Source organism: Monodelphis domestica, chromosome 1 (genome assembly GCF_027887165.1).
Source record: "Monodelphis domestica isolate mMonDom1 chromosome 1, mMonDom1.pri, whole genome shotgun sequence".
NCBI classification, from domain to species: domain Eukaryota; kingdom Metazoa; phylum Chordata; class Mammalia; order Didelphimorphia; family Didelphidae; genus Monodelphis; species Monodelphis domestica.
This window is the reverse complement of record NC_077227.1, coordinates 735,228,696-735,372,874: the sequence shown is the minus strand read 5'-3', so window position 1 is coordinate 735,372,874 and position 144,179 is coordinate 735,228,696. Positions and strand designations below refer to the sequence as shown.

The 144,179-nt window shown below is 39.2% G+C and overlaps 4 protein-coding genes across 12 annotated transcripts in view; 1 reads left to right on the top strand and 3 right to left on the bottom strand.

The window, feature by feature from the left end:
- The window catches only part of LOC103093918 (zinc-alpha-2-glycoprotein-like), an 18,012-nt gene extending 10,465 nt beyond the window's left edge, over positions 1-7,547 (top strand). The window contains 4 exon segments of one of the 2 annotated variants that reach the window (NM_001324431.1): positions 4,133-4,411; positions 4,602-4,703; positions 4,706-4,712; positions 6,148-6,178. In NM_001324431.1, coding sequence (NP_001311360.1) covers positions 4,133-4,411; positions 4,602-4,703; positions 4,706-4,712; positions 6,148-6,178 — 419 coding nt within the window. 2 annotated transcript variants of the gene reach the window in all.
- A 15,634-nt stretch (positions 7,548-23,181) lies between these two features.
- Positions 23,182-38,640, bottom strand: LOC103094094 (zinc-alpha-2-glycoprotein). The gene is made up of 7 exons (XM_007477469.2): positions 38,433-38,640; positions 33,460-33,531; positions 32,373-32,633; positions 27,667-27,933; positions 24,784-25,062; positions 24,472-24,585; positions 23,182-23,582 (listed from the first exon to the last, which is right to left on the bottom strand). The coding sequence occupies exons 1-7, from the start codon at positions 38,515-38,517 to the stop codon at positions 23,533-23,535; spliced, it is 1,128 nt and encodes a 375-aa protein (XP_007477531.2). The 5' UTR covers positions 38,518-38,640; the 3' UTR covers positions 23,182-23,532.
- Positions 38,641-57,769: 19,129 nt separating this feature from the next.
- Positions 57,770-119,191, bottom strand: LOC103094634 (zinc-alpha-2-glycoprotein-like). Of its 8 annotated transcripts, none has more exons than XR_008915609.1 (8): positions 99,597-99,667; positions 97,834-97,883; positions 71,878-71,952; positions 71,066-71,323; positions 65,757-66,023; positions 63,687-64,253; positions 60,280-60,312; positions 57,770-59,466 (listed from the first exon to the last, which is right to left on the bottom strand). XR_008915609.1 is itself a non-coding variant. In XM_056813863.1 (6 exons), exons 3-6 carry the CDS (start codon positions 71,912-71,914, stop codon positions 63,949-63,951), a joined length of 867 nt encoding a protein of 288 aa, XP_056669841.1. In that variant the 5' UTR covers positions 71,915-71,952; positions 97,834-97,883; positions 99,597-99,667; the 3' UTR covers positions 62,212-63,948. The 8 variants fall into 8 exon arrangements, 2 of the variants coding, with proteins under 2 accessions (XP_056669841.1, XP_007477536.2); XR_008915605.1 differs by lacking the exons at positions 57,770-59,466; positions 60,280-60,312; positions 63,687-64,253; ... (1 more) ...; positions 71,066-71,323; positions 71,878-71,952 and adding exons at positions 94,775-97,198; positions 97,315-97,423; positions 99,933-100,211; ... (1 more) ...; positions 104,845-105,102; positions 118,827-119,191 and having other exon boundaries at positions 99,597-99,727; XR_008915610.1 differs by having other exon boundaries at positions 57,770-60,312.
- Positions 119,192-130,735: 11,544 nt separating this feature from the next.
- LOC103095658 (hereditary hemochromatosis protein homolog) lies at positions 130,736-140,972 on the bottom strand. Its single transcript, XM_007477478.3, has 6 exons — positions 140,644-140,972; positions 137,812-138,069; positions 136,455-136,709; positions 131,912-132,190; positions 131,589-131,719; positions 130,736-131,115 (listed from the first exon to the last, which is right to left on the bottom strand). Exons 1-5 carry the CDS (start codon positions 140,765-140,767, stop codon positions 131,607-131,609), a joined length of 1,029 nt encoding a protein of 342 aa, XP_007477540.2. The 5' UTR covers positions 140,768-140,972; the 3' UTR covers positions 130,736-131,115; positions 131,589-131,606.
- Between the last annotated feature and the right edge of the window lie 3,207 nt (positions 140,973-144,179).

The following is a 144,179-nucleotide window of genomic DNA, read 5'->3' as shown; positions in this document are numbered from 1 at the left end:
TCCAATTGAGGGACACTCCCTCATTTTCCAATTTTTTGCCACCACAAAAAGCACAGCTTTAAATATTTTTGTACAAGTCTTTTACCTTATTACCTCTTTGAGGTATAAACCCAGTAGTGGTATGGATGGATCAAAGGGCAGGCAGAATTTTAAAACCCTTTGGGAATAGTACTAAAATACTTTCCAGAAATGGCTAGATCAATTCACAACTCCACCAGCAATGCATTAGTGTCCCAATTTTGCCACAGCCTTTGCAACATTTATTACTTTCCTTTGCTGTCATATTGGCCAATCTGCTAGGTGTGGGGTGGTACCTCAGAGTTGTTTTGATTTGCATTTCTTTAATCATGAGAAATTTGGAACACTTTTTCATGTGCTTATTGATAGTTTTGATTTCTTTATATGAAAATTGATTATTCATGTCCCTTGACCATTTATGGGGACTGGCTTGATCTTTTTTATACAATTGATTTAGTTCCTTATAAATTTGAGAAATTAGATCTTTGTCAAGAGATTTTTGTTATAAGTATTTTTCCCAATTTGTTACTTCCCTTCTAATTTTGGTTGCATTTGTTTTGTTTGTACAAAACCTTTTGAATTTAATATAATCAAATTTTACATTTTGCAATATGCTTTATCTCTTGCTTGGTCTTAAATTCTTTCCTTTTCCATAGATCTGACAGGTAGACTATTCTATGATCACTTAATTTATTTATAGTTTCCTTCTTTATATGTAAGTCATTTACCCATTCTGAGTTTATCTTGTTGTAGGGTGTGAGATGTTGATCTAAACCTAATCCCCGCCACACTGTTTTCCAATTTTCCCATCAGTTTTTGTCAAATAGTGGGTTCTAATCCCAAAAGTTGGGATCTTTGGGTTTATTGTACACTATCTTGCTGAGGTCATTTACCCCCAGTCTATTCCATTGATCCTCCCTTCTGTCTCTTAGCCAGTACCATATTATTTTGATGATCACTGCTTTATAGTACAGTTTAAGATTTGTTACTGTTAGGCCCCCATCCTTCACATTTTTTCCATTAGTTCCCTTGATATTTTTGATCTTTTGTTCATCCAAATGAACTTTGTTATAATTTTTTCTAATTCAATAGAAAAGTTTTTTGGTAGTCTCATAGGTATGACACTAAATAAATAAATTAATTTGGGTTGAATTGTCATTTTTACTATCTTAGCTCATCCTACTCATGAACAATTAATATTTTTCCATTTATTTATATGCAGTTTTAATTGTGTGGATAGTATTTTGTAGTTGTATTCATATAATTCCTGTGTTTGTCTTGGCAGATAGATTCCTAAATATTTTATATTGTCTAGGGTGACTTTAAGTGGAATTTCTCTTTCTAACTCTTGCTGCTGAGTTGTATTGGAAATGTGTACAAATGCTGATGATTTATGTGTATTTATTTTGTATCCTGCAACTTTGCTAAAGTTGTTGATTATTTCCACTAGATTTTTAGTTGATTCTCTAGGATTCTTTAAGTAGGCCATCATATCATCTACAAAGAGTGAGAGTTTAGTCTTTTCATTGCCTATTTTAATACCTTCAATTTTTTTCTTTTCTAATTGCTACTGCTAGCATTTCTAGTACAATGTTAAATAATAGAGGTGATAATAGGCATCCTTGCTTCAATCCTGATCTTATTGGGAAGGCATCTAACTTATCCCCATTGTAGATGATGCTTGCTGATGGTTCTAAGTATATACTGTTTATTATTTTTAGGAAAGGCCCAATTATTCCTATACTTTCTAGTGTTTTTAATAGGAATGAGTGTTGAATTTTTCAAAGGCTTTGTCTGTATCTATTGAGATAATAATGTTATTTCTATTAGTTTGCTTTTGATATGGTCAATTATATGGATGGTTTTTCTAATATTAAACTATTCTTGAATTCCTGGTATAAATCCAACCTGGTCATAATGAATAACCCTCATGATCACTTGCTGAAGTCTTTTTGCTAGTATTTTATTTAAGACTTTTGCATCTATGTTCATTAAGGAGGTTGTTCTGTTGTTTTCTTTCTCTGTTTTTAGTAGGTCTGGCTTTGGAATCAGTGCCAAATTTGTGTCATAAAAGGAATTTTGAAAAACTCCTTCTTTGCTTATTTTGCCACATAGTTTGTATAATATTAGGGTTAGTTGTTCTGTAAATGTTTGATAAAAAATTCACTTGTGACTCCATCTGGCCCAGGGGATTCTTTCTTAGGGAGTTCCTTGATGGCTTGTTCATTTTCTTTTTCTGAAATGGGATTGTTTTAATTATACAATTTCCTCTTTTGTTAATCTGGGTAATTTATATTTTTGTAAATATTATCCTATTTGACCTAGGTTGTCATATTTATTGTCATATAATTGGGCAAAATAGTTCTTAATAATTACCTTAATTCATCATTGCCTATCTTAAGGCACTCTTATCCATGTCCTTCCATATGCTGTACACAGGGGAACCACTCAATATGCTTTCCTTGTTTTCTCCTGACATCACCAGGAAAATGATGGATACATTCTTGCCACCCTGATTTTGGCCACCCTTCTCTCCTGCCATGTGACCAGGCCATCTTCCTTGCCATTTTATATTTCCTGATAGCCTTTATTCTAGTTATTTTCTGAAAGGTGATATTAAAAATCAACAAATTCAGTAATATTTTCAAAGTTTTACTCTTTTTATTTGACATTAAGATTACATATATTTGAAAACTAATATATATCACAAGACATATATTTTATTTTTTCTGGAAAATATTGACAGTGGAAAGAGCAAAGGTTTTCATCTAAGACCTGAATCATTACAACTCACTTGATTTCCCTGGGCCTTAGTTTTTCCATCTGTAAAATGATGGAATTTGAGTAGGTTGCTTCTAAGTTTTCTTACAGTTCTACATATTCATAGAATTAGAGCTTGTAAGAGACTTTCAAGGCCATGTAGTGGAACCCATTTCATTTTACTACAGAAGAAATGAGGTCCATAGAAATGAAATATTTTGCCTGAGGTCACACAAGTGGTAGAATCAGGATTTCCATCAGTCAAAGCCTTGACTCTAGCTCATCATCCTTTCCACTATGGCATATGGACTTGTAGTCCTGTAACCCCATTTATTTCACTGAATCATTGAATAAAATTGATCCAATATAATCAGTTTCTCTTCATTCATGGCTCATAGGTGGGGAATGTTGATTTAAGGCTAAGGCAAATAAATATTGCTTCTGTTCAATCCTATATAGCAAGAGCTTTGAGTACAGGGTTGGAGGCAGACTAGGTGTCCTTTGGTTAACTAATATCTGAAAGGTTTAGATTTATGTTCCTATACCATCCCCCTTGATGAATTGCTTGGGCCACAGAAAATGCTGAATGCCCATAGAAAACATTCTAGAAAGATTAGGATCATTATTGATGGGATGAAGATCTTCAGTCTTTACAGGTATTGAATATTGAATAAATTTCTACACTTAATTTCATAGAACAAATTAGCTCCTTATGACCACTCGTCATTGTCTTGGACATCTTCTGATCTGACAGACTGTCAGAACTTCAGAGTTGAAAAGGACTTCACAGGCCACCTCAACCTTGAAAAATAACTCCCTGAAAAATATATTCAATAATGGTTCAAATAGCCTTTGTTTGAAGATTGTAAAAAGAGGGAAATCAATCCCTGTCCTGGCAGCCCATTCTATTTATTAATACTTTATTATTGTTTTATTATCGTTAATAATTATTACTTTATTATAATTAGAAATTATTAACTCATTATCTAATAGAATAGGCATTTATTAAACTTATGTGCCAGGCACTGAACCAAGTGTTAGGGAATTTTTTTTTATGGTGAAATATTCCCTGCCCTCAAGATATTCATATTCTACTTGTGAGGACTATATATAAATAACTTGTATAAACCAGAGATTTGCAGAATACATGGAGGGTAATTTTAGAGAAGTATCTAGTAGCTAAAAACAAAAATCATAGAAGGCAGAGAACTGTCCTAGGTACTGAGGCAGGAGAGAAGGACTAGAAAGCAATTCAATGAAGAGGCAGGAAATTGAGGAAGAGTAAGATCAAGGAGAACAGAGGATTTTCATAGTCTTTAGGCATGATTCCTTCTCTCTTACTGTCTTTTCTTAGTGCCACCTGAGGTGTTTGTGTCCCGCCATGATTCTCCCAATGGAACCATCACCTTCTCCTGCTTGGTCGCAGGCTTCTACCCCAAATTCATCATGTTAATCTGGAAGAAGGCCAATGAACAAGCCATCTGGGGGAAAGAAAGCTCTAGTGGCACCCTGCCTAATGCTGATGGTACCTTCTATCTCCGAATCACCCTGGAGCTCCCTGTAGGGGACTCAGGAGCAGGTTACACATGTGTAGTGGAACACAGGGAGCTGAAGAAAACCACTATATATCCTGGTGAGTGTTTCAGCCAAGCTAGTTGGGCCAAATCTAGGGGGCTAAGCTGTGTAATTCTTCAATCATCCACTATGTCCATCACCTCTGGTAAATGGCCCAAGGACAGACATCCCACCAGACACACAGCCTATTTCCCTTGCAAAAATTGCCTTCCCTTACTACTATTAATTTGTTCATTCTTCTCTTTCAGTTCCTGGAAAGCCCCATAAGAGGAAGCCTTGGGTCATGGTCCTGAGCATCCTACCAGTTTTCATTCTGGTGTTGAGCTGTGCCCTCATCACATGGAAGAAGAGGAAGACAGGTGTGTATATGGAGAGAAAAAAAAGAGGTAAAATGGGGAGATTCTCAAGACACAGAATAGTTTTCCATTTGGGGACTAATATTTGCAATACTGCACATTGTAGAAAGAATTCCAGAAGGAGTATTTTAGTAGAAACCACATAAAAACAAAATTTGGCTGCTCAAGAATCCCCAGCAAGTGATTGTACTCTGTTTGCTCAAATATGTGGTGGTCATAAATGAGCCTCCATCTTTGTTTTTCCCAAGGCAGAGTGCAACATTAGGCTGAATAGAAGTACATGGGCTAGAATAACTAGCTAGAATAACTAGCCCATGTACTTCTATTCAGCCTAAGTTCATCTCAGGCTTATTTTTTAGTGGGAGAGAAGAAAGGGAAAAGAAGCACATACTTAGCTACTTATTTATTTTTAAAAACCCTTACCTTCTGCCTTAGAATCAATACAGTGTATTGGTTCCAAGCAGAAGAGTAGTAAGGGCTAACCAATAGAGGTTAAGTGTCTTGCCCAGGGTCACACAGCTAGGAAGTATCTGAGATTAAAACCTGACCTCCTGTTTTTAGGCTTTGCTCTCAATCACCTGAGCCCCCCAGATACCTCTGAAACACATATTTATTAAGTGCCTACTATGTGCCAAGCACTGTGCTAAATGCTTTACAAATACTATCTTGTTTGATTGTAACAACCTTAAGATAGATGCTATTATATTACTCCCATTATAGAAATTAATAAACTAAGTCAGAAAGAAGGTAAATGACTTTCTCATGTTCATACAGCTAATAAGTGTCTAAAACTATATTTGAACTCAGGTATTCCAGGTTTCAGGTCCAATGTTCAATCCACTGAGCCCCCTAGCTTTCTTGTCATATTTTTGATTCATAGGGAGCTTATTTCTTATGAAAATCTTCATATTTTGTTATTTAAACTGTTGTACAGCTACATATTAGTCAATGCAACTGTAAGATTTGACAATTTTCTCTGTTAAAGTTAATTTTATTAGAAATGAAAGAAAAAAAGAAACAAGTATTTATTAACTGGCTGTGTGCAAGGTTCTGTGCTAAGTGCTTTACAAATCTTAACCCATCTAATCATCACAACAATTCTGAGAAGCGGGTGCTATTAGTCTCTCAATTTTTGCAGATGGGGAAACTGAGGTTAAGTGACTTGTCCCAGGTTACATAGCTAGTAAGTGTCTAAAGAGGTATTTGAATTTGGGTCTTCCTGACTCTAGTCTAAGCACTGTACCTGGAGTCAAGCTGACTCTGTTAGGCACAAAAGTGATGCTCTCAAACTTTCTTGGGAAACTCCTCCCTCAGCCCTTTGTTGAATATGAGGACATTTGCCTGTCCCCGGGTTTGAGTCACTTTTCTCATTCACAATTATTTTACACAGTCAAGGACAACAACAAATCTGAAAGTTTTTGTTTTGTTTTCTTTTTAGTTACCCTGGGACATACTTTATTTGTATCTGAAACTTGAACTCTTTGAAGTCAACTATCTGCTTTCAATGAATCCCAGACTGTCAAGAGTTATAAGGACCTTCACTGACATCTAGTTCAAAGCCAAAGGGATTCCCACCACAATACTTCCTAACAAGTGTTCATCTGTCCTTTTCTAGAAAACTCCCAAATATGTGGGGACACCTCCATCTCTCAAGACAGCCCATTGGGTGACTCTAATTGTTGGGAAAATTAATGACCTCATCTTAATTGACCTCTTTGCTATTCCTACTCTTTGCTCCTGGTTCCACTCTATAGGATCAAGAAGAACAAATATAAATCTCTTTCCACATTAAAGCCTTTCAAACACTTGAGCCAGTTAATGTGATAGCTCCATTCCACTCCACATTGCACAACCAGTAGTGTCAGAGACAGGATAACCCAGGTCTTCCTGACTCTGAGTCAGCTTTCTAGCCTCTTAAAGACTTGCCTCTTCTTTATTCTTATGTTTCATCTCATCTCACTTGGACTCATGGTCCAGCTTGTCAAAATCTTTCAAAAGTGTGTCTACTATCCATTTCGTTAACTATTCCTGCCAGCTCAGCATCATCTATCAATTTTTAAAGCATGAGATGTATGATTGTATCAAAGCCATTGTTAAAAATATCAGCTAGGTCAAATGCCTGAGGCATTCCACTTTAGAATGTCCAAACTGATGTAGGGACATAGTGTCATTGACTTGGACTTGGGCAGAACCTTAGATTCAATGAGACTGACTTCCTCGTTTTACAAAGGAGAAAACTGAGACAAAAAATTGAAAATAACTTGGCCAACATTATACAGGCAGAAGATGGCAGAGCTAGGATTGGAACCCAGGAACTTTGAAACCAAATCATTGGTTTTTCCACTGTTGCCCTTTTAGGATTATCGTTTGTTTATAGCCATTCAAGCAGTTCCAAATGTATTGATTTGAAATCCATTGATACCAGCTACCCTTTAGTTTATGATCTCTTTCACAAGAAAACTAGGGGAGATTTCATTAATGTTTACCAAATATATATATATATATATATACATATATACATATATGTATATATATATATATAAACTATGTCCCTAGGATTTTTCTCATGTGCCAGATTAGCTACCCTGTCAAAAAAAAAGTAAGAAAGAAGGAAAAGTAATACCCATTAAACCAGGGGTCCTCACACTATGGTCCAAGGGCTACATGCAGCCCCCTGAGGCCATTTATCTGGCCCCCACTGCACTTCCAGAAGGGGCACCTCTTTCTTTGGTGGGAAGTGAGAGTAGCACTATATGTGGCAGCGCTTCAAAACGTGGTCTTGCTCACATACAGTACTACTTCCGGTTACATAATCCTTTGCGGGGTGCCTTAGAATGAATGAGGCACCCCGCAAAGGATTATGTGGCTGCACAATGGAAGCATGGTGAGTGGCGATTTGGGGGAGGGGATACCACACTGTGTATACTGCTGCCCAGTTAGGGTTAGGATTAGGGTTAGGTTTTTATAGTCTGGTCCTCCAACAGTCTGAGGGACAGTGAACTGGCCCCCTGTGTAAAAAGTTTGGGGACCCCTGCATTAAACTCACATCCACACGGGACAATGGCTTTACATAGGCTCTAAAGAGATGATGCAGTATTTGTATAAGCCACCAAGTGGCACTCTAAGTTTGGAGCTATCAGCGTAATGTTACAGGTGACTCCCCTACAGTCTGAGCCACTATACTATATGAAATGTTTTATCATCAGTTGGCTCATTTATTTAATTAACAGCCATAATTTTAATATTGATTAATAAATATTAAATCTTAAATAATTAATAAAATAATAATAATATCTTATTCACTGTCTGTATTGTGTAAACTATATCATTGGCCCTAAATCTGCTATCCTCTTCTTTCTAGTACCTTTTGCTCTTACATAGTTCAAGGATATAATTAATTCCCAACAATAATTTGTTATTTATCAAACGATTCTAACTTTCGATCCCACGGGATGTTCATCTCTTCAACCTCACTATGATCCCAAAAGGATTATTTGGAGAGAGAAGATAGCAGCAAGAATGGGATTTTGAAAATTTCTAATTTTATTGTCAAGCAGAACATACTTCCATATTGGTCATCTTTGTAAAAGCAAACTCACACACAACCAAACCCTCAAAATAAAACCGTAAATGCACTGATGTGAAAGACAGCTCCAGAAGTTCTTTTTCTCTGGAGGTGGAGAGCATTCCTCGTCATACGTCTTTCAGGATTGTCCCAGTGTATTGTTGAGAGGAGCCAAGTGTTCACAGACAATCTCCATCCAATATTGCTGTTATCATGTACAATGTATCTGTTCCTGCAGATCTTTCCAGTTTCTCTGAAATCACCTTGCTTATTATCTTCCTTTGTTTTTTTTTAAATTCCAAATTTTACAAAACCAAATAAAACAAGCATTTCTATATAGAAACAAAAAGAAGATTGTACATAGTGAAATCACAAATCTCTTATATTTTTAGCTTACTTGTCTTCATATCTATATACTAATCTCATCCATAAGTATCTAGTCTCTCTCAACTCTCCATCCCTGCATCACAGAAAGTATAATATCATATAGGACCATGATGGTGAACCCACAGCACAAATACCAAAGATGGAATGCAGAAACCTCTCTGTGGGCATGCGGAGTTGCTCCCTTTCCCCTCTCCACTGTCCCTCCCTGTCCCTCTGTGCTTACTCCCTCCTCTGAGCTGAGCACTCAGGCCACTCTCTTCCTTTTCTTCCTCCCCTGACTGGGACTAGGGGCTACAGGGGAGTGGGAGGAGGGGGTCTTCTCTCCCACCTCTAGGCCTGGCCTTACCCCTTAAAAGATCTCCACTTTTTTTCTTCTTTCACTGCCAGCCACCAGAAAGGCTAACTGCACTCCCTCTTTCCCCTGCTCCCACCACCATGTGGGTTGCAGACCAATAGACAGCCCCAGCATGGCTAGATGCAGGAGTGGGTTGTCATGGGGGCAAGAGGCAGCTTATATCCCTTTCCCCATAGAAATGTTCTTCAATGGGACTCCCTTCCACCACTAATATACAATTTCCCCATTTTTCCTCCATATCTGCCTTCTTTTTTGCTTCCTCCCCCAATTTCTTATAAAATTTCTTCTTCCTGAGAGACCACAGGAGTTATTTTTCCTACATTGTTAACTTTTGACCCGATTACCATAATCACATATTCCCTTCTACTTCCTCCCTTTATTTACCTTCTCATTCTTCAAATTGGCCTCACAAAATGCATTGATTCACCTGTATAGAAGGGGCTGTGAGATATAATCTACTATACTCAAGACCCATTTTTCCACCATCATCTTCTGACTTCTACTTTCATCTTAGAATCAATACTAAGTATTGTTCCCAAGGCAGAAGAAGGGTAAGAACTATACAATGGAGATAAGTGACTTGCCCAGGGTCACATAATAAATTCATAAATAAATTCAGACAAGATTTGCACTACACGAGAGAAGCAGTCTGTTAACTGGGCTATAGGGAAGGTGTTTTCCATCTCTATTTCAGGGAAGGAAATTTCCTCATTCAAAGGTTCAGAAACAGGTCTGTTTCTGGTAGAGTGGTTGTTTGCCAATTGATCCTGTAAGAAACTTTTTAGATCTTCTAATTGGGCTTGCATTTTATCCTCAATTTTTCTTATTTTATCATCTCTAAATATAGTATTGAGGATTACAAAAATGACAGTACCTATTAATATAAAAATTTGGAGGTATCCTGCATTCCCCAATGCCCCTACTTCTTCAGCTGCCATATAATTGTCAAAGAATGTAGTACTCATTTATATATATATATATTTTGTAATTTCACAAAACACATGGGGAGCAGGGCAAAGCAACAAACTTTCCACAGGGTTTTTTTTTTCTAATCCAGGAAGTTGTTCCTTAAGGGAAAGGATATTTAGAAACAGCTCTTCCAGCCAGGACTTTAGAGTCCTGTTGCTGAGATTTAAAACAGCTGTTTTCTGTCTATCAGAGTCACACAGCTGGGAAGTATCCGAGGTCCGATTTGAACCCAGGACCTTCTGTCTCTAGGGCTGGCTCTCAATCCGCTGAGCTACCCAGCTGTCCCTTAAGATTAAAGGGAAGAAAAAGAAAAAAACTGCTGATTCCAATTTAACTTAAGGAGAAAAGAGAAAAAGTTTTTTATACTCACGTGTTCTAGCAGCTGTGTCTTTAAGCCAAGTTTTTTGTTAAAAAAAAGAGGGACTAAGTGGTGAGACGGTATAGTAAAAAAGCAAGGAATTTCAAAAGTTTATTGAGAGGATTCTTTAGACTCCCGTGTGGTCAGCCACAATGTTACAAGGGAATCACTTTAAAAGACTGATATATATTAATTAAAGTCGCCAAGGAATTCAGCTATGTAATTCCTAAATGAAAACTCAAGTTTGCAGTCAATCTAGGAAGTGTCTGAGATCAGATTTGAACCCAGGACCTCCCATCTCTAGGCCTGACTTGCTATATACTGAACCAACTAGGTGTTCCACCTTGAGTTAAATCTGGAGCTCCTTTGATCTTTGGAATATGTTATTCCATTCTTCCCTACAATTTTTTGGTGCATATAACTTATCATTTCTTATAGCTCAATAGTATTCCATCACCAACACGTACCACGATTGTTTAGTCATTCCCCAATTGGTGGACATCCCCTCAATTTCCAATTCTTTGCCACTACAAAAAGAGCTGCAATAAGTATTTTTGTGCAAGTAGGTCCTTTCCCCAGTTTTATTATCTCTTTGGGATACAGACCCAGTAGTGTTATAACAGGATCAAAGAGTATGTAGTTTTATATCCCTTTGGGCATAGTTCCCAATTGCCCTCCAGAATGGTTGTATCAGTTCACAACTCCATCAACAATGCATTAGTGTCCCAGTTTTGCCAAAACCTCTTCAATAGTTACCCCTTTCCTTTACTCCTATATTGGTCAATCTGATAGGTGTGAAGTGGTACTTCAACATTGTTTTAATTTTCATTTCTTTAATCAAGAGTGATTTAGAACATTTTTCATATAATTATTGATGGCTTTGATTTCTTCATCTGTAAATTGTTTATTCATAACCTTTGACCATTTGTTATTTGGGAAATGGCTTGTATTCTTATAAATTTGACTTTGTTCTCTATAAATCTGAGTAATTAAATCTTTATCACAGACATTTGTTATAAAATTTTTTTTCCAGTTTGTTATTCCAATGTAACCTTGGTTACATTAGTTTTGTTTGTACAAAAGTCTTTAATTTAATAAAATAAAAATTATTCATTTTATATTTTTTTACATCTTATGCTATTCTCTATGTGTTGTTTAGTCATAAATTCTTCCCTTCTCCAAAGATCTGCCAGGTAAACTATTCTGTGTCCTCCTAATTTATTTATGTTATTACTCTTTATATCTAAATCATATATCTATTTTGAGTTTATCATGATATAAGATATAAGATATTGATCTATATATAGCTTCTGCCATGCTGTTTTCCAATTTTCCCAGAAGTTTTTGTTAAATAGTGAGTTCTTATTCCAAAAGTTAGGATCTTTGGGTTCATTAAATACTAGGTTATTTAGCCTTATATATATTGTATATCTAATATACTCCACTGAGCTATCATTTTGTTTCTTAACCAGTGCCAGATTGCTTTAATGATTGTTGCTTTATAGTACAGTTGGAGATGTGGTATTGCTAGACCAAATTCCTTCAAATTTTTTCATTAGTTTCCTTGATATTCTTGACATTTTGTTCTTCCAGATGAATTTCATTATTTTTTTTAGTTCTATAAAATAATAAATTGGTAGTTTGATTGATATGGCATTGGATAAATAACTTAATTGGCAAGTAGATTCCCAGATATTCTATATTGTTTAGATTGATTTTAAATAGAATTTCTCTTCCTATCTCTTGCTGCTAAACTTTGTTGGCAATACATAGAAATGCTGATGATATATATGGATTTATTTTGTATCCTTCAACTTTACTAAAGTTATTATTTCAACTAGTTTTTTTAGTTGATTCTCTAGAATATTCAAAGTATACCATCATATCATCTGCAAAAAGTGATAGTTCAGATTCCTCATTGCCTACTTTAATTCCTTCAATTTCTTTTTCTTCCCTTATTGCTAAAGCTAACATTTCTAGTACAATATTAAATAATAGTGGTGATAATGGGCATACTTGCTTCACTCCTTATCTTAACTGGAAGACTTCTAACTTATCTCCATTGCAGATGATACTTGCTGATGGTTTTAGGTAGATACTACTTATCATTTTAAGAAATGAGCCATTTATTCCTATATTTTCTAGTGTTTTTAATAGGAATGGCTGTTGTATTCAGTTGAAGGTTTTTTCTGCATCTATTGAGATAATCATGTAATTTCTGTTAGTGTGGTTATTGATGTGGTCAATTATGTTGATAATTTCCCCAATATTAAACCAATCCTGCATTCCTGGTGTTAATTAATCTCATCTGGTCATAGTGAATGATCCTTGTGTTGTGTTGCTGTAGTCCCCTTGCTAGTATCTTATTTAAAAAATTTACATCCATATTCATTAATGAAATTGACTTGTAATTTTCTTTCTCTGATTTTGTGTTTTCTGGTTTAGGTAACATTATGATATTTGTTTCATAAAAAGAATTTGGTAGGAGTCTTTCTCTGCCTATTTTCCCAAGTAGTTTATGTAGTATCGGGATTAATTATCCTTTAAATATTTGATAGAATTCACTTGTGAATCCATCTGGTCCTGGTGATTTTTTCCTTAGGGAGTTCTTTGATGGCTTGTTTGATTTCTTTTTCTAATATGGGATTATTTAAAGATTTTATTTCCTCTTTAGTTAATCTGAAAAATTTGTATTTTTGGAAATACTCATCCATTTCACCTGTAATATAGGACCAGAATGAGGTCACCTGCACTCCACTGGGGAACTAGTGAGAGAAGGCTGTGAAAGAGTTAAAGAAATGGAGAGAGGGGAGAATTGCTCTTTTCCTCTCTTCCTCTTGGTGAAGGTAGCACAAATTGTCTTCTGGAGGGAGAGAATGTGCCTCCTCAGAAACTGGGTTGAATATGGAAGACAAGGACTTTAGGAGAAGGTCTTAGAGAATTGACCCACTGCCTCCCTTCTTGATCTTGGTTGAAGCAGGGTAACTCTCCTGCCTCTGGATTTTCCCAATCTCCCAACTGCTACCTTACTTCCTTGAGACTGAGATATTCCCCAGCTCTGGTCTGGAGCTAATCCTCCTCCTTGAGGAGAAAGGTGAGGTTCTCCCCAAATCTTCAGTCCCCTTCTTCAATGTTAGAAAACGTGCAGACCTGATCTAAAAGGATGACACTTTATTCTTGGGGACAAACAAGGTGAAGAGAATGGGATTATTGGGTGAGGAAAGTGGGAGATGGGAATCTCTGTGACTGACAATTGACCTCCCCCCAAGTCTTGAAGGGTTCAGACTATCTGCCTGACCCTCCTTTTAGGTCAGTTGTTGGGCATATCTTTCCTTCTAAGTTGATCAAGCTATGAGATGAAATCTGAGGACAATTTGGGGATAGAGAGAAATCTTCTTTAGTAGATGGCTTTCTATAAAGTCCCAATCTACTTTTAATCTTCAATTGGAAACAGAGCAGTTTGGGGTTCACTGAAAGGTAGTCAATGTCCAGGAGGATCCTCTATCCCAGAGGTCCTGTCTTAGACCATCCACTCCAGAAGAGCTCCCAAGAAGTGATCTTTCAATTTACTTCCCCCAGCTCCTCTGTTCCTTTCTGGAATCTTGGGTCTTCTTTCGCCCTTCCCCCACTGGAGCTGTTCCATTGCATGTTGGATCTGAATTTTCTCTCTTACACACTTAGATTGTCAGATTTATTGGCATGTAATTGAGCAAAATAACTCCTAATGATTTCTTTAATTTTCTTTTCATTGGTGGTGAGTTCACCTTTTTCATTTTTGATACTGATTTTCTTCTTTCCTTTTTAAGATCACATTAACCCATGCCCTGTCTAATTTATTTGTTTTTTTCTTCTTCATAAAACCAACTCCTACTCTTATTTATTAGTTCAATATTTCTCTTTCGATTTTATTAATTTCTCCTTTAGTTTTTAGGATTTCCAATTTAATCTTTAAATAAGGATTTTTAATTTGTTCTTTTTATTGTTTTTTTTAGTTGCATGCCCAATTCATTGAGCTACATTTTCTCTATTTTGTTGATGTAAGCATTTAGAGATATAAAATTCCCCCTAAGTACTGTTTTGGCTGTATCCCATAATTTTTGACATGTTTTCTCCTCATTGTAAATCTCATTAATAAGATTATTGATTATTTTAATAATTTTTCTCACCCTTTTTTAACATTAGATTATTTAGTTTCCAGTTAATTTTTATCTTTCCATGAAGTTTTGTTGATTATAATTTTTATTGTGACATAATCTGAAAGTATGCATTTATTATTTCTGCTTTTCTGCACCTGGCTGTAAAGTTGTTATGACCTGATACATTGTCAATTTTCATGCAGATGCCATGTTACTTCTAAAAAGAAAGTATATTCCTTTCTATTACCATTCAATTCTCTCCTGAGAGCTATTAATTCTAACTTTTCTGAGATTTCATTCACTTCCTTTACTTCTTTCTTTATTTTTTTGGTTTGATTTATCTCAGTCTGAAAGGAGGAAGATGAAGTCCCTCACTAATATAGTTTTATGGTCAATTCTCTCTTGAAATTTGCTTAATTTCACCTTTAAAAATATGGAGGCAATACCATTTGATGAATATATGTTTAGTATTGATATTACTTCATTGTTTATAGTATCTTTTAGCAAGATGTAATTTTCTTCTTATGTCTTTTAATCAGGTCTGGTTTTGCTTTAGCTTTGTCTGAGATCATGATTGCTATTCCTGCTTTTTTTTCTTTTATGTTAGATGATGCACAATAAATTATTTTTCCAGCCCCTGTGACAAAGGCTGGCACTAGAGAAAAAGTGCCAGACTGAAGAGTATGTGAAATTGATCACCTTGATGGGGGAGGGGCCCCAGGAGTGGAATCCGGAAAGAGAAGACTCTGGCAGGAGAGCAGTGAGGCTCTCAGTTGGGGGAGTTGGGAAAAAGACTTTCTCCTGAGGGTTACCCATTTTTCCTGATGGTGACTGGAAATCTTTCCCCCCAACACTTCCCAATTGAAGGAACTTCTGAAGAGAAACCTGAGCAGACTTTACCTCAGTTCCTGTTGCCCAGGGGTGAGTCAACCTGATTTTCTCTCATGGGACTCAGACTGTCACAGTCCCCCCAAACTCAAGGAGGGGGGGGAAAGGGTTTAGATAGAGATAGGGACCTCCTTTTCCATTCTTCCCTGTCCATTATTCCTTTTGTATTACCTGATTGAGTTGACATTAAAAGTTATCTGTTCCCCAAGCTGAGTGTGAGTGAACAGATCAAGGGGAGACCCTTTGGTCTCGAGTAGTGGAGGAGGGACAAGAGGGACAAGAGTGAATTGGGGAGAGCAGCTTTAGCTAAGGAGGGAAGGCAGAAGGGGGAAAATCTTCAAACCCTCTCTCCTCTCTCTGAGCCAACTCATTACATCTGCTGTCTCCCTTGAACCCCACTTTGAGAAGGGGGTTCTCCTCTCTTCCCCCCTCCCCATACCAAAAGTCCAAACTTCCCACAGCACACAAAAACTTCCCTTCTTTTATCTTTTTTTAAGACACACCTTACCTTTACTCTGTGTGTGCCACCCTGCCTCAAATGTGATCCTTGTAAACAACATATAGTAGGATTTGATTTTTTAATCTGCTTTGCTATCCACTTCTGTTTTATGGGTGAGTTCATCCCATTTACATTCATAGTTATGATTACAACTATATATTCCCCTCCATCTTATTTTTCCCTTTTGATTCTTCTCCTTTTCCTTTCACTCTATCCCTCCTTACTGGTGTTGTGCTTTTTATCACCCAACCCCTACTTCTCCTCCCTCCTATTACTAACCCTGATTCCCTACTTATTCCCCTTCTACTTTTCTAGAGGGTAAGCTAGGATTCTATATCCCAATGAGTATGGTTGTTATTCCCTTTCTGAGCCAGTTATGATGAGAGTAAAGTTTAAGCATTGCCAGTCACCACCCTTAATCCTCCCCTCCAAAGTAATAGTTTTTCATGCCTCTTTAGGTGAGATAATTTACCTCATTCCATCTCTCCCTCCTCTTTTCTCTCAGTACAATCCTCTTTTCCACCCTTTGATTTTTTGGCATATCATATTATCCTGATCAGCTTACTTCCACATTCTCTATCTATACATATCCCTTCTAATTGCTCTATTATTAATAAGAATTTTGGGGGGCAGCTAGGTAGCTCAGTGGATTGAGAGCCAGTCCTAGAGACAGGAGGTCCTAGGTTCAAATCTGGCCTCAAACACTTCCCAGCTGTGTGACCCTGACAAGTCACTTGACCACCATTGCCTAGCCCTTACCACTCTTCTGCCTTGGAGCCAATACACAGAATTGACTCCAAGACAGAAGGTAAGGATTTTAAAAAAAAGAATTTTTAAGAATTGCAAATATCTTCTTTCCATGTAGGAATATATATATATATATATATATATATATATATATATATATATATATATATATATATATATATATATATATATATAGTTTGACTTTACTGAGTCCCTTAAATTTTCTCTATCTTATTTATCTTTTTAGGCTTCTCTTGGATCTTGTGTTTGAACTTGAAATTTTCTGTTTAGTTGGTCTTTTCATCTGGAATGCTTGGAAATCTTCTATTTTGTTTAATGACCATTCCCCCCCCTGAAAGAATATACTCAGTTTTTCTGGACAGGTGATTCTAGGTTGTAAACCTAGATCTTTCACCTTCTGGAATATCATATTCCACACCTTCTGATCTTTTAATGTGGAGGTTCCTAAGTCCTCTGTAGTCCCCACTGTCGTTCCATGGTATTTGAAGTGTTTCTTTCTATCTCCTTGTAGTATTTTCTCCTTGCCTTGGGGACTCTTAAATTTAACTACTATATTCCTGGGAGTTGTCATTTGGATATTTATTTCTGTAGGTGATCTGTGGATTCTTTCAATTTCTGTTTTATTCTTTTGTTCAAAAATATTTGAACAGAGTTCATTCTTATATTATGTCCAGACTTTTTAAAATAATGACTTTTAGGTACTTCAATAATTCTTAAATTGTCTCTCTTGTACTTATTTCCAGGTCAGTTGTGTAGGCTTTGTCTGGAAACAGATGAGCTGGCTGGCAATGAAAGGGGCATAAGGATCTATCAGGCCAATCCCAGATAGAGTGGGGTTAAGACAGGGAACTCTTGGTAACCACAATGCATCATTAGAAGCAGCTATAGCACACAATACATTAAAACCCTGAACCTAGGATTAGGAAGCCCTGAATTCCAATTCAACCCCAGATACTAATTCTATGACCCCGAGCCAATCACATGAGCTACTTGGATGGATCACTGTCCTCAACTGTAAAATATGGATAATAAGAGTACTTACCTCCCAAGGTTGTCATGAGAATCAAATGAGATATTTGTAAAACACTTTGCACACTTTAAAATGCAATATAAATTCTAGTGATGATGAAGATGACTATATTATGGCATTTCTAGAGGGTTCTTAAAGTAGGTAAAGCACTTTCCAGACACCATCTCATTAGAATTTTCTAACACAATCCTGCAAAGTCATTATACTATAGGTATCATTATTTTTGTTTTATAGGAGGAAACTGAAACTACTAAAGTGTAAGGCTCAGCTCCAGGGTCGGCCAGTCCTGTGTGACCTTACTTGGGGTAACAAAAGTGAAGAGTAACGAATGGACGCTATATGAAATGCATAGCGACAATGATTTATTGGATTCAGACAAAGCATATATAGGTTAAGACCCACAGGAAGATATGATGTTACTGCCCAGCAACAGCAGGAACCAATAATTGGGCAGATTCATAGGAATTCATGATGTTACCTGCCAGGCACAAGGAGGAACCGAGAAGATTCCAAACAAGGGCAGAGAAACAAGTTTCCCACAGTCTCTCACAGTTTCTCACAGCCTTTATCAAACCTCCCTCTGCTGACTATTCCTTGCAGTTTCTCACAAACATTATCAAACCTCTCTCTTCTGACTATTCCAACCTTGAGCATGCAGCTGGGAAGGTCATACACAGTTCAACCCATGACCTTGACTATGCAGCCCAAGTGGGGGGAAGAGGAGGGCTTCCGCCATTACGGCTCTGCCTCAACTACACTAAAGTAGAAATACTTTAAGGGCTGAATAGTGTGTCTGTCATCTGAATATCAGCCCATTTGCTCCAAAGGCCATTGATAGATGACGCAGGCACTGAGGAGCTCTTAGAGCTTGCATTGTGGGTCATCACCACATGACTTTTGTCTTATCAGTGGACTTTCATGACTCTGGAAGAGAGTGAAGCTGTTGGCTTTGTGTAACTCTGACTCTCTTAAATCCAATTTACTTGCAAGTCAAAACATCACCTGGTGATATCATCAATCCTTTTAAAAAATGAAGGACAAACAATTGACCTTGCTAAGCATTGAGAACTCCATGATGGAAGATTTACTACCAGGCATTGACTCCTTTTGGCCAGAACAGTTCAGGAAAACCTGAAAAAATAAACTCAGACATGAATGGGATGAGAAAAAAGAGTTGAAATTGAGGAAATCATAGTAATTTTGAAGGATCTCAGCATACTTATTATTGTTCTAGATGGGGATCAGACCACTTTGGGCATTTATGGGGAAGTGTATTCAAAAGGATATCTGTGGCAGTGTGGGAAGGGTATAAAGGTTGTATTAGATTGGATTTTTTCAGTTTACTCATATCTATCTCAATCTACCTTGCTTTCAAGTTGCCCTCAGAAAAACTGAGCACAGTTAAGCAAATGTCTTTTTGTGCAGATACCTTTATCTTAATCTTTTAAAAGGTAAACCTAGAGCCTGGAAAGGAGTGACTTTTCCAGCTAGCTCTCCTATACCAAATGACTTAATACATTTCTTTCTAAAACTGTTTCAGATTTTAGGATCTGTTCTCATGAACAACAATGTCTATCATGGAACTTATCATATTCCTTACCATGCTCCAAAGCACTCTCATAGTGGCCAATCTGCTAGGTGTGAGGTGGCACCTCAGCATTGTTTTGATGTGCATTTCTCTAATTATGAGAGATTTAGAGCATTTTTCATGTGTTTATTGATAGTTTTGATTGATCTGAAAACTGCCTATTGTGAATCTTAAAACTGCTCAAACTCTACTTCAGAAGATTTGATTAAGCTATTCCCCATTTTTAACAATGGAGGTACTTGATCAGGAATGTATTGGGAACTTTAAAATTACTCTACCCTGCTAAGACGGTGCCTTAGGGGAAGATAAAGTTGCAAATTCCTGATTGAACAATGAAAAGTCCCCAACTCATACTTATAGTGAAGCAAAAACCCTAAGCTAGGTGGTCTATTTTTAGATCTAATACAAAAGGGTGCTAAGTACTTATAAAGGTTAAATTAATCACTAAAAGGTCAAGCAACTTACAAAAAGCAAGCTTAGCAAAAGAGATGTGAAATACTCAGAAGATATAATATACCCAGAGAACGTGAGAACTAGTGATGAGAACTAAGAATGGACAGTCCTGGGGAAAAGCGTCTACTATGATTAGTAGATGTGAAAACTTAGGGGAGGTGACATAAGAGAAAATTCTCTTTAAAAGGAGCTCTCTGAACTCAGTTTGGGGGCTCAGGAGTTCAGAGGAGGGTCTCTGAACTCAGTTCAGGAGTTGAGGAGTTCAGTGAAGGACTAGAGCTTGCTTGGGACAATCTTGTGGTGAGTGATAAAGACTGACTCTTTCTCCCTTAAGGCTTGGGCCTAGGCCATTAATTAAATATCCATAAATTTTAATTAAAATCCCCATAAAATTAATTTTTTAATAAAAATCTCCATAAAACCCAGCTGACTTGGGTATTTTCATATTTGGGAATTTTCCCATGGTGACCACTTTTTTTTTATTTAAATCAAGACACTAAAAATTATCTTTACAGTTTGGCCAAAACCTTTATAGTTTTGGCAATTCATAGTCATGGAAACCCACATTTTCGCAGTTAGACTATTCATGTTCCTTGATCATTTGTCAATTGGGGAATGGCTTGATATTTTTGTACAATTGACTTAGCTCCCTATATATTTGAGAAATTAGACCTTTGTTGGAGGTTTTTTGTTATAAAACTTTTCCCCCAATTTGTTGCTTCCCTTCTAATTTTGGTTGTATTAGTTTAATTTGTACAAAAAACTTTAAATTTAATGTAATCAAAATTTTCATTTTACATTTTGTAATGTTCTCTATCTCCTGCTTGGTCTTAAATTCTTTTCCATAGATCTGATAGGTATACTATTCTATGTTCACCTAATTTAGACCCACACTTCTATCAAACTTTCCTATCTTTGTAAAGGCTCCCCTCTGCCTTCTAGTCACCCAGGTTTATCATCTTAAAATCATCCTCAATGTTTCCATCTCTCTTATGTAAAATTTAAAATTAAATCTTAATAGTAAAATATTATATTTTAGGAGGTTTATTAAATGATCATTAGAAATCAAGGAATAAAGAGGATACAAAATAAAGACCATATACCCATGGCTGGTTAGCCATTTTCAAAATTCCCACTCACCACCATCACCGCACTGGCTGTACTCCAAAGAAGCTGAGCAGGCCTGCCCACTGAATATTTATTCCCTGTCTACAGGAAGTACGTAATGACAGGAAGTCAGTGGGCTTCCAGGAAATGTAGTTCTTTTTAAGGTAACATATTTTTATTTATACACTTACCTCACATACCTCTCAGTTTTTCTCTCTGCCTGTCTCTCTGTCTGTCTCTGTTTTTCTCAGTCTTTTTATCTCTCTCTATCTCTTTCTCCCTCTGTTTGGTTACTGTCAGTCTTCATGAAGGGCTGGTATCACCCATGTCCTCTCCTAGATAGAAATAAGAAGAATCTCTCTCTTCTCTGAAGTTCTGACACTAAACTCTACCTCTTATTTAGGCATATAACTTCAAGTCAGCATTCTCTACACCAATTAGGAAATTCCCATGCAGAATGCCCCCAGTTAGGCTAGGAACCCCAAATTACATTGACATTTGTCCTTGAATAATCATCATAAAAGATCAGGCCATGATTATTTCTCATATGCATTATGATTGGGAAAAGGAATGAAAGGGAGTTAGCATTTACATGTCAGTGTTGAGTGCATTTACAAATATTATTACATTTAATCCTCACAACAAACTTGCAAGATGAGGGCTGTTATTATCCCATTTTAACAGTTGAGGAAAATGAGGCAGATATAATTTAAGTGACTTGCTCAAAGTAACACACCCGGTAAATATCTGAGGCTAGAACTGAACTTGTCTTCCTAAATCTAGGTTCAATTCTTTATCCACTCAGAGGCTCTTGAAAAGTTATAGTTGTTATTACTCTCCAGGAACTTTGTATAATTTTGATGTATAAATGGAAAAGATCCCATTTCCCATTAACTGAGATGGAGTCTTTAGGAAGAAGTTTTCCTAACGTGGCATCAAATGACTTTTTGTGATCAACAGTAAGAATCTTTTCTTCTCTATAGTTTCTGGTCAACTGTGTGATAGTAAAAAACATGGTATAATGTTTATGTTGCCAATTTTGTGTTTGTATATCATTGTTTGCATAATGTCTCCCCATTAGATGGTGAGAGTAGGGAGTACCTGTTTGGATATTTTCCTTGTCTCCCCAGCACTTACTATAGTGTCTAGCACATGACAGACACTTCATTAATGCTCACTGACTGGATGGTAGGTACATATCATTGTGGAAATCCACCATTTCTCTTTTAAATTCCATTCAGCCATGGTTTTAGTCCAACCATTGTAATTCATGAAGTATTTCATTCATTTGCTCTTAAAGGCCATTTTTCCCATGCCTTGCTTCCTGGAGAAGTCTCTGAAAATAATATTTGTATATTCGCTTGAACTCAGGGTCTCCTCCAAGTCACACTGATGCATTGATGTAGAACAGGCACTGAGGGGACTTACCTTCCCCTAGTGCAGTGATTGTGAACCTTTTAGAGATGGAGTGCCTGGGCCCCACCCTCCTCCCATCCCCTAGACTGAGTGCCTTTCCCCTCCCTGCCACATGCTGGGTACACCCTCACCTCCATTAACCCACACAGTGGAGGGAGAAAGTATTCCCATTGGGCTGCTGGGTGGAGGGGCAGGTGATGTGAAAAATTGTCATCAGGCACAGTGGAGAGGAGGAAAGGAGTAGCTCTGCCCAGGTCCCTCTGCTTTTCTAATAACCAATTCTGGGGGTGGAGTGGTGGGGAGGGAGGGTGCCCGAGTACCCACTTAGAGCACTCTGCATGCCATCTTTGGCACCCATGCCATAGGTTAACCATCATTGCTCTAAGGTTTACAGAGCATTTTCCTCAACAGAACCATGTGAAATAGGTTGTATACATTATTTTCAGCAGTTTATAAATGAGGAAACTGCAACTCAGAGAGGTAAACAACATGTTTGTGGCCATCAGAATAAGTATCATATCTAATATTAAGGCCCAATTATTTTGACTTACAACCTAGCTCTTTTGTTCACTGAAGCAGTATCAACAACTACAATAAACTATTACATAGTGCTTTAAGATTTGCAAAGGGCTTTATGATATTCTCTTATCCTCACAACAAGCCTGGGTGATAGATATTATTATTATTATTATTCCCATTTTATAGATAAAAGAAATTTAAATAGCACAAGATTAAGTGACTTGGCCAGGGTCACACAGTTAGGAAATTTCCAAGTCAAGACTTCCTGAATTAGAGCCCTGCACCCAATTGACCATACAAATTCCATACATTTGAATAAAAGGCATTGAGGCAGGAACAGTCACCCAAGTTGAGAGAAACAGCAGGAGTTGGCTCTGATTGGAATACACAAATAGCCTGACATCTGACATCAGTATAGATGATGTTAAGGCGGGGGGGGGGGGTTATTTCTGGACAGAATCTGCTCCTATTTTACTAGAAAAAGTAAACCACAGATACATTCATCCTTTGAGTTCCTGAGAGCAACACAGCATGCACTTAATTATGCCTGAGTAACCAGATGAAAATCTATTTTTTTCCTTATTCTATAGACATGCAACAATCTATTTACAGAGAAAGGCTACTAGCAGACAATGTCCATGTTCCAGTTTTGATTGGGAGATCTGTTCTGATTACAGATTAAGAGAAAAATATCAGGGTACTGGAATTTATGTATATACCCAGAGACCCTCTAGAGTGCTCTTCTTCACTGATGGGTTCCTTGCTTATGTAAATCCCAACTCCCTTTAGAGGGTCCCTTCATCACCCACTGTGGCATGCTCAAGAGTCTTCTGACCTGAAAAACAAATAGAGATTAATGTAGAAGGGAGGCACTGGCACGTTCCTTCTGCCTCCTTTCTCTTGGTAGTAGCATATCTTGCATCAGACAAGGGGCTTCCCCAAGACAGCCATGAATCTTCTCAATTAGAATGGGAGGATTATGTCCCCTATCAGATCTGAAGGTCCACAAGGATGGAAACATGTCCAGTGGTCTATTGTGGTGGTGAAAGAACTAGAAATCATGGCATTATAAGGAATGGTTGAAGATATTGTGGATGTTTTTCTTGGGGAAGAGAAAACATTGGAGTCAAGTGATAATAATACAAGCATTTAATTTAACTGTCAAGTGAAAGAGACATTCAGCTTGAATTTATTCTATACACTAAAAAGAATTAGAAGATATTTGGCAGGAGTGTTCAGGGGTAGATTTGGACTTGATATCAGGATAACTTTCCTCAAATCCCAAAAGTTGAATGGACTATCCTAGGAAGAAGTAAATGCCCTCAGATACTTCCTAGTGGTGTGACTCTGCATAAGTAACTTCACTGTCAATGCCTAGCCCTCACTGCTCTTCTGTCTTGGCACCAATACATAGTATTGATTCTAAGAAGGAAGGTAAGGGTTAAAAAAAGAGAAGTAAATTCCCTGATATTGGAGGTCTGGAAGCTGAATCTAGACAACCAATTCCCAAGAAAGTTGTGTCTATTGTACTTTAGATACAATCTGAGTTCTCTTCTATTACTGAGTCCAATCTGCCTACAGAGTTTTCCTCTTAAGAACCCTGTGAGGTGCAGGGACAGTGTGACATCCTCACCTCATGTGACATCCATTCCCCATCTCTTTACTTCCCTGCGATCTTTTGCTTGGGCAATTAGTTTTTTCCCTTTGCCTTCTCACATACATACCTGTCTTCTTGTTCCATAGGATGAAGGCCCCAGAGCAGCTCAGCACCAGGATGATAGCTGTTAGGAGACCCAAGACCAGGACCCATGACCTCCTCTCAGTGGGCTTCTCAGGGACTGCAGGGTGTGAAAGACAACAAGTAAACACAAGAGTTTGTGAGAGGAGGGGAAAGTGGAGATCATGCCCGCCCAGTGAAAACCTAGCCCTGTAGAACATTACTCAGAGAGGAAAAAGGGGGTGAAAAGGATGACAACATTCCATTGTATGGCCCAGTTCTGGGAAATGGACCCCTGTGGCTTGGGAGAAACACTCACCAGGATGTACAGCTGGTAGCTGCAGCTTATTGTGCTCTACCACACAAGCGTAACCTGCCCCTGAATCACCAGGAGGAAGTTCCAGTGTGATTTGGAGGTAGAACGTGGAATCAGCATTGGGCAAGGTGCCACTGGAGCTCTCTTGCCCCCACACACCCAGCTGCCCACCCTTCTCCCAACGCATCATTATAGAGCGAGGGTAGAAGCCTGTGGCAGTACAGTTAAAGGCGACTCTACCATCTGAGACATCATGGCGGGACACAGTCACCTCAGGGGCCACTGAAGAGAGAAATCAAAAGAGAAGATGACATTACCAACAAAGATCATTGACTTTCTGTTGTTCCATTATCACTCCTTGTACCCTCTCTTACTTCCTTCCCTTCCATATTACTCTATCCTCCATCTTTCTCTGCCAAATATTAAGTAGGTCAAAAAGTAACATTTTGGCTGCTACAAGAGTCATCTCAGTCCAACAACCAAGTTCTCCAACTGTCGACCACCCCACTCCAACGACTCTTCTCTCACCCATTAGAAACAGTTGTTGGCTGCCATTTGCAACAGTGTAAATGGGAATGTTCCTGGGCTCACATCTCATAGGTATTCATTCCTTCTGAATTCACTTAAGTTTATGAAGCCACATTCTCTGACAGTGTGAAAGATTTAAATGGATGATTCTAAGACATCTAGTTGGGTTGGGCAAACTCAAGCATACTACCATAAAGCATGCCCTTAGAGTGTGTGTTTGCACACATGTGTACATATATGTATATGTTTATGTATACATGCATGTGTGTGAGTACATATATACTATACTCACACACATCAATGCCAACAAAGCAGTATTGGGCCCCATGCCTATACACTTTAGTACATGGGGCCCAATGCTGCTTTGTTGGCATTGACATTAGATGACTCACTTGCCCTACTTTCTGGCTGGTTTCTCCTCCCCCTTATTACCTCCTGACTATACACTGACCTTCACCCAATTGTTTTCCCCAAAGGATAAGGAAAAGCCAGAGCCCCACTCTAATTTCATCCTTGGTCTACTCTCTTCTTCCCAGGTGTGTAGGCTGGTTCCCTGTAGTTCCTCCTACGTACATTTCACAGACCTTCCAAGTGAATATGACAGTCCACAGTGCTCACTTAGCTGACCAGGGAGTTACAAACTGCAATTCTTCTGGTTAAGATGAGGAACTCTTGGGCTTTACCAATTTCCCTTCTTCTATGCCTTATGAACCTCTGGGCCTTGCTTTCTGTCCTAATGGAGAACATCTGCATGTGTACTATGTTTCCCAATTAGATTATGAGTTCTTGGACAGCAAAGACTGTTTTGCTCTTCTATTTGTACCTTCCAGAGCTTAGCATAGTCCTTGGCAAATAACAAGCACTTGATAACTGTGTTTTCTTTCCTTCTCTCATTAATTCACTTATTCATTCATTCTTCCTTTAGACTCAAATGACTCCTCAAGGCCTTTGAAGACCAGGGTAGAAATTTATATTTCTTTGTACCCTGTTTAGTACCTAGGATGGTATTTTTCACACAGTAGACTCTCAATGAATATTTGTCAGTAGTGATGATGACTATACTGCCAGATCCCTTAACCAATGGGCTCTAATGGGTTAAGAATATAATCCGATATTTTAGTACTTGAAAGGATTCATGTGAACTTTAGGGTGGCTACTCTCTCACTTGGTGCTGATCATACTCTTTCCATATTGTGTGAAGGAAGACATTGAGAGGACCTTGATCATGAGGATAGACTATAAACTCTGGTGCCTCCTGGAGTCAGCAGGAAAGTCAGCAATTAAAGTGGAAGAAAACAAGGCAGAGGAATTTCCCCTGAGTAGCCCTGGAGCAGAAAGGGCAATGGTTGGCCCACAGGCATGATGTATGAGAGGGAGTAGGCTGGGGGAGATTGGGAAAACCCAGACACAATAAACTCACTTTTTTTCTGGACTTCCACAATAGAGAATAAGATAGCCTTCCCACTGCTGTGGTAAGAAAATACAGACCCAGTGACTGTGAACCTATGGCACAGGTGCCAAAGATGGCACACAAAGCACTCTCTATGGCACTCAGCCATCCTTCTTCCCCAGCCCCTCAACCCCCAAGTTTATTACTAGAAAGGCAGAGGGACTCAAGTGGAGTTGCTCCCCTCCCCATCACCACCTCGCCTGAAGACTTTTTTTTCACATCACCCACCCCTCAGCCCAGCAGCCCAATGGGAACTCACAGGGAGTAAGATGAGTGGCTCACAGGTGGCAGAGCTGAAGGAAAGCATAGTGCTTGGACTTCTCCCCTTCCCCCTCTGTATACTTGCTGAGGACATTCCTCACTTCCCTGCCCCTCTGCCCCAGAAGTTCAATGGGAATGCTTTCTTCATTCCCTGTGTGGGGTAAGGGGAGGATGGGTGCTAACCAGCACTCAGTGTTGGGGGAGGAGAACTCCATCTCAGTGGGAAGGGGAAGGCATTCCATCTCCAAAAGGTTCACCATCACTAATATAGACCTTAAGCCAGACAAATGGAGAATCAATCCTAATCATTGCTTAAGGGGAAAATATAACTATATCTCTTCTCTTTCTCATCTCTCACTCTCTCACTTTATTAATAAACACTTAAAACTCTGGCCTGACCCTATTTTATTCCTAACAATACCATACCAAATACATCCCCTTGAGTTATTTTGGATGAGAAGAATCATCGGGGGGTGGGGGGATCATTCCACTGTTTATGAAAATCTCCACTGGTCCTCTGGCAAGGGACAGTCTGTCCTAAGCCCATCTCAGAGTTTTCTCAGTTTGATAAGATTGGTTAGAGCCTGTGCTTTGCTGACATGGCCAGAGAGAACCCTGGGAAGAAACAGGAAGAACTGGGAACTCACCATTTTCCTTCAAATTTGAGTAGTGCAGGATTTTTCTTATCATTTCAGCACAATAATGCTTCATAACTTTCTTTCTCAGGTTGACCCCCAAGGTGCTTTCTGCTATGGTTCTGAAGTGCTCTGCTTCAGGTTTTGTGACAATCCAGTGCTCCATCTTATCATTTGTCCTGATAAAATCTTCACCATCCACAGCAAACTGGATTTGGCTGCCAATGTAAATGTCATTATCCAGTTCACACTCTCCATAGAGCTGTATTGTATGATTCTCTGGAGAAAGACTGATGAGTCAGTATGATATAATGGAATCAGAATTGGAGATGAAGTTAGGGGGGCACTATGAAACCAGTCTTCCAAACTTGCTAACTATATAACCTTGAGCAATTTGCGTAAACCTTCAAAGTTTATAAGAACAGGGGACAGCTAGATAGCTTAGTGAATGGCGAGCCAGGAAAGACAGGAGGTCCTGGATTCAAATCTGACTTCAGACACTGCCTCACTGTGTGACCCTGAGCAAGTCACTTAACACCTATTGTCTGGCCCTTACCACTCTTCTTCCTTGGAACCAATATACAGTATTGATTTTAAGATGGAAAAGAAGGATTTTTTAAAAGTTTAGAATGATATTAATAGCTAACATTTTTCAGAGCACTTTACATAGAGAATATTATTTTTGCTAATCTTCAGAAGTAATTTGACAGACAGGTGCTAGTATTATACTCATTTTACAAATGAGGGATCCAAGGCTGAATTATTTTAAATGACTTACCCAATGATTTGCAATGTAACCGATAAGAGAGTAAGGAGAGATTCTAACATAAATATTCCTTATTCCAACGCTAGAGCTCTCTCCAGGACTCTATATTCCATATAATTTCCCAATATATGTGGAAATGTATGTAAGTTGCTTTGTGTACCTTAAAGAATTTAATACTATTAAACATCCTTTTGTTCCTGTTGTATAATAGAGGTAAGAATACTTGCTCTCTGTACCTCCTAGGTAAGGACTATTCTCATGTGAATCTATTATATTTTTCTAGAAGAACAGAATATTGTAGAGCAGGTAAATTGAGCCAAGGATTAATATGGAAAATTGTTGCTTTGGAGGCAATTTTAGAGGTAACCTGTATATTGGGTTGAATTATTCTACAAGTCAAGTTAAGACTAACTGTTCTCTCTTTGGCAAGAAATACTACCTGGTGAAACTGTCAAACTCTAATAAGATAGAATCATCTAAGACTTGGAATTAGATTGAATCTAGCTAATTTTCCAAAACATAGAAATCTAGTTACCATATCTTCATGTATACTTTCTGAATTATAAATACTTAGAGAGAAACCTTAAAAATATTCTTGTTGTCTGGGTTTTTCAGCATCAGGGAATAGAAGGAACAAAGGGTCTAGAATTCAGTAATCATTCAGGACATGATGGTATGAATACCAGATCAGATATTGGTTAATTACTTTCCCCATAATTGGCATGGCCAACAAATGGTTTATCTGGTATTCACACCCAATCTATCTGACTCTAGATCCAATTCCCTTTCCATAGCAGCATAGCATTTACAATTTACATTTTAGTTCTAGACCCCCATATGATAATCTAGGTGTAACTGTCCAGATGGTGCAGAAATAGAATTCAGGATAGATATTAGGGCTAAATAATCAGTCTGATTTTTTTCAGCTAAGTGTGAGCAGTTTTCTTTTTTCCTTTCTTAGTCCAAAGCCCTCAATTAGTTTCACAAGAATATGATCAAATATGTTTTAAACAACACATCATTATTTATACTCTGCCTCTTGTTGAGACTCCACCCTTCTGTTATTGTAAAGTTGAGGCTTAGATAACTAACTCCCATTCTTAAGCACCAATTTTTCAGTGACCCACCTAGGCAATTAGGTGGTATAGTCAATAGAATGGGAGATTTGGAGTTAGGAAGATTTGAGTTCTCGAGTTTGAATCCAGCTTGAGACATTTACTAGCTGTGTAAAACTAGGCAAACCACTTAAACATCTAGGTAGCTCAGTTTCCCAGTCTACAAAAGGTGATAATCACAAAACCTTACAGTGTTGTTGTATGGATAAATTTGATTAATAAAAACCTTAGAGAATAGCATAACTACTTTATTCACACGTATATTTTCCAAATCCATTTTTATCTTCTGAAGTTCCTACCTCCAAAAAGCAGAAGTAAGGAAATCACCACTTGTGTCCCTAAAGGATTTAGTTCTCTATTTTCCTTCCAGTGGTCTGGTTGGTACCTATACAAATCACCAGAAGGGAAATGTGCTCATCTGATTGTCAGGTCTGGACAGAATGGGAGCATGGATTTAGAAATGAAAGAGACCTTCCATTTCTCATTCTACAGCATCAATTACCTGCTGGACAGTTATACCTGCATATTCTATGGGCATCTGGAATTAATAATATAAACTGTAGAAGATATCAATTCCAATTACCTCCTTTTAAGTCGAGAGAGTTAAAATAACTTGCCTGGAATTAAATGATTAGTTTGTTTCACAGGTGGGATTTGAAACTAGTTCTCCCTAGCCCCCAACTCAAGGCCCTGTGCATTCCACACTGCTGTTTGGTCATTTCAGGGTTGTCGGACTCTTCATGACCCCATTTGGGTTTTTCTTGGCAAAGATACCAGAATGGCTTGCCATTTCCTTCTCCAGTTCATTTGACAGACGAGGAAACTGAGGCAAATGAGATGAAGTGACTTGCCCAAGGTCCCATAGCTGATAAGTGTTTGAGACCAGAATTGAACTCAGGAAGATGAATCTTCTTGACTTCAGACCCTACACGGTATCCCCTGTACCACCTAGCTGCCCCATACTCCACCTAAGGACAAAAATGGATCTTTTTGTTGTTTATGTCAAATTAACAGTTATATATCTGTCTTCATTATTCTTTTATCAGGGATTTATCATCTACCAGTACTAATATTTCCTCTCTCAGAATATCACAGCTAATGGCACCTATAGATTAAATTCTTCATTGCTTTGAATACAAGATGCTTCTACCCTTAAAGATGGTTTGGTTCGCTGGATAGAAGAAAAGCTTCATATTTATTCATTGTGCAGCTCCACTTTTAAAAAACTTTATTGGAATAAAAAGAGGATCAAAGAAGGGATAAGACTCTGATGTGGATGGGACAATAGTAACTGACAACAGAGAAAAAAAATTAATGTCCAATTCATATTTTCTTTATCTCCTCTGAAAAGGACAATGACCTTAACACTAGAAATGAAGGACCAAGGGGGCAGCTGGGTAGCTCAGTGGATTAAGAGCCAGTCCTAGAGATGGGAGGTCCTAAGTTCAAATCTGGCCTCAGCCACTTCCCAGCTGTGTGACCCTGGGCAAGTCACTTGACCCCCATTGCCTAGCCCTTACCACTCTTCTGCCTTAGAACCAATACATAGTATTGATTCTAAGAAGGAAGGGAAGGGTTTAAAAAAAAAAGAAATGGAGGACCAAAAACATTGTCTTGACTTTCAAAAAAGATAAGTGATAAGAACATTCAAACTGTAAACTAGTGAGCTTGGTTTTAATTGTGTGGAGACTTCTAAAAAGGATTATTAAAGAAACACAAGATGGCTGTCAGATAGCGTGGCTCTAAAAATAGATCAGGACAGAGTACATCTATTTCCTTATCTGATAGCATCACTTAAATGTGTGGGCAATGTTGTAGATATGTTTTGATCAAATATCTCATGTCATTCTTGTGGAGAATATATAGAGATATAATAATTTAATCAAGTAGATTCAGAATGGATTGGATCGTCAGACTAAAAGAGTAGTTGTTAATTATTCAATGCCAATGTGACAGGAAATTTTTAGTGGAGAACCCCTGAAATCTGTGTTTGGCAATGTTCTTTTTAATAATTACATTAATTAAAATATTAATTGGATGAAGTCAAAGATTGCACATATCAGATTTGCAGATGATGCAAAGCTGGAAGGGATTGATTACATAATGGATGACAGAATCAAGATCCACCAAGCTCTTAAAAGGTTTAAGAATTGGGCTGTAGCTGTATGAAATCTTGCACTTGGGGACAAAAAAATCAACTTCAAAAACACAAGATGAGAGAGATATAATCAGGGAGTCATTTTAAAGGATATCCGAGTTTTAATGGAAGTCAGACTTAATTTGAGTCTCCAGTATGATACCACATACCAAAAATGTTCATGTGATCTTGAGATGCAATACAAGGAGCACAGATTTCAGTAATAGGGAGGGGATAATGCTAGTGTGTTCTGCCCTAGTCAAGTCACTGTGGTTTAAGAAGGTTATTGATATTTTGGTGAGAGTCAAGAAGAGGGTAACTAAGATGATGGAGGCACTGAGCGTGTTAAGCTTAGACAAAAGAAGATTCAATGGAGAGAGGAGGAGCATGATAGCTATCCAAGAATTTGAAGGACTGTGACATGGAGGAGCCGTGAGTCTTCTTTGGTTTGGCTCCACAGTTCATAATATGGAGTGCAAGTTGCAAAGAGACAAAATTAAACTTTTCCTAACAATTATTGCTGCCCCAAAGTTGAAGGTGCTGCTTTAGGAGATGATGAATTAGTCCTTTTGGGATGTTTTCAAACAGAGGCTAGACAAGCGCTTTTTGAGTATGTTATAGTGGGGAAGTCTTTCATGAATGGGTTGAAGTACATAACCACTTTAATTCTGAATACAAAGATTCAATTTGTCTCACTTACTGTTACTCTTGGTGTCTTTCTTTATAAAGAAGCTGAGGAGCCAGCGGAAATACGTCTCAGCACTTAAATTAAATTCCTTCTTATTCTCAGTGAAGTCTTTCCCTAGTGCCCTGGTGATCCATGCTCCATTGAACACAGTTTGCTTATTCCCTTTATCATAGGTGCACACTAGCACATCATCAATAACGTGGATTATGGTGAAATTGAAGAGAGAATGTCTTGTACCCACTGCAATGAATTCACCCTCAAGCCTGTGGTGACCTGAATGACAGAAAGGTAGGGGAAAAAAAGGTCTCAGTATGTGTGTCCCCAAACCCTACTATGTCCTCCCACCCATTGAATTTCTATCAGTAGGCTAATTTGAACAATTGCCCATGGGGACAGCCAAGAAGGGTAAAGTATACCTATCATGACTTGGTATATCACATAGGAAGGCTAGGTAAAGAAGACATTAACAGATTTGGTCCAGACATTGCTCCTTGATGGCATAAATACTTTTATAACCCACATCTTCTGTTTTATTAAGTAGATTACATAGTGTAAATATCAGTGGTGTTAGTGCAGACAGAATAGTAAGCTGGCTAATGCATGGGAGTGTATAATTGGAAATCTGTTACCCTAAAAACTACATTTCCCAGGAGCTCACTGACTTCCTGTCATTATGTACTTCCTGTAGACAGGGGGATATATTGAGTTGGGTTCCTGGTCTCAGCCTCTTTGTTTCCTAGGTTGTGACTGTGGTTTTTGAAAAGATATGGGCACGTGGTTTTTATTTTGTTACCTTTTTATTCCTTTACTTCTAATGATCATTAATAAATCTCTTAAAATATAATATTTTAAACTATTTGAGATTAATTTGATTTTTACAGGAGTGCTAAAGGAGCAGGCAGAGCTACTGCACAGGTAGAGTATAGCAGCATTTTCATCCCATCCTGGTGTCATAGGCAGCCATTGAATCTAAGGATGAGAAGCCATGCTAGTGTATAAGAAATTGGCCCATTAGCATTCTGAAACTCCAGATGGATGCAATCTGGGGAGACAAAGGGAAAGAGTCAGGTGGAACTGTCAGTGCACTCAGTTAACATACCTTGCAGTACTTGGGGTTCTTCAGGATTTTTTTCCATATGTGTAGGTTCTTGTTGGCTAGGTTTGTTCCCCTCTGGAAAGGAAAAAAAGATGATGCTTCATCAGTGATTCCACCATACATCTCATGAGCTTGTCATTTTCTCTTAACATCTTTGGAGCTCCAGGCATTTGTAGCACCAAAGGAAATAACCTGGGGTGATTCTTTTCATGTGCCTCAAGAGCAGTGTTTGGCTTAAAGTAAGTACTTACAATTTTTTTAAACTTACTGACTTATAGATCCAATCATGAGGGCAATAAATTCAGAAGGATTTGGAGTCTGAGAACTCAGCCTAGATGCCATGTTGGTGAACCTATGGCACACATGCCAGAGGTAGTACTCAGAGCCTTCTCTGTGGGCATGTCTGCCATTGCCCCAGCACAGAATTTGCCAGAGTACAATACTAGAAAGCCAAAGGGACTCAGGTATGGGCTGTTCCCTTCCCCTCTCTACATGTTCCTGAGGACATCACCTGCTCCTCTAAAAGGTTCACCATCACTGATAGAGTATTGGCTCTATTGCTCACTGTCTATATGGCCTTAGTCAAATCTCTTACATCTCTGGTCTTTAGTTTCATATGTCTAAAATAAGTCAGTTGACCATAAAGGTGTCAAACCAGCTACAGCAGGCCACAGGTAGCCTGTAAAATCCCAGAATTAGACTGAACCAGATTAGCATATAATTGGGAAGGTGGGGCTAGGTAGCTCAGCAGATTGAGAGCAAGACCTAGAGATGGGAAGTTCTGGGTTTGAATCTGGCCTCAGACATTTACTACCTGTATGACCCTGGACAGGTCACTTAGCCCCATTGCCTAGCTCTTACTACTCTTCTATTCTTGAACAAATATGTAGTATTGATTCTGAGATGGAAGGTAAGGGATTTTTTTTCATGTAATTTGGAAATAAAGTTTAACAATAAAAAATATAACATAGATAATGTTAATTTGTGGTTTTCTAAGTCAGTATGTAGTTCACAGTGATCCATTGCTATTTGATTTTTAAACCCCTGGATGACTGAGACTCTTCCAACTCTCTAAGTCCCATGGTCCTTTGATTGAATAATTGCTAAAATCTCTTCTACCTCAAAACCCTGTGGGGCATGTGCAAAGCTGCTTCTACTGATTCCTTGGGAACTCTGAAGATGAGGAGCCCCTGGATGTGGAGCCCTCAGCACTGTAGGATTTGTTCAACAATGTGGCTAAGAAATCATTGAATGGCTCTACTGATGATTTTATCCATCATAGGTTGGAATGCTATTGTACATCTTACTTTGATCATTAAATAGGCAATGTAGCTGAAATACAGATGTTAAAACCCCTGAAGAAAGGGGCATAATGCCATCTTGAGTTTCATTAGAGAGAATGAGAGGAACTCCAGGCATTATTTGACAGGTAACTAGATTTGGGGAAGATTTATTTGAAGGAGCTAAAAGAGAAGATAGGTAGGATGGGAAACTGATTTAAGACTGATGAGAGAACCTAGAGATGGGAGGTCTTGCCCTCAGACACCATCCTAACTATGTGACCCTGGGCAAGTCACTTAACCTCTGCTGCCTAACCCTTATTGCTCTTCTGCCTTGGAACCATTACACAGTATTGATTCTAAGATGGCAGCCAAGAGGTTTTTTTAAAGGGTAATAGGGTGCCTTGCTGGGGGAAAAGTTAAAAATCTTGAGATACATGAAGAAATGATGAACATGATGAATTCAGAGACCTGTGTATGAGCTTATGCTTAGCAAAATAAACAGAACCAAGAGAACTATATAAATGATGGCTACAACAATATTCATAGGAAATCTGAGTATTGGGGGGAATCAAATGCTGCAGAAAAAAATCTAGTGAAATTTACTTCATTCCTTATTATAGCCAGGTTGGGGGATTCCTAGGACAGGAAGTATATAGATTAAAGGGGGAGATTCCTAGGATAGGACAGCATAGATTTCTATATGTAGAAATCATTATATACATTTTCAGACAAGGTATTTGCATCAAATGATTTTTGCAATGATTTTCTTTGGCATAAGGGAGAACTTAGTCTGGAGAGTGCTGAGGAATGACAAAAAGGCATCAACAAATTATGTTTAAATGTATGTGGGATTTTTCAAATTACAAGATCAATAGGACTTAGAGACATGATATGGTGGATTAAAGAGGGTGATGGCATTGTAGGCCTAGATCAAGGAAGACAATAGCTCTAATAGAGTCTGGGCTAGTCAGGCTACATTTGGAGTATATTTGTGTCCAGCTTTGGTTGCCACATACTAGGACAGATGCCCAAGTGGAGGAGAGAGTTCCCAAAATGATAACAAAGATGGCAAAGAACCTCAAGATTCTGGCACATGAGGATCAACTGAAGCAACAAGAGCTATTTAATAGGAAGACAAAGATGTAGTGTAGTATTTAAAAGATTGTTATTTGGAAGAAGGGTTATCTTCATTTTGCTTGGCCTTGGAGAGCAGAAATAGGAGCAACAAGGGGAAGTTAAAGAGAGGAATAAGGCAGCTAGATGGCCTAGGTCTGGAGTCAGGAAGATTCATCTTGTAAGTTCAAATCTAGTCTCAGACACATGCTAGCTGTATGATGCTGGGCAAGTCATTTCATCATTTTGGCCTCAGTTTCCTCATCTGTAAAATGAGCTGGAGAAGGAAATGGCAAACTACTCCAGTATCTCTGCCGAGAAAACCCCAAATGGGAAAACAAAGAGTCAGACATGATTGAATGACAGCAATTAGACTGCCTAAGAGTTACTTTTATCCATAACTAGAGGGTGTTAGTTCCATAGGTAGTGATTTCCCAGAAAATGGAGATACAAAAGCAGAAATTGGATGTCAGATGAATGTACCATTTGCGTGGAACCTTGTAGAAAGGATCTGTACTCTTGTTGGTTTGCTATAAAAGATCCTCTGAAGATCCATCCAATTTATATTCAAGGGACCTGTGTTTCAAGTCTTCTAATAATACCTGTGAGTCCTTGGAGAAGTCATGTTTGTTCTATGAGTTTTGCTTTCCTAATTTGTAATTTGAGAGAATTGTACCAAAAGACCTCAAAGAATACTTTTATTCTTTTTTTTTTTAATAACCCTTACCTTCTGTCTTGGAGTCAATACTGGGTATTGTTCCTAAGGCAGAAGAGTGGTAAGGGCTAGGCAATGGGGGTCAAGTGACTTGCCCAGGGTCACACAGCTGAGAAGTGTCTGAGGTCAGATTTGAACCTAGGACCTCCCATCTCTAGGCCTGACTCTCAATCCACTGAGCTACCCAGCTGCCCCCGAATACTTTTATTCTTAAAAAAAAAAAAAAAAACCCTTACCTTCTGTCTTGGAATCCATACTGTGTATTGGTTCTAAGGCAGAAGAGTGGTAAGGGCTAGGCAATGGGGGTCAAGTGACTTGTCCAGGGTCACACAGCTGGGAAGTGTCTGAGGCCAGATTTGAACCCAGGACCTCCCATCTCTAAGCTTGACTCTCAATCCACTGAGCCACCCAGCCACTCCCAGAATACTTTTATTCTTAAATATATCATTCTATGATTCTATTTAATCAGGACCCTTTGAGATCATCCCCTTTCTCTGATAGGGGCCAGTCAAGCCTAATAATGTGAAAAATATGAATATGATGAGTGCAGATGTGTAGGAAAAGGAAGCTTGAGCCTTCACTATGAAGAGAAGAAGCACTTTAATGGGGAAAACTAGGAGTGACCAGTGAGCTAGTTAAAAGTCTACTGCAAGGAAGGAAAGGGAGGGTGGGGCTGGGACTGTGGTCTCCATTCCTTCCCTGGTTATGAGAAGGCAAAATAAGGGAGTATAAGCCTGAGACTTGAAGAATGGAAGGCGAGCCTTTGGTTCAAGTCCCTGATTCACAGCTGAAGAGATGGCATAAGTGAAATTAGAACTAGATACTTAACTAACACGTTATTAGTCTCACTTTGTTCTTCTCTGCTTTGAAACTTTAAAAAGGAACTTTCAAAAAGTCACCAATGTCTCTGAACTGAGAAGAAAGAGACTAAGTGATCTGTCTCCACTTGGGTCAGGGTAAATGAGGGGCCCACCCTCAAAGGGCAGGCCTGCAGTCTTAAGCAGGAAGGATTCGGGCTGGGATGCTTCTCTGTGTCTCGGTCTCGTATACTTTCCCTTATCCTGGATCCAGTTTCCTGCCAGCCCTCTCCACTATCCAGAAATCAACAAGAATGTAGTTAATTCCTCACCAACTCTAAAGAAGTAATCTAGTCTTATCCTCAACAGAGACTTCTATTTGCTCCTCCCTGATCCAGGAGAAAAACTTTCCCTTCTAGACTGCTTGATTAATCTCTTGAGATACCGTAGGATCAAAAGTGATATTAATAAAGTAATAATAAAATGAGGAAAGAAGTCCAGCATTTACAGAGCACCTACTATGTGCCAAGTCCTCAAAGTGTTTTTAACAAATGTTATATAATTTCATCCTCACAAGAACTCTATGAGGTAGATGCTTTTATTATCCTCATTTTAAAGTTAAGGAAACTGAGGCAAACAAAGATTAAATGATTTGCCCAGAGTCATGCAACTAATGTCTGAGGTCAGATTTGAACTTGGGTCTTCCCAGTTCTAGGCTCCAGCACTCAATTATACCACCAGTTGCCTCTGCACAAAGAGGTGCAAAATTAAAATAATAATAATGGTTGGAGAGCTGAGGTTCTAGTCAGCAACTCTCAATGCTTCTGTCCCTCTAAACTATCCCTAAATAGTGTACATTTGTATTTCCTTGGTTTTTCCCTTCATTGTTTTTAAATCCTCTCCCAAATCTGCCATGGTTATTACAGATATGTATATATGCAAACATACATACATATATATATATATTCCAAGAAGCTTACTTCTTTTCTGAGCGCAGGGGCTTTCTCCCCTCTATTAGACCCCAATCTCGTTTTTTCAGTACCACTTAGCTCATTCCTTTAGACTTACCTGCCTGGAGCTCACACAAAGCAAACACACCTAGCATGAGCAGCCAATCTGGGAAGAATTCTCTCCTCCTTCTTTTAGTCTCCATTTCGACTTTCTAGAGAGCTTCTTTGTCTCCGCAGGAGTTAGAGGGATCAGAGCCCAGGAATGAAGGGAAATCCCTTTATAGATGACGTTTCCCTACTCTCCATCCATGCCCAGCCTGGCATTGGTGCTTCCAAGACTCTGCCCTCCTGCCAATGCAGTCCAGGACATCCGTCGCCAGGCAGAACCCAGCTCAGTGTGGTAGCTCTAAGAATTGAAGGGAAATAGGGTCTGTGGTTAGGACAGGAAACACCACATCAGGTGTTGTTCTCCGAAATGGGGAACTGGCCCAGTGCCATCCGCACCGTGAATGGCAATGGAATTCCGATGAAGAGGACAAAGCGTACCTCAGGGAATCCCACAGACCAATGAAGGAAACACATTTCCAATCCTTGGGAAACGTTTGGTTTAACAAGTGAATGAAAGTAATTTATTAAGGGATTACTATGTGCAAAGCATCATGCTAGCACTGTAGATCTAAATAGAAAACTAAGAGGGAAATATAGCATTCTAATGAAAGAGGCAACAGCCAGGAGTCGGACAGGAAGGTCCCAGGCTCCCCCAGGTACAGTTGGAAAGCAGATGGTAATGCCTCTTCTTTAATATTTCCATTGACAAAATCATAGCCAATTCTGAACGGTCAGTGCCAAGGGCTTTGGGGATTAGAACGTTCTTCTCTGGCTCTTGTTATCGGGAAATTGGCAGAAGCAGGGGCGTTCCAGAATTCTGGGGAAGTGACAGGACTGTTGTCTAGTCTCTTAGGATGGACCTAGTGAACTAACTAGTCTCTCTCCTGTGGCTTCCTTGTGATCCATCTGACCAACTTCCTGTTTCTGTGTGTCTTGTTGATGCTGAGAGATATTCCTACAGAGCTGCTGGAGACATCTAAAGCCATCAGTCAGTGAGGCCTTCCCTTTGAGCCCCTGCTTACCTTCCTGCCTCACTACCTCTATCATCATCCAAGGGAGGATCTGGGTTAGTGAAGTGTATTGTATTATAGGAACTGGGACTTTTAGGTAGAGGTAACTGACAGTGTAGATACCATCTCTCTGAAGCTACCAACTGGATTTGGTGGGAGGATTATATATATATATATATTTTTTTTTTAAACCCTTACCTTCTGTCTTAGAATCAATACTGTGTATTGGTTCTAAGGCAGAAAAGTGGTAAGGGCTGGGCAATGGGGGTTGAGTGACTTGCCCAGGGTCACCCAGCTAGGAAGTGGCTGAATCCAAATTTGAACCCAGGACCTCTCATCTCTGGGCCTGGCTCTCAATCCACTGAGCCACCCAGCTCCTCCCTTATTTATATTTTAAGATAGATCATCCCAATTCCCTTCCCTTCCTTTCCTTCTCTTAAATAAGCCCTGTTTAATAATATTTGGTATCCTATAAGCTTTAGCCTGTTGGCTTTCCCAAACCCTGTCTCCTTCTGATACTGGTCCTAAACAATCATTCCTTGAGTAAATCCCATTACCATCAGGAATTATTAAATAAACAATTATTTCAGTTTATTATTTCAGTCTTCAGTATCTGAGAGAGCCGAGGAGTAGGGAAGGGCGTAGAACCTGCTGCGATGGTTGACTTCTATCCCCAGTAGAAGATGTTTTTGAGGTCTGAGCTCCTGTAGAGCTGGTGGTCTGAAGAACACAGCTGTTCCCAGGGATCTTGGGCTTACCTGCCCTTCAATGGGGAGATGCTATCCTCCTTAGTTTAAAACCATAGATGCCTCACGTCTATCCTTGTCCAACCACTTATGCCAACAAGGCCCTGTGGCTCACTGATGCCAGCCTTCGAAGCACTGATGCTATAGAAGCTGGACCCTGAGTCATCAGGGAAGGAAGTTCTGTTTATCAAGCCAAAGGTCCCCTGACTCGGTTCGGTTCAATTCAGTCCAGTTCAACAAACTTTAAGCACACTGGTTACTACTTCTATAATATTGGGTTATTTTCCAGGGTTGGGCAACTGAATCTTATGTAATGTGTGTAGACTGAGATCCAAATGTCTGAGGATCAGGCTTTCTTTTATAGCTTTATTAGTTCATCTCAGCATGAGAATCTGTGTGACTGGCATGGACTTTAGTCCTAGAGAGAGAGGCTCATCTCATCTTTGTTATTCTCCATACTCGTGCCCTTTTTGAGGCAGCTAGGTCGGCTCAGCTTATAGAGAACCAGGTCTGGAGATGGAGGGTGGGGGTTCTGGGTTCAAATCTTGCCTCAGACACTCCCCACTGGGTGATCCTGGGTGAGTTACATAACCCCAGTTGCCTAGCTCTTACCGTTCTTTTATCTTGGAACCAATACTTAGTATTAATTCTAATACGAAAGGTAACAGTTAAAAGCAGCAATAGCTATGTATCCTCATCAACTTCTCACTGGAGCTCAGCTTCTGTGTTTCCTTTTTTTTTTAAACATTATTTTATTTGGTCATTTCCAAACATTATTCATTGGAAACAAAAATCATTTTCTTTTCCTCCCCTCCCCTCCCACCTCTCTCATAGCCGATGTACAATTCCACTGGGTAGCACATGTGTTCTTGACTCAAACCCATTCCCCTATTGTTGGTATTTGCATTAGAGTGTTCGTTTAGAGTCTCTCCTCAGTCATATCCCCTCCCCGCTGTAGTCAGGGAGTTGCTTTTCCTCGGTGTTTTTACTCCCTCAGTTTGTCCTCCGCTTGTGGATAGTATTTTTTAGATCCCTGCAGATTGTTCAGGGACATTACACCGCCCCTAATGGAGAAGTCCATCACCTTCGAATGTCCCACAATGTATTAGTCTCTGTGTACAATGTTCTCCTGGTTCTGCTCCTCTCACTCTGCATCACATCCTGGAGGTTGTTCCAGTCTCCATGGAATTCCTCCACTTTATTATTCCTTTTAGCACAATAGTATTCCATCACCAACATATACCACAATTTGTTCAGCCATTCCCCAATTGAGGGGCATCCCCTCATTTTCCAATTTTGGCCACCACAAAGAGTGCAGCTATGAATATTCTTGTACAAGTCTTTTTCCTTATTATCTCTTTGGGGTACAAACCCAGCAGTGCTATGGCTGGATCAAAGGGCAGACAGTCTTTTAGTGCCCTTTGGGCATAGTTCCAAATTGCCCTCCAGAATGGTTGGATCAGTTCACAACTCCACCAGCAATGAATTAATGTCCCTATTTTGCCACATCCCCTCCAGCATTCATTACTTTCCTTTGCTGTCATGTTAGCCAATCTGCTAGGTGTGAGGTGGTACCTCAGAGTTGTTTTGATTTGCATCTCTCTGATTATAAGAGATGTAAAACACTTCTTCATGTGTTTATTAATAGTTTTGATTTCTTTATCTGAAAACTGCCTATCCATGTCCCTTGCCCATTTATCAATTGGAGAATGGCTTGATTTTTTGTACAATTGATTTAGCTCTTTATAAATTTGAGTAATTAAACCTTTGTCAGAGGTTTCTATGAAGATTGTTTCCCAATTTGTTGTTTCCCTTCTGATTTTAGTTACATTGGTTTTGTTTGTACAAAAACTTTTTAGTTTGATGTATTCCAAATTATTTATTTTGCATTTTGTGACTCTTTCTAAGTCTTCCTTGGTTTTAAAATCTTTCCCTTCCCAAAGGTCTGACATGTTTACTATTCTGTGTTTGCCTAATTTTCTTATAGTTTCCTTCTTTATGTTCAAGTCGGTCACCCATTTTGAATTTATCTTGGTGTAGGGTGTGAGGTGTTGATCCAAACCTAATCTCTCCCACACTGTCCTCCAATTTTCCCAGCAGTTTTTGTGAAATAGTATATTTTTATCCCAAAAGCTGGGTTCTCTGGGTTTGTTGTATACTGTCCTGCTGAGGTCACTTACCCCGAGTCTATTCCACTGATCCTCCTTTCTGTTTCTTAGCCAGTACCAAATTTTTTTGATGACCGCTCCTTTATAATATAGTCTGAGAGCTGGGACTGAAAGGCCCCCTTCCTTTGTATTTTTTTCATTGTTTCCCTGGATATCCTTGATCCTTTGTTCTTCCAAATGAACTTTGTTATGGTTTTTTCTAAATCAGTAAAAAAATTTTTTGGAAGTTCAATGGATATGGCACTAAATAGATAAATAAGTTTGGGTAGGATGGTCATTTTTATTATATTGGCTCGTCCTACCCATGAGCAGTTAATGTTCTTCCAATTGTTCAAGTCTAGTTTTAGTTATGTGGAGAGTGTTTTGTAGTTGTGTTCATATAGTTCCTGTGTTTGTTTCAGGAGATAGATTCCTAAGTCTAGGGTAATTTTGAATGGGATTTCTCTTTCTAGTTCTTGCTGCTGAGCTGTGTTGGAAATATATAGAAATGCTGATGACTTATGTGGGTTTGTTTTGTATCCTGCAACTTTGCTAAAGTTGTTGATTATTTCAATTAGCTTTTTGGTTGAATCTCTAGGAATCTTTAAGTAGACCATCATGTCATCTGCAAAGAGTGATAACTTGGTCTCCTCCTTGCCTATTTTGATGCCTTCAATTTCTTTTTCTTCTCTAATTGCTACTCTTAGTGTTTCTAGTACAATGTCAAATAGTAGAGGTGATAATGGGCATCCTTGTTTCACTCCTGATCTTATTGGGAATGCATCTAGTTTATCCCCATTGCAGATGATATTAGTTGATGGTTTTAGATATATACTGTTTATTATTTTTAGGAACAACCCTCCTATTCCTATGTTTTCTAGTGTTTTTAATAGGAATGGGTGTTGTATTTTATCAAAGGCTTTTTCTGCATCTATTGAAATAATCATGTGATTTTTGTTGGTTTGCTTGTTGATGTGGTCAATTATGTGGATGGTTTTCCTAATATTGAACAGCTTCTGTGTTTCTAATTGCTTCATGGATATTGACCTACATACCTCATATACTTCACACCTGCATATCAATCAACAATTTTAACCATTTACCATTTATTAGGCACTTCCTGTGTACTGGACATTGGACCAAATGCTGGGAGCCATATTGACAATGTCATTCATGGACACCAAGAAGTCAGAAAGTGGCTCTTTGGCAGGATGGACTTGCCCACACGGCTCCCTCTGCATGACTTCTCTCATAAACATCCCTTACTAATGGAATTGACATGATTGTTGTTCTCTCCCTGGTCTCAGAAAAAGTAATATAAGAGCAAAATGTTTGCACACTATTTCCCCAAAATATCACCAAAAGATTACACAAAACCAAACCCAAAAAGGCTATTATGGGTTAAATTTTGCTTAGGTACATAATTCCCAGAAAAAGCTGTGCCCACAAGTCATGCCCAGAATATCCCCTACTCCCCCAGTACAGAAACTCATTCTCCTAAAGCCAGTACATAAATCATTCATAAGGAAAGACTTGTACAGGTACAACAAGCTCCATCATGCCTCAGTGACTTGATTTTACCAAGCAAAACTCCCCCTGAGAAACTCCCTAATAAACCCTAAAAAATTATTAACCTGATATTAAATCTGAATTGTGCTCTTATTACCCCTCTGATCTCTCAACCTCACTGCTATGATTGTTGAATTCTCTAGAATTTCTGATTGATTATTTTAATTAAAGATAATAAGTGATTTTCCTTAATTGCCTGTAAGCTGCAAAGCTCCTCATAGGTTAATAAGAAAATTAAGCCACCTGGGATGAAATCATTTATCTTATGTAGAACCTTTGTGTTTCTTTTCAAAATCAATAGTTACCACACAAATGTATAGAGTGATCTCAGAATGTTAATCAAAAAACTTGTTAAAAGTTAATGTGTGACTTATCCAATTATCTTTATTCAAACATGTACATTGAATAATGTATCTGTGTGCCAAAAAAGGGTATAAAAATAATGCTAAACCTGGGCATGGCAAAGCAGCCACTTCATGCAGAGCATGCCCCAGGCAGAAACATATACATAGAGCTGCCTTCCATCTCTCATTTCATCTATCCACCCCACCTACCAAGGACTCCTGGAATCATGAGTGGGGCTAAACCCCGGCCCGTGGCAACCAAGTGTCGAAGATTTAAAGGAAGTCAACCAACATAGCTTCTGCCTTCTAGGGGGCTATATTCTAATAGAGAAAATAATTTGTAAAAACCAAAACATATGAGTGAAATACAGAATTGGTGGAAGGTAATATCAGAATGGACGGCATTAATACCTGAGAGATGTAACCTCAAAATTTCTTAGACTTATAAATGTTGGAAATTTCACCATTGGGAAATTTCATACTTGAAAAATTTCCTATTGATAGTGGGTCTTGACTATTGGAATGTGAATCCCATTGGCATGGGAGGTTCCTTCTCCTTCCCTTCTTAAGATTACTTTAGGACAGAGAGTGGGGAAAAAGTTATGGGAGGAATCTTTATTTTTAGCAAAATTTTATTTAATTAATTAATTTAGAATATTTTTCCATGATTACATGATTCATGTTCTTTCCCTCCCATCCTCTCCTCCCCATAGCCAACAAGCAATTCCATTGGATTTTGCAGGTGTCATGGATCAAGACCTATTTCCATGTTGTTGATGTTTGCATTAGGGTGATTGTTTAGAGTCTACATCCCTAATCATATTCCCTCGACCCATGTGATCAGGCAGTTGTTTTTCTTCTGTTTCTACTCCCACAGTTCTTTCTCTAGATGTGCATAGCATTCTTTTTCAAAATTATGGGAGGAATCTTAAAGGAACCCAGGGATTCTAAGAGTCAGAAGTTTGGAGAGATGAAATGTCCCCTGGGCAGAGATGTCATATACAAATAAAAAGTACACCATTAAGGCTGGGTCAAAGAATGTCTGTATTAGAGAAGAATATAAGAATAGTAGAAGATGGCTCAGGGAACAGGTTATAAAAAACTTTAAGAAAAAATGATTTATATTTTTTCCTGGGGCTTATAGGAAACCACTAGAGTTTATTGAGCAAAGAGTTGACATGGTGAGATCTGTGCTTTAGGGAAACATTTGGGCAGCAGGATTAGGAGGGTTCCGAATAGAGAGAGACTATAGGTAAAGAAAACAATTCGGAAACTATTGAAATAATGATGTGGATTTGAACTGGAGGGGGGAACTATAGAAGTGGAGAGATGGATTATATGAGAAAGAAATAAACAAGAATTATCAAATGATCAGATCCATGGTTTGTGTGTGAGAGAGGAATCAGCAATGACGCTGATGATAAGTTCCTGAGTGACTGGAAGGATGGTTGTGTTCTCAATGGCAATAATGTAATTCAGAAAAGGAGGGGGGAGGTAATAAGCTCTATTTTAGTCATGTCGAGTTTGAGATGACAACAGGATGTCCAACAGGAAACTGATGGGATTGGTGCTCAGAAGACAAACTGAATGGAAAAATAGATTTAGGAGTCATTTGTATAGTGATGGCAACTGACCACATAGAAATCAGTGGGGGGAAAAGAGGAGCCAAAACAGAGGCCTAAGAGATATCTCCAAATATTGTGTGTGATGGTTAAAAATTCATCAGAGCTGTGGAGCAGCAGTATAATATATAAGAGGAGAACCAAGAGAGAACAGAATTACAGAAATTTAGAGAGAAGAGAGTTTCAAGGGAGGGGGGGACCGATAGTGATCAACAATATCTGACGCTGCAGAGAGAGGTCAAGGACATATGAATTGGTATAGAATAGAAAAATGAATGAATTTAATGTCACAGGATCTGAGTTCAAATCTCTGAGGATTTAGATGTTTACTTGGTTGTTTGCCCTGTATGTGACCTCTGGCAAGCCCCTTAACATCTTTGGGCCTCAATTCCTTCATTTGTCATTAGATGACCACTATCAAACCATCTAGTTCTGATCCTGTCATTCTATGAATTCATCATCTTTATAATAAATTGTGTCCTTTCTTCTAACTTTTCTAGTCATATTGCTGGAGTCACCAATGTCCCAGGATCATAAATCAGGAACTGGCTTGGAAATCTTCCTTTCCACCACCTCAATTATCCAATAAAGCATGCAGGCTTTTGGATATGGTATTCTTCATGTACGACCACTCTCTTCCATTGGATTCCAAGCGTCTTCTTCTTTGACTGCTCATTTCTTCTAACTTATCCTGTGCTAATAGCCTTCTAGTGGGCCTCACTACCTCTGTCACCTCTCCCATCTTTCCATTGTCATTGCCATGTAATCTTCCTCATATCTCATCCTGTGCAAGTCAATCCTTTACCAAAAATCTATGGGGAGATACCCATTAAAATTCCTAACTCAAGCACTAAAAGTTTTGTTGGTTGTTGTTGTTGTGTTTTTTTTTTACCATGTAGCTTCAACTTACATTTCTAGTCTTTTCCACTGCTCACTCTCTTTCATATAAAGAACTAGAGTTTTTCCACATCGTAATCTTATCCCGATCCTTTCCCATTTTTATATTTTGGCTAATACTGTCATCATCTTGTGGAATAGACTCTTTTCTTCCTCCAATTTCCATCCATTGAGTGTCTCCCTTTCTTTAGTCATTTATTCAAGCTACCTATGCTGCTTTCCTCTAATATTAAGTGAGTAAGGATGGTCTCTCTCATCAAATTTCTCATGGCACCTTCCTCAGATCTTTTGCACTTTCCTTCACAGAATAGTTATTTGGGGGCACATCTTCATCCTCCTCTCAACAGGAGTCAAGTGACTAGTGAATGACTGAGAGAAGGTTAGGGTCGTCTATAAATTCCCTTAATCAATTCTTCTTCCTCCTGGGGTTTCCTTTTTGTGTCCTGCTCATAGACTGAGGTCTAGCTAGCCTGCTACTTGATGTACAGTTTTGCTCACTTCCCCAGTAGTGGCCAATCATTGGCTCACCACCAACAGGCTGCTCTGGGATGGAATCTCTGATTCCTGGGCCACCTCTTCAGTGTGAGAGGGTGGAGAGGGCTCCAGACACCACAAAACCCAAGAGGATGAGACTGGAAGAGAAGACTGTCTGCCTAAATAATTGATTATGAGGTGAAGAATGGCAGAAGGAGCAGCAAGGAGTGAAATCCTTTGAGTGGATGGAGGGATGACTGGGGTTCTAGACTTTTTTCTGTGAACTCTCTCCCGCCCAGCCACTTCCTCTCCCACTTCTCCAGGACCCCATTACACATGAACATCTCGCCTTCCCTAATGTCAATATAGGATTGTGGTTTGATGCAATGGGATTTCTGTCTGGTGGAGCCTGGGCACATGGAGCACCACGTATACAAGATCTCTAACCCCCCAGTGTGTGAACAGTCATTCCTTAAGCCTATGACTATGAGATCAGTTCCTTTCCTGACCACATACCTTATACTGCTAGACCTGAGCCAATGGCTAGAGGGGATATGAAGAAAAAGCATGGCTCTGCCTTTGAATGGATCCTCAATCAATCAGCAAACATTAATTAAGGGCTTACTATCTGTCAGGCACTGTGCTAATTAATACTCGAGGTACAAAGAAAAAAGTAAAATATAGTCCTTGCTCTCAAAAAGCTTACATTGTAATGAGAGGGACAAAATGGAAAAGTATATGGAAAAGAACAATAACTAGCACTTATCTAGTGCTTTATGGTCCACAAAGTGCTTTACAGCTATCACATTTGATTGTCACAATAAACCTGGGAGGTCAGTGCTATTATTATCCTCATGTTACAGATGAGGAAACTGAGGCAAACAAAGGTTAAGTTACTTTCCATGGTCACAAAGTTGTCTTAGGTGAGATTTGAACTCAGGACTTCAACATCCACTATGCCGTGCACTTGCTAAAAAAGCAGAAATAGGATAACCTTAAAGGAGAAAACATTCACATTTAGTTTATTTTTATTATTTTTGTTATGGTTTTTCATTTATGTTGTGGTAGTCTCTGAGCATATTGATTCCTTTATTCTGCTTACATCACTTGGCATCATTTCCTGTACATCTGTCAGACTTTAGGAAGTCAAATTGGTTGATTTTCAGAGAGCAAAGGTGGGTCCTTCCAACTAGAGCCCAATAATAATGACTTTAGTTCTTAGTAAAGTTCTACAAAGTATAGGGGGTGTAAAAAGTCTTAGTGCTTTCAAGAAAGTAGGGAGGAAGCTAAGTGGCTCAGTGGATAGAGGTCCAGGCCTAGAGTTGGGAAGACCTGGGTTCAAATCTGTGCTCATGAACTTTCTAGTTGTGTGACCCAGGGTCAATGAACTCTATTTGCCTAGCCCTTGCAGTCCTATCTTTGGGTTGTTACTAGGACAGATAGTAAGGATTTTTTTCAAAAAGTCTTAGTGATATTAAAGCTTAAAATTGTACCGAGACTTTTGAGATACTTAGTATTTTTAAAAAACATAAGATGTAGAGGTACATCCAACTCACATGGTGGATCACCCAGCAAAGCTACCTAATGTTAAAGGCATTCTGTGGATCAATTTCCATTCACAGTCAGTTTGTGAGCCCCCACCAATGTGGTTACATTTACTAGTCACCCAGAAGGCACATGCAATTAAAAAAGGGCACTTAATGAAAGTGCATAGTAAGGGGGCATCTTGGTGGTGAAAGATTAAAAATTAATATCCAATCACTCCAAGTATTATATTTTATTATATATGTTATATTTTATAAATTTATTAATAATCACTTGTAGAGGAAAGTAAAACCATCAGTAAAGAGAAGTTTAATGGGACTGCAAAAGCAGAAGAAAGAGGAGGGAGAGAGAGAGAGAGAGAGAGAGAGAGAGAGAGAGAGAGAGAGAGAGAGAGAGAGAGAGAGAGAGGAGTTTCTGAAACTTTTATCTACAAAATGTAAAAACATAATATGGGGATGAAAAAGGAATGCTGGGAAATGTAGTTCAAGGGTAAAAAATTCTAATTACACAGTGGCCAAGCGGATTGAGAGCCAGATCTAGAGATGGAAAATCTTAGGTTCAAATTTGTCCTCAGATACTTCCTAGCTGTGTGACCCTGGGAAAGTCACTTAACCCCCACTGCCGAGCCCTTACTGCTCTTCAGCTTTGGAACCAATACTCAGTAAGATGGGAGATTGAGTTTTTTTTTTTCCCAAGGGGCAGAGAACACAGTAAGAAAAGTGGAAAGAAAACATGTTCCCTATAAAGTTGGAGCACATTTTCACACACACACACACACACACACACACACACACACACATACAACAAACAATCAAACAATGATAACAGCCTTAAGGAAACGGGGAGAATACACCCACACGAGCACACACATAAGTAGCATGGTTGGTCAAGCATGTTCATGAAGGGCTGATTCATGTCTCTAATGCTACCAGGTCACTCATGGCTTCTGTGATTTCATTGCTTCCCCAGCGCTGGTCTCTTGAAGACCTGGACGGCAAACACGATCTGCTCTTCTGGTCTCCTCTGCCAGCAAATAATCTCTGCTAAGCACTGCTCCTTGCTGGTCTCATGTGTCTGCTGTCCCTTGTTGCCTCACTGTCTCCTGGTCATTGCAAGTTGCTGCCCACTGGAGTTCTACTGGCCATGAGGTGGAGGCGGTGGCCCTCTCTGCTGGGGGCCTTGCATGGGTGATACTCTTCCTCATTAGAGGATACATGCATCAGGCCATTTTACTTCCAAAACACCTCTTAAGCACCAGAAGCTTTTCCGCACCAGTTATATTAAAAAGGAGACTCGATATATCAACCAAAGCATCGGTATTTGTTAAGCACTTACTTGAGTGTGTGCCAGAGAAGTGAGTGCTGGGCATACCAAGAAAAAGTAAAGCTAGTCTCTTTCCTCAAGGACCACTGATTAAAAGGCACCTTATTAGGGGACAGAATGTTCAACATGAACAGATATCTAGAAGCAACCACAATTTTAAATCACGTATTCCTGGAGGCAGGCACTGAATCTCTCCCATCAGACCAAGGGCCTTCTAAATTCAATGGGATTTTGATCCCGGAATGCCGCTACTGGATTTGTATCCCAAAGAGATAATAGAAAAGGGGGAAGGACCTACTTGTACAAAAATTTTTATTGTAGCAGCTCTTTTTGTAGCAGCAAAGAACTGGAAATTGAAGGGATGGATCTCCATCCATTGGGGAATGGCTGAACAAATTGTGGTACGTGTTCATAATGGAATACTTTACTGCTAAAAGATAATCAGGAGGATTTCAGAAAAAGCCAGAAAGATCTGCAGGAACTGATGCAGAGAGAAACAAGCGGAACTGGAAGAACATTGTACACGATAACAGTGACTGGATGATGTTCTTTGGGGAAAACTCAGCTACTTTCAGCAATGCACTAATCTGAGATAATCCTGAAACATTTATGATGGGGAAGGCTCTCCACCTCCAGAGAAAGACTGTTGGAGTCGTCTTTCACATCAGTGCATTTATGGCTTTATGTTGGGGTTTTGGTTTTGTATGTGCTTGCTCTTACAACAATGACCAATATGGAAGCATGTTCTGCATGACAATAAAAAAAATAATAATAAATTCAATGGGAGGAGGACTGGCCAATGAGGGTCCATTCTTTAGAGGAAGCACCCTACACTCTCTCTGCCTGGTACACAAGGAGGATTGATGGGATGTCTTCAGGCAATGCATAATGAAGGACCCCTCTCCTTGATTCAGATCATTCCGGCATTCTATGACTTTCCTGTTGGTTTACTGAATGGTGAGGAAGCCTTAACTGGCTACTGAAATGGCTAGAGTAGAATGTAAAAGGTTAGCTAGATGAATTTTCTTTTTCCTGAGAGCAGCTATGGACCATTAGGTGGGCAACACAGTGAATGCGAGCTTGTCCCTGAAAATATTTGAGAACTGCAACTACAAACTCTTCAGAGTTATCTCTCCAGCCCTGAGGGGACAGTTCCCATCCCCTCTCTGAGCACCCAACCTGCCAGGGTGGTAGAATTTCAAGATTGTTGAACGTAAACATTCATATAAACATTAGTGTGGCCGCTGGGTAATCCAGTGGATAGAGTGCCAGGCCTAGGGTCAAGAGGACTTGGGTTCAAATCTGGCCCCGTCACCTCTTGGTTTTGTAACCCTGGGCAAGTCTCTTCCCCCCAATTGCCTAGCCCTTACTACCCTTGATTATAAAACAGAAGGTAAGAGTTTGGTTTTTTTAATCACCATCCATCCTACTTCTGTGTCTCATCAATTTGACAGTTTTTTCTTTCTTATCAACCGTGGGAATTTCTTCGGTAAATTTACTTCTCAATTTCTTTCTATCTTAGAAAAACCATCAATGTTCCTGGAACTATATGGTTCTCTGCTCTGGGTCTCCCTGAGGGTTTTCTGCTCTCCCCACAGGCTCCATTTCATTTCTGCTCCCATGCCATTCCTCCTCCTATGAGGAAGCTAATTCTGCCTGGTGAGAAGATATCCACAGCAGTCATGATAGGAGGAGAGAATCCTGGTTGAGCTGTTACTCACTCAGATAAGAATGAGGGATCAGGAGCCTTTGAAAATAAAGGAATTGTGAGATTAAAATGAATAGATACTCAAAGGATTTATTATATAGGATTTAATAATAATAAAGTGAGAGAGAAAGGGGTTAATTCAGCCAAGTGAGCAGAGCACAGAGCCGGAGAGACCCCCACCTTCCCCGCTTTACCAAAAACCCAAGCTCAAGAAGAGCTCCACGGCAGCGTGGGTCTCAGCCAAATTTATCTCCCAAGCCACCGTACATAAAATGAGGACGTCACTTAAAAGGATGCTGGGCAATGTAGTTCAGGTGAAGCCAATTTCTATTTGCGCAGAGCCACATTTTCAATGTAGACAATATTGGGACTTCGGTGTTTAAGGAGAATCACTTTCTCCAGCTGGGATATTGATAAGTCTACCAGGAAATTGCCTACAGATTAGAAATGAAGACTTGTGAAAGGAAAGGAGCTTCATTCATGTTCCACCTATTCATGCTTTGTGTGGTTTCCTCAGCTGAGCCCAAGGAGGTAAGTCAAGGAGGACCAGAGTAGAGAGATGAAAGGAGGACTCAGAGGCAGGTCACAATGTGCATGGAGCACATCATCTGTGCATCCTGGTGAGTGCTTTAATCAAGCTTACTAGTCAAATCCTAGGGAGCTAAGCAGTAGAATTCTGTAGCCCCCTGCCCATGCCCATCCCTAATGGTAAATGGCCAAAGGAAGAGGTCTTAGTGGATATACTCCCCATTTCCATTGGGAAAATTACAATCCTCCATCCCTATTAACTTGTTGACTCTTCTACTGCATTTCTGGAAAACCTCCTAAGAGACCCCGAGTAACCCTGAGCATTGCAGCAGTCTTCATTCTGGTGCTGAGCTGTGCTAAAGTCTTCATCAAACAGAAGAAGAGCAAGACAAGTGTATATATAGGCAGAGAGAAAGGGGTGAAAAGGGAAAATCATCAGGGGACGATAGAACAAGTTTCTATTTGGGGGGCTGATTATTTGAAAACCTGGACTTTGTAAAAAGAAGCCTAGAAACAAGCCACCTTGAAAGTATTTTAATGCAACCATATAAAAACAGAATTCTGCTACCCATTCTTCCATATATATATGGAAGGATCTACGATAAGGATCTAAGATAAATCCTCCTTGACTTACCTCCTTGGACTCAGCTGAGGAAACCACACAAAGCATGGATAGGTGGAACATGAATGAAATTCCTTTCCTTTCACAAGTCTTCATTTCCAGTTTGTAGGCAATTTCCTGGTAGACTTATCAATACCCCAGCTGGAGAAAGTGATTCTCCTTAAATCTAAAGATATATATTTTATATTTCCTTAGATGAGTGGACAGAAATCGAATGAACCTTTCTTTTACTTTCTGCTCAAGCTCCCCATCATCTTCTGCCAGAGATTGTTTGGTTTCCTCAACTTCAGCCCAAGTTTGTAGCCACCAATGCCCAAGTCCTGTTCCTCTGGCAGTGCCTATGGGGAAAATGGGGCTCCTTTGTGCCCAGGGTTGCCAACCCTTTATCCCCTTACATCTGAGTTTGGCTCTAAGACTCTGCCATCTTATAATCACTAGTGGGGACATCTGTTAGGGAGAACCTGCCACATCCTGGCAGGTATAAGAGTAAAGGTGAAATGGAGCTTGTTGTGAAGAGAGGAAACCACAGAATATAATAACTGCCAGGTGTTTGGGAGAGGTGTAGAACAAGGACTGGCACAGTGCCATGAACAAAGGTGGCTTTTGCTGGTTGAATTAAGTTGATGGAAGGAAACTACTAATTCTTACTGGGTAGGTCCATTCTGGGGAAGCTCTCAGTTTGGTGAGAGAATGAAAGTCTGAGTTCTCAGTGAGTCCATACTATGATGAAGGAGATAGTCCCTGCCCTGATTAATCTTGTGACTTAGTGGTGGAGTGGCAGTCCCTGACTTACTCTTCCTCAAAAATGGCAATCTATCACCCTATTCTTTTTGTTTATTCTGGTTTTCCTCCATGCCCAGGGATGCTCTCCATATTGGGTTTCTAATTTCTCTGAATTTCTTCAAGATTCCAAAACCTAGATTTCACCTTTCATACAAAGCTTTTTCCAGTCCCTGTACCATCCCTACCCATATTCCTGAGTGATTACTTTCCATTTCCATTATATTTATATATACATATATATATATAGTAGTAGTCTCTCTGTAACTGAGGATGACGATTGTCTTTGTGCGTTTTCATCTATGGTGTATAGATGAGTGTGCACAAAGATACTTGTGGGTGAAGGATATTTAAGTGGAAAAGTCAGTGCACAGAGATAGTACCACTCTCTCGGCGTTGGAAGCCTGGGTCCAGTGGCATGAAAAATCGTTACATCTGGAGACTTCCTCAGCTGCATTGGATGGCCATGTTGTCCTTTGTGCTCCATCATGCCCTAAGCACTCCATAGTGCCTTGCTGCGTCGCCCTCTCAGCCGTTGAAACTTCTTGTTGGTTTCTTCTGTCTGTTCTGCCGAAACAGTCTTCACATGCTGGGTGAGCAAAGCCCTGGTTCACCAGGAGTCGACGACCCAATGGCTACCCTCACAAGGTTTAGCCGGCCTGTCGAAGCCGTTGCCCGGGGTGTGGCTGCTGCCACATGCTAGCAGCTACTGGGAGCCACAAGCGAGAGCTGGGGGTCAGAGGCTGGAGAGCTGCCCTAGGAGGGCATAACAAGCCCTCCATACCAAAGATACTACCCCTCCCTGAGCACCCCATACACCCCATATATATATATATATATATACACACATATATACATATACACATATATATGTGTGTGTGTGTGTGTGTGTGTGCGTGTATGTGTGTGTGTTGTGCATAATGGTTATTGGCTAGTTGTAGCTCTATTTGGAATATGAGCTCCTTGAGGAAGGGGCATTTTCTGGCTTTTTGTGTGACCCCAAGGTTTAGTACAATTTCTGACACATAGTAAGCACATCATAAATGCTTGGTACGAGGAGATAAGAGCAAAAGTCTATTGCTCTGACAAGAGAGTGAAGTGCTTGATGGGGGCACCCAATCTCTGCCTTAAAGAAATCGCCAGGCAAAAACTGATGAAGCAAGTCTTAGACTTCATCTGGATAAGGAAACTCTCTCCCAATGCAGGTCTGCCATCCACTGGCTCTACAACACTTAGTTCACTCGACAAACCTCTCAGACTAGAAATTATGTAGAAGGTATTGATCATTGAGTTCAGTCTCACCATCTTTCTTTGCACTCTATCACACTGCTAAAAATGTGGCAGGCTTCACTGGCAAATGGCAAAGAATTATCAGGATGGGATGTCAGCTATTATTATCCAAAAACTCTGGTTAGTTTAAATTCTTCATTTGATAATTTATCAAATTCTTCATTTAGAAGATCTGATTCTGTTATTCCAAGTATCTCCATTGTTACTGATCAGGAAATCGCTAAACCAGATCTTCTCAAGTACACCTGAATAGGGTGGAGTAGTTTTAAAATTCACATAGATTAGAAAATTGAGTACAAAATATGACTTCCTCAAGGTGATGCGACTAACTAACGACCAGAAATAGAATTAAAGATGACTAGCTCTAAAGTTAGAGGCTGGATTCAGATCCTTCCTCCAAAGCTTTCCTGTATGACCTTGGACAATCTCACTTGGAATTCCCCCTGTGACAATAACAATTGTTATTAATATAAAACTGAAATTGACAAAGTGCTTTCTTTATAAAGTCCTTTAACTTTGGATTGTTGTTATTGTTTGGTAATTTTTCAGTTGTGTCTGACTCTTCATGACCTCATTTGGGGTTTCTTCTCCAGCTCAGTTTACAGATGAAACTGAGACAAAAATGACTTGCTCAGAGAAATATAGTATCTGAGACCAGATTTGAACTCAGGAAGAGGAATCTTCCTGACTATAGGGTCAGTGTACTATTTACTGAGCTACCTATCTGTCCTTAATTTTGTTAGTGGATTTTAATCTTATTTAGCAGGTGAGGAAACAGAAGACCGAAACAACTTCCTTGAGGCTTCATTGCTAGATAAAGGGCATGAATAGGACTCTAGAACAGATTTTTCTGACCCTTTCTATTGACTTTCCCATTACTCTAGGTCAGTGATGGTGAACCTATGGCACATGTGCCAAAGATGGCACACAGAGTGCTCTCTATGAGCACATGCACTGCCTTCCTCCCCTCAAAACCTCTCTCCCCACCCAGTTTGTTACTAGAAAGGCAGAAGGACTCAGGTGGAGTTGCTCCCTTCCCCCTCTCCACCATGTCTGATAATATTTTTTCACATCATCCACCCCTCTGCCCAGCAGCCCAATGTGTGTGCACAGAGGATAAGGTGGGCAGCTCACAGGTGGCAGAGATAGAGGGGAACAGAGTGCTCAGGCTACTCCCCTCACTCTCTCTTCACTGGTTGAGGACATTCCTCACTTCACCTTATCCCTCTGCCCAACAGCCCAATGGGAGCACTTTCTCCCTCCCCTGTGTGGGATAAGGGATGGGTCAGGGTGCCTGGCCCTTGGTGCTAGAAGACAGCACATGATCTCTAAAAGGTTTACCATCACTGCTCTAGTCTTATCTCTACCTTCTGTGAAATTTATTTCTGCTTGGAGTCTGAATACATAATATGTGGTCACCAGAGATTTAAATTTCTAAATCCCAAATGAATTACTAAAGTAAAATGAATTTATGGTAGTTTATTTACAATAGAGGGAAGATATTAAAGAATGAGAGACAGAGAAAAAACTCTGGCTTCCTCTGAGGCAGTTAGAAATTTCTAAGCCCCAGCCAGGGAAAGAGAGTCTCAAGATGATGGGCCTTTCCTGAAGGCTTCACACCTCCAGAAAGGTGGGGTCACTAAGTCAGCCTTTCACTCACCAATGATGACCATCTAAATGGAAAGTCTGGGTGTCTGTCTTCTGATCGCTCCTCAAGTGTCTGTCTCCAGTCTCTACTCTGAGACCAACTCTGAGTCAGAGAATCCTCCATCCAACTTGAATCTCGAATTGAATCTCTTCTTCTGGCTTCTGATACTCCTTTTAAAGACCTTTTTCTCTTGTGTCACCTCCCCTAAATTTCACATCTACTAATCACAGCAGATGCTCCTCTCCAGGACTGCCCACTCTTTAGTTTTCACCTTCTTTGGTTAGATTATACCTTTTGTAGTTACTTAACACCTTTTGTAGTTAAAATGGGTAGATCTACTTCAAATACTGAGTTACCACCTTTTGGGGATTAAAATCTAAAAATAGATTGTGGATTACAATTCAATCTTCCCAATAAAGGAAGAGCTAAGTATCTTCATTGCTACAATCAGGAGAGAGCTAAATCCAATCTTCACACTCCTCAGACTGATCCCTAGCTCCAGCACTTTCTTTCCACAGAGGCTCAATTTGGAGTAGTAAAAACTGCCTTTGGTTAAGAGGCACAGGTCTGAGGACCCTAATATAAATCTAGAATTGGAAAGGGTCTCAGAGGCATCCACTTCAATCCTCTCATTTTACAGATGAGGAAACTAAGGTTCAGGCAGGGATATTAAATATGAGATGCTATTATGATAATAAGAATATGGAACCAATAGAGGTTGCTGTTCACCCTTCACTTTTGAAGAGGACCAATGACTTCACAAGATGACTTTTTAGAGGATTTGGGTAAATTTTCTTGATAGGGATCACTCAGCAGGGATTGTGACCTGCACCATTGAAGGGAGCACACAGACCCTAGCCATCATAGATCCATTGGAGAATTAAAATATCATGATAATAATATGATTAAAGCAACAGGGAGGAGATGGCCTCAAATAGAGACTTCACAGAGTTAGGGATTTGGCACTGACCTGCGATTACATGGCTTATTGGGATTTATGAAGATATTTTGTGGGGTGGAATGTCGCAACGGAGTCTCATCAGAGATGAGTGGTGAGAGTTAACAAAGAATTAAAAGGAATGACACGTCACCAGCAAGTTACTAATAGTCTTTATTCCATCATGCTCTCCTTCAACAAGCTTCAGGCTTCAGCTCCTGCTTCTGCTGCCCAGAGCCAGAAGCAATATGTATATTTATCTACTCTCTACTGATGTAACTCATTATGGGAATCAAATGGTCAACAAAAATAATTTTTTTAAACCCTCATCTTCCATCTTAGAATCTTTACTGTGTATTGGTTCCAAGGCAGAAGAGTGGTAAGGGCTAGGCAATGGGGGTCAAGTGACTTGCCCAGGGTCACACAGCTGGGAAGTGTCTGAGGCCACATTTGAACCTAGGACCTCCCATCTCTAGGCCCGGCTCTTAATCCACTGAGCCACCCAGCTGCCCTCCCAACAAAAATAATTTTGACTGGAACCAGGGAGGGAATAATCCTCTGCCTCAATGTCCTTATCTCAAGGTTTCTCTTTCTCAAAGCTGTGCCCTTTTCATGACCCTTTACAAGAATTTCAGGAGAAAAGGGAAAAGCATTGGGGGGGGGATTTAGCCCCTTAGTCCCCCACAATGGCTAGAGGGAATTCCTAGGTGAGTAAATTGTAAATTATTCCTACTAATGCCAGTCAGTATCTCCTCTGCAAAACGTTGTTCCTATTGATAGAATTGTAGTCTTGGAGTATCACCTAGAGAAAGAGGGAGGAAGTTACTTGCCCAGGATCACACAGCTTGTTTGTTTCAAAAGTGAGACTAGAACTTCTTGGCATTGAGCTCTACTCTTTATCTACTCCATCATGCTATCTCTATTAATGTAATCACAAATCACATTTATGTCATGCTTTAAGGATGATGGAACATTTTCCTCACTAGAACCATGCGAGATCATTAGGGTTGCCAAGTTATTTTTGCCATTTTACAAATGAAGAAACTGAGGCCTGGAGAGATTAAGTGAGTTGTTCATGGTCATAAGAGCAATACCTGTCAGATCTAAGATTAAGACTCAGGGAACTTGACCTAGAACTTAGTTCTTTTTCTTTATTTCTTTTTAAAATTTAAAATGTATTTATTTGTTTCATTCAAATTCCCAGGGATCTCCCTTCCCTCTTCTCCTCCCTGTACTAGTGAAGACATCATTTGAGGAAAAGATGTGTGTCTATATAAAATTTTGTCTTCCTTGGTTTTATTTAGCAGTTCTTTCTCGGGAGGTAGTCATGCAAGTTATTTTTGAGAATGTTTTTGTTGCTGTATATAATGTTCTCTTGGTTATATTCATTTCAGTTTTTATAATTTCATGTAGGTCTGTCTATGTTGTTTAAAAAATAAGCTGCTCACAATTTCTTATGGCAGAGTAGTATCCGTTATACTAATATGCCTCAATTTCTTTAGCCATTCCCCAATCGATGGGCATTTCTTCATTTTCCATTTCTTTGCCACCAAGTTCTTTTTCCATTAAACTATACTTTCTCCAAACACTTTGGGGAGTAGTTGAGGCGAGGAAAGTCATCCAGTCAGGGAAAAAAGCAGGAATTGACTCAGTTGCTCATGCAGACAGCTTAGCCTAGAGCATGATTTTAAGGCAGTCTAGTTGATGTCAAGGGATTCTCTTGTTTTGATGCAGAATTGCCTTTTGTATAGATGGAAGAGGTAAATAGTAGATCCGTTGCCAATGTTGGGTTGGTCTCTCAGAGCAAGCAGCAAGGCTGTATATCTCAATGTGTCTGAGTGCTCAGCTGAATACCTAAAACAACAACAACAACACTGGTTTTTCCCTTGCTCTAGAAACATATGAAGAATTATCCATACAACCTCCACCCAGAAAAAGGCAAACAATAATGATGATGATGTTAATAATATTATTATTATATTATTACCACTTATACAGCACCTATTGTGTTCTAGGGGGGCAGTTAGGTGGCACAGTGGATAGAGCATTGGGCCTAGAATCTAGATCTGTGTACCAATTCAACCTCTGATATTTACTAGTTGTGTGACCCTGGAAAAGTCATTTAACCACTATTTGTCTAAATTCCTCATTTGAAAAATGGGGGCACACTGGAGAAGGAAATGGCAAACCACTCCAGTATCCTTACCAAGAATACTTCATTGAAAAAAATAATGTTGGACACAATTGAATGAACAATAACATGTTATAGGCAGGTACTAAGCACTTTACAAACATCTCATTAGAGCTTCATAACAAATCTAGGAGGTAAGTGCTATTGCTATTCCCATTTTTGTTATTTCCAGCAACTGACAAACAGATTAAATGACTTTCCCAGGGTTACAGAGATAGTATTTGTTGTGGGATTTGAATTCAGATCTTCCTGACTCTAGAGCCAGCACTCTATTCACTGACACCTATTTGCCTTGGGTCAGATTCTATGTCTGTATTCCACTTTCCCTGGGGAGACATCCTGATTGCAGATTAGGAGTGAGATTAGGATGCTAAAATTTCCATTAGCTGATGTTGATCCTCCCCAGAGTTCTCCACAACTGATAACTTCCTTCCCTCCCCTGCTCTGTTCCAAACCTCTGAGCAGGGACCCCTCACCATCCATAGTAGCTTGCTCATGAGTCCTCTGACCTGAAAAGCAAAAAGAGAGAAATTTAGAGGCCCTGGGAATGGGCCATGAAACATCTGAAAGCAATGCTCCCTCAATCTCATCTTCAGGTAAAAACACATCTGATCTCAGTTCCATCATGTGGACCATCATGTGTCTCCCCAACCAAACCCCTCTCCTCATTAAAGACTTGATTTTTCTGATCATTTAATAGTTCTGTGTTTTTTTTTTCCAGTTCAACAGAAGCCACACCATAGGAAGTTAACAAGAGAATGAGAAGAAAGGAAATGGAGGCCACTATGGCAGGCATTCTCAAGACAAAAGTGGGAAGGATTATTAACGTGCTGTCTATCAGGCTCCAATTTACAAAATTTCTGGATGTGGTAGTGATGTAGTCAACCTAAAACACTAGTTAGCAAGTAGTTATCATCATACAATATGAAAGGGGCTTTCTATCTTGATCTCACAATGAGAAATAACTGTGTTAGATCCTTTATAATTTAATGTTTTTTAAATCAGTGATTTGGTTAATGGTGCAGATAATATGACCCTCAGATCTTTGGTTGATAGACAGGGCCAGGAACAAAAAGATCTTGGCAGCCTACAGCATTAAGTTAAATCTAAGAGGATGAAATATAATAGGGATAAGTGAAAAATCTTGTGCTTGGTTATAAAAAATTTTAACTTTACAAATACAAGCTGGGGGAAGTATGGATACATAGCAATTATTCTGAGAAATATATCCAGAAGAGGGGGTGTAAGTAGCCTAGAAACTCAATATGAATCAGTAAAAAGATGTTTCACCCCCCTCCCCAACCAAAAAAACAACAAACAATTGCATCTTGGGCTACATTAAGAGACACATAGCTTCCAGGAACAAGTAGGCAACAATCCAACTGTACTCTATCCATTTTCTCTGAAAAATTTTGTCAGCCTTCATCTGGGCACCCAGGTTTAAGAAAGACATTGATATACTGGGAAATTTTCATCAAGTACCCTGACTTTCTGCCAGGTTGGAACTCAAGGTACTAGGAAATAGAGATACAAACTCAAAGAATGAATTGATCCCTACCCACAAAGTCCATGTTCTAATTCCAATTATAAGGAAACCTTAAGGATATATAGAATGTGTAACAGGAAAACAAAATAAATAAACTCAAATGAATAAAAAGTATGTAAAATAAGTAAGCAAAAACAGAAGAATAATTTATCCCATAACATAAAATTACAAAATCAAATACTTTTGAGGACTTTTATAACCTGATAGAAAAAGAAATGAGCAGATCAGAATGATTCATGTATTAATAATAGCAAACACAAACTACTCTGAAAATTGCAAGATCTATAATAAATATAGGTAGTTTGATTACTCAGTGGATATAGCACTGGGTCTGGAGTCAGGAAGATCCAAGTTTAAATCCAGCCCCAAAACTTAATAGCTGGATAACCCTGGGCAGGCAAAACACTGTGTAATTAGAATCTTGTACCCCTGGACTTCATCTCCCAGAGTCCCTTTCCTTTTGTCCTCACCATGCATCCTTACATTTTCAAGATGTTTCTGTAACCCTGCCCTCTTCTCTCTTTCTCTCTCTCTCTCTCTCTCTCTCTCTCTCTCTCTCTCTCTCTCTCTCTGTCTGTCTGTTTCTCTCTGTGGATCTGTCTCTCTGTCTCTGTCTGTCTCTCTGTCTCTGTCTGTTTCTGTTTGTCTGTCTCTCTCTCTCTCCCTGGCTCTGTCTCTCTGTTTCTCTCTGTGGGCCTGTCTCTGTCTCTTTCTCTGTCTGTTTCTCTATCTCTGTCTGTCTCTGTCTCTGTCTCTGTCTGTCTCTGTCTCTGTCTCTGACTCTGTCTCTCTGTCTCTCTGTCTCCCTCTCTCTCTGTCTCCTCTCTCTCTCTCTCTCTCTCTCTCTCTCTCTCTCTCTCTCTCTCTCTCTCTCTCTCTCTCTGTCTCTCTCTCTGTCTCTCTCTCTGTCTCTCTCTCTCTCTCTCTCTCTCTCTGTCTCTCTCTCTGTCTCTCTCTCTCTCTCTGTCTGTTTCTCTGTGGATCTGTCTCTGTCTCTCTGTCTCTCTGTCTCTGTCTGTCTCTCTCTCTGTCTGTTTCTGTCTGTCTGTCTCTCTCTCTCTCCCTGGCTCTGTCTCTCTGTTTCTCTCTGTGGGCCTGTCTCTGTCTCTTTCTCTGTCTGTTTCTCTATCTCTCTCTGTCTCTGTCTCTGTCTCTGTCTCTGTCTGTCTCTGTCTCTGTCTCTGACTCTGTCTCTCTGTCTCTCTGTCTCCCTCTCTCTCTGTCTTCCTCTCTCTCTCTCTCTCTCTCTCTCTCTCTCTCTCTCTCTCTCTCTCTCTCTCTCTCTCTGTCTGTCTCTGTCTCTCTCTCTCTCTGTCTCTCTCTCTCTCCCTCTCTCTCCCGGGCTCTCTTTGTCTCTCTCTCTGTCTCTGTCTCTGTCTCTCTTGCTTGCACAGTCCTGGAAGCTTCTCTTTACTGATGGTTTTACTTTCCTCGACTTGAAGTAATTATTAATAAATTTTATAAAAAATAATACTTGGAGTATTGGATATTAATTTTTAATCTTACAACACTTAGCTTCTATTTTCCTTAATCCACTAGAGAAAGAAATAACAGGATATTTGCCAAGAAAAACTCCATGGACAATATGGTCCATGCTAAGAGTCAGATGTGGCTGAACAATAGCAATACAAGAAGTTCAATGACTCTCCATGATCCCAGAGGACCAATGATGAAGCATACTATCCATTTCAGGCAGGTGACAGTTAGGGGTATAGAATAAGCCATACATATTTTTGTATACAAACATAGAAGGAATTTGTTTTCATTGACTATTCATATTTGCTATAAGATATTTGCTTTTTCCAATGGGGTGGGGGTGGGTTAAGGAAGAGAAAATAATTTGTTAGGTTGGGATTGGTTGTTTTTGAGTTTTTTAACCAGAGAGGAGTTACTAAAGAAGTAAAATGTTGCATGTACTTTCAGATGATGTTACTGTTGTCTTAACTGTTTCACTTTGCTATAAGAGACCACTCAAGAAGTGAAAGTAATAGGTAAATATATGCACTGTAAAAACAAAGCATTTCAATAAAGCTTTTTACAAAAAAACACCAAAATAATGAAATACAAATAGTTTGTGGAGGGGAGGAGGTTGGCACTAGTGGATCCTCTGGCATTGGGGGAAGCTAGATGGGCATTTTTCAGGAAAGTTGGCGCCAGTGAACTAGATAGCCTTCAATGTGGCTTCCAGCTCTGAGAGTCAGTGGCTTTTCTCCTTTAGAGAACCGTGTGAGGCCATCGAGGCAGTGTAATGTCCTCACTCATGATTTCCCTCTCTGTCTCTTTCCCTTCTTGCACTCGAACAGTGAATGTTTTCCTCCTCTCTGCACACATACACACCTGTCTTCTTCTTCCATACAGTGAAGATCCCAGCACAGCTCAGCACTATGATGAAGGCTACCAGGATGCCCAGGGCCACAGGCCAAGGATACTCCGAAGGGAGAGGCTTCGTGGGGACTGTATGAGGTGAAAGACCACAAGGAAATGAGGGCAGGAGTTTTCCTGGAGGACACTTGGGCATTGTGCTTAGTGAGACCATTTTCCTTTGAAAAGGTCAATAGAGGGTATCAATATTCCATGGTCAGGAATTTTTTGGATAGACTCAGCCAAATTGGAAAAGCCACTTGCCAGGGTATGTAACCGGCATCTCCAGGGCACTGTGCTGCACCACACAGGTATAGCCTGTCACTGTGTCACTCGGAGGGACTTCTAGGGTGACTTGAAGGTAGGAGGTGTCATCAGCATTGGGCAGAGTGCCACTGGACCTCTCTTGCCCCCACACCCCCAGCTGCTCATTCTTCTCCCAGTGCAGCTGGATGGAACAGGGGTAGAAGCCTGTGGCCAAGCAGGAGAGAGTGATGTTGCCATCTGGGTCATCATGGTGGGACACAGTCACCTGTGGAGGCACTGAGAAGACAATTCAAGAGAGAAGGATTTATGTGCCACTTGTCTCTCTCTTCTCTTACTTCCATCACCTCTCTAGTCTTCTCCCCCAAATGAAAAATTTGCTAAGGGGTACCTATTGGTATTTTGACTTTTTGCCAGCACCAGAACTTAGGATCAAGTTCTCAAACTGTTGCCTCCCCGCCCACTTCTCACACATTGGGGCTTACTTCCTGAAATTTGGGGTGACATAAAGAGTTTCTTTGGGGGGGGGGTGAGGGGAGCTTTTTGTTCCACCTCACAAATGAGCATGAATTCTGAAACCAGGCCTTAAAGATGATGAACATACCATCTCTGACCATTTATTATTATTTAAGTCATCTACTTGAGTTGACCGTCTTCAAGCCTGCCACTATGAAACCTACCTTGGAAGAATATGAGCCACCACGCTGATTTGTTAGCATCGGTTCCACAGTGCTCGGTGGGAGCGCACCCCTCCAACTTTGCCTTGAATGTCCCCTGGCCCCTTTTCACCCCACCTTCCAGGCTGACCCTCCCTCCTGCCTACCCACTGAAGGGGGAAAGAGAGAACCCAGAGCTGCTTATATACTTTGATCCTCAAGCCATTTCTTCACCCCTTTCTAGCCCATATCCCCACCTCCTCACCAACATCACCTTATCTGGATTTGGACACAGCTGTTCACAGCACTTGAATGAATAGGAAGTCACCAACTAAACTCATTTGGTATGATGAAAGATTCCTCAGTTTTAATAGATTCCCTGAAAGTTAGCCCAGTAGACACCTAGGCCTTCCCATCTGTCCTCTTTGGGAACCCTAAGGTCACCTGTACCCATTTAATCACTCTGAATTAGTACCCCAAGGACCCCTGAACCTTGTAACACACCCTGAAGCTGACCCTTTTCTATATGCTGCCTCCTCCAGTTATAGCATGAGCTCCCTGAGAGAAGAGATCATCAATGCTCATCACCCAGCTATTCCACATCTACGGCTGGGGCTTTCTCAGTTTGAACGGAATTGCTTGGTCTTGGGATTTACTGTCACCATCTTATAGAAGCCAGGGTTACCTCTGTGCCCTAGTGAGACATCACAGGAAGACCTCCTTCACTTAAACAAAAGCATAGAACAACAAATCTGCCCATTTTATGGAAGTGACTTTTTCTAACAAAGTGGATGCAGAGGCAAGCTGGTAAATGTTTAACAACCAGCCCTGAAAAGAATACACAAAATTCCCTTTAAGATATTTTCTCCACCCCTTTTTAAAGTCTAGGCAATCATCCAAACAATAAATCAAACCATTTTTTGTGCCACTAGCTGACTTCTTTGGGATAAATGCTCAAGTGGGAAGTTTAACAATCAGCTCTTGCAAGCCAGTCTGGGATGGCTCCAGGACATTCTTGGTTGAATGTAACCCAGGCCTAGAGTCTAGGCCGCTGCTTTGTATACCAGCTTCTGCACAGGGGTGGTGCCTGACCCATGGTAGGAGATGGGAAGGAATGAGGACTCACCATTCTTTTTCACAGGCGAGTACTGCAGAATTTTCCTCATCATGTTGACACAATATTGCTTCATTGTTTGTTTCCTCAGATCTGTCCAGAAATGACTTTTCAGTAGGGATTTGAATTGCTTTGCTAAAGGCTTCAAGAAATCCCACTGGTCAGCTTGATCATCTACCTGGAAGAAAGCCTCCCCATCTATGGCAATCCGGACTTGGCTGGTCACTTCGATGTCCCCATCCAGCTCGCACACTGCCAGTATCTGGATTGTGTGGTTTTCTATAGAGGGATATTGGGAAGCAAAGGGGTGAAGGGGATGCCCGTCTTAGAGTCAGGAGGGCCTCAATGTGAATCATAGGCTCATGGAATTTGAGAGTTGGAAGGGATTCATGAAAGGAATTCCCACTATGACATAGCTGAAAATTGGTCATCTGGCTCCCACTCAAAGACCTCCAAGGAGACGGAACCCACCATCTTCCAATGTGGCTCATTCTATATTTGTAGAGTCCTGTCCTTGCGAAGAACAACTTTGATCCTTTCTCCACATGACTCTGCCTAAACTACTTGGGCACAGCTAGCACGTTCACCCTTACGCACGCGCGCACACACACACACACACACACACACACACACACACACACACACACACACAGGACTCCATCTGTTGATGATTCTGGGCAATTTCTTTGACCATCTCCTGTACCTGCACTCCCTCTTCATCTCTGCCTCCTGGCTTCCTTCAGGTTCTACCTAAAATCCCATCTTCTACAGGATCCCTTTCCCTTTCCCTCTTATTTTGAGTACCTCCCTGTATCGATTATTTCCTATTTTGCACGTATATAACTCACGTGTACATATGTTTGCTTGTTTTCTCTCCCGTTAGACTGTAAGCTCCTTTAGGGTGAGGTCTGTCATTTTCCTTTCTTGTAGCCCCAGAGGTAGGTGATAGCAGACACTAATAAATACTTATTGACCACTGAATTTCATCTGACAAAATCCAGCCCCAAGTTCTAGGTGCTTTTCACCCAATTCATTCCTCTCCATCTTCTTCCCAGAAAGAATTAGGTATACTTTGTTAAAAGCTTTGCTTAGGGACAGAGAGGTAGCATGGTGGGTAGAGTGCCAGGCCTGGAATTGAAAGGACCAGTCTGGCCTCAGATACTTCCTAGTTCTCTGACCTTGAGCAAGTCACTTAACCCTAATTGTCTGGTCCTTACTACTCTCCTAACTTAGAATTTATACTATATAGAAGATAACAGGTATTAAAAACTTTGCTTAAATCTGAGTAATATATATATATGTATATATGTGTGTATATATAACCACATTATTCTCCTTATTTACTAATTCAATTATACTTTTAAAAATGAAATTAAATTAGGCTTGTTCATTTTGATGGCTTACTGCCTCTTTGTAATCATGGTATCTTTATGTAAATGTTCTTCAAAGATATTGTTAATAAAGCATTCCAGAATCTTCCAATGAACCGAAGTCAACTAATCGGCCTATAGTTTGCAGAAGCTCTTCTCTTCTCAGAAAATCTGGACAATATACAGCTTTCTCTGATCTTGTGGATTTCCATAACTATCACTGGCAAAGGCTCACTAGATATATTTGATAGTTTTTCAGCCCTAGAGGACATAGTTTGTCGGGGATGGATGCCATCATTTCATTAAGGACAGCTGAGTGTTCTTTTATTATTTCCTTATTTGTCATGGATGTTGACTTCCTATTGGTCATTTTTTATATCATTTCTGGCATAAAGATAATTCTCCTTTGCAAAGAAAACAGAAATAGAGTAAGAATTGGGCAGTAGTAACACCTGTTTGTTATCATTTATCACTGGCCTATTTCCCCACAAAATTTTTATCCCTCCTTTCATCTTTTTTGTTTTCCCTTCCAATTTAACTTAAAAAAAACCTGAGGGCAGCTAGATGGCTCAGTGGATTGAGAGCCAAGCCTAGAGACAGGAGGTCCTAGGTTAAAATGTGGCCTCAGATACTTTCCAGCTGTGTGACCCTGGGCAAGTCACTTGACCTCCATTGCCTAGCCCTTACCACTCTTCTGCTTTGGAGCCAATACACCGTATTGACTCCAAGACGGAAGGTAATGGTTTAAAAAAACAAAACAAAATCTTGGACAATGCTGAGGGACTTATGAGAAAGAACACTATCCACATCTGGAGAAAAAACTCTGGAAGTAGAAATCCAGAAGAAAACATATGATTTATCATTTATTTATATGGGTATATGATTTGGGGTTTTAATTTTTAAAAAGTACTCTATTACAAAAATGAATAATATAGAAATAGGATTTAAGTGATAATATTTGTATCACACCCCCCCAAAAAAAACCCCTTACTTTCTCTCTTAGAATTGATACTTCAATGACTTGTCTAGGGTCACACAGCTAGAAAGTGTTTGAGGTCAGATTTGAACCCAGGCCATCCCAATTCCAGGCCTGGCTCCTGATCTACTGTGCTACCTAGTTTCCCCTTCTTGCTATATCTTTAAAAATCACCCCCATTTCTGTTGTCCTTCCCTTCTCTTAGCAGCTTCAGGTTACTCTGAACTTTATAATTCATGACACTATTTTGACAGTTCTCTGTCCCACTTTTATACTTATTCTTTGTAAATTGGCCTTGTTTCTATCTTCTGTACATTTCTTTTTAAAGATCTAATTTGGTTCATGAATTCTCTGTGCATCCATAATGTTCTCTTCAGATAAATGTCATTGTTCTCCTTACTGGCATTATTTTGTTTTGTGTATATCTTCAGATTTACAAAGAGGACTCTCAGGGAAGCCCTTTCTACTTCGAATAACTCTAGTTATTAAAAGGTTTCCCCCAAGTTTAAGACATTCCTTTGTGTCTTCAAAATTTCATCTCCATTTCTCCTGCATTGAATTGACCTGAAGCATTGTACTTCTTGGAATCTTACCTTTGCTTTCACTAAATTATTCTAAATCTACTTTTTACAATATGTAGGGTGTTTGTCACATCATGCCTTCACTTCCTCTCCTCTATCACAGACTCTAAGATGGAGTGGTCCCTTCCCTCTGGGGTTCTGATCAGTTCTACCACAGCAAACCACAGTCCCTGCTTTGAGATCTTGGGGAGAATTTCCACTGTTGGTTCTTTCACCTTTTTGAGGATGAGTTATACTAAGGTTAGAGAAAGTTCTTAGCTGCCTGGGCTTGCTCTTTCTTATCTCTTGATATCTGACAAGTGGAGGCTCAGAGGGAACTGAGTGTGTTATCTGCAATAGGGGACTGGGTTTTTACCCTAAGTTAGAAAGGCTGGAAACCTTAATTCTATCTTTCTTTCTCTTTACTAATAAATGTTTATAAATCTAGTGATTAGCCTAGATTAGATTAGTTTTTATTTTTATTTATTTTTATTTTATATATTTATTTATTTAGATTTATTTTTATATTTATATTTTATTTATAACACTACCAAATTCTCTTTATGACACAAATATGGTATTGATACATAAGCCAGGAAGAGAAAAAAAAACAAAGAAAGAAAACTATAGACAAATCTACCTAATGAATGTTGATTCAAAAAATTTTAAATAAAATACTAAAAAGGAGATTACAACAATATTTCACAAGGATCACATACTATGGCTGTATACTCTGGTTTTATATCAGGAATGGAAGGATGGTTCAATATTCAGAAAACTATCAGTATAATTGACAATATAAGCAAGAAAACCAACAGAAACCAAATGATTATATGAATAGATGCAGAAAAACTTTTGACATTCTTATTTTAAAAAACACCAGAGGGGGCAGCTGGGTAGCTCAGTGGATTGAGAGCCAGTCCTAGAGATGTGAGGTCCTAGGTTCAAATCTGGCCTCAGCCACTTCCCAGCTGTGTGACCCTGGGCAAGTCACTTGACCCCCATTGCCTAGCCCTTACCACTCTTCTGCCTTGGAGCCAATACACAATATTGACTCCAAGACGGAAGGTAAGGGTTTAAAAAAAAAAAAAACACCAGAGAGGGGCTGTGAGGTGGTTCAGTGGATAGAAAGCCAGGCCTGGAAACAGGAAATCCTGGGTTCAAATCTAACCTCTCTCACTTCTTGGCTGTGTGATCTTTGACAAATCACTTAACTCCAGTTGCCTACCGCTTACCTTGGAACTGATAACTTAGTATCAATTCTAAGATGGAAGATGAAAGGTTTTAAAAAATACTAAAGGTCATTTGAATAAATGGAACATTAAAATGATAAATAACATGTATCTAAAAGTAGCAGCAAACATTGTCTCTAATAGCAATAAACTAGAAGCCTTTCTGATAAGATCAGGAGTGAAACACTGCTACTATTCAATTGTGTACTAGAAATGCTAGCTATGATGTCTTTGTGTTGTTTAAAGCTATTTAATGCTGCCTCAATGCCTTGCATTTCTTGCTTCTTCTTGCTTTCTATTTTAAGAAGCATCATTTAAAAAAATAATATTCCATTTCTCCCTGAGAATCTGGAGAGTAAAGATGTGTTGCTCTAGTCCTTCTAAATTCTTTTCAAGGATAGAACATCTTATGTGTTATGCCTGTATCTACATTAGCTCCTGCTGGCAGTAACATAAATATTGCCCACAGTCTGAAGATCATAGCCAAATTTCCCTTGCTCTGAAGGTCTCTTCCATCTCTGAATCTATTACCCTATGATGCAGAATTGCTTGAAGCAATATGCACATAGTCAAATCTCATTCATCAGACATTAACTTAATACTTTCTTTGTGTTAGGTGCTAGAGATATACAGGTTGAAAAAGAGCCTTACTAACTAATCCTTATGACCATTTGCTGTGGCATGAGGCACAAGATATAATTCTTCAAACACACAGTGTGTTTGAACTGTTCTTTAATATGTAGAAATCTTTTCCCTTTGGGTCCTACTCCTCTGTCTCCCCTGAAGATAAGGATGGGAATGAGATATTAATTTATTTGGCAGAAAAACTCAAACATGAGCCTATGACTTAATCCATAGGGACATAAAATAAAAATCTAAGTATTCATAGATCTATCCATAATTTGGTATGCTTTCCTTTCCTCAGAGAAGAAAGTTGCAGTGATCTCAGCCTTTGTATACTCAGCTGAAAGGTATGGACTTGCAAGTCACTTAACTTCACTGGGCCTCAGTTTCCTCATCTGTAAAATGCCAGGATTGGACCAGTTGGCTTCTGAAATCTCAGTTCTAGAGCTGTTATGTTTTGATTCTTTGATTCATAGTGATGGGATCAGTAATCAAGGAAAAGAGAAACAAAGATAGAGATTGAAAGGGATTCTGATGGAATTCAGTTGGTCTGACTTACTGTGGCTTGAAGTATCATTCTGTAGTAAAAACTTGAGGGCCAAATGGAAATATACTTCACTTTCCCAAATCACCTTTTTCTTTTCCTTAATAAATTCTTCCCCTAATGCCAGAGAGATCCAGGCTTCTTTGACCCTCAATTGCTTATTCTTTTTGTCGTAGATGCACACATTCACGCCATCAATGACATGAAGTATTTTATAGTCCAAGAGAGAAGTTTTCCCCACTGCAGTGAATTGAACTTCATGCCTGTGGTAATCTGCAAAACAGGATGGGAGAAGAGAACATTGAGGTTGAGCTGTGTGGTCCTCCCACACAATTCCTTTCCCCTCTCTATATTAATAGGTTAATTAAGTTTAGGAAGCCAGTGTGGTTGTCCCTGGAGACAGTCTAGAGCTGTGAAGGATGCTAATATTTCTTCAGTACCTACCTTAGAACTGGGAACATGGCAAAGTTCAATATGTGATTCCTTCTGATAGATTAGTTTAAAGGCTGGTCCTTTATGGTGCAAACATTTCCCCAACACCAATCTTCTCTTTCTGTGAGTAGAATAGACTACACGAATTCCATGGCTGTTATTGTGGAAAGTAAGGTAATATAGCTCAACTATGGGAATGATAAAGGAGCAAGTGTGGCCAGTTTACAAAATATATACATCTAGGCTGGGGTCATATTAAGTCAATGTATTTAAAAGAGGCAATGCTGGTGCAGACAAGACTGTCCCACCAAACTTCTGCAGTTACAGAGCAATATAGTTTGAGGAGAGGAAGGAAAGGAGTCAGGGGGAACTCTTTGTTCAGTGAGCTCACATACCTTCTAGGTTTTGGAGTTCTCCAGGCTGTTTTTCCATATGGGTGTATTTCTGTACTCTATTGGTACTGAGTCCCTCTAAAAATGAATCAATAAGGATACGTATATATGTAAGTATCATTACCATTTCCTCCAAATAGCTCAAGAACCAAGTTTCTGTTTGGAACTCAAGGAAATAGCCTTTGAGGTGCCTGTTTTTTTCCCATGATCCCCCCCAAATGCATAAATATGACTCTATAAAGAGATCATTAAATTTAGAGGGATTTGGAGTCTGAAATCATCCATCTGACTCCTTCATCTCCTATATATGTTGTTCCAGAGCAAGTCACTCTTTCAAGACATCAGTTTCTCCATATGTAAAATGAATAGCTTGGTCTAGAGGAATAACTAAATCCTATGATCCAATGACTATATCATCATTGAGACTACTTCCAGATCTAAATCTTATTCTAAATAGGAGTTGAACAGGGAATGTGCCAACTTGAACTTTATGATTCCATCCAATCTCATATGCGTGAGCTTCCTGTACCTATCTAACTTCCCAGTTCCTTACTCCACTCAGTTCCCATGGCTTATTCCTCCAATCTAACTCAACTACATTCAAAGGTGGGTATAGCCTTGATCTTGCTATCATATATAAGTTTTCCCCTTCCATGTTCATGAATTCAGAAATTATTTTATCTGACCATAGTCTTCTCTCATTTCATCTTACAACCATTGTCTTCTTTATCCTCACTGTGAGCTCCATTCCTTCCACCTCTCAGTTCTTTTCCAGGCCATCACTAATAGCTGATTATACTCTTCTGGGATGCAGTATGTCCCTATACTAATTACACTTTCTTCCCTTATCTAACTTGTCCCTTTTGTAAAGCAGTCAACTTTACGCAATCTTTTAACTAGTATTTCCTGCTCCTTCATCTTATCACCTATCACAAGCTCAACCCTGGTTTGCTCTTACCATCTACCTTCTTGATTTCCAGTCACATGTTCATGAAATCACAACTGTACTCATTAGATCCACTATAAATTTGTGTTATCTGATCTTGCCTGGGCAAGATCTTGCTACTTATCCATGATTAATATGCCACCCCACCTCTATGCCAGTTGTTCCAAATGGCATCTCTCCTCACGCTTTCTATGTAGCCTCTCCCCCTTCTCTCCAGATGAGAACTTTGCCTTATACTTCTCTGAAAAAAATAAGGTCATTTACTGAGAACTCCCCTTTCTTCTCTCCTTATTTCACATCACTCAGTTGTATTTTCCTATTATCTCCTTTATTCCTGACAAGGATAGAGATACTCCTTCTAAGAGCCTGTCAGATTCAACCCTTTTCTATAGACCCTTGATCCCATTTCCTCCTCTCCAGCATTTTGTCTAAATCATCACCTCCACTATCTCTCTAATTTTCTGCTATCTACCAACACATCTGTCTCTCTGTCCTTAAAAAATTCTCCATTTGATCCATATATTCTTTTTTATTTTAAAATTTATTCTTTCTTTATTTTTCTAACACACTTTGAAATTTTTTGATATCCAAATTAATTCTTTCCCTCCCTCCCATGTTCCCCTATCTCACTGAGAAGGCAAACAAAATTATATTTGTGAAATAATACAAAATATTTCCATATAAGCCATATCACATTAAAATAAATCAAGAAAATTATATTTCAGTTTGCACTCAGAGTTCATCAGTTCTCCTCCAGAGGTGGATAGCATTTTTTCAGTATGAGAACTTGGGGAACATCTTGGATAATTGAATTGATCAGAACCACCAAGCCTTTCACAATTGATTGTGGATTACAACATTATCATTACTGGGCACAGTGATCTTCTGGTTCTTCTTGCATCCGTTCACATAGATCTTACCTATAGATTGCTTAAGGATTTTTTCTTCTGAAACCACCCCCTGTTATAGTATATTACATTTCTTATAGCACAATAGTACTCCATCACAATCATATGCCACAACTTTTTCAGCTTTCTCTAATTGTTGAGTATCCCCTCAGTTTCCAATTCTTTGCCAGCACATAAAAAAAAGCTAATAAAAATATTTTTGGTATAGCTAGGTCCCTTTTCTTTTTCCTTTTCTTTGATTTCTAAGGAGGTCCAGACTCAGAAGTGGTATTACTAAACCAAAGAGAATGAATGCACAGTATTATAGCCATTTGAGCATAATTCTATGTTGTTCTTTAGAATAACACAACTCCACTTATTAATCGTTATTCATTAGAATAACAATTTTCTTTCATCCACTCCAGCATTTGTTATTGTCAATGGATATGAGGAGATACTGCAGAGTTGTTTTGATTTGCATCTCTCTAATTAATAGTGATTTAGAGTATTTTTTCATATGACCAAAGAAAACTTTGATTTCTTCTTCTGAAAACTGCCTACTTATATCTTTTGATCATATATCAATGAGCAAATCACTCTTGTTTTCATATATTTTACTGTTTCCTGTATTATTGAGAAATGAGGCCTTTACCAGAGAAAGTTGCCATTAAATTTTTCATATTATTTCATTGTCTATGATACTTTTTAACAAAATGTAGTTTCATTGGTCTCTGAATTAGGTCTGTTTTTGCTTTTGTTGTCTAGGATCATGATCGTTACCCTTCCCATTTTTTCTTTAGCTCTTGCATAAGAAATTCAACGCATTCATTCTTGCTTACTATCATTCTATACTTCTTTTCCCCTTCAAGTTTAATTTCATAAAAAGCCATTCATACTGATGTCTCCATTTCCTCTCACTATCTTCTAGACCTCTGCAATCTATCTTCTGACCACACTATTCCAATGAAATTACTCTCTCCAAGTTATCAATAACCTCCTAGTTCTTAAAAATAACAGCTTTTTCTCAGTTCTCATCTTTCTTCTCTCTGCATCATTTGACATTTTTTGTTATCTTTCCTTACTAGATAATATCTCCTTTTTAGGCTTTCTTAAAAAAAATCCATACCTTCTGCCTTAGAATCAATACCATGTATTGGTTCCAAGGCAGAAAAGTGGTAAGGGTTAGGCAATGGGGGTAAAGTGACTTGCCCAGGGTCACACAGTTAGGAAGTTTCTGAGGCCAGATTTGCCCTTTTTAGACTTTCTTGAAGCTTTTCTCTTCTGGCACTCTTTGTATCACTTCTTTTCAATCTCCTATGTCACCCTTGATCACCAGATAGGGGGTTTAGATTTCAGAGCTATATTCTTATCACTCTAGGGTATTTTAGAAATGAAAATCTTATGACACAAATCCAGACAAATCCTTTTCAAGTAATAGTGGAGAACTAACTAAATGCCACAGGAAATGTTTTTTAATTAGATGAAACAGAGGTGTATGCACACACATACATACACACATACACACACACATAAACATATAAATACCACATCCTAGAACTGAGGCCAGTGGGTACCTTAGAATGAGAAAAAAAGGGTAATCCAATCTTGTTTTGATAAATAAAATAGAAAGAAGCCATAGACACTGTATGCCCATACTTCAGTAAGGTATTTAACAAGACTTCCATGGAATCTTTGTAGATAAAATGAAGGAACGGCTATTAGACATTGAGATGAATTCAAATATGGTTGAAGACTGAACTCAAAGAGATCTGATTAATCACTCAGTGTCAACTGTCCAAAGTCTCCTTGAACCCTCTTCTCATCAATATTTTTATCAATGATTTATACAATTATATTGAGTATTTCTATTAAATTTGAAGATGGTAGAAACCTAAGTATGACCAATAGTGTATCAGATGATAGTATTGGGATCCAACATGATTTCAAAATAGGTTACAAGTTTGAATTTAAATAGATATTTTAAAATGCATACTCTTTGGGAATTGTGGGTGCTGCCAATTAGACCAACTGATACCAAGACATTTTGATGCAATTGTGACCTGAGACAATAGAGATCTAGAAACCAGGTTCTTTGAGCCATAATCCCAATGCTGAGTCTATAGGTGAGTATGGCTTTCTCTAAGTCTTTTATTTACCTTCTATTACCTAAGGGCCTCCAAAATCAGCTAGCCAAGGGATAGCCTCCAGATTCATTTCCCTCTCCATAACTACCATTTGTTATCTCTGTATTTGAAGATCTTGAAATTCATTCCCATGGCAATTTTTTAGACTGTCATGATGCCTAACCTGTCAAATGCTTGGCGGGAGATTGTTTTCTACTAGGTCACTATCTTAAATATAAGTAATACTGTTTCTTTCTATAATAATTACAAACAAATCTATATCTCTTCCATCATCTCAAAAAATTCACTTAATCATACCATCCCTCCGAGATATTGCTATATCTTTTCTTCCCTTCTCATCCAACTCTTTGAGAAAACCATCTACACTTGCTTACTGCACTTCCTCTCTTCCCACTTGATTCTAAACTCTGTCATGTAAGGATGATATTAGAAAATAAGTATTGTTTTATTAGTTTAGGGATAAAAAGTAAAGAACTGGAGTTTGAAGCAGAGCTGAGACAGCATGTGGATTTCAGATGTGACAGTTATAACAGTTTTTCTGTGTCAATTACTCTCTCTGGCATATGGCAGAGACACACACTCAAAGACTCTCAAGGCTGGAGAAGGTAACATCTTTGCCTCTCTGTCTGAGGGAAAGATCTAAAGGAGATCAGTGTTTTCCTTTACCAACTTGGGAAACACTATTGACTGTGTATTGTAATTTTTATAGATTGTTTAACTCTGAGAAGATCAAAGAAAAACCTGATCTTTGGTTGGTCTTAATAGACTCAGAGTCATAACTTGATTCTTGTTGAGACTCAACCAGCTAGCCTTTGATATTTTATAATTTGAAGGTGAAGTTAAGATTTATAAGGATAATAGTGATAGTTTTTATTTAGATAGCAAAAATCGGGGTTAGTCAGATCAGGGAGGATTAGCGTAGCCTGTGAAACACAGGAGAAGTGGTTCCTTGTGGAACCTGGGAGTTTATTTGGGTGGATTTAGAATCCCTTAGAATTAGAAATGCTTTATTTATACTTATATATTTCAGTAAATATTTTATGTTTATAATAAGAGTCTCTTTAGCATCCTTGTGCTTGGCCCTGAATGGAAGTTCACATTTGAGCTTCACTTCATCACTGAGGATACTTTTGATAAAGTATCCAGACAGTTTTGAACCTATATTGGAACAGTTTTTCTATTTTGCTTAGCTTGCCATTATCATTATATATTTTTTTTATTTTTACAATAGTCTAGCTCCTAACCTTATCCTTCCACTGAAGTTGCTCTCTCTACAGTCACCAAAGATCTCTTCATTGACAAGCCTAATGACCTTTTTTCAGTTAGTTTCCTTCTTAACCTTCTGTGAAATTATTACCATTTCCTTCCAAATCTCATCTCTCTAGACATTTATTACCTGCTTTTCCTCTTACTTGTCTGACCACTCCTCTTTTGTTTTTGCTGCATCTTCATCCAAGTCATGTTTTCTCCATGGACCCTGTTTTGGTCCTTCTCTTCTGTTCTCTTTTCTTCCTTCCTCCCTCCATCTCATTCGATGATCTCATCAGCTCCCATGGTGTCAATTATAATTTTTCTGCTGATAATCCCTTGATCTATAGATTAATTTTTAATTTTACATCATCCCTTACCACACTCTACCTCCAAGGGTTGCTGTGAAAGCCAAATAAGAGAATAATTTTAAAGATCTTAGCTTTGGCATATAACATTATAGAAATATTATATTCTATATGTAGATTAATTATAATATATGTTATATATATTATATATATTAACTATATATATAACTAAACTCTGTCATGTAAGGATGATATTAGAAAATAAGTATTGTTTTATTAGTTTAGGGATAAAAAGTAAAGAGCTGGAGTTTGAAGCAGAGCTGAGACAGCATGTGGATTTCAGATAATATTATATATTATATAAAATATAAATTTTATTAGGATTATGTTGTCAGCTAAGTTTTTACGGTATAATTTTGTTTTATAATTATTCTTTGTCACAAGAGAAGGTTCAAACTGGATCAGGGAGAATTACTGTTATAAAGACAAAATGTCATCAACAAAATTTTATAAATCTGAACTGATTAAATGGACTTCAATGGTGACATTAGTCCTAATGTCTTATGGTAGACAAATATAGTTAATGTCATCTCAGTCTACAAGAACAGCAACATGGTATCTAGAGTGAGGGAGATGATCTCTAATTAGTTCTCTTGAACAAAGAGGAAAGAGGTATAAAGTGAGTGATCTCTCTATACCTAGATCAAAGTAAATAAGAGGCCAGTCTACCACAATAGAGTAGACATGATGCTGAAATAGGAAGTACATACTACTAAGATCCAGGATGAATCAAGGACTGAAGCGAATAGAGAGGATGTGAAGGCCCATGTGGACCCTGACTCTACATCTTTGCTCCTCAAAGGGGCATTCATAGAACTGGCCCCAGGATTTCTATTGCTTTTTCTCAGAATTACATCAAAGCCTCTATTTAGCCGCTGAGAGTTTGGTCCTGGGCTGTATTCTGTATCCAGACAAGAAGAGTTCACCCACAATAATAATGATATTCCCCGGGGGGGGGGGACCACAGAAATCATGGCATACCCCAAATAGTTCCTTTTTCCTAAGAAACTCTCCCTCACTCCCACTTCTCCTTTTTATAAGGCTAGTGCCCTGATGTCCATCTCCACATCAAAGACCAAGGGCAATGTAGTGAATTCTTCCATGATGCTAAAAAATTACTCATGCTTTTCGGTCATAAGAGATTGATTTTGCCTTTTAAGACCTTTTAAACACCACTAGGTTGGGCAACCTTCTGCATGTGATGCCTGAAATTCCCTCTGAGTGTCTACTGTTAGTGGGATCTCCAAAAAAAATGCTGCCACGTAATACCCTGGTTTCTCCAAGGCTCAGCAGAACCATTTCCTTTCTGATCTGTCTTGATCAATTACTGGGTACACCTCAGGGTAAAAGAGGAATGAATGGTTTACTCAACAAAAAGTTAAGAAAATGAAAAAATGATGATGAAGATATTTATGTGTATGTGTTTGTGAGGAGGTGTCTACATAGATATAGCTATAAGCTCCCAAATTAGTTACCAGTGAAATTTTTGCCTGTTACATTTCTTTCTCCTTGTTTTTTCTCCTCTGTTCACTTTTTAAAGTCTCTCTCAAAGAATACTCTGTTCCTTCCTCTCTGTTCCTTCAAGGACATTGACATTCTTCTAAAAAATTTCACTGATTAACTCCACTTGGTTAAGATTAGTCAGTCAATCAGCAAACATTTATTAATCATCCATATGTAACAGACCCTGTGCTAAATGCAGGTGATACAAAGAAAGGCAAAAGCAGCCCGTGTTTTCAAGGAGCTCATATTTGAATGGGAGAGATAACATGGAAATAACTAGGTATACATAAGTTAAGGTGTAGCCAAGTGGTTTAGTGGAAGGAGTGCTGGAGTCAGGAAGACTCATCTTTATGAGTTCAAATCTTTCCTTAGACATTTACTAGGTATGTGACCCTGGGAAAGTCCCTTCATCCTGTTTGCCTCAGTTTCTATATCTGTAAAACGAACTAGAGAAGGAAATAGTAAACCAGTCCAGTATCTCTGCCAAGAAAATATCAAATGGAGTCACAAGGTGACATACACAACTGAACAACAACATATAAATTAAATGAAAGATAATCAGTGTGGAGGAAGCACTAGCAGCTAAGGGGTCTGGAAAAAGCCTCTTACAGAAAGCAGTTGAACTAAGTCTTCAGGGATTCAAGGAAAACCAAGAGGTGGCAGTGAGAGGGCAGAGCAGAGCATTCCAGGAATGTAGGACAATCAGAGAAAGAAAATTGACTGTCATATATGAACAAATGAATGCAGACAAGTACAGTTATAAAACTGTGTCAGTGAGTCTACCTCATACCTCATTTATTGTCATACCTCAATTGGTAAATGTTTACAATATATAAACAGTTTCTGGATAAAGAAATAAAGCTATAAACTATATTTTAAAGTGTCCTAATTCATCATTAATTAGAGAAATGCAAATTAAAACCTCTCTGAGATATCCGCTCAAACCCATCATATTGGTTGAAATGATAAAAAGCAAAATAAGAAATGTTGGAGGGGATGCGGGAAAATGAAGATACTCATACAATGTTGGTGGAGCTGTGAACTGATCTAACCATTTTTAGAGAACTGAAATTACGCCAAAAGAGTTATAAAACTCAGTGTACCTTTTGACCCAGCAATATTACAATTAGATTTCTTTCCTAAGGTGATCAAGGTAAAAGGAAAAGAATTGATGTGTTCTAAAATATTTATAGCAGCTCTCTTTGTGGTGACAAAGAATTGGAAAATAAGGGATGCTCATCATTTGGGGAATGGCTAAACAAGTTGCGACATATGATTATGATGGAATACTGCATTGCTATAAGAAGTGACAATCAGGTTAATTTTTTAAAAATCATGGAATTTCTGAAGTGAACCAAGCAGAACAGAACCAAGAGAACATTATATATAGTAACAGAAATATTGTTTAAAGAATGACTTGTGCATGGCCACCTCAAGAGAAAGAACACATAAATAGAAATAAGCTCGATGTACTTTTAAATATACACATATCTTCTCATCAAATTGTTCTCCAATGGGGAATAAAATTAAAAATAAGTAAGTTAATATTGTGTGTTGTATTATTTCTATTACTGATTTAATTTTATTATATAAATTTTAAAATAAATAATATTTTTAAAAATTCTCTAATGGGGAGGAGAGAGATGGAGGGAGTTACTTAGGCATTTTAAAATACCAAATAAATGAACAAATTTAAATTTTTAAAAATGCAAGATGTTCTTTTTGTTAGCACCCTTCTGACCCCCTCTCCTTAGACTCACCAGTCTTGTATTCCCTCAAAGCAAACACACTTAGCATGAGCAGCCAGGATGTAAATGACCCTTTCTTCATTCTCTGGCTCTCCATTCCTATTCTGTAGGCAGATTCTTGGTTTTCTCAATGGATCTCCACTTGATCTCACCTCAGTTAAGAGTAATATTATTTACAGGTCCCAAAAGTGAAGTGAGTTCCTTATATATGTAATAGCTCTCTATCTCTCAACCATATCCAGACTGGGATTGGCTCTGCCAATGCCCTGTCTTCCTATCATTGGCATCCAGGACCATTGTCACTGGGCAGAACTTTCCCTCTCCTGGTGGGTATGAGTGAACCTGTGGGTAAAGACAGGAAACCCTAGAGTATAATCACTTATCAGGTGAAGACAGGAAGCCCTAGAGTGTAATCACTTATCAGATGTAAGGGGAGCTGACATCATTGACAGGGGGAAGTGGAGATGGGCACAATGGCATTCACACTTGGAAATGTCAAGAGAATTTAATCAATGTAAGAAAGCACCAAGCCTGATGGAGAAGACAAGAGCACTCCCTCAGGGAGTCCACAATAGGATCAGAGAAATAGAGTTCCAGTCCTCAGAGAGGTCCAAGTTGAATGAAAGGACAAAAGAACTGAAAGGCATCTATTGAGTAAGAGGACCCTCTTTGAGGAAAGCACTGTGCTAAGTCCTGGGGATACAAATAGAAATACAAGACCCACTTTTACAGCATTTACTCTGTGCTAGGTACTGTGGTAAGCACTGAGGATTTTTAACAGGGGGAGAAACTTAGGCCATTTCATTTATGCCCAACTTGTCAAGAGCCCATTTGGGCTTTACTTGGCAATATGGAATGGTTGACTATTTCCTTTTTGAGTCCATTTTACAGATGAGATGAGAAAACTGCTGAGAACAGGGCTAAGTGATTTGCCCAGGGTTAGTCAGCTGGAAAGTGTCTGAGACCAGATTTGGACTCATGAAGATTAATTAGTCTCCCTGATTCCAAGCCCAGTCCTCTATCCGCTGGGCCACCCAGCTGCTGCCCTCAAACAGCTTGTATCGAAATGGGGAAGACAATACATAAAGTATTTACAGAATAAGTGAAGGGTGGTCTCAGAGGAGAAGGCACTAGCAGACTAGGGACTCAGAAAGACCCCTTACAGAAGGCAGGACTTGAATTGAACCTTGCAGGACATCAAAGAAGCCAAGAGGTTGTGTTGAGGGGGAAGAACATTTTGGACGTGGGGGGAAGTCGGTACAAAGAAAGAGATGGGATATGGCATGTTGTCATTTGAGGAACTGAAAGGAGACTGGTCTAGCTGGCCCATCAAGTGGGAGGGAAATAAACTGTGAGAAGACTGGAAAGGCATGAATAGGTCAGGTGAAAACCAGCTTTAAGAGTCAGTTAGAATGGCTTACACTTGATCCTTGAGGCAATAGGGAGCCACTAGAGCTTGGGGAGGAGGATGGGGAATACAGGATATAATATGGTCAAATTTAGATCATAGAAAAAGCTCTTTGGCAGCTGTGTGAAGGATGAATTGGAATGAGGAAAGACATGAAGATGGGAAAGACATGGCTATTTCAATAGTCTAGGAAGGTGCAGATACTAGGGTATTGTCCAGGTGAGTGAAGAAGCCAAATATTAGAAAGGGCACCTTCTATTGCCAAGCCTTATCATTTCTAAACCAGCAGTAGAGGGCTCTTGAGAAGCAGTAGCAAATGTACAGGTGAGGCAGTGACCAGGATGGTGTGGCAGCATTGGGGCTCACAAATTTCATGCCCAAGGGCTTTCAAGTCCTTAGCATTCTGTCTTGAGATATGAGAGAGGGCACTGAATAGCCAACATTCTGAATCTGAAAGACCTTGGGGTGCATTTAACTCCAGCACGTGGAGTCAACACAGAAACCCTGTCAAGCCCAAGTAGGACTTACCACCACACTGAAAAGTGTACCAGAGGGTGAAGCCTGACCTTGATGGAAATCCCCAAAGTGGACATTAAAGCTTGACAGGTAAACAAATCAAACTCTGGCTAGCATAAAAAATTACTGCAAATCTAGAGATTTCCCCAAAAGGAGAGAATAACCCTATAATCACTGTGAGCAGAGATCCAAAGGAGAAAAAAATGGATTTTCTATAAGGGCTACATAAATACCTAGAATAAATAAAAACCTGATAGAAAAGTAAAAGTAACAAGAATCCACCTTTCACCTCTTGAGTCAACAAGAGGAAAAGAAAGTAATATCAAGGCCATAATTCGCAGCTCCCACATAAAAGAAAAGAAATACTGAAAGCATCCAGAAAGAAGTGGTTCAAGTGCCACATCAGGATCACACAAGATGTTGGCAGCTTCTACCATAAATAACAGGAGATCTTGGAATATAATATTCCAAAACACTAAAAAAGGATATGCTTACAGTGAAGAATAACATCCCCTGAAAACATGAATAATAATTTATTTGTATATAATATATATAGTAATTATATGATATAATATATAATACTATATATAATAATAATAATTTAGGATAGGTTGGGGATCCCTTGGAGTTGGAGCTCTTAATCTAGGGTTTAATTTTAGGGAGTCTTGGATGAGAAAAGTAACATTTTTTTAAACCCTTACCTTCTGTCTTGGAGTCAATACTGTGTATTGGTTCCAAGGCAGAAGAGTAGTAAGGGCTAGGTAATGGGAGTTAAGTGACTTGCCCAGGGTCACACAACTGGGAACTGTCTGAGGCCAGAGTCTTTGGGTTTTTTTTTAAACCTCTACTTTCTGTCTTAGAACCAATACTAAGTATTGGTTCCATGTCAGAAGAGTGATAAAGGCTAGGCAATGGGGATTAAGTGACTTGCCCAGGGTCACACAACTGGGAACTGTCTGAGGCCAGAGTCTTTGGGTTTTTTTTAAACCTCTACTTTCTGTCTTAGAACCAATACTAAGTGTTGGTTCCATGTCAGAAGAGTGATAAAGGCTAGGCAATGGGGGTTAAGTGACTTGCCCAGGGTCACACAGCTGGGAAATGTCTGAGGCCAGTTTTGAACCCAGGACTTCCCATCTCTAGGCTTGGCTCTCAATCCACTGAGCTGCCCACAAAAGTAACATTTTTATTTTTACTAACATAACAAAATTATAACATTTTTTCCCATTATGAATGCAAACAAGGATTCTATCGAGAAGGTCTTCACCAAACTGACAATAGGATTTGTGGCACACAAAAGATTAAAAACTCCTGAATTTGAAGACTTTAAAGCATTTCTGATGTGAAGACTATACCTTAGTAGGTATGCAAACATCAATGAAGAGAAAAAGAGAAAGATAAATTCATTTGGGCAATTAGAGGGACTGAATGATGATTAGCACTAGCATTTAACAGGGGGAAAACAAATAAGCATTGCTTCAGAATTTTAGTATCTTCAAAAGCTATTGGAGGAGTTAAGGAAACAAGATCTTGAGGATGATTGATTCTGTTCTGAGGATTTCAAGGGGTAACAGGAAGGAAGAATTAAGAGAGATACTTGTGAAGAAAGGAGGAAGAAGGTAATAAACTTATGGTAAATAGTTGTGAAAGAACTCTAATTCGATGACCAAACATGACTTCAGAGGCCTGGTGATAAAGCAGGGTATCAGTCTCCTGACAGGCAATGGACAGAAGGTACCAAAAGAGAAATACTTCTTTAGATCTGACCATTGTGTGGGTTCTTTTTTGCTTAACTATGCTTACTTCATTTTTTTTCTTTGTAGCTCTTAATTTTCTCTCTTAGAAGAGACTGTTCTAAGGCAGAAAAACATTAAGGACTAGGTAATGGGGAGTTGTGACTTGCCCAGGGTCACGCAGCTAGGAAGTGTCTGAGACCACATTTGAATCCAGGATCTCCCATTTCTAGGTCTGGAGCTCTACCCATTGAGCAATTCAGTTGCCCTGCTATTCTTATTGCTTAATAAGGTTTCTTTTTCCTTTCTCTTGCATTTTAATATGTTGGGAAGGTTGGAGGTAGCAAGATTTTTGCTTTCTCCACACATCCTCAAAGTCATTGAAATACTTTTATTAATATCCATAAGTCTAGGGGCAGCTGGGTGGCTCAGTGGATTGAGAGTCAGGCCCAGAGAGGAAAGGTCCTGGGTTCCAATCTGGCCTCAGACATTTCCTAGCTGTGTGACCCTGGGCAAGTCACTTAACCTCTATTGCCTAGCCCTTACCATTCTTCTGCCTTAGAACCAATTCTAAGACAGAAGGTAAGGGTTTAAAAAATGCAGAAGTCAGTCAATAAATATTTACTAAATGCTCATTATATGACAAGAAATGTGCTAAAGTTGAAGAATATAGTTAGGAGCAGACAGACCCAGTTTCTGCCTTCAAGGAACTTACATTCTAAAAAGGACAGACAGTATGGAAAAGGAAGCTTAAACAGTAGAATGGATGGGGAGAACAGAAAGAAATTTAAAGGGATAAACAGAAAGAAGGGCAGCTGTGAAAATGTCTCTGGTAGGCTGGTTTGCCTGCTCCTTCTGCACAATGGGTGGACACCTGCGGTGAGGGTAGAGGGAATGGTGAGGAGTCTATTCTCCTTTGCTGTCCTTAATCCTGTGTAACTGGTTAGAAACAGAGCTGATGCTCTGAGAGGCAGGGAAGAGGAAATGCTCTTTTCAGGACTCTTGGGCTACATGACAATGGGGAAGACTCAGTCCCTGTACTTGGGAAGGTTCTTATTTTAAAATTTTTAAATCAGACACTTACAGATGTCTGTCTCCAAACAACAACTTATACTGACAAGTTGCTGTGGCTTAACTTTGTTGCCTTCTAAGCACTGATGCTTCAGAGTCATAAGAGAAGAAAATAGTGTGTTGGTTGTGCTCATTGGGAGCCATCTGCCTACATCCAATTCAGTCCAGTTAAAAAATATTAATCCCAATACTATACAAACTATTTGACATAATAAGCAAAGAGGGAGTTCTACCAAACTCCTTTTACGACACAAACATGGTACTGATTCCAAAACCAGGCAGGCCAAAAACAGAGAAAGAAAACTATAGACCAGTCTCCCTAATAAATATAGATGCAAAAATCTTAAATAGGATACTAGCAAAAAGACTCCAGCAAGTGATCAGAAGGATCATTCACCATGATCAAGTAGGATTCATACCAGGGATGCAGGGCTGGTTCAACATTAGGAAAACCATCCACATAATAGACCACATCAACAAGCAAACTAGCAAGAACCACATGATTATCTCAATAGATGCAGAAAAAGCCTTTGATAAAATACAACACCCATTCCTATTAAAAACACTAGAAAGCATAGGAATAGAAGGGTCGTTCCTAAAAATAATAAACAGTATATATCTAAAACCAACAGCTAATATCATCTGCAATGGGGATAAACTAGATGCATTCCCAATAAGATCAGGAGTGAAACAAGGATGCCCATTATCACCTCTACTATTTGACATTGTACTAGAAACACTAGCAGTAGCAATTAGAGAAGATAAAGAAATTGAAGGCATCAAAATAGGCAAGGAGGAGACCAAGTTATCACTCTTTGCGGATGACATGATGGTCTACTTAAAGAATCCTAGAGATTCAACCAAAAAGCTAATTGAAATAATCAACAACTTTAGCAAAGTTGCAGGATACAAAATAAACCCACATAAGTCATCAGCATTTCTATATAATTCCAACACAACTCAGCAGCAAGAACTAGAAAGAGAAATCCCTTTCAAAATCACCTTAGACAAAATAAAATACCTAGGAATCTATCTCCTGAGACAAACACAGGAACTATATGAACACAACTACAAAACACTCTCCACACAACTAAAACTAGACTTGAGCAATTGGAAAAACATTAACTGCTCATGGATAGGACGAGCCAATATAATAAAAATGACCATCCTACCAAACTTGTTTATCTATTTAGTGCCATACCCTGGAACTCCCAAAAAATGTCTTTGCTGATTTAGAAAAAAACCATAACAAAGTTCATTTAGAACAACAAAAGATCAAGGATATCCAGGGAAATAATGAAAAAAAACACATATGATGGGGACCTTGCAGTCCCTGACCTTAAACTATATTACAAAGCAGCAGTCATCAAAACAATTTGGTACTGGCTAAGAGACAGAAAGGAGGATCAGTGGAATAGACTGGGGGAAAGCGACCTCAGCAAGACAGTATACGATAAACCCAAAGATCCCAGCTTTTGGGTCAAAAATCCACTATTCGATAAAAACTGCTGGGAAAATTGGAAGACAGTGTGGGAGAGACTAGGAATTGATCAACACCTCACACCCTACACCAAGATAAATTCAAAATGGGTGAATGACTTAAACATAAAGAAGGAAACCATAAGCAAATTGGGTAAACACAAAATAGTAAACATGTCAGACCTTTGGGAGGGGAAAGACTTTAAAACCAAGCAAGATATAGAAAGAATCACAAAATGTAAAATAAATAATTTTGACTACATCAAATTAAAAAGCTTTTGTACAAACAAAACCAATGTAACTAAAATCAGAAGGAAAACAACAAATTGGGAAAAAATCTTCATAGAAACCTCTGACAATGGTTTAATTACTCATATTTATAAAGAGCTAAATCAATTGTACAAAAAATCAAGCCATTCTCCAATTGATAAATGGGCAAGGGACATGGATAGGCAGTTTTCAGATAAAGAAATCAAAACTATTAATAAGCACATGAAAAAGTGTTCTAAATCTCTTATAATCAGAGAGATGCAAATCAAAACAACTCTGAGGTATCACCTCACACCTAAGCAGATTGGCTAACATGATAGCAAAGGAAAGCCGTGAATGCTGGAGGGGATGTGGCAAAGTAGGGACATTAATTCATTGCTGGTGGAGCTGTGAACTGATCCAACCATTCTGGAGGGCAATTTGGAACTATGCCCAAAGGGCACTAAAAGACTATCTGCCCTTTGACCCAGCCATAGCACTGCTGGGTTTGTACCCCAAAGAGATAATAAGGAAAAAGACTTGTACAAGAATATTCATAGCTGCGCTCTTTGTGGTGGCCAAAAATTGGAAAACGAGGGGATGCCCATCAATTGGGGAATGGCTGAACAAATTGTGGTATATGTTGGTGATGGAATACTATTGTGCAAAAAGGAATAATAAAGTGGAGGAATTCCATGGAGACTGGAACAACCTCCAGGAAGTGATGCAGAGTGAAAGGAGCAGAACCAGGAGAACATTGTACACAGAGACTAATACACTGTGATATAATCGAACATAATGGACTTCTCCATTAGTGGCAGTGTAATGTCCCTGAACAATCTGCATGGATCTAGGAGAAAAACACTATCCATAAGCAGAGGACAAACTGTGGGAGTAGAAACACTGAGGAAAAGCAACTGCCTGACTACAGCAGTTGAGAGGACATGACAGAGGAGAGACTCTTAACGAACATTCTAATGCAAATACTAACAACATGGCAAAGGGTTCGAATCAAGAACACATGTGATACCCAGTGGAATCACGTGTCGGCTATGGGGGGTGGGGGGGAGGAAAAGAAAATTATCTTTGTCTTTAATGAATAATGCTTGGAAATGATCAAATAAAATATTATTCAAAAAATAAAAGAAAAAAATATTAAGCCCTTACTATGTCCAGGGAAAAGAGTAGACACATTTGTTGTTTGTCCGCCATTTTCACAGAAGGCTAATAACATCTTGAAGATATGTCTTGATTTGCACATGAGTTGGATTTAAGTGAGGCAGTTGTGCAAAGTCATCAGCCTCACTCTCCCTTCCAGAGTCATCAAAGTCCAAAGGCAGAGCAAAAGTCAAGATCTATGGTGTTGGCCCAAGATGTAGTGGATGACTTTAGTGTCTTCGATGTCTGACTAAGTTCTCTTAGCTGACTAAGCACTCTACAGGGCCTAAAGCTAAAGCAGCCATCTTCAAGGCCATTGGAACAAATTGTATCCATTCTACTAGGGTAAGTCTTCATTTGCTCACCAATGAGTTTGAGGGCCTCTTGGTTACCTTCAAACTGGTTTAGCCCATCTGCAAAGATGATTTCAGCAAGATATGGCCACTGCCCATGCTACAGTTTCTTGGAATCACTGGTTAAGAGTTGAGTGAGAGGTAGATACCAAAGGTGGATGAGCAGCCTTGAAAAGGGTTCAACAAGCCTTCACACCAGAGGTGCTAGTCCTCATTGAACACCTCACATACATTATGTGTCTATATAATATATAACTAGAGTAAACTTTCTTGTTAGTGGATATTCTCTCTATGATGTTTGACCTCTCAATTTGTTGGATTTCTTTCCAGGCTTGGAGCATTGACCCTTAAAGGAATATTTGTATGTTGCTATTTTGCCATCTGAGAATCTAAATTCCTTTCTTTAAATTGTGTGATGTCTCATCATGGTTCATCCCATGGGTTGGCTTTGGGCCGTATGTCATTGGTCTTAGAGAAGATCATCTCAATTTTGTCCCTGTCCTTAAGCTGTCACTTCTAATCCAATGTCTTTCTTTTGTAACTGGTAATTTTTTCCTGGAGCTCCTCTCTTCTGTGTCTAATTGCATCATAGTTATCTATACTCTTATACCCTTAAGATAGATCCCAGGAATCTGCATGCATGGGAGATTAGAACAAGTGGTTAATTGCAGGAATTGAGTGAATCAAACTGACTCCATCTAGTGACAATTCTAGGGCTAACTGAATTCCCTTTATATTTAATTACGGGTCAAATCCAACTTCAGTCCTAAAAGAGAAATTTATTCACATGTGGGAATTGGAAGAAAACTATAATGCATTGTGTGAACCCAGCCTTGCAGGGCTGGGAAACTGGACCACCTGGACCTGCTATTTAGGGCCCCTTAACCAAGGTCCTAGGATATGTTGACCAGAAATGCAGTCAGATCCCAAGTCTGAGGCTGGGTTTTCTCATAATTGCACATCTCAAGCAGCCTATCTGGCCCCAAACTGATCAGTTACTGTTTCCAAGCTCCTTTGATTATTCACTGATACTTGTGGAGAGTGGGACAGCTCTTTTTCTGAAATCAGGGATTAAACCTGTTCACGCTCCCTCCTTCCAACTTGGAAAGCCCCTAATCTTTCCTCCAATTAGAAATCAGATTACCTAATGCTGCATCCTGGTTAATTATTTTCTTTTAATTAACTGATCTTGTTGATTGTATTCTGGGTCCACTGCCAAACCTGAGGGAGGCTACTGGTCCTGATTTGTTGGGCAGTTGGCATGCCATGCTTAACAAATTGAACCTTTGTTTCCTTAGTCATCTCATCTCTCACCCACCATCCAAGGCAAGCAGAACCATGTTCAAATGCTATTTCAGATACTTAACAGTCAAGTATTTAGTATTAGTCAGCATATATATGGTACTTTAGAAAAATATTTTACATATGTTATCCCAACTGATCCTCACCACCTGGAAGAAGGAACTACCATCATCCCCATTTTACAGATGAGGAAACTAGGTTAAATAAATTGCCTAGTCACACAGCTAGTGTTTGGGGCAGAATTTGAACTCAGAGCTTCCTGACTCCAAGTCTTCCTTTTTTATTAACTATACCACCTAGCGGTCCTTAAACCTCTTTGGGTCTCAGTTTCCTCATCTATAAAATAATGGGACTGGATTCAAACATCTCTAAGGTTCTTTCTACCTCTAAAATTATGACTAAGACATTATAGCACTCTCATTACCTAGAACAATGCTTTGAGTTCAGTTGAATACAACATTGTTTAATATGAACCGTTTGTTTAATATGAAACAACTTGCAATTAGGATCATTAGTTGAGGCAGAAGGTACTTTAGATGCCATCTGGCCAAATCCTTTCATTCCAAAGATGAAGAACTGAGACCCAGAGAAGAGAAGGGACTTGTTTAGGATCACAGGCTGAAAGAACCAGAGTCAGAATTGAAACCCAGGCTCTCCAACTCCACAACCAGCTTTCTTCCCACTTTACCTCTCTGTGTCTGAAGGAAGATCTAAGTTTGAATCCCACCTCCAAACCTTACCACCTGTGTGCCTCTAGGAAAATCTTGTAGACTCTCTGAGACTCAGTTTCTTCATTTATTAAAATTGGGATAATAATGCCAGCTTGCCTACTTTGGGATAATAGTACCTATTTCACAGGGTTATTGTGATGCTCAAATAAGATAAAGTATTTAAAGTGCTTTGCAAACTTCACAACCATGGAAATATCATCTTTTCTTAGATACATTACAAACATAGGTTGAGCTGAGTGGCACTGGCCTTCTTTCTCCTTGCTGTTAAGGTAAGGAAGGCAGCCAGTGTCAGAGGCATCGGGGAACAGTGGATAGGCCACTGACCTTGGAGAGGGGGACATCTGGGTTTCAATCTCTCCTCTGATATTTACCAACCCTGTGATCCAAGGAAGTGACAACCTCAGACTCAGTTCCCTCATCCATAAAAACCATAGCATCCATTTCCCAGACTGGTTGTGAGTGCGAAATGACATAATAGAGATAAAACACTTTGCAACTCTTAAAATGCTACATAAATTACAACTATTACTATTGTTGTTGTTGATAGGTTCAATTAATACAAGTGCCCAATGACAAATTTTCCTGTCACTTGTGCCATTAATGTAAACATATTGATTCCAAAATACCTGAGGTGTGGGGAGTACAATCAAAACAACTAGTAAGTGCTCAGGGATAAAGTTAATGTCTTTCATGGATTTCCATAATTAACTCTTCCTCCTTTGGGGTTCCTCTTTGCACCAAATCCCACACAGTCATCTACTGGGCATAGAGTTTTGCTCATTTCCCCAGTGGTGGCCAGAAATTGACTCACGCCCAGCAGCCTACTCTTTGAGGAAATCCCCAACTCCTAGATAGTCTCTCTAGTGGAGGAAGTGGACAGGGTCCAAAGGACCCCAAAAACTAAGAGTTGAGATTGGAGGAGAAGCCTAGAGAGTAGAGGCATGAAGGCTTTCCCTCTGAATTCCCTTCCTCTCACACACTTTCTCTGCCACTCTTCCAGTCTCCATCACGCATGAACAAAAGATTCTCATCCAAAGGGAGCATAGAATTGTGGTTTGAGGCAGTGGAATTTTATTTGTATAGAGATGTCTCGGAACAATTGGCAGCACTTATATGAAACTTCTAAGTCACCGTATGAACAATCCTCCAAAGACTACAACCATGTGGAACTAGAATTTACTCCCCAGGACTCTCTTACCCAGCATCCCATTTACACTGGGTGCTCACACTGAATGCAAACCCTTGCCTGTGTACCTAGGGAGGATATATTTTGGTGTAATCCTGCTCCCCCCCCCCTCTTCTTCATGGAACATGGCTGTGGAGGCTGGGGGGGGGAGAACTTGGCAGGAAAGTTTACTCATGTGGTCATACTAAAGCTTTGTACTTGTATTTTTTATTTCTTCTATTTCAAGTGATTACTAATAAATCCTATAAAATATGATACTTGGAGTTATTGGACTTTAATTTAAATTTTACAACCATGATATTGTTTGTTACTTATTGACTGCCTGATACATTCTCAGTGCAGAGCCAAAAGGAACATTTGGAAAGAAAGTCTGCCCTTGAATATAATGCCATCAACAAGCATTAGTAGATCATGAATATGTGCCAGACATTGTACTACGTGCCAGAGATACCTATAAAAAATTGTTTCTGGTAATGAATGCTGGAGGGGATGTGGCAAAGTAGGGACATTAATTCATTGCTGGTAGAGTTGTGAACTGATCCAACCATTCTGGAGGGCAATTTGGAACTATGCCCAAAGGGCGACAAAAGAATATCTACCCTTTGATCCAGCCATAGCACTGCTGGGTCTGTACCCCAAAGAGATAATGGACACAAAGACTTGTACAAAAATATTCATAGCTGCGCTCTTTGTGGTGGCCAAAAACTGGAAAACAAGGGGATGCCCATCAATTGGGGAATGGCTGAACAAACTGTGGTATATGTTGGTGATGGAATACTATTGTGCTAAAAGGAATAATAAAGTGGAGGAGTTCCATGGAGACTGGAACAACCTCCAGGAAGGGATGCAGAGTGAAAGGAGCAGAACCAGGAGAACATTGTACACAGAGACTGACACACTGTGGTATAATCGGACGTAATGGACTTCTCCATTAGTGGCAGTATAATGTCCCTGAACAATCTGCAGGGATCTAGGAGAAAAAACACTATCCATAAGCAGAGGACAAACTGAGGGAGTAGAAACACTGAGGAAAAGCAACTGCCTGACTACAGCGGTTGAGGGGACATGACAGAGGAGAGACTCTAAACGAACACTCTAATGCAAATACTAACAACATGGCAATGGGTTAGAATCAAGAACACATGTGATACCCAGTGGAATCATGCGTCGGCTACGGGGGGTGGGAGGGAGGAAAAGAAAATTGTCTTTGTCTTTAATGAATAATGCATGGAAATGATCAAATAAAATACTATAAAATTTAAAAAAATTGTTTCTGGCCTATAGGATTGACAGGCACAAAACTGGTCTGACAACAAGGTGAAATCCAGGAAGGATTTCTTACGAAAGAGGAATAACCCTTGGTTTTCCATATTTGTCGACGCTTACCTCATACATGTTGAATAAATGCTTGTTGATTTGACTTGATTTGACTTGGACAGAGACTTTGACATATGACAGCCAAGACAATAGTCACCCAGAAGCTAGATCTATACCTGGCCCTGGGAACTATATGGCTCTAATCAGAGAAAATGAGATCCCCAAAGCTGTGTCTGATGTCTCCACCTATGGTATATTGGGTAGAGATTTGCTGGTGGACTAGGAAGACCTGAGTGCTGTGTGACTCATCAGTGTAAATTTTAAAATTTTAAATTAATATCCACTACTCCAAGTATTGCATTTAGAAGATTTATTAATATTAACTAAAATTTTAAAAGACTAGAGTAAAAGGGGAGCTAACTCAAGCCATGGCCCCAAGAGAAGGGAGTGAGGGAGGAGTTACCAAAACTTATATACAAAGGGGACCATGCAAGGTGGTGGAGAAGGGAAAGGGATGCTGGGAGATGAAAAAGAATTCTGGGAAATTTTTAAAAATTATACACCAGCCATGTTTCCCTGAGCAAGTGACTTAACTATGAGGTATTCTAGACAAATCTAAACATATCTTGTCTCTGCATTACAGAAAATGTGCACATCCACACTGCTTACAGTGAGTTTCCTTATCCAGAGTTCCCTACATCAGTGAAAATGCTAGTCATATCCCTAACCCTATCCACTGACTTACTATGGAGCTTATGAGTATATTCTTCCTGCAATAGCTACCATGTCTTCCCTCTGAGTATGGATGAGTCCATCATTACCCTGACTTTGCTGAGGGACCCACAGTGTCTGGTTGTGAGGTTGTCTCTGCAAACTACACTTTTATAATACTTTGTAGCATTTTGCTAAGAATTAAAGTCATCATTGATTTATATAAAGTTATTATTGGTTCATATCTTTGCCTTCATTTATCCTGATCCAGACAGAGATAGATTACCTTGGCTCTGTCCTTTTTGTTCAGGAGACATAAGTGATTTTCAAAAGGAGAGTAAGCGTAAAGGAAGAGCCAAGAGCAAAAAGACAAAGCAATTGACAAAAATCTCATTTTCTTATAACTAACTTCTCTACTGCTGGGTCCCAATTAGTGTGAATAATGAATTGTTTAAGTATCTCTGTGTATATTTAAATTTGCACCATCTGAAGTTGTAATGATATAATACATGGCCATTGGTCTAACCCAATGGAAACATGCAATTTGAATTCAAATTATGTGACCACTTCAGGGCATTCTTACTTCATGATAGACTTTCTACTCTTCTTTTTCATCTTGTAAGTGGAGTCTGGAGAACCTGCCCAAGGTTCAATCCTCACACTCTTCTATTTTATGCTTCCTAATTTTATTCTCTCATATGGGAAGAAATAGAGAATCTCAACTCATAGATTTATAACTGTGGCCAAATCACTTAACCCTGTTTCTTTCAAGTTCCTCATCTATCAAATGAGTTGGAGAAAGAAATGGAAAACTACTCCAATATCTTCATCAAGAAAACTCCAAATGGTGTCATAAGGACAAGAAAGTCTAGAAAAAATTTACTATGCATCAGGTGAAACCAAGAAAGCAGGAATTGTATCCCACTATCAGACAAAGGAAAAATAAAATTCCACATCATGAGCAAAGATAGACAAAGAGATTACATGATGCTTAACAAAATCAAAAATGATAAAGTAATATCCATATCAAACTCAAGCTGTCCAAAAGTTTTATTGTCTGAATTAATAAGGGGTATGTTAAGTAAACTTCAAAAGGACATAGATAAGAAAATAAGAATAGGAATATCGAATGAAATTGAAAAGGTTTTGTGCAAATGAAATTAACATATCTAGAATAAGAAAAGAGGAGTATTATTGTATTGAATATCTCTGATAAGGGTTTGATATACAAGATGCATAGACAAATGACCAAAATATAAAGGACCAAGAGCCATTCCCCAATTGATAAATGATGAAAGTATATAAACAAGCATATGAAATAATGCTTCAAATATCTAAGGGTAAGATAGATTTAAATAAAAATGACCCTGAGGTTTCACCCCACATCCAACAAATTGACAAATAATAGAAATAGTCTATGTAAGAGAGACTATAGAAAAACAGGCACACTCGTGCATTGTTGGTAGAACTGTGAATTAGTTCAATTTTATTTTAAAAATCAATCTGGAATTGTGCAAATAAATCGGCTATACCCTTTGATTCAGAGATTCACTGATATACATTAAAGAGATCGTTGACAAAAATAAAGGTTCTCTTTTATATTAAAATATTCATAATAGCACTTCTTTGTAGAAACAAGGACCTGGAAACTCAGTATCCCATCAAATGGAGCCTGGGCTGAACAAATGGTGGCAATTAGGTATAATGGAATAATATTTTGCTGAAGGAAATGATGAACATAATGAATACAGTGAAGCATAAAAATATTTCTAGGTACTGATGCAAAGAAGGAATAAGCAGAGAGGGAAAACAACATAAACGGAGATTACAATCATGTACATGGAATGAAAAAAAAAATTTCTAGAATGTGTTCCACTTAAGAAACAAATCTAAAAACCAAGATCTAAATAGCATGAAAATGAGATTGGAAATAGAAAATGGTAAAAATTAAAATTAATACTTCAGAATTAAGAAAACACATGCTCCCAAAGAAGATATATGAAGAGATAACTTTCCCACTCTTGAAGAAGTGAAAATATCCATGACAGTAAAACTTGTATATACTATCAGATTTTTATTATATGTATTGACAAATTTTACCAAAACACTGCTTTTTTCCTTTATATTTTTTGATTAAAAAACTCTTTGGTGTGAAAGATGACTCTCTGAGAAAAGGAAAAAGATAAAGTGAGAAATCTAGGTAATGCAAAAAAAATAGAAATACTAATCTATTTAAAAGAAAATCCAGATCCAACCCAAAGACAAAATCTGTCCTGCTAGGAGAGACTCAGTAGGAATAGGGATTTGTAGTCAATGATTTTGTTCTCTCACATTGGCACATGACATTGTGCTGATACATTGTATTGAATTGGCACAGAGAAGAAAATGGTTGATCTTATTTGGAGACTTTTTAGAAATACCATCTAAAAGACTTGATTACAGTGAACAAGGAGTAGAAGAAGATCCTCCTGATTTCCTCCTTCAACAAAGAATTAAGTTTCTTTAATACATAAATATCAATATTTTCACTTCTGAAAGTCTTACTGTCCATACCCTCAGGCATTTAGTTATTCTCTAACTTTTCTATTACTTAGTCTCAAATACTGTGTAATTAGAATCTTTTATCTTAAAAACTATGATCCCCAGAAAAACTACAACTCCCAGCACCCTACTTATTTCCTGTTGTTATATGCTGATGAGATAGATAGGATATAAATTGGGTGGAGTTCCGTGTTTTACTCTCTTTCCTTCCTGTTACAGCTTTTTTGGAGAGGGGATTTTGAGCAAGTAGAAAGACTAAGTCACAAGGCTCTATTTTGTCAAATAATAAATTTTATAAAAATAATACTTGAAGTATTGCACATTAATTTATCTTACACTACTTGTGGCCTGTGTCTGAATTTTCCCATTGCCAAAAGAAACTGAGGGGGACTGAGCCCTCTGTGTCTCATATTTAATGGAGGTCCATTAGATGTCCTATCCCAGACCTGTTTCCTACATAGAGAGGCCAATTAGAGATAGGATTAGGATTGTGCCTAGGTGTGCAACAAATGATCCCTTTAACAAATATGTGGGAGTTTTGAGGAAGAGAGCAACTAGGTTGGTGCCAGGGCTGTGGGCTGATGAATTCACACTGAAGATTAATAACAGGAGAAGAAAAGGATTCTTCCATTTGAGCTTGTGTACTTGTTCCTGTGGAAAAGATTCCTAGGAAAAAATCATTCCATGATTCCAGTGTCCATTTCTTTTTTCCCCTTATAATGAGAGAGCTAAGGAAAGGAATTGAAAGTCAGGTTCAGGAATTAGTTATAAAGACATAGATTCTATCTTCCCTCAAATAACTTTCCCAAGGGTTTTCATTTGCCCAACAAATTTATGTCTGTACCATCTCATGCTCCATCAGCATGACTTCCTTCTGTAATCTGTTCACAGGTCATGCATCATTCACAAAAAGTAAAGTCACAAAAGACTGTGTGGTTCTCAGCATCCATGATCTGTAAGAGATTCACAGAATTTCAGGGTGTGAAGGAACCTCCGCAGCCATCTAGCCCCATTCATACCTAACCAAGGGTCTCCTCCATAGTTGGCCAGCCAGCTTATGTTTGAAGACTTCTAATAGAAGGGAACCGGCCCACTGCCTCCCAAGGTTGCCCATATCACTGAAGATAGTTCTAGTTGTTGGCTCTAATTGTCTAATTGGCCTTGCATCATGCCCAAATGCATCTCCAACAGTTGGGCAGACAGCATGATAGCTAATGACAAAGAGAAAACATTGTTGCTCAATTCTTACTTTACTTCCCTTTTTCTACAAATAATGGCTTTTGATGAGAACAAGCATGGATAAGAAAGGCATGAAACCTAGGATAGTAAGGAGAGTGTGTAGTTGTCATGACTGAATACATACCACCGGGTTGAGAGGAATTTCCTTTTCAGATACCAAGATCACTGGAGGCACTGTAAGAGATCATTGAGATGCCAGCATGGGATCAAGGAAAATGGGTCATTCCAGAGGAACTTTATTTCCATTTAATGAACATGTCATTGTCAATCAGGGAACTGTCATAGACATTACATGGATTTCACAACATTTTTGACAAAGATCTCCTTGTTCCATTTCAAGGGAAAATCATGATTGTAGAATTGGTTAAATTTAAAACTGCTTGAAAGTCTGGGCCCAAAATCTGTTGATCAGTGAGTGCATCAGCGACAAATGTAGTAAGGAATGTCTGCAATAGGATGACATAGGGATCTATCCATAACACCTTTCTATTCAGTATGTCATTCGATGATTTGCATTAAATCGTAGATAGACTATTTCTTAAAGATGAAAGATGAAAGAAAAAACAGGGAGGGATAATTAACACAATTGGAGGAGAGTTGGGATCCATGAAGTGGGCAACAAGAAAAAACAATGATTAAAAGTAGTGATTTTAAGACAGAAGGTAAGGGTTTAAAAAAATAAAAAGTCCTATAGTTGGGTTGGAGACTAGGTAGCTAACAATAGTTTGTGTAAAAACAACCTGGGGGTTTTAGTGGAGATCAGACTGCTTAAGAGTCAGCAATGGAACACAGCAGCTAAAAAGCTAAAGTCATCTTAGTATGCATGAATAGAGATACAACATCCTGAATGAGGGCAGCAATGGCCATGTTAAACTTTGCCCTGGTGTGAGCCTATCTGGATTGCTCTCTTCTCTGGGGATGCTATTTTTTTAGTAAGGAAAGTAAGCTGAAGCATTCCAGAAGTAAGTAACTAGGATGATGAGAAGACTAAAAAATAATTCACCTAAGCATAATTTGAAGCAAATGGTGATAGAACCTCTTCTCTGTTTCTGAATTTCTTCCATGCAGAAAATGAAATTGAAATTATTCTACTTGGTCCCAGGGGTAGGGAGTATGAATGAAGACTGGGAAGGAAAGGAAGGCAGATTCTGCGAGCATATATGAAAAAACTTTATAATTATTTAAACTGTCTAAAAGTAGAAAGATATTCCTTGTTCAGGAGGGAGTGTCTTTGGCCATTCTATTTGGATGTTTTGGTAAAAGTTTGCTCAATTATCACTCCTACACATATATAGCTTTTAAATTCTTTATTAAAATGGGTGGACTCCTAGGAAAGAGTAGAGGGTAAATACAGTGGAAAATGTTGTTGATATAAAAAAGTAAATATAGATATGAGCTCTAGTCCTGAGATTTTACTGGTGAAAAGAACTTCCAGATCAGTGAGTCTACATCAAGACTTGTTTAAGGACTGTCTCTGTGGCAGGTATTGTTCTAAACACAGACAAGAAAACTCTACCAATGGAAGCATCTTCTATGAACTTGGAGTATTAGAGAATTTCCTAGGCTGAAGAGGGCTTAAGTGATTTAGGCACACAAAACCAGTTTGTGTCAGAAGGCAGATCTGAACTCAGCTATTCTATGTCCATTGTGTCATGTTGCCTTTCAAACAAATAAGCATCCATGTAAAGAAATTCATCCAAGGATGAATGATCATTTGTTGGGAATTATGGACAGAGAAATGATGTTTTTATAAGATTTGGATTAGATGGCATTCAAAGTCCCTTCCCACTCTGTTTCTGGGGTTCTTTTTACAAGTCTATAATTATTAACATCAATCCCAACTTCTGTTCTTTTGTATTCTCTTCTTCCCATCCATTTCCCTCTCACCTAACAGTGCAAACTTGAATATGTCTTCCTCCATTTCTTGAAGATTACAAAACAGCTAATCATCAGAATGGCTGCTAGCAGGATGCTCAGGACAATAACCCAAATATTCCCCTCGGAAGGCTTCTCAGGAACTGCAGAGAGAGAACAAGTGAATGAATGGGATTGGGGAAATTAGAAATCCTAACTCTAAATTTCTTCTTGGTGTCATGGAGAAAGTACCTAGTGGGAACTTTGGCCTTGAACCCTTTACCAGGCAGGGATGGATGTGGGCAGGGGGGTAACAGAATTCCATGGCCTTCAGGGGATGGGCCTAGGTAGCTTAGCTGAGACACTCACCAGGGTACACAGTTGGTGTCTCCAGATGACTGTGATTCACCACACAAGCATAACCTGTCCCACTATCTCCTGGCTGGATCTCCAGGGAAATTCGGCAATAAAAGGTATCATCATAATTGGGAAGTATATTGCTAGAGCTCTCTTTCCCCAAAATAGCTTCATCAACACCCTTCTTCCAGTGCATCAGGATGGATTGTGAGTAGAAGCCTGTGGCTGTACAAGAAAAGCTGATAGTGCCATTAGGGAATTCTTGGCGGGACACATACACCTCAGGTGGTACTGAAGGCAGAAGAGAGAAGAAAGACATTGTGCCCAACGTTAATTAGGAAGCATTCATTTTTCTTTTCCATTCTTCCCTCACTGGCAGATTTTAACTCTTTCCTCCTCCAGTACATCAGTTGCCTCTCTGTATCCCAGCCCCTCCTAGTGTCTAATACCATGCTCTGCACTTAGTAGAAGTCCATGACATTTTTTTTATGATCATGATGATGAACTATCAAATACTGTCATGGAATGAATACTGGGGAGGGAGGGAATTCCACCTCATTAGAGGTCCTCAGGCAAAAATGAGATGGCCACTTGTAGGGTGTCTTTAAAACAGCATAATTCTTTTCGTATATAGGTGATAGGATTTTTTTTTGGAAATTCTGGCTTCTTTCAATTTTGTTTTTACATGCATACATATATTTTAGATTTATAGATATGGATTTTTTTACTTATATATTTAGAGATTATACTCTCTCTCTCTCTCTCTCTCTCTCTCTCTATATATATATATATATATATATATATATATATACTTAGTGAGTAGTCTGTTGTAACAACAATAAAAAAAATATATGTCTTCAAAAAAATCCCTCTACCTCTCTTTTTTAAATTAACAGAAATATATTTAATCTCTCTCCCCAGATACCCCATTAGAAAAAAAAGAAAAGAAAGAAATATTTTTGTAGCAAATATACATAGTCAGTGACTGTATTTAAAAAAAGACTCATTCCACACCTAATACACTTCATTGCCTCAGATTTGGTAAAGGGAATCATACTGGGTATTTTTTAGTAGCAAGACTTTTTCACCTAGAAATGACATTTCTACTAATTTGGAAATTCTGTGATTATCTGTATCTGTAAAATCAGGAGGCATCTGAAGTCATAATAAGCAGTTGATGTTATTTGAAGTTCAAAAGACCATCTTCTTTAATATTTCAACATTTCAAATAAACACAATGACATAATTCAGGTTATTCATAAATAATGAAAATAATAAAAATAATAATAAGAGCTAACATTTTTGTAGCATTCTCTATGTGCCAGACGGAGTATTTAGCACTTTACAAATACTATCTCATTTGAGCCTCACCACAGTCTTGAGCTATAGGTACTATAATTATGACCATTTTACAGACAAGGAAACTGAGACAAACAGAGGTCAAATAACTTGCCCTGGGATGCATGACTAGTAAGTCTCTGAAGTTTTATATATATTTCATACCAATTTGAACTCTTCCTGATCCCAGACCCAATGGTCAATCTGTAGCACCACCTAGCTGCCCAGTCCATCAGCAATAATGAGAATAAAGGATGGCATCAGGAAGATATATGAATGGGAAAGAAGATGGCCTGGTGTGTAGTAAGTGTGAGAAGTAATAGGTGGTTGGTCAGAGTGCTCTGTTTGTATCCCCTCAATGTCAGAGGAAATCAAAGACTGCAAAAACTTGCCACAAGTTTCTCTTAAAGACCTCAATTCCAAGATATTTATAGAATGGACTCCATTTTTTAAGAAAAAGATCCATTTCACAGTTGATAAATGATCTTAGACATTTCTCAAGGGATGGAATGCAGTCTATATATAGCCACATTTTTTAATCTAAAAAACTAATTATTACAGAAAGGTAGATGACATCAATTCTGATGTTGTATCTCACACCCATAACAGAAGCAAAGATGACAAAGAAAATGCCAAATCTTGGAGGGACTGTGACAAAACTATCGATGTGCCTATAGATGTGCTTAAGCATTCTGGAAGGCAATTTGGAATTATTTAGGAAAAGGTTGCTAAACAGTGTATATGCCTTTTGACATGACACATGTAAGCCTACAATTAAGAGGACAAATGAGTCCAATATGTATAAAAATTCTTGGTGCTGCTCTTTGAAGGGTGGTAAATAAAAAAGTTGGAAATTGAGGGAATGCCCATCATTTGGGGAGTGGCTAAAGCAATTATGGCATATGAATGTGACAGAATATTACTGTGCTAAAAGGAATGGAGAAATAAATGATTTCAGAAATGTAGAAAGTCTTGTATGAACTGAAGAAAAGTGAACTAGGTAAAACCATGAGAAAAATCTATACCATAACATCCATTTTATAAAAATGAACAATTTTGAATTGAAAAATAAATAAAACTAAGACTTTTAGAGGGTAATAAAAATGATAAGAGCAGAACTAGGATAATAATTTATACAATAACAACATAGTACAGACAATTTTGAAAGTTGTAAAACGTCTAATCAACCCAATGACTCTCCATGACTACACAGGACTGAAGATAAAAAATTCTACCCACCTCTTGACATATAGAAGATAGATTTAGGATACAGACAAGACTTTTATAAACACAGTCATTGAAATTGTTTGGTTTGCTTGACAATTCTTATCTGTTACAAAGAATTTGTTACTCCTTTTTTCCTTGTCTTGGTAAGGGATGGAAGAGAAAGAAAGATACATTTCTGTTAATTAAAAAAATAAAACTCTAATTTTAAAAGAGAGAGAGAGAGCCATGTAAAACAGAAGTTACATTCCTCCTTGTGGACAAAAATTTTCAGTCCTCTGAAAATATATTTATAGGAAAGAAAATATATTTATGTTAATTAATAAATAAAATATTAATTTTAGGAAGTGAAATTTGGAACAGTCATAGCATATGTGGCAAATTTATGGAAAGATAGGAACAAGGATTGCTTTGATAATCAGTGATGGAAGAAGTATGATTTCTACTTTGGAGGTGAAATTTACATGAATGTGACCACAGATGCATTTGAGTATTTTAATATTTTTCCAATGAAAGGATACTAATAGTACAAATGTAATCCAAGGACTTTAGAAGTTCATGAAACTGAAATAAAAGCTAATCTTTATACTAAAAAAAGGAGAAGCATTCCCTTAGAGTGACCTCCATACCATAATGGGTTATAAGACTGGGACTTCCATCATCTGAATAAAAAACAAAAGGTAATTCCTCCCATTGCTACTATTTGTATTTTTTATTGTTAGAGAGAGCTGCATCTCAGGTCATTGGCATCCTAATTACAAGGCTCCAACATTATATGATAGGATGGGGGAGATGGCTTGGTAAAGGATGGGGAGAAAAGGGAACTCACGACTTTCTTTCATGCTTGACTTCTGAAGGATTTTCAGCATGGCCCCAATGCAATATTTCTTATTTAAAAGTTTGGCGATGTCAGGACCTTCATAAAAGTCTTCAAAGCTATGGGCCCAAGGGTGCAAGACCTTCCATTTTCCATGTTCATCTATTTCAATGAAATCTTCTCCATCAAAACCATACTTTACAAGGCTACTCAAATGGGTGTCTTCATCTAATTCACAATCTAAGTAAAGCTGCATTGTGTGATTACCTGTGGGGAAGAGAAACATAGAATATTCTGGGAGAAAATGATGAAGCTAGGTATGGAGAGCTTAATGGAGATAAACTCTATCATGTGTCCCAGAAGAAAAAAGATATTCATTTTGTGAATTGTGGGAGGGATTTGTTTGTGAGGCAGAAATATTCAGGTGTCATTGAAGAGAGTCTGATTTTCCAAACCTAGGAAGAATTCCAGTAAAGATAGGAAGAGCTGTCAAAAGACAGAAAATCATAAGTTAAGTACAATTAAACTTTTTATATGTATCCCTACTTATCTTTTTCTACTGTATTATTTCTCTGTTCTTATGGTCTTTCCTTTTCTATATTGACACTATAATACATGCATTTCTGTGGTTTACTTTGATTAACAATGGGATTAATGGGATACAAATTAAAAACAGGTGTCAAAAGGAAGTGAGGCAGCAGGAGGAGAAAGAAAAGAAGAATAAGGAAGAGGAGGAGGAGGAGAAATAGGTAGGGGAGGAGGAGAAGGAGAAAGAAGAAGAAGAAGAAGAAGAAGAAGAAGAAGAAGAAGAAGAAGAAGAAGAAGAAGAAGAAGAAGAAGAAGAAGAAGAAGAAGAAGAAGAAGAAGAAGAAGAAGAAGAAGAAGAAGAAGAAGAAGAAGAAGAAGAAGAAGAAGAAGAAGAAGAAGAAGAAGAAGAAGAAGAAGAAGAAGAAGAAGAAGAAGAAGAAGAAGAAGAAGAAGAAGAAGAAGAAGAAGAAGAAGAAGAAGAAGAAGAAGAAGAAGAAGAAGAAGAAGAAGAAGAAGAAGAAGAAGAAGAAGAAGAAGAAGAAGAAGAAGAAGAAGAAGAAGAAGAACGACGAGGAGGAGAAAGAGGAGGAGGACGAGGAGTAGGAGGAGGAGGAGGAGGAGGAGGAGGAGGAGGAGGAAGCCAGGGATCAAGTGCACTGAATTCAGGAACCAAGGAATATTGAGAACTTCAGTATCTTGAGTTCACATGTAATGATTAAAGAAACATAGGAAGAAATAAAATGTGGGGAAAGTCTTAGGGTTAAAGGAAGGTCCTCTGAGCTATTTTTAATGGAGGATTTGATATCTTTGGAAGTTTATGTGGTTCAATGAATCCTAAGATTCAGATCTGTATCCTTCACAACCCTTTCCCTATAGAATAAGACAACATTGGTCTGACCCTCTAGAATATCATTCTCAAAAAGCATGTTTTGGGGCACTTGTTCATCGGGTTATTTGATAGAAGAAGAGTTAGATGAGGGGAGGAATGGGGACAAGGGATATGTAGAACTGACTTACTCTCAGTCTTGTCATTTCTTGTCAAGTACTGGATGAAGTGGTGGTAACCTCTCTCCTGGTCTTTCATTTCATTGTCCATATCCTTAAGAAAATTCTCCCCCAAAGCCTCATATATATGGGTTGGCTTCACCACAATCTTCTGGGATGATTTGTAATAGGAAGCCCATTGAATGCCATCAATGAAGGCTACACCAATTAAATCCAAGAGGCCTTTGGATGTGCCCACTGCAGTGAATTTCATTTCATGCTTATGGTAGGCTAAATAACAAGAAGGAAGAGAGGAAAAAGAAGGGTCAGATATGAGGGGACCTCACACCCATCCACCTCCCATCACTACTTTTCATCATATATAATCAAGCCTTTGGAACATGTTCCGATCACATGAAGGCACACACTATCTGGGAGAAAATATCTTGCATTTTCTATTGAGGGGGATTGGCATCAGTAAGTGGAACTTTGAAATTCTTTTTTAAATGGTTATTTGAAATCCTAGCTCAGTGTTGGTGAAGGTATGGCACAGGTGCTGAGCCGGCACTCAGGGAGCTGTTCCGTTCTTCCCTCTTCCTAGTGCCCAAGGACATTTTTTGCATGCCCCACCTCTCTGTCCAGCCACCTAAAGCAAGCACTTCCTCCACTCTCCTAGGTAATGTGGGGGGCTCATAGGCAGCTTGAAGTTATGGTTTGGGCACCCAAACTTGAAAACTTTTTTACTAGTTAGCAGATATTGCCAAATAGAATTAAGATTCCAACTTTGTGCTTTCCCTGTCCTTTACTTCCAGATGATGAATTGCCTGATATTCTGAGCCTGAAAGGGAGTGGGGGGTGGGGTGGTGCTGAAGCTATCTTGAACAGAAAGCTGTGACTTTCTCCCAGATGATAATAGCTTGTGGCCACTCAAACAACCTTGAAGGTGGACAGATGATTTCAAACAGGAAAAGGAGGGAATAGCATACATGCACACTGGGGCTCTTTGCAATTAAGGGAAGATCTTTATGATTAGGGGAAATTCCCCAAGCTCTGCATATGCCCCTTTCCTCTTTTTTTGTGTCCCTTCTCTATCCCTTCTCTGATTTTCAGCCTGAAACCACCACCACCCTGGAACACCCAGGGGAGGAATACTCTGAGGAAAGTTAGAGAATTAGAGAATTCCCAAAGGTGGGAGGAGGCAATCCCCTAGACCCTCAATAAATCTAGCAACCCATATTCTAGCAGTGGCTGCAATTCCATCCCTGCAGTAGTCATTTCATAGTCCTGTCCACACTATCTGTAACATCCTTGAATAAACACTTTCATGCCTTTGGATGAATAGGCCTGAGCTGCAATTCTTTGGGTAAGAATCAGCATTCGCCCTCCCACAATAAACTCCCTCTCCCATAACACCATCACACTTAGAAGTAGCCTTCTCTAACAGGCTGTATTGCCAGAACAAGCTGTGTCACCCAAATTCCCAGCCTGGGACAATTTTATTCTCCACTCTTTGCTGCTTAACACCCAGAGATGATAACGATTCCCCCACATTAAAGGCACAATGAACTAAACCAGTGAAGAGGTAGCCCTCTTCTCTCCTTTTAGACCCCATGGTCCTGAGAAACAGGTGTAGAGTTTCTATTTCTTTCCATTCTTCTCAGTTCCAGGTACAAGAGGTAGAATACTTATGTACCAGACTCTGAACCAAGTCATGAGGATCTTGGAAGCAGGGTTCTAGGCTGGATGTACACTTAGTTAGTCCCAGAGTTGATGCTCCAAAAAACCCGAGGGTGAGTTTGAATTTAAAATCTGGGGAATTGAACTAAGTGAGAGGATTATGCTCCCCCGTTGAGGAGAATATTGGCATATTTGTTATTATACCTTCTAAGTAAATCTTCCTATGTAAAAGCTAATCTAACTGTTAAGCATTTAAGCAAACTGGGGAGCAGAAATTGTCTCCCTCCAATCAGGGTGGGACTGGAGCCCAAAGCAGAGAACCTAGATACCCCCCAAGCCCCTTAAGGTACTGGAGAACCTTGAGGAGAGATGGAAAAAAGCACACTTAGCTTTCAGGAAGTGGGACTTGGATAATCACCATTATAAATGTATATGGTCAAGAATGCCAGACCCTTTCCCGGAGGCCATGACAGAAAAAGGAGTTGGATGCAGCCAACCTTCTAATCAGGACCAATCACAGGAAAGAATGCAAATGAAGCATCAATAAGAGGGAGCTGTGGTCTCGTTCTGAATGCCAAAGGATCATTGTCTCTGATCCTGAAGGTGATAGGGAGCCACTTTTATTTATTGAGGAGTGACAAGGTCAGATTGGTGCTTTGGCAGCTAAGTGAGGAGGATGAGATGGAGTGAGGAGAGACTTGAAGCAGGAAGAGCCTCAAGAAGGTTGTTGCCATGAGTCGTATGTGAGAGAGTCCAGGGGATGAGAGACTGCACTAAGGGAGTAGTAGTGTCAGAGAAGGGACACATGCAAGAGATGTTAGGAATGTAAAACTGACAGGACTCAGCAACAATCCTGGAGAGTGAAAGAGAGTAAGCTGTTGAGGATGACTCTTGGGTTTTTAGCCTGATTGGTGGGTGGGTGGTGATGTCCTGGACAATAATATTAGAATATTAGAAGGGGAGGATTTGAAAAGGATGGTAAGATAATGAACTCAGCCTTGTACATGTTGAGTTTTAGAAGTCTCCAGGGCATCTAGTTTGAGATGTCCAAGAGATTGTTGGTACTAGAGGTAGCTTGTAGCTACTAGAGGTCAGGAGAAAGGTCAGGGCTTGATAAGTAGATCTGAGAATCATCAGCATTGATCATTGAATCCATGTAAAATTATGAGGTCACCTAGTGAAATGAATCCATATTAATTAATAGAGTGACTCTTCTTCACTGTCTTATGAAGAATATCGCCTTTCTGCTAATCAGAGACTTATTGTTCATTCATTTCAATCATGTCTGTCTCTCTGTGACTCCATTTGGGGTTTTCTTGGCAAGGATGCTGAAGTGGTTTGCCATTTCCTTCTCCAGATCATTTTTACAGATGAGGAAACTGAGGCAATCAAGGTAAAGTGATTTTCCCAGGGTCATAGGTGTGAGGCTGGGTTTAAACTCAGATTTTTCTGAATTCAGGTCATTCTATTCATTCTATTCTATTCTATAGAATTCAGCATTCTATTCAAAGGACCACTTAGCTGGCCAATCAGGGACTGGCCTTTGTTGATGGAGATCCAAGCAGACCTAAACAGGATTAGTTAACCCATGGTACCTAGATGTCATTTTCTCTAGGATTCATGAATCTCAACAAAAATCTGCCCCACTCGTAGCTTCTCCCTGGCCTCTATTAGATTCCAATGAAACATAGCCCTACTTAGATCTGCCCTGGTTGAACACTGGAAACATCTTCAAATCAAAAAGTCATGGATTTCTCAATACAACATCAGACCAAGGTAAATGAAGCTTTGAAAACAACAAAATCGAAAGAGCTACCAGAAAGACTGTCCATAATGCAGATATGCATATGCTTTGCATTTTGATGTCAGAGAGTTTCCTGGGCAGTAACAGAGATGGCACATTGGTCCAGCCTGAATATTACTTTCTTTTGGTTAAGGCCCTTTTCTCTCTCCAGCCTCCTTCTCTGCATCAGAGAATGATGACTGCCTAAAGTGTCCATGTTTAATGAGATGTCTCATTACTCTCAGATCCCTTGATTTGCCTTCTTTGCTAACTTTTGAGGACTTTATTAACAGTTATTGATAAAGATCATAAATACTATTGAGCAGACATTGATAGGATAGATTTCTAATTATGTCCAGAGATTGGAATCTTAAAAATCTTGAAATTCAAAAATTACATTACTCAAGCTAGCCACTGATTCCCCCCTACCCATGCATATAATTAAGACGATTACTCCAAATCAATAAAAATTGATCTTATTTAAAGAAAGCTGGCTTTAAAATCCTCTTCTCTCTCTCAATTCCACCACAAACTTTCCATTTGTTCCTGAGGTTTGACCCATTTATGCCTCTCTGCTAATGCTGTGCTGATCAACCATTATGTCTCCTACAGAGCACTTTAAAGTCTGCGGTTTAGAGATGGGAGTGAAAATCCCACCCATAAGCTTAGAATCTGAATAGTTTGAAGCATTATCAATATTGGATCTGTATGTACTGAGTGGTATAGCACCTGGATTTTTAAAGGAAAAATTGAATGAGATACAGTTGGAAACATAACAAAATAATAATGATTGATAGATTTTAATTCTTCCCTCTCAGAACTAGAAAAATCTAACCCAAAAAAGTATGAAAGAAATTAAAGAGATTAATAGAACCTTAGATAAGATCAATAAAATAGATATATGGAGAGTCTCCACACACCTGCATGACATTAGTCAACTGATGGAAGCCTGAACATACATATCATGCCTTAGAGAGTGTAAATAATCTACAAAAGTATTTCCTTAACATCGATCATACCACAGATACATTCTTGTATCCATAAAGGGTTGTGGCACTGGAACAAAAGTGTATAAGCAAACTAGAAAGACTTGTTTTGGAAAGACTACAATCCTGGCAACAGATTTTGTCTACTGCCTAAGGACCAAAATATAGTCCTGGTAATATATGTTAATTGAGAACCAGTATGTGATCAAATTAAATGCTAATTGGAAAAAGGAAAAACAAGCCTAATATTACATTGCTAGAGTAGCTATGGGTTTGTGTGTGCATGTGTGTGTGTGTGTGTGTGTGTTTTACAGTATTAAGAGTTGTAAAGCTGTTCATTGACCTAGAGATCCCATTACTAGGGGTAAACCTTAGGGGCATTATTGAGAGGGTAACAAGCTTTGTTTGTAGAATATGAATAGTTTGACCTGTCCCACACTCTGAAAACTATCATTCCCAAGATTCCTAGCTAGTCCCTGAATACCTTCTCTTTCACTTATAAAAGGATGCTCATTTGGCATTATGAGTAGAAATAATATGATCAGAAAGGCAGCTAAATGGTGCAGTGGATATAGTACTGAGCCTGGATTCAGGAAGAAGCATCTCCTTGAGTTCAAATCCAGCCTCAGAAACTTACTGGTTCTATGACCCTGGCAACTCACTCAACCCTATTTGCTTTAGTTTCCCCATTAAAATAAGCTGGAAAAGGACATTACAAACCACTCTCAAACCTTTGCCAAGAACATCCCAAATGGGGTCACAAAGAGTCAGACATGACTTACCAACAACAAATAGAGTAGAGGACAGAATACTGGTTTGGGGTAAAGGACCTAGATTCTGCAGATAGTGAACTCTCCCTCATTTGGTGACTCCAGCAAAAGACCAGACACCTGTGTGCCCAGAATGTTATAGAGATCCTTTTTAAAAGTTTAAGTTGAACCAGGTGGGCTTCTCAATTCCCTCAAATTCAGCGATTCTAGGATTTAGCTCCATTAGCATTCACTGAAAAAGCATTTAAGCCCTCGTTATAAACCAGGCATTGGACCAGCTGCCATAGAAAACATAGAGAAAAATCAGTCCCCAATATCAAAGAGTCACCCTTTTACAAGAGGGATGAGGCATACATACATCAGGCTAGAGATTCGACCCATCATTTCATTAGTATTGCAAACTCCTAGAGGAAGAAACTGCTTCTACCAGTCTAGCTTGGCACCTTCTCTGCTGAGAGCCCAGAAGGGTACCCGGGGTCTGTCTCAAGCTCTGTAAGTGGCAGGGGCAGGACCTGAACCCAGGAATGAAAACTGAGATCTTCCTAGCTTCAAAAACAGCTGGGTATCCATTAAGCCATACTGGCTCTTTGGTGCATTCACAGGTCAGGAAATACAGAAGATGCACCAAGTCCATGAAAGGTATTTAAAAAAGAGGGAAGCCATGACTCAGAAGATGCTGGATGGTCTTCATCCTCAGGTAGGAAAGCATTTGAGCTGAATTTTGAAGGGAACTTGAGATTCCCATAGGAGAAGGTGAAGAACGAGAACGCGAGAGCACTGACAACTTTAAGTAAATTTGCATCCCAACTCCCAGGTAAGGGGTAGGACCCCATGCTGCCCAGGCTCAGCTCTGGCTCCCGGATGTGGGAATATGGGAGCAGCAGGCGAAGCCCCACCCCAGGGTCCTCAGCTCCAGGCACTGAAGCTTCTCCAGCTGTGTAGGGGGTTGGATTGGAGAACAGCCACTGAAACTCCTTGGGCTGCAGTGGCCACAGAGCTATGGAGAGCCTGGTCTGAGGGATGATACACTTACATTAAGGGAGAACTAGCTGGTAAGGGAATGAGTTCAACTGAGATAAGAATGTGTGATGGAGGAACAACGTGAAGCCTATCCCTTTCTGCTCACGTGGCCTTGGGCAAGTCATACACTGAACTGTATTCTCAACTCTCTCATGTAAAATGGGAATAATACTCCCTCTTCTTGTCTTGCCTGAGGATTGTGGGAAAAGCATTTTTTAAACCGGATAGTGCAGTGGAAATGGGAATGCTTAGCATCATTATTGTTCTAGGTGTCTCAATAAGGCAGCCCAAGAACTGAATGCGCAGAAATTAAGAGAAGGCAGAAGGCAGCTCAATAAAGGGAAGAATTTGCTAGCAATTTGAGTTGAAGAATAGGGAATCCAGTCTGAAATGTAATGAGTTCTAACTAATACAGAATGAAGTGAGTAGCATCAGGAGAATGATTTAGCAATAAAAACAGTATTTTTTAATAAAATTAACTGTGAAAGATTTAGGAACTCTGACCAACACAGTGACTTGTCAGAACTGCTGAGAACTAGAACTCATAATGAGCCCTGTTTCCAGACAGAAAGATTAAAGCATATATATATATATGCATATATATATATATATTTGGGACGTGGACAATGTAGGAATTTGTTTTCCTAGATTATATGTATTTGAGACCAGGTTTTGTTTTTCTTTCTTTTTCAGTTGGGGATAGGAAGAAGAGTAGGTGGGTTTTGGTTTATTGGGAAAAAAGATATTTCAAAGAGGCTAGCCAGCCTGTGAGGGACTATTAAAGGTCAAATAAAGGAGTTTGTAGTTTATCATAGAGGTAAAAAGGAGCCACTGGAGCTTCTAGAGGAGGAGAAAGACAGGATTACATTTGTGCTTTGAAAGATTGCTTTGGGAACTATGTGGAGGTTGGGTCTATGATGCTACAGAAAGATTTAGCTATAATACAATAATAAATTAATTGATTATGGCCAATGGAAGAAAGGCAATAAGTTCACCATCACTTGCGATCTTCAGGTAGAGAGCAAATGGTTGTCACACTATCAAAGAGATTCACCCATCAGGGAGGGGTTTGAGCCAGATGATGTCCTCTCTCTCTCTCTCTCTCTCTCTCTCTCTCCCCATCTCCCTCTCCCTCCTTTTTCTCCTCCTTCTCCCTCTTCATCTATATCTCTCCTTTCTCTATCTTTTTCCCTCTCTCCCACTTTCTCCCCTTTCTCTCCCTTTCCCTTCCTCTCCTTCCTCCCCTTTCTCTCTGGCTCCTCCTCTCTCTCCCTCTTTTCTCTCTTCCTCTCTCCTTTCCTCTCTCTCTTTCTCCTTCACTTTCTTTTAGGATCCAATTTCCCTTTGGACTTCAGAAGACAACCGAGGGTCCCCCAACCCAAGACCAGGCCCACTCTGCTATATCCTGCTGTGTCTTCTGAAGCCAGCTTTACATCCACTGGAACTAGTCATTACTTTCTCTGGTCCTTAAAGTCTGGTTCCAACTAAATGTTACTCACATGTCCAATGACAATGAAATAACTCACGATTAGCTTTCCCTGTTCCAGTGATTCTAGGAGTCATGATTTCCCCATATTACCCTACTAACAGAAGGGGCTGGAGAGAAGGTAAGGCAGAGCAGGATTAGGGGTGGAGAGGAACTAACAGTGCTTCTCTGTTCTTCCTCCAGATGTCACCAAATCCTCTCCTGCCATGTTACTGTGTGTAGAGCAGATGAAATAGAACAATCTGAATTGGTCAAAAATCCACGTGCAGGACCAAACTCAGTGTCCATGGGACTAGAGGTACAGTGGGGAAACATTCCAGCTCTGTTGGAGCAACTGAAATTAGTGCCACCTTTCTAAAAAAGTCTGGCCACTAGCAAAAAGCCTAATGAGGCAGGCATTATCCTTTGCTCACTGATTTCAGAATACAAACATATCCCAGGAAATGGAAAATAAATTAAAAGGAAAATCCATTCATACACTGGAGCTAGAGCAATATAGATTATGGTATATGGGAGCCATCAGAGAACTTAGAATGTCAGACCTAAGAAGGAACTTGAAAACAACTGTCAAAGCTAGACAGACCAGCAAAACATAAAATATTATAACTGGAAAGAATGGTAGAACATAGAATGTCAGCGTTGAAAGTGACTTTGAACACTATCTCAGTCTCCTGATGTTGAAGATAAAAAACTGAATCAAAGGGGGCAGCTGGGTGTCTCAGTGGACTGAGAGTCACCTATAAATGGGAGATCCTAGGTTGAAATCTGGCCTCAGATACTTCCTAGCTGGGTGACCCTGGGCAAGTCACTTGACCCGCATTGCCTAGCTCTTACCACTCTTATATCTTGGAGCCAGTGCACAGTATTGACTCAAAGATGGAAGGTAAGGGGTTAAAAAAACTGAATCTAAAAGGGGGGGTGGGACTTGCCAATCTAGAACCCAAGTCCCCTAACTAACACTTCACCTTCCTTCCATACCAACTGTATGAAGATATTTATAGTCATAGTGTATTGTAATAGTGGAAAACTGGAAACCATTTTGAAGTCAACAATCAGGGAATGGCCAGGCTGCAGAATATCTGGGGAAAGGGAACCTCAAAGATTGATAAACATAAACAATGGAAAAATATGGAAAAGTCTGCATCAATGACTCACACCTTGTAAGGACAGGTCTTACAGAATTGTTAAAAGGGGCCATTAATAAATTCGGTTCTGAAAAATTAGCAAACACCCCATAGATAGACTAATGATACAAATACATGTCACATGATTTTCCCTATGTAGGTAGATGTTGTTACAACTAATAAGTTAAAGACTCAGGTTGCTACTGAATTTATAACCACTTTTGTCATAATGGATTTTCCCAATGAGTATCTGTAAGTATCTACATCATGACATTTGTTGAGGAGGAAGGGGAATTTACAGGAAAAATTGATTGTGAGACTCAATATTTTAGAAATTACTGGTGCATATGAAATGATCCAAAGTGAAAAGAACAGAATGAAAATAATACAAATGCACAGACAATGCATATGTAGATTTGAATTGTAATTTGAATGTATCATAAAGATCACTAGTAGTTGAAGGATCATAGACTCGGAGCTGGAAGGAAACTAAGAGATCATTTTACAGATGTGAAAATTGAGTCTCTAAAAAAGTAAAATTATTTCCCCAAGGTCAAACATATAGTAAGTTTCAAAGGCAGTAAGTGTATGACTGTGGAAAAGTCTAAAACTTCTAATTGCTTTCTGTATCCTAGACTTCCAAATTCAATGCTTTTTCCAGGCAACTAATAAGTGTTTGTTAATCATCTACTATGCTAAGCATGCTACCTGTCCTCAAGTCCCATAGGCATCTCAAATTCAAATTTCAAAAGGTAAGTCATTGTTAGTCCCCAAGAATGCCCCCCACAAAAAAACATTCTCCCTTCCTCCATCCAGGGTACCGCTATCCTTCAGGTTTACAACCCTAGCAACAATCTGATACTACCTTACCCCACATGCCCTATCAAGTGTCAAATCATGCTGCTCTTATATCCACAACATCTCTAATCTATATCCCCTTTTTACCACCCACACAAACACAATCCTAACACAGGTCCTCATCACCTATAGTCTAGACCAGTGATGGCAAACTTATGGCATGGGTGCCAAAGATGGCACGCAGAGTGCTCTCAGAGTTGGTTACTAGAAAGGCAGAGGGACACCGACAGGGTTGCTCCCCTCGCCCTCTCTACCATGCCTGATGACATTTTTTCATATCCCTTGCCCCTCTGCCCAGCAGCCCAGTGGGAATACATGGGGTTAAGGTGGGTGGCTCATAGGTGGCAGAGTTGGAGGGGAGTGGAGTGCTTTGGTTATTCCCCTCCCACTCTCTACATTCACTAAAGACACTCCTCACTTCACCTACCCCTCCACCTAGCAGCCCAATAGGAGCACTTCTTCCCTCTGGGGGACAAAGGGGGACAAAGAGCTAACTAGATTAGAACAAACCTATGGGTAAGGGCAGGACCTGGCACTCCAGCTCTATTCTTTATTGTAAGTTTAATTAAACCCAATGAAAAGAAAGAGTGTACAAGTCTATAGTATCTAAGTAAGATAATGCTGCCAAGTCACCTCCTATTGATGACATGGCATTTAGTCATACCAATCAGGAATTATGATGAGAATAAATTGTTTATGAACTCCCTATAATGCACCAGGCACTTTCCAGTGGAGTAGGGATAGGAAAAAAGGCCTGAATGTATGATTTCATTAACCTAGGAAATAGCACCTTATCTTCAATTCTTCTTAGAGAGTTGTCCAGAGTACTGATGTGAAAGGGAATTTTTTTTAACTTAATCAAGTACTTGGAGTGCTCCACCCTTTTAACTTAATCTTTCAGGAACTTGTGAATCCTTTTAATAAGAGTTCACACCCTCAGAGGACAGGAGGTGGATCCCACAGACACTGACCCATGGGCAGTGCTAGGCAAATTGAGAGACTTTGATTGGTTCCTGAGATGTGATAGACCAGTCCACAGTGAAAAGGAGGAACCAGAGAGACAGGAAGTGACTGCTGAGAGCATTCTGAGATCACTTCTTCTGCTTCAGCTGCACTGATGGCTCTTGCTGAGGGACGACTTCTTCAACTTCTTCTGCATAGGTGGCTCTTGTTGAGGTAGGACCTCTGTGTTGGTGTCTCTGTGTTGGATTCTTCTGTGTGGCACTTCTGTTTTGGAGGACTTCTGCTTTGGAGGCTGAGTCTCTTCTGCTCCTCTGGCCAGAGATTGGAACTTTGAGGGGGAGTAAACTAGATTTCTTTGGAGCAGACTTAGAATAGGCTAGACAATTCCCCTATTGCCTTCCTACATTTCCTTCTTTATTGTCTCTACCATGCTGCAATAAAGCTACTAAAGCTGCTAACAGTCTCGTGACTTAAGAGTTAATTTTATAAATGGTGACCACAATAATTTTAATTACATAATTGTCAAACCCATTTTTAATTATTACACTGAAAAGTGAGTAGCTTAGGATCACACAACCAATATGTGTCATAGATGAGACTTGAACCCAAGACATCCTAGCTCTAAGGCCAGTTCTCTGTCACCTATCCCTCTTGGCCCCTACACTGGGGATACAAAGGAAAGGAAAGAGTTTCTTCCTTTCTGGAGCTTATATTCATTCAGAAAAAGGGGTGATAGTACTGTAGGCTAGTCAGACTATGACTAGAGTATTGTGTTTAGTTCTTGTTACCACCATTTAGAATTGACTTTGAAAACATGGAAATCTTCAGTTAGGAATGACCAAGATGGTAATCAGCTTTGACTGTATATCAAATGAAGACTGGTTGAAGGAACTAGAAGTCCACTCTGAAGAAGAGAAGGCTCTGGGCAATATGATAGCTATCTTCATGTATTTGAAGGGTTATCATATGAAAGATGGATTAGACATTCGTTAGGATCATAGATCTTGGGCCAAAAGAAACCTCAGAGGCAATCAAATCTAACACCTACATTTTACATTCAGGGAGTTTAAGTAACTTACTCAGGAGCATTCAGGTAGTAAAATGTCAAAGGTAGGATTTGAACTTAAGTCCTCTGATTCCACAGCTAATATTTTTTCTCTTTAATCATATTACCTTGATTTTGATGGACTGAAATATGCCTATGGATCCATCAGATAGCGGTTTGTGGACTCTAAGTAAAGAATGGAGCCAGAGTTATTCCTGCTATGAAATAGAGGTACAAATTCAGAATAATTAAATTGTGATGAAAAAAAGATTAGAACTAACTTGTTGGGTGAGAAGAAAGAGAATAGAAACCTGGAAGACCTGGGAAAATCCAAAGATGCATTGATGGAAACTGGAGGTTTAACTTGGAGGAGATGAACAAAAGAAAAAAGATTGAGCTCCAGGAATGGAGAGAACAGAGATCAAAGATATTGTCAATCAACTGGCTTCAAAGGGAGGAGTTTTGACCTGAAACAAAGAGATTGGACTCTGGGCCCAAGCAAAGAATATAGCATTTCCAGGGACCTGGAATTAAGAAAAGAGCTTGGCCTAAGCCTAGAGGATGGAGACAGAGTAATTTGTAAAAGGAGGACTGTCATTCCAAAGCCTGAAGACAGACCTACTGATGGGTGTGATGCTGCCTTTGCCTCATCTGTATAAAGACTCTGATTTCAGTTTCCCCCATCCCAAAATAAAGAGAGTTTGTGCCCTTGAATTAGATGCCCATGATGGATTTTCAGAGAGAGAAAAGGTAAGAAATAAGGTCCAAGGACAGAATGGGAAGAGATCAAGAATGGAACAGAGGTTAACTTTGGAGGAAAATCCTCTCAATCTTATGGATGAAGATTAGAATATAAACCCCTTGAGGGCAGAGGCTATTCTTGAGATTTTTGCCTATTTGTAATCCCAACACTTAGCACCAGGCATGGAGGGCAGAATAAGTAGTTACTAAATGCTTCAATATTGGATTTATTAAAGTAGTAAAGGAAAGTTAGGCAGAGAAAAGATGGCAGAAACAAAGTTGGATAAATCTCCCTTTGGAGAATTGATTAAGGCATAAAATAACAATTAATATTTACAAAGATTTAAAGTTTGGAAGGAATTTTTCAAAAATTCTCTCATTTGGGCCTCATGAAAACTAAGTGAAGGAAGGTCTCCAAATGCTATCCTCCCCACCCTTTTTGGACCAGATTGAATTCATGATTTCTTTGACACAGGGAACTCATGAGGGAAACTCTCTACTAACACAGAGCAGCACCTTCTCCATCTACTCCTTAGAACCTGAGAATTGAGGTTAGGTGACTTACCCAGGGTAATACAGGCTGTATATCAGATATTAGACTTGTACCCACCTACTCCTAAATTTGAAGCCAGCTCTCTATGCACTAAACCTGGATATCTCTTGTTCCTATTTTACAATTGAGGAAAGAGGTTGAGATGTTAAATGACTTTCCCAGAGTCACCCTGATAATAAGAGTTTGTGGCAGAATTTTTACCCAGAACTTCCTACACTCCATCTTCTATGAACAGTTCTTAACCTGGGGTTTGTGAACTTCTTTAAATATTTTGATAACTGAACTTCAAGATAATTGGTGCCCTTTGTAACCCTATATATTTTACTTCATTTAAAAGCATTATTTTTTTTAACCCTTACCTTCTGTCTTGGATTCAATACTGTTTGTGTTGTTGTGTGTTGTTGTGTGTTGGCTCCAAGGCAGAAGAGTTGTAAGGGTTAGGCAATGGGGATCAAGTGACTTGCCCAGGGTCACACAGCTGGGAAGTGTCTGAGGCCAGATTGGATCCTAGGACCTCCAGTCTCTAGGCCTGGCTTTCAATTCACCCAGCCACCCAGCTGCCCCCTAAAAGCATTCTTCTGAGAGAGATCTATAGACCTCACTAAACATTCACCAAAGAGACCCAAAACATGAAAAAAGGTTAAGGATTCCTAGAGTATACCCCATTAGTTCAACAGGCATTTATTAAGCACCTACTATTTTCCAAGTACTAGGTTCAGCATTGAGTTGATAACAAAGACCACAAAATGGTCATAGTCCCTGCCCTCAAGGAGCTTCCAATATCAATGTTAGCCATGCTACCTTGTATTCCACTAGATTAGAGGGGGTCTGCAGCATGCCACAGAATCCCATTCACAGGAAACCATTGGCTTGAAGGGGAAGGCATAGTGCATACCCTTAGAAGAACCAGTCTAATGGAGGGGACACATTTTCCACTTTGGGAATATTTTATCAGCCTGGAAGCTCCATATTCTCAGACTCCTTTTTACCTTGAACCATTCAGACTCACCTGCCTGGGTCTTTCTCTGAGCAAATATCCCCAGAATGAGCAGCCAGAGTAAGGACAGCTTCTTCCACTGAGTCTCCATTCTGAATGGCCAACAGTTCTTGTTAGCACAGGGCTACTAGACTACTGTCCCCTGTAAAAAGATATCCAGTTCTAGAAATAGGCCTCTCTCCAGATCCAGGATCTCCTTGGGAGCCAGAATAATCAATGCCAATATCTGATCTCGTTAAGTTTGAGAGAGGAAAATCAACATGTAGGAAGTCCCAAGCTTGCCTCCAAAAGGTACACCTTGTATCCCACTCAGAGCCCTGATGGAAAACATGTCCCTACATAAACACATGAACCCCTGTCCCCTCCTCCTCTGCAAGTGACATTGGCTCATCCTGGGTTTTGCTATCCTATCACTGAGAAATTAGGCAACTCTTTGCCAGGCGGAACTGATACCTCAGCCAGTAGAAATGAAGGTGGAAGTGAAAGGAGGTCTGGGGTGGGGATGTTTAATTCCAAAGGTCTGTATAATCAAAACTAAAGTCAATAGGACATATGCAATAGTTATGGCACCATTGTACTGAGTTCCTAGTAGTGGGGGCCACAAGGTTGCTTAAGATGGGGTAAATAAGCTCAGTGTGGAAATAGAAGAGGTCAAAGGTTCTACGGCAGTCAATAGTGAGATGAGGTCTTTGAGTAGTAACTGTACTTCCAGTATAGGAAGAAGGAAGGAAGGAAGGAAGGAAGGAAGGAAGGAAGGAAGGAAGGAAGGAAGGAAGGAAGGAAGGAAGGAAGGAAGGAAGGAAGGAAGGAAGGAAGGAAGACAGGGAGGGAGGGAGGGAGGAAGGAAGGAAGGAAGGAAGGAAGGAAGGAAGGAAGGAAGGAAGGAAGGAAGGAAGGAAGGAAGGAAGGAAGGAAGGAAGAGAGGGAGGGAGGGAGGGAGGGAGGGAGTGAGTAAGGAAGGAAGGAAGGGAGCAAGGAAGGAAGGGAAGGAGGAAGGGAATAAGAAAAGAAGGAAGGAATGGAGGAATAGAAGGATGGAGGAAAGGAGGGAGGAAGAGAGGGAGGGAGGGAAGGAGGGAGGGAGGGAGGGAGGAAAGGAGAAAGATTTTCATATAAAAATCTATGATTTAATGTTTGGGGTTAATTTCTTAATTAAAATGTTGATGCATACCTAATTTTACAAGTTAGCAGTAGAATATGCTCAATATCTTTGTATCCCATTTGATTCCCTCTCAAGAGATTGAGATTCTGCTAAGTACATTATCATGTGCAGTAACATGGAAATGGCAAAACTTTTAGCTAACCGATGTCTCCTATACCTAAGCGTGATAGTAGCACAACTGAATTAATCCAAAATGTGACTGTATTCTTGTAATAACAATAGGCTTGGGATGGTATGTTCATTTGGCTAGGTCAGTTATGCAACAATCTATCAAATATGTCATCCAAATAAAATATAAACCACCTTTCCACAAGATAAGAACATGTATATGTAAAAAAATCCAAATAAATCAAATAGTTTAATATACATAGGCAAGTAATCAATGGTAATAAACCCCAACACTAATCTACTTTCCAGCAGAAATAGATTTTATCCTGCACACATGTAGGTTAGTGAAAGAATATCACAATTACCCAACATCCTCCATTACTGTAGAAAGTTCCATAACCAAGAAAAAGAGGGATAGCAGTATGCAAAGGGAAGGAGCTCCCCTAGTCTGATGTCTATTCTAGTCTGATGTCAACTCCTTTCAAGAATCCTAAGAATATCAGGGCTGATTCAGGGGAAGGTAGAAATGTTGCTCTCAAGAAAAGATGTCCTACCAGGGAAATTGATCCAGGGAACTCCTATCTTATTGGTTTATTTGGCAATTGATTACCAACTCATAAGGATCAAGTTGTGGCAAAGTCTCATTTGAATGGACTGGAATTTTTACCCAAGATATAATAGAGCTTTGATAGAGCTGGTGCCAGACCAACACCCATAAGGCCCAGTGGTTTTGCTTTGGTGTACAGTGCATCCTATTTGGCAATGGAACCTAATGATAGCTTTATCCTTGTATAGTCATTAGTAAAGGAAGCAAAAGGAGAAAAAAATAAATGATAATGCAGAGAACAAAACACCAAATGAAGGTAGCATTTGAAAAGGAGGAAATGAAATTAGGCTACCTGTAAATCCCTAACCATAAAGAAAAATTAAAAACAACATTGTACAATGAAAACTATAAGACAGAGTCACTCAGTGTCGATAAATGGCATCAGTTCTAAATGAGAACAATGAATCCAAGAATCACTTTCCCCAATTTTGATGGTAGTCAGAGTAGTCAGTAATACTTGGAGGGGACCTTCCCAAGCAGACAGAGTCCTGCTATTTCACTGAAAAAATTTTTATATACACATTGTCTCCTGGGTTTAAATCAGAGTAAAAAGTTCAAATGGCTGCTCCAAAGTTGTGAAGTTCATATAATCCAACCTGGAATTCCTGTAGATAGAAGCATCAGAGGTATCTCCTCCCAGTAACAATGTATACACAGTGGTAAAGGGCTTGTTCTGAATAGGGGGGTGTCCAAAAAGCATTTTTAAAAGGGACACCTATAGATCCCCCTGAGCTCTATCAGACAAGCAGAATAGGGCTAAGGGGAGAACCTCAGGTCACTTTATTTTTTTATGTGTTCATTTTATTGAATAATATCTGTACCATGTTATTGCCATGGAATGTAAATTCATCTTAAACATCAGAATCCCACAAGTGTAACAGAGTGTTACTTAAATATGCAACATTTGTATAAGGAGAATGCTCAGGAATTAGTCTGCTCAGAATGTGATAAACCATCAACTCTAAAGGGAATAACATTTTTCAGTTGGATATGACTCTTACAGAGAAAACCCCAATACACACACATTTAAAAGTTTTCTATCTTTACTGCTAAACAAGCACTTCAATACATATAAGACAGATGGTATTTAAAGCACAATCTGCTTTCTCCTGGGTTTATGCTATTCTTCTAGGGTTTTTTTATAATAAATGCCACTGTGTTAAGCAGCTTGGTTAACAAAGAACTTTTTGAAGTCATCTTAAATCCAAACAGGTTTTCCATTAGGAAAGTAGGCAAGAAAACTCTTGCTAGAATATTTTGTTTCATCATTTTCTTGCATTTTCTTTTGGCCCTTATTAAAGCTAGCTAGCCCTAGATAATGAAGGTCCCACCATTTTATAAGAAAAGGAGGAAATACTTACTGAACTTCCCATATTGCATCTCAAAATATGCCACATCTTAAAACAATAGGAGCTACTTGAGTTTTGGGACTTTAATTTTTTTAGACAATTTTTTAAGATTTGGGGAATAGGAACATAACATACCATCCAAATAAATTGCAAAGACCAGTTCATTTTGTGCTGTCGTAGTTCCTCTAAGGAACTTTTGGATGCCAATCAGTATATCTTGCATCACTTAGGAATCAAAGGCTAAGTCTCAGAGGAAAAAAAACAATCTGACATTCTTTTTGTACTCTCAGTGTTGTCCAGGGGTGTTTAATCCTTTAGTATCAGTCCCACCATTGTCACCCAAGGACTCCAAGGGTCCTCTCTAGAGCTATTAGTGGTTATAGCAGTTCATCGTTATTTATAATTTTATGACTTAAAAAACACAGATTGTGGGGGTGAGAGCAGCTAAGTGGCTCAGTGGATATAGAAAGCCAGGCCAGGAGATGGGAGGTCCTGGGTTCAAATGTGCTCTCAGATACTGCCTGTATTTGTGACCCTGGGCAAGTCACTTAACTCCTATTACCTGGCCCTTACCTCTCTTTTTACTATTGTGTTATTTTCAAAAAATCTAAGATTTAAAAAAAATTTGAGAAAACATTTCAGAAAAAGCTCAATAACTTCTTGAATCAAGAAAATAAACTGTTACTTCCGGGTAAACATGGTGGCAATCTAAACACTAATTGTTTCCTCACCCCGTACCAAATGAAATAGACTACCTCAAAAGAGCATAAAAATCATCTTTGGAAGATTGGAGGGACTCTCCAGCAGCCCACAGCAATGAAGGTACGTGGGGTTTGAACACTTCAACACTAGAAGAGGGAGAGAAAGCTAGCTGCCAAGCGTGAGCTGAGCTGAGCTGCCCTCCCCCACCCCAGATCACTCACCGGAGACAGCGAGTGAGTGAGGAACATCCCTGCAGTGAGTGGCCAGGGTCCTTGGGATCTAAGGAGGACTCCCAGGGAACTACCCCTCAGAGTGGTGTCACTGGAGAGCGCACAGACCATGGGGGCTCCTACAAACTGTGAACGCAGTGGAGGCTCTAGAAATGGCTGGAGGCAAAATCTCCTCCACTCCTCACTGTAGTGAGGGAGGGGGGGCATGCCAGGGTCCTTGGGAACGGACAAGGACTACCAGGGAACTACCCCGCAGAGCAGTTTTACAGGGAAAGCCTACGTGCACTGGAAAGAAGAGACCACAGGCCACGCTAACAAACTTCGGAGGCTGGGAAGAATCAGCCTGAGGCAAAAACATCAAAATCCGCCCATTTCACTCAGATTTCTGACTGAAAAGGAAAGGGAAAACCACCAAAGACATGGCTCAGAGTGCCCAAGATCAACCCTCCAAGAAGAAAGGGGAAAAAGTGACTATTGAAAACTTTTATGGAGGGAAAACACAGGCTACAAACAAAAAAGAGGATGAAATGCAAACAAAATCAAAAAACACCCCCCAAAAATGGAAATTATGCACAAGCTCTGGAAGAACTCAAAATGGAGCTTATCAAAAAAATAGAAAATCTGGCTAGAAAAATGGGAACAAATTCAGAAAGAGGTCTTCAGCCTGACAAACAAAATCTCACAATTTGAGAAACAGCTGGAAGCCTCTAACAGAAAGGCAGACCAAACTGAAAAGCAAAACCAGTCCTTAAAGACCAGAAATAAGCAACTGGAAGACAGTGATCTTGCAAAACAGCAAGAATTGATAAAGCAAAGTCAAAAAATTAATGAATTAGGAGAAAACATAAAATATCTCACTGACAAGGTGACAGACCAGGAAAACAGAGGAAGGAGAGACAATTTGAGAATCACTGGTCTACCTGGAAAAACCAGAGATTAACAAAAACCTTGATGCCATATGACAAGAAATCATCGAAGAGAAATGCCCTGATGTGCTGAAACAAAGGGGAAAAATAGAAATTGAAAGAGTTCATAGAACACCCTCTATACTAGTCTAGTGGTAGTCTCTCAGTGATTGAGAATGACTATTGTCTTTGTGCAGTTTCATCTATGGTGTGCCCTCATGTGGCTTTGGAATCCAAAGGCTGGGGCGCAAATTTTGTGGCACATGGGGCATGGGACTCCAGTTGTTATGGGAGGTGCAGTTGTGGCCTGGTGTCGGCGTTCACGCGCAGCAGTAAGACGTTGACGTCGCTCATCTTCAAAGGTGGTGGCGGCATGGTTAATGTGGGTTCGCCAGCTGCTTCTGTCAGAGGCAGCGAGTTCTAGTTGCTTTGGTGTGATGCAAGCCCACTTCAAGTTTGACTTTAGCTGATCCTTGAATCGTTTTTGGTCGGCCTTGTTTCCTGAGTCCAGCTGACAGTTCACCGTAGAATACCTGTCTTGGTATTCGCTGTGGGTCCATGCGGATGACGTGTCCAGACCATCGTAGCTGGGTTTTGAGGACCATGACTTTGATGCTGGTGGAGTTGGCTCTGTCAAGGACTTCCTGATTGGTGATTCGGTCCTGCTATTGGATCCTCATGATTGACCGGAGGGAGCATTGGTGGAATTGCTCCAGCTGTTTCATGTGCTTCCTAAAAAGTGTCCATGTCTCACAACCATACAGGAGCGAGCTGAGGACCACTGCATTATACACTTTGAGCTTCGTCACAGTGCTTACACCTCTGTGTTGGAGGACTTTGCAGCGCAGCAGCCCAAGTGCCTGGCTGGCCTTTTGGATCCTGGCATTGATCTCGTGGTCTAGGGACCTGTTGTTGGCGATGGTGTTGCCCAGGTACTTGAAAGTGTTGACATTAGAAAGCTGCATGCCGTCAACTGTAATGCACAGCTGGTTCATTGGCCTCCCTGGTGCAGGTTGGAACAGCACCTCTGTTTTGCTGAGGCTGATAGTCAGGCCAAACAGTTTTGTTGCGGTAGAGAACCTGTCCACAATGGTTTGAAGATGATTTTCTTGGTGGGCCATGAGAGCACAGTCATCTGCAAAGAGAGCTTCCAGGATGAGTCTCTCTGTTGTCTTTGTTTTTGCAGTCAGGAGGTGAAGGTCAAATAGTGAGCCATCCAGTTGGTATTTGATGTAGACGCCCAGGTCTAGATCCATCACAGCATGTCGTAATACCTGGGTGAAAAATAGGTTGAATAGTACCAGAGCGAGAAACACAGCCTTGTTTCACGCCATTGGAGTTGTTGAAGTGATCAGAAGTCTCTCCACCAGATAGGACTTCCCCTGTCATGTCGACATGAAAGAGCTGGATCAGTTTGACGAATTTTGGGGCAACCGAGCTTGCTGAGGATCACCCACAATGTGTCCCTGTTCACTGTGTCGAACGCCTTTGTCAGGTCTATGAAGACAATGTAGAGACTCAGGTTCTGCTCAAGGCATTTTTCCTGCATTTGCCTCACTGTGAAGACCATGTTGATGGTGCTATGATCTGGTCAGAATCCACATTGTGATTCAGGCAGGTTCTTCTCTAAAACAGATGACAGGAGTCTGTTGAGTATAACACGGGCGAGGATCTTTCCAGCAGTGGAGAGTAGTGAGATGCCTCTGTAGTTGTCACAGGCTGCTCGTGAGCCTTTGTTCTTGTATAGGGCTACAATGGAGGCATCTCTGAGTTCTGGGGGCATGTCTTCCTCTTCCCATATGCTGGTCAGCACTATGTGAAATGCCTGGAGTGCCTTTCCATTTAAGACCTTGTACACCTCGGTTGGGATCCCGTCTTTACCGGGTGCCTTGCCTGCACTCATTTGTTTAATGGCTTTTTGGACTTCTTCTATTGAAGGAGGGACGTCAAGTTGTTCAATGGAGTGGTTTTGGGGGACCTGGTCAAGGGCGCTTTGGTCAACTGAAGAGGGTTGGTTGAGAAGCTGACTGAAGTGTTCTTTCCACCTGTTGCTGATGCCTTTTTTATCTTTTATGAGAGTGTCACCATCATAGGATAGCAAGGGAGTGGTGGTGGCTTTTAATGGCCCATAGACAGTCTTGAGGACACTGAAAAATTGTTTGTAGTTTTTCATATCAGCAAACTGCTGGATTTCTTCTGCCTTTTTTTCCCACCATCGGTCTTGCATCTTCTTGATCTCACGCTGTGCCGTGGTTTGGAGAGACTTGAATCTGTCCTTTTTAGGAGCAGAGTTTGGGTTATTTTGCCACTCCATAAAGGCTTTGTTCTTCTTGCTAAATAGGTCTTCAATAGCAGTGTTGTTCTCATTGAACCAGTCCTGGTGGTTGCGTTGTTTTGGGCCTAGGATTGCCTTTGATGTTTCCTTCACTACATCTCTGAAGTGGTTCCATTTCTCGGTTGAGCTTCCAGTGAGTGGTCCCTTGGCAGACAGCTTGTTGTCCAGGCAGGACTGGAATGTTTGCAAATAAGATGGATCTCTAAGACGACTCACATTGTAAAATGCGTGAACTGTCTGGGCGCATTTTGGATGGCGAGGCGCAATGCACATTTGAAGAGTTGCTCCAACCAATCAGTGGTCTGTCCAGCATTCAGCTCCTCTCATGGCTCTGGTGATCTTTACATACAATGATGTAGTCAATGAGATGCCACTGTTTTGATCGCGGGTGCATCCACATTGTTTTATATTTGTTCGCCATTCTGAACACAGTGTTCGTGATGGTGAGTTCTAACTCTGAGCATTTGCTGAGTAGCAGTAGGCCGTTGTTGTTCATTTTGCCCACGCCATGTTTGCCGAGCACTCCTTTCCATCTTTCATGGTCGTGGCCAACGCGGGCATTGAAGTCTCCCAGTAGTATCAGCTTGTCATTAAATCCCCAAAAAACAACCCCTAGGAATGTAATTGCCAAATTCAAGAGCTTCCAAGCTAAGGAGAAAATATTACAAGAAGCTAGGAAGAGAAACTTCAGATACAGAGGCACATCAATAAGGATCACACAAGACCTAGCAGTGAACACACTAAGAGACCATAAAGCCTGGAACACGATATTCAGAAAGGCAAGAGAACTGGGTCTTCAAGCACGAATCAGCTACCCATCAAAACTGACTATATACTTCCAGGGGAAAGTATGGTCATTTGACAAAATAGAAGATTTCCAAATATTCATAAAGAAAAGACCAGAACTCAGTGGAAAGTTTGACATCCAAACACAAAGAGCAAGAGAAACATGAAAAGGTAAATATGAAAGAAAGGGAAAAAGGAGAAAAGTGATTTTTTTCCTCTTTTATTCAAACTCTCTTCTATAAGGGCCACAATTAGATCAAATTATGTATACTAACATATGGGAGAAATGTTATGTGCGACATTCAAAAATTGTATGCATTAATAGAGTAATCAGAAGAATCACTCATAGGGAAAGATTGGGCCATTAGCATGATTTGGAGGGGAGGGAGGAAAAAAGAAAGAAAAAGGAAGAGGGGAATCAATGATGGTACTAAGATATACTTGAAGAAATAGAAATAAATTAAATAGAACAATCTTTGTCACACAAAGATACACACAGGAAGGGGAGGGGAGGGGAAGAATTCTTTTATAAGAAAGAGAGGAAAAGAGTGCTAATTGGTATTACTTAAACCTTACTTTCAGTGAAACCAATTCTGAGACGGAAGAGCAACCAGATCCATTGGGATCTTTAATTCTATCTTATCCAACAGGGTAAGGGAGAAGGGAAAAACAAAGGGGGGTGGAGGGAGGGAACACAAAATGGGAAGGAAGGAGAGGGGGGAGGGGAAGGGAAGAAAAAGGGAGGGGCTAGAAAGGGAAGCATAACAAGGGAGGGGACTAGGGGGACTGATTTAAAATAAACCATGGGTTTAAAAGGTAATAGCAAAAGAAAAAAGGTCAGAATTAGGGGAGGATATCAAAATTCTGGGGAACATACAAATGACAATCGTAACATTGAATGTGAATGGGATGAACTCACCCATAAAACATAGACAAATAGCAGAATGGATTAGAATCCAAAACCCTACCATATGTTGTCTTCAAGAAACACACATGAGACGGGTAGAAACTGACAAGGTCAGAATGAAAGGTTGGAGTAAGACCTATTGGGCCTCAACTGACAGAAAGAAGGCAGGAGTAGCAATCATGATATCTGACAAAGCCAAAGCAAAAATAAACCTGATTAAAAGGGATAGGGAAGGTAAATACATCCTGATAAAAGGGAGTATAGACAATGACAAAATATCACTAATCAACATGTATGCACCAAATGGTATAGCATCCAAATTTCTAATGGAGAAACTAGGAGAATTGAAGGAGGAAATCGATAATAAAACTATACTAGTGAGAGATCTCAACCAACCACTATCAAATTTAGATAAATCAAATCAAAAAATAAATAAGAAAGAGGTAAAAGAGGTGAATTAAATCTTAGAAAAATTAGAGTTGATAGATATATGGAGAAAAATAAATAGGGACAAAAAGGAATATACCTTCTTTTCAGCAGCACATGGCACATTCACAAAGATTGACCATACACTAGATCATAAAAACATGGCATACAAATGTAGAAAAGCAGAAATATTTAATGCAACCTTTTCAGATCATAAGGCAATAAAAATAATGATCAGTAAGGGTATGTGGAGAGCAAAATGAAAAATCAATTGGAAATTAAATAATATGATGCTCCAAAATCAGTTAGTTAGAGAACAAGTCATAGAAACAATTAATAATTTCATTGAGGAAAATGACAATAGTGAGACATCCTTTCAAACCTTATGGGATGCATCCAAAGCAGTACACAGAGGAAAATTCATATCCCTGAGTGCATATATTAACAAATTAGGGTGGGCAGAGATCAATGAATTGGTCATGTAAATCAAAAAAACTTGAAAGTGAACAAATTAAAAACACCCAGAAGAAAACCAAATTAGAAATCCTAAAAATTAAGTGAGAAATTAATAAAATTGAAAGTGATAGAACTATTGAACTAATAAATAAGACTAGAAGCTGGTACTTTGAAAAAACAAACAAAATAGACAAGGTATTTGTCAACCTAATTTAAAAAAGGAGAGAAAAAAAAAGCAAATTAACAGTATCATGGATGAAAAGGGGGACCTTACCTCCAATGAAGAGGATATTAAGGCAATCATTAAAAACTTCTTTTCCCAATTATATGGCAATAAATATGCCAATCTAGGCAATATGGATGAATAGTTACAAAAATATAAATTGCCCACACTAACAGAGGAAGAAATAGAATTCTTAAATAATCCCATATCAGAAAAAGAAATCCAACAAGCCATCAAAGAACTCCCTAAGAAAAAATCCCCAGGGCCTGATTGATTCACTAGTGAATTCTATCAAACATTCAATGAACAGCTAACCCCAATACTATACAAACTATTTGACATAATAAGTAAAGAGGGAGTGCTACCAACAACAAAAAAAGCCAGGTAGATCAAAAATGGAGAAAGAACACTATAGACCAATCTCCATAATGAACATAGATGCGAAAATCTTAAACAGGATACTAGCAAAAAGACTCCAGCAAGTGATCAGAAGGGTCATCCACCATGATCAAGTAGGATTTATACCTGGGATGCAGGGCTGGTTCAATATTAGGAAAACCATCCACATAATTGACCATATCAACAAGCAAACCAACAAAAACCACATGATTGTTTCAATAGACACAGAAAAAGCCTTTGATAAAATACAACACCCATTCCTATTAAAAACACTAGAAAGTATAGGAATAGAAGGGTCTTTCCTAAAAATAATAAACAGTATATATCTAAAACCATCAGCTAACATCATCTGCAATGGGGATAAACTAGATGCATTCCCAATAAGATCAGGAGTGAAACAAGGATGCCCATTATCACCTCTATTATTTAACATTGTACTAGAAACACTAACAGTAGAAATCAGAGAAGAAAGAGAAATTGAAGGCATTAAAATAGGCAATGAGGAGACCAAGTTATCATTCTTTGAGGATGATATGATGGTCTACTTAAAGAATCCTAGAGAATCAACAAAAAAGCTAATAGAAATAATCAACAAAAGGTAATCTTTAGTTTCCTCATTGCCTACTTTAATTTCTTCACTTCTTTTCCTTCTCTTATTGCTAAAACTAGTGTTTCTAGTATAATATGAAATAGTGTGAAGCATGTGAAGACTGCTTCGGCTGAAGAGACGAAAGAAACCAATAAGAAGGTTCAACGGCTGAGAGGGCAATGCAGCAAAGCACTGTGGAGTGCTCAGGGCATGTTGGAGCACCAAAGACAACACGGCCATCCAATGCAGCTGAGGAAGTCTCCAGGTGTAACGACTTTTTGTGCCACTGGACCCAGGCTTCTAACACCAAGAGAGTGGGACTGTCTCTGTGCACCGACTTTTCCACTTAAATATTCTTCACACACAAGTGTCTTTGTGCACACTCATCTATCATAGATGAAAACACACAAAGACAATTGTCATCCTTGGTTACCGAGAGACTACTAACTATATAATCATAGTTTGAAGAAAGTAGTGATAGAATCTTTTCTGTTTCTGAATATCTTCCAAGCAAAAGAGGAATTAAAAATATTCTACTTGATCCCAGAGGAAGGAAGTAAAAGTGACTAGTGGAAAGTAAAGAAGGACAAATTCTGCCTCTATGTGTGAAAAAATACTTCATAATAATCGGAATTGAAAAAGTAGAAAGAGCTTCTTCAAAAGGAAGTGCCTTTGGGCAACCTTTGTTGACTTGTTAGTAAGTTTTACACATTCATCATCCCCCAAACATACCCACATCTTTTAAATTCTTTATTTGGAGAGTAGAGGATAAATACAGTCAGAAATGCAATTGAGCTACAAACCAAATATAGTTAAAGGCACTGGACCTGTGATTTTACTGGTGAAAGGAATTCCCAGATCAGTGAGTCGACAACAGACCTTTATTTTAGGGCTTATTAGGTGGCAAACGTTCTGCTAAACACAGGTAAGAAAAAAATTTTTACCACTGGAGATAAGTATCTTCCCTGGAATTTAAAGTATTAGAAAATTGCCTAAGGTATGGAGAGGTTAAGTGATTTGGCCAGGAACATACAGCCAGTTTGTGTCAGAGATCAGATTTGAATACAGGTCTTCTCTATCCATTATGCCATACTTCCTTTCCAACAAACAAACATATCTGCGAAAGAAAGAAAGAAAGAAAGAAAGAAAGAAAGAAAGAAAGAAAGAAAGAAAGAAAGAAAGAAAGAAAGAAAGAAAGAAAGAAAGAAAGAAAGAAAGAAAGAAAGAAAGAAAGAAAGAAAGAAAGAAAGAAAGAAAGAAAGAAAGAAAGAAAGAAAGAAAGAAAGAAAGAAAGAAAGAAAGAAAGAAAGAAAGAAAGAAAGAAAGAAAGAAAGGAAAGAAAAGAAAAAAATTAGGTTGACTTCCCTGACACTTGAAGCCTTCAATTCAAGGACAGATGATCATTCATTGGGAATGATGGATAGAGAAATGATGTTCTTATGGAGGTTTGGTTTAGATGGCATTCAGGGTCCCTTCCTTTTCTGTTTCTGGGATTCTTTTTACAAAGTACACAATTATTAACATCAATCCCAGAATAACAACTTCTTCTATTCTTTTAAAGCCTCTTCTTCCCATCCATTTCCCTCTCACCTAATGGTACAAACTTGATCATGTCTTCCTCCATTTCCTGAAGATTACAAAACAGCTAATCAACAGAATGGCTGCTATCAGGATGCTCAGGACAACAACCCAAATATTCCCCTTGGTGGGCTTCTCATGAACTGCAGAGAGAAAAGCCAGCAAATTAATGAGAGTGGGGGAATTAGACTTCATGGTGCAATGGAGAAACTGCCTAGTGGGAACTTTGGTCTTGAATCCTTTACCAGGCAGGGATCAATATAGGCAAGGAGGAACAGAATTCCATGGCTTGGCCTTCAGAGGATGGGCCTGGGTAACTTGGCTGAGATACTCACCAGGGAGCACAGCTGGTGCCTCCAGCTGACTGTGATCCACCACACAAGCATAACCTGTTCTAAGCTCTCCTGGCTGGACCTCCAGGGAGATTTGAAGATAAAAGGTATCATCAGAATTGGGAAGTATACCACTAGAGTCCTCTTTCCCCACTATGGTTCCATTATCAGCTTTCTTCCAGGACATCTGGATAGCTTGTGGGTAGAAGCCTGTGGCTGTACAGGAAAAGGTGATGGTGCCATTAGGGAATTCTTGGTGGGACACATACATGTCGGGTGGTCCTGAAGGCAGAAGACAAGAGAGACAAAAGGCAGCAGATCCAAAATTAGGAACCATTCACTGTTCCTCATCCTCCCTTCTTCCTTCCTTTTGACCTACCTTTACTCTTTCCCCCTCCAGCAATGTCAGTTGTCTGGGTATCTCAGCCCTACTGAGTGTCTAATATCATACTCTGACCCAGTAGAAGCCCATGCTATTTTTATTGTTTATGATGATGAGCTATTACAATGAAAATTCTCTAGAGACTGTATCTTAATTTACAACTATTTATTAAATAGTAACAAGAAGGTCGGAAAAAGAAAAGACACCCAGAGCTTGCTGCTCACTTTTTGTCTCCACTCATTCCCATTGGCAAGAATAGCCCTGCAAGCTTCCCTGATCCATAACATATACCCCTGTGGCATCACTTTTCTGGGTTTCTCTGATTGGACAGACTTGATCTCAGTTTGGGTCGGTGGCTGGTTTTCTGGATGTGGGACAAGAGGCAAATATCATCCGAGATGCCAGGGAGCCATGAGGCTTCTAGCATCCTTCCAGAGTGCTCATGCATCCCCCTTATATAGATAAGCCTCAGGCCTTGTTTTTAATCCAATCAAAGGGTGAGGTGAGACTGATTTTTCAAATTCAAATATCAAATTTTCACATTTTTCCATTTTCAAATCCAAATTCAAAATGATACTTTTCTTTTAAAAAGGAAAGAGGGGAACAATGTATACCGAGACTGATACACTGTGGTAAAATCAAGTGTAATGGACTTCTCTACTAGCAGCAATGCAGTGATACAAGACAATTCTGAGGGATTTCTGAGGAAGAGGCTATCACCATCCAGAGGAAGAACTGTGGGAGCAGAAACACAGAGGAAAAAACAACTGCTTGATCACATGGTTCAATGGGGATATGATTGGGGACGTAGACTCTAAGCGATCACCCTAGTGCAAATATCAATAATATGGAAATAGATCTTGATCAATGACCCATGTAAAACCCAGTGGAATTGTATGTGTGTGTGTGTGTCGGATATGGAAAGGACTTGGGGAGAGAGGGAAAGAATATGGTCTTATAACCATGGAAAAATAATCTAAATCATCTAATTAAATAAAATTTTCAAAAAAAAAGGAAAGAGGGGTACAGATTTGTGTTAAATTCTCACAAACTAATAAAAACTGGAATGGAATGTCTGGGAAGGGAGAGAATTTCACCTCATTTCAAGGTCCTGAGTCCAATATTGGATGTCTGCTCTTATTTTTTTATTCTTTTTTAAATTTTTATTTAATTGATTAATTAAGAATATTTTTCCATGGTTCCATGATTCATGTTCTTTCCCTCCCCTCCACTCCCCTCCCATAGCCAACATGCAATTCCACTGGGTTTTACATGTGTCATTGATCAAGACCTATTTCCATGTTATTGACATTTACATTAGGGTGATCATTTAGAGTCTATATCCCCAATCCAGATGACTGCCTTTAGAGTTTATTTTCTTTTCATCAGCATTTTCTTTTCTAACATGTCCACATCACATTAATAAAGCAAAGTGATTGCCCACATCACAACAGCTTCTTTTATCACACTGTCTAACTACTACAAGAAAAAGCCACTCTTTTCTATGGTCTCTTAAAAACTGCATAATTCCTTTCTTATGCAACTGTTGTGAAATTTCTTTGGAAGTTTAGTTTGCTTTAGATTTGTTTTTAAATGCCTACATTCATTTCATTGTTATGGGTTTTTTAATATTATAAACATTTAGAGAGTACTCCACCTGTGGGTAGAGTTCTGTTGTAACAAAACAATTAAATAAATAATACAATGACCCCATCTAAAAATGCCTGAAGCATTCACATCTGTAGCACCCTCCATCTCTCTCTGTTTTAGATTAACAGAAATACATTTTTTCACTTCCCCAGATTCTCCATTAGAAAGAAAAAAATGAGTCATTTTTATAGCAAATATATATTCACTTAGTGGTTGACATCTGCACCTCCACAACAGTTGCATAAAAATTATATAGGTTTCATTCCACACCTAATGCACCTCATCACTTCAGGGTGGTAAAGAAATGCATATTGAGCATATTTTAGGAGATATGCTTTTTCACATATAAATGACATTCCTATTAACTCAGAAATCCTGTAATTATCTGTTTCTTTAAAATCAGGAGATGTCTAACTGACTACCAGTGGTAATAAGCAACTAATATTGCTTAAAGTTCAGGCGACAATCTTCTTTAATATTTCAACACTTCAAATAACCACAATTATATTAGTCAGGTTATTCATTAATAATGAAAACAATAAAAATATAAATTAACATTTATGTGTATATATATATATATGTATATATATACATATATATATATATATATATTTGCCAGGTGGAGTACTAAGCATTTTAAAAATATTATCTCTTTGGAGCCGTACTATTATATGCCCATTTTACAGATAAGGAAATTGAGACAAACAGAAATCAACTTACTCAGGGTTACATGACTAATAAGTCTCTGAGGCTGGATTTGAAGTCTTCCTGACTCCACCTGCCTGCCCAATCTATCAAAGAATGCAAAAATCTGCCACACATTTATCTTAAAAACCTCATTTCCAAATTATATATAGAATAGCCTGAAATTTATAAGAATAAGAGCCATTTCCCAATTAATTGATGATCAAAGGCAATTCTCAAGGGAAGAAATGCAGTCTATATAGCCACATTTTTTTTTAAATCTAAAAAACTAATGATTAGAGAAAGACATTATATGAATTCTGAGGATATATCTCATACCCATCAAATTGGCAAAGATGACAAGGAAAATGACAAATGGAGGGGATGTGGCAAAACTATTGGTGCACACATATATGCATATATATATACATATATATATATATATATATATAAAACCATTTCGGAAAGCAATTTCAAATTACATAGGAAAAGGTTCCCTTTGACACAATTCTAACACAGCTAGGTCTCTGTAAAGAGAACCAAAAAAAAAAAAAAAAAGAAGAAGAGGAAATGGGTCCCAGATGTATAAAAATACTTAGAGCTGCAATTTGAGGAGTGGCAAATACCTGGAAAATAAGGGAATGTCCATCAACTGGGCATTAGCTGAACAAATTATGGCATGTAAATGTGACAGAATATTAAGGAAATAAATTATTTCAGAAACATGGAAAGGCATCTATGAACTGAAAAAAAAAGTGAAATAAGACAAAATCTCAAGAAAAAAATGTACGTCATAGCATCCATTTTATAAAATGAACACTTTTGAATGAATACTTTAGAAATCAGGATTTTTAGGAGGTGATAAAGAAGAACGTGAGCAGAACTAGGATATTAATTTATATAATAACAACAGTCCTGGCAAACAATTTTGAAAGATGTAAAAATGATAATGAACCAAATGAACATCCACGACTCCACAGGACTATAGATGAAGCATGCTACCCATTTCCTGACATATAGGAGATGGATTTAGGATACAGATGAGACTTTTTTAACATAGTAAATGAAGATATTTGCTTTGCTTGACTATATATATATATATATTTGTTACAATGAATTTATTATTCCTTATTTCCATGTCTTGACGAAGATGACAGTGAAAAACATATACTTCTGTTAATTAAAAAAATAGAAAGCCAAGTAAAACAGATGTTGCATTTCTCCCAGCAAAAATTTTAGTCCTTTAAAAATATTTTTATAACAAGAAATTATATTTATGTTAATTAAAAAATAAAATATTAATTTTAAGAAGTGAAATCAAGGAATGGACAAGGCACATAGGGCAGACCTCCTGTGGCAAATTTATGGAAGGATAGGGACAAGAATTGCTTACAATGAGCAATGTTGGAGGAAGCATGATCCGTGATTTGTAGGTGAAATCCACGTGGTTGGGACCACAGCTGTATTTGAGTATTTGAATCTTTTTCTCTGGAGGCATACTTATAGCACAGCTATACTCTAAGGAATGTAGAGGTTCCTGAACTGAAATAAATGGTAGTCTTTATACTAAAAAAAAATGGAGAAAGTAGTTCCTTAGGGAATCTACAATGACTTCCATACCATAATGAGTTATCAGACTAGATCTACATTATTCATTTGAATAAAGTAATAAAGGCATTTCCTCACATTGCCACAATGTGTGTATTTTATTGTTAGAGACAGCTACATCTCAGATCTCAGGTCATCTGCCTCCTAGTTCCAGGATTCTAATACCATACAATAGAATAGGGGAGATGTCTTGGTAAAGGATGGGGAGAAAAGGGGACTCACGATTCTCTTTCAAGCTTGACTTCTGAAGGATTTTCTGCATGACTCCAATGCAATATATCTTATTAAACTGTTCGAAGACGGCCGGACTTTCAAAAAAGATTTCAGAGCCAATAGCCCAATGGTGCAAGACCTTCCATTTTCCTTTCTCATTTGTCTCAATAAAATCTTCTCCATCAAAACCATACTTTACATGGTATTTCAAGGGAATATCTTCATTTAATTCACAATTTAGATAAAACTGCAAAGTGCGATGATCTGTGGGGAAAAGAAACATGGGATATTGTGGGAGAAAATGGTGATGTTGGATATGAAGAAATTGATGGAGATAAACTCTGTCATGTGTCCCAGAAGAAAAAAAGGAATTCGTTTTGTGAATTGTGAGGGTCATTTGTATGTGAGGTAGAAATATTCAGGTGCCCATGAGAAAGTCTGATTCTCTAAGCCTAGGAAGAATGCTAATAAATAGAGGAAGAAGATCTGACAAAAGACAGAGAAGATCATGAATCAAGAACAATAAAACTTTTATGTGCATTCCTATTCATCTTTTTCTGCTGTGTTATCTTATTTCTCAATTCTTATGTGGTCTTTTACATATGGATCCCGGAATAAATACATTTCTGTGGTTTATTTTGATTAATGATGGGCGATAGAAAAGAAAAAAGAAGGTACAAATTAGGAGCAAGTGCCAAAAGGACATGAGGGAAGCATGAAAAGGAGGAAATGAAGAAAAGGAAGAGGAAGAAGGAAAAGGAGGAGGAGGAAGAGGAGGAGAAGGAGCCAGGGAGACAGTGGGATTGATCACTGAATTTAGGAACCAAGGAATATTAAGAAGTTTGGCATCCTGAGTTCACATGCAATGATTAAAGACAAATTGAGTGTGAAGGTGGAGGTCCTCTGAGTTGTTTTCAATCTTGGATTTGGTATCTTTGGAAGGCAATGTGGTTCACTAAGTCCTATAGCCTAGGTCTGGATTCTTCACAGCCCTTTTACTGTAATATAAAGTAACAGAGGCCCCTTTGCTAGGCCCCCAGCCTGGCTGGATGCAGGGGTGGGTCCCCATGGAGCTAGGAGGCCTCTTCCCCCCACAAATGTGAACCAGTTTGGAGCCCAACCCCTGCCCCCCAAACGAAGGGGGTGGGGCACTCGGTTTGAGAGTGGGGAGGGCACTGCACACAGTCCAGGCAAGGTGAGGCACAGCACTGGGTCCCCAACAGATTCTAAAAGATTCACCATCACTATTCTAGGATGTCATTCTCAGAGAGCATGTTCTTGAGAACTTGTCCACCAGACTTAGTTGATAGAAGCTGAGCTAGATGAGGGGAGGAATGGGGACAAGGGATGTGTGGGGCTCACTTACTCTTACTCCTGTCATTTCTTGTCAAGTGCTGGATGAAGCGGTGGTAACCTTCCTCCTGGTCTGTCATCTGGTATTGCATCTCCTTGAGGAATTGTCTCCCCAAAGCTTCAGAGATCCAGGCATGCTTCACTTTTATCTGCTGGAGTGGTTTGCCATAGGAAGCCCATTGAATGTCATCAATGAAGGCAATAGCACTTAACTCCAAGAGACCTTGAGATGTGCCCACTGCAATGAATTGCAATTCATGCTTGTGATTGGCTGAATGACAAGAATGGAAAGAAGGAAAAAAAGGCAGGGATTTAGGGGGGCTCAAAATTTTAGAATCTCCCCATACCCATCCACCTCCCACTCCTACTTTTCACCATGAATACATGTACTCCAGACTATACAATGAGCAACTGTGAATAACTTTGCTATTCTCCACAAAACAATGAACCAAAACATTCCCAAAGGACTCATGATAGATAATGCCATCTGCTACCAGAGAAAGACCTGATGGAGCCTAAATTGGCCCAAAGAAAACTTTTTCCGCTTTCTAATTTTTTTGTTCCAGTTTTCTTCAACGAAAGGACTAATATGGAAAAATATTTTACATTTTTGCACATGTAAAATCTATGTGAGATTGCTTATCATCTCAGTGTAGGAGGAGAAGAAAGGAAGGGAGAAACTTCAAGGCTAGAGATTCTTTTTAAAATTTTGGAAATTGTTTTTACGTGTCATTAGTAGAAAAATTAAAGGAAAAAAAGGAGGGGAAAGTATATGTCATCAAAGCTTTCAAACATGCCCAGATCACATGAAGACACCCTGTATCTGGGAGAAGATAGCCTAGATCCTACATTTCCCTAGCACATAAATGAAAGTAATCCCCTTTGAAGGGCTGTGTAGCCAGAATAGGTGGTCCCATTCAAACTGCCATCCTGGGATAATCTTGCCCTCCTTCTTGCCCTGCACACTTTTTGCTGGTTAGCATCCAGCAATGGTAATGGTTCCCCTACAGTATGGGCACAATGAAATAGACTGGCGAAGGGGAGACTCTTCTTTTAGACCATAAGGCCCTGAGAAATGAGTTTGAACTTTCTCGTTTATTTGCAGTTTTTTCTGTTTCTCTCAATTTCCTTCTGTTCCTCTCTATTAGAAGTAGATTTCTCACGTACCAGACACTGAACCAAGATGTAATGATCTTGGAGGCAGGATTCTAGGCTAGATGCACAGCTACTCTGACCTAGAATGGCTGCTTTAAGAATCCCAAGACCAGCTTTGAAGTAAGAACTTGGGAGTGGGCTAGAGTGTGTTGGTATATTTGTTATTGTTTGTATGAAGGAAATCTTCCTTTGTAAAAGCTAGTCTAACTTCTAAGTGTTTTGAGGAACTAGGGAGTAGAATTCCCACCTACAATTGAGGAGAGGCTAGAGCCAATAGCAGAGAGCCTAGATACCTTAAAACCCCTTAAAATACTAGAAATCTGGAGGCGGAATGGAATAGAACACATCTAGCTTTCAGGAAGTGGGCCAGGGATAAACATCATTAAAAATGTATATGGTGAGGAATGCCAGATATTTCCCAGGAGGCATTGCAGAAAAAGAATATACTGGTGGCCAACTTTCCAATCAGGACCTAACACAGGCAGGACTGAATACAAATCAAGGAGCAGTAAGAAGAAGCCATGATGTAATGGCTTTGAATGCCAAACAGAGAATATCACATTTGATCCTGGAGATGATGGGGAGCTACTAATTTGGCAGCAGTATAGGGAGTATGAACTGGAATGGGAAGAGACTTGAATCAGGGAGAAAGACAAGAAAAGTGCTGGAATAGTTCACATGTGAAGTGGCGAGAGCCTACATCACTGCGGGTAGTAGGTATCTCCAAGAGATGTCCTGAAGGTAAGATTGATGGGACTTGCCAACAGTCCTAGAGAGGGAAAGAGAGTGAGCTGTTGAGGAAGATGCTTAGGTTGTAAGGATGAGTGACTGACAGGGTGGTGCTGTCCTTGACAATAGTAAGGATGTTTAGGATGGGAAGGGTTTGAAGGGAAAGGGAAAGGGTTTAGTTATGGACATGTGCAAAAAGCTTGCAGGACGTTCAGTTTGAGATGTTCAAGAGACTGTTGGCTATTAGTTACTAGAGGTCAGGAAAAAGACTTGAGAAGTAGAGCTGAGAATTTTCAGCCTAGGAGATCATTGAATCCATGTGAGCTCATAAGATCACCAAGTGAAATGAATCCATATTAATTAACCAATAGACTGTCTTTGAGATAGATGGGGATGCCCTTTCTTCTCATTGTCTTTTGAAGAATATTTCCTTTCTGGAAATCAGGGACTTGTGATTGTCATTTCAGTTATGTCTGAATTTTTGTGACCCTGTTTAGGATTTTCCTGGCAAAGATACTAAAGTAGTTTGCTATTTCCTTCTCCAACCCATTGTTGCAGATGAAGAAACTGAGGTAAGCAGGGTTAAATGATTTGCCTTTTTCTCAGTTATAATTCTTTCTCTGAATTCATTTCTCCTTTTGACTCAGATTGGTTGGAGTCACTGGAGTTTTATCCTAGAAAATAAGGCAATAAATCTCCCCAGAGGCTGCAAGTTATATCTCTGCTTCTCTACTCCCACATATTTTCTCTATCTATATTCAGTCTTCCCATCAGACTAGTCCCACTAGGTCATGAGCAATGTCTCCTCTATCAGACTGGTAGTTCCAAGAGGCTTGTAGACATATAGTTCCCCCTATCAGGCCAGGGCAGAAGGGCATGATTTGTGTCTCTCACATCAGACCAAGCCTTCTATGTCAAACTCAGAGCTTCACATCCATCCCTCCAGCTTCCATAGACTCACCTGTCAGGATCTCCCTGGGAGCAAACAGCACAAGAATAAATAGCCAGGATGAGAATGAGCCTCTCCCCATTCTCCATTTCATTAGCCAGCTCTCTAGGTATCTGTTCAGAGGCCTCAAAATCATCCCACATAGGAGAACTAGCAGTCCATATGCACCACTTGCCTAACAATTCCTCAGGAGGAAAAACTTCTTTGTGTGCAAGCTTTTCCTTGACCTTGTTTTGGCTCAGTCAACACCCTGCCCTCCTCTCATTTCCAGAAAGGACATCTGTCACTAAGAAGGAACTGTCCCTTCCTGGTAGGGATAAAAGTGGAAGTGAAATGGAGCTTTTGATGAGTGCAGAAAACCCTCAAATGTGTGATAGAGGAATGATCCAGAGACTTTGAAGGACAGAGCCTGGGAGACGTGCAGAGGTTTGCATCCACAGTGGGGGGTGGTTCAGGAGGCTTGGAATCTTGAGGGAAGAGAGATTCCAGGTGGGAGACAGCTGGTGTCTCTCTCTATCTTGAGACTGCAAGGGTGACAGGCTGATCAGAGATTTCTCTCCTGAGCCATACAAAATCTCTCATTGAACCTAATCACCATTTCCCCCCAAAGATCCCAAAAATTGTGGCAGAACCTGAGAAGAAGAAGAAGAAGAAGAAGAAGAAGAAGAGCATCAGAAGATTTCACACAGCTCCTGGGACACCCTGGGTCTGGACATTGGCTCTGCTGTGATAGACCAGGGCTCACAAACCCTGAACCTCTCAGAGACCAGCCTGGCAAGCTTGAGTCGCTCAATGTTGGAGGGAGGGAAAAAGATATTTTAGACAGACAGAGACTTCCTTTACCCTCCTTCCCATAAAATCCAACCTGCAGACATCTTGCTTATGTTACCCCTAAGCATCATTTGTTAGAATAAAATGTCAGTTATCTTAAATTGACTTCCTTGTCATATTGAAGGGGGAGAGAGCCGATTTCTCTCTCTTTCCCCAAGGGAAGAGGTTCACCCATTCAAATCAGTTATTAGAGGGGAGTAAAGGCAGGGTTAGTGGGGAGATATATTTTGAGGAAGACTGAAGGGGGGAATCCATCTCACCCTCATTCTACCTTCTGGTCAGTTATCATCTGCTTTTCCTCCATTATACCCAAACCAACCCTCTTAATACAAATGCTATCACTTTCATGTATTGTGGAGCCTCAGGATGGAGATATTCATAATGCCATGAGCACAACTGGAATTTGTAATGGAGGGTTGAATTAAAAATATATTCAATGGTATTACAGATAGAGTTCTGGGCCTGTAGTATAGAAGACCTGAATTCAAATCCTGCTTTAGATACTCCCTAGCAAATCCCTTAATCTCTCAGGCTCAGATTCCTTATCAGTAAGGAATGAAGTTAATAACAGCACCTACCTCACAGGGTTATGATATTTAAATGTATGAACATAGATAAAGTACCTTATAATTTTAAATGCTATCTAAATTATTATTATTATTATTATTATTTCTGATCACAGAGATCCATATTCCTGGAGTTGATCCCCAGTCAAGCAATAGAGAAAGTCCTGTCTTCAGAGTGTTTCTGTCCTTTTTTTATTTAATAATTGATTATCATTTATCATTGTCGTAACTATGTACAAAGTTCCCCTGGTTCTTCTCACTTCATTTTGCATTATTTCATGTAGATTTTTCCAAGTTTTTTTATCATCTTGTCATTTTTTATGGCACAGTAGTATTTCATTACAATCCTATACTACAACTTGTTTAGCCATTTCACAATTGATGGAAGTCCCACCACTTTGCCTCCACAAAATATTTTGGCACAAGCAGGTCTTCCATACACACACACACACACACACACACACACACACACACACACACACACACACACACCTATCTTTAATCTCTTTTGGATACAGACTTAGTAGAAGTATTACTAGGTCAAGGGTATGAACAGTTTGATGACCTCTGGGGCATAGTTCCAGAGTGCTCTCAAGAATGGTTGGATCAGTTCACAGCTCCACCAAAAATGAATTGATGTCCCAATTTTTACCACATCCCCTCCAACGTTTATTATTTTCCTTTTATGTCATCTTAGTCGAATAGGTGTGATTGATTTGCATTTCTTTAATTAATAGTGATTTAGAGCATTCTTTAGATGAATAAAGATAGCTTTAATTTCTTCATCTTAGAATTCTCTCTTTATATTATTTCACAATTTGTCAATTGGAGAATGACTTGGATACTTATAAATTTGATTTAGTTATCTATATATGTGAGAAATAAGGTTTTTGTCAGGGACACTTGTTATAAAGATTTTCCCCAGTTCATTGTTTGCCTTTTAGTCTTGGTTATGTTGATTTTGTTTATGCAAAGAAACATTTTAATTTAATGTAGCCGAAGTTATCTATTTTACATCTTGTAATGTTCTTAATGTCATGTTTTGACATTGGATTAATAGATAAACTATTTTGTGCTTCACTGATTTGTTTATAGTACCACCCTTTATTTCTAAATTGTGCTTCCATTTTGACTTTACCTTGGTATATGGTGAGAGCTTTTGGTCTCTAGGTTTATCTTGGCAGGTAGACTCCTTGGTATTTTATGATAGCTATAATTATTTTAAATGAAATTTTTCTTTCTATATCTTGCTGTTTGGCTTTACTGGTGTTATAGCGAAATGGAGATGATTTCTAAGGGTTTCTTTTATATATTGCAACTTTGCTAAAATTGTCAATCATTTCTATTAATTTTTTTGGTTTATTCTCTAGTGTGGAAAAATGGATCATGTAATGATGAACTGGAGGAAGTGGAATCAGGTATATAGAAATATAAACTTTTGGAACAATAACAATTATAAAAATAATAACAATAATAGGAATTTATATAGAAATAATAATTCATATGGGGCAAATCATAACTCACACAAAACAGTCAAAATGGGGTTTGTCCACACTATACTCAGGGTGGGAATCCCCCTCAGTATGGAAGATCCCAGAGGCATGACCAAAGGAATCTAGCTGAATGATGGCACTCAGGAGGGGAAGGAACCTCAAAGAGTCTGGAGGTGAATTTTAAGCCTTTTCAGACCCCATTGCCTTCTTGATGTTAATTATTTCATTCTGTTCCTCTCCCCATAGTGAAGAAGTATCTTCATCTATGGAAGTCTCACTCACCATATCATACACTCAGGTATTTGACTGGTCTCCAACTTCTCCATCACTGAGTCTCAACTACTTGTAACCCGGGTCTCATTTTCCCATTACTAAAGGAAGCTGAGGTGGACTGAGAAGTCTGTGTCTCACATTTAGTGGAGGTACATTGGATGTCCCAGCACAGACCTCTTTTGAATGGAGAGGCCAGTAAGAGATTTCTAATTATGGTTAAATTTACACAAATGACCCCTCTGAAAAATAAGTGAGAGCTATAAGGGAAATATGGCAACTGGCTGGGTGGCAGAGTTGTTTGCTGATGAATTTCTTCACTGAGGATGAGTTACAGGAGAAGTAACAGAAGGAAAGAGTCCTTCCAGTTGAGCTTCTGAAGTTGACC

Bases quoted from the DNA above. Each gene is read 5' to 3' on its own strand.
- LOC103095658 (XM_007477478.3), bottom strand. From the start codon at position 140,767: ATGATTTTGAGGCCTCTGAACAGATACCTAGAGAGCTGGCTAATGAAA. The intron at 138,070-140,643 runs GTGAGTCTATGG...CTTGTCATTCAG, and splicing joins TCCCAGGGAGATCCTGACAG to CCAATCACAAGCATGAATTG. The intron at 132,191-136,454 runs GTGAGTCCCCTT...TTCTGCCTTCAG, and splicing joins GTCAAGCTTGAAAGAGAATC to GACCACCCGACATGTATGTG.
- LOC103094634 (XM_007477474.3), bottom strand. From the start codon at position 118,905: ATGGAGACTCAGTGGAAGAAGCTGTCCTTACTCTGGCTGCTCATTCTG. The intron at 100,212-103,311 runs GTGAGTTCCCTT...TTCTGCCTTCAG, and splicing joins GTCAAGCATGAAAGAAAGTC to TACCACCTGAGGTGTATGTG. The intron at 99,728-99,932 runs GTGAGTGTCTCA...CTCTCTCTGCAG, and splicing joins GACACCAACTGTGTACCCTG to TTCCTGAGAAGCCTTCCGAG.
- LOC103094094 (XM_007477469.2), bottom strand. From the start codon at position 38,517: ATGGAGACTAAAAGAAGGAGGAGAGAATTCTTCCCAGATTGGCTGCTC. The intron at 27,934-32,372 runs GTAAGTGAGACA...GTCTTTCTCCAG, and splicing joins GAAAGACACCAAGAGTAACA to AGAATCATACAATACAGCTC. The intron at 25,063-27,666 runs GTGAGTTCCCAG...TTCTCTCTTCAG, and splicing joins CTCAAATTTGAAGGAAAATG to TGGCCCCTGAGGTGACTGTG.